General features: G+C 35.6%; 2 protein-coding genes across 5 annotated transcripts in view; both read left to right on the forward strand.

Annotated features, from left to right (window-relative positions):
* The first annotated feature begins 13343 nt into the window (after positions 1–13343).
* On the forward strand, positions 13344–79007 carry LOC142336239 (potassium voltage-gated channel protein Shaw-like). Of its 3 annotated transcripts, none has more exons than XM_075384919.1 (6): positions 13344–14479; positions 53712–53835; positions 54020–54156; positions 56733–56846; positions 76833–78070; positions 78527–79007. In XM_075384919.1, exons 1-6 carry the CDS (start codon positions 14391–14393, stop codon positions 78877–78879), a joined length of 2055 nt encoding a protein of 684 aa, XP_075241034.1. In that variant the 5' UTR covers positions 13344–14390; the 3' UTR covers positions 78880–79007. The 3 variants fall into 3 exon arrangements, with proteins under 3 accessions (XP_075241034.1, XP_075241033.1, XP_075241035.1); XM_075384918.1 differs by lacking the exon at positions 13344–14479 and adding an exon at positions 46860–47401; XM_075384920.1 differs by lacking the exon at positions 13344–14479 and adding an exon at positions 49342–50220.
* Positions 79008–90166: 11159 nt separating this feature from the next.
* The window catches only part of LOC142336240 (alpha-1,3-mannosyl-glycoprotein 2-beta-N-acetylglucosaminyltransferase-like), a 127424-nt gene continuing 97590 nt past the window's right edge, over positions 90167–120000 (forward strand). The window contains exons 1-2 of one of the 2 annotated variants that reach the window (XM_075384921.1): positions 90167–90475; positions 115995–116024. In XM_075384921.1, the coding sequence (XP_075241036.1) occupies positions 90365–90475; positions 115995–116024 (141 nt within the window). In that variant the 5' untranslated portion in view covers positions 90167–90364. The remainder of the gene's footprint in view (positions 90476–115994; positions 116025–120000) is intronic. The other variant, XM_075384922.1, reaches the window with a different exon arrangement.

Below are 120000 nucleotides of genomic sequence, written 5' to 3' on the forward strand. Positions count from 1 at the left end.
AAGCAGTGGTATCCCATATCCCTTCCTCCAAATACACCCCGTCTTCTTCTTCTCTGTCTCTTTTATCACTTTTTTCCCCTCTCCTCTCTCTCTCTCTCTCTCTCTCTCTCTCTCTCTCTCTCTCTCTCTCTCTCTCTCTCTCTCTGCATCTCTCCCTGTCTCCCTCTCTCTCTCTCTTGCACTCTGTCTTTCTCTCCTTTTCTTTCTCTTGCTCTCTCCCTCTCTCTGTCTTGCCAATTTTTTGTTTAGATTGTGCCTTCTGGGCGCGCTCTTTGTCCTTACTCTTCCTCTCGTCTCACCTGCACTCTCTTTATTCCCTCAATTTCCATCATGTTCTTCTGGTCTTGCATTTCGGACAATTGTTTTGGGCTTTTTCTCTTTCTGCTCTCGCTCCTGTTTGACGTTCCCAACGCACCTGCTCGCTCTCTTACTTGCCCGTTCTCCATCGCACGCTCGAACTTGCTCGCTTGTTTGAGCATGGCTGTTCGTTTGCGTTTTTCTGTCGATCGCTTTTTTGTTTTGTTTTTTTTTACCATTTGCTCTTTTCTTCCGAACCCATTTCACCTATGGTGATATGCATTTCTTTTTGCGTTTGCTTTGAGCGTAGGTTTAACCCCTTCTTCTTGTCTGCTCTCTTATTTTCACGCTTCAGCCCTACCTTTTGTGTACTCTTGATTCATGTGCTTGTATTTTGATAATGTTTTGGTTATGTATTTGCCTTAGCTTTATTCTGTAGCACAAAAACTCCAACCCTTTCCGTGCCCATTTTTCACATCTTAACAACATCTTTAATTACTTGATTTGGCTTTTTTAGGAGCTCCCGTTTTTTTCTTTGGAGGCTAGAGTTTAGGTCCAGTCCTCTTAATTATTCTTCAAAGAAGCTAATGAGGCCCATGCACTAGCTGAGACAAGTTCCCAAGGCTCCTGCAGGTAGGTTATGTTGCAAGAGTCTTATAAGATGGTTGGTTATCTTACAAACCTATTGCATTTTGGGCGGTTATCTTGAGAGATCAGGCATAGTATTGCAAGATTCTTGCTGGATTCTTACTACATCGTGCAAGATAAACGTCTTCAATGAACTAGGGTACCAATTTTAAAAAGATGGTCAATTTGAGCAGTGAGGAAACGTTGTAGCAGCGGAGAGCTCGGTTTGAGATTGTGTCAAAAGTATGTAGGAATTGCGAATACCGTTGAAAGAAATGTTTTCCTATAAAATGTTCTCCAATTTGCATTTTCAGGCAGGTAGACATAATTTGCGGCACTTTATATGTCGTAAAAAATGGTTTCATTTCGCTTCAAATCGAATTAAGATCTGTAATAACTTCATTTGAAATTCAATAGTGAAGCTACCGTTCCTGAACTGAGCTAGGATACAAAAATTAACCTATTCCCAAATTGATTGTTGGCAAACTGCTTTCCATTTTGTAGTGTTTTTCGTGCAATTGAGCTATTTGAACTTCCATTTTTGATTTATGCCTAATCTCATTTTATAAACTATGAGATTCTGATTCTGTTTGGTTGTTACGGCAGTGAAGTTAGACGGCTATTACTGAGGTGTCTCAGTAGAGTCCTTAATTGACAAAATGACTACCAGATGTTCATTAAATTTCCTACAACAATAGTTAGTTGAACAGTTTGAGCACTAAAATGCATCACGCACTAGTTAGAGGTCCAAAACTGCAGTATTAGATAAAATTCTTTTTCTACAAACCAGTTACTAGAAACTGCTGACCAGCAGCCATTTTTAGAGTTCCTGGCTAATTCTGTTATTACTCACTTTCTCTTACTCATTGAATGGGCATAAAGGGAGTTTGCTTGTGAAAGCTGGAAACGAAAACCACCAAATCGGCGGCTTTAAAAAACATCCTGCAGTTGCATTGGTCTAATGATAAAAAGCACAATTAGTAAAAGACGAATAACAACCTCTAGCAAAAAACGCACAATGAATCAAAACAAGGTTAAAAATAATTTGACATTATGTTTTCAATAGTAGAAGCATGTCAGCAATTGTAATGTTTTTTGAAATTACGAAAAAGTAGCTAGCTATTTGTTTTTTTCATAATTGCATGTAGGTTCTCTATAGTTTTTTGTTGGTAGTTCCAGCTCTGTAATGTACTTATAAGAGGTACGAGCAGAACTTGGCTAAAATTTGAAAATCTCTCTAATTTTTTGCATCTTTTTTCTTGCGGGTTGTGTTTAAGTCAAAATACTTTCTGCGTAATTATTTTATTTGATGCATCGTATGTTGTTTGGGAGCGTTTATGTGTCACCGATGTAGCTCACAAGTTTGTATCACTGAGCAGGAAACGTTCTCTATTCGTCTATTTGGGGCTAATTTTGTGGCCAGTTCCCAGGTCGTCTCTTTTTTGTTCGGTTGCAACAACAAGTACAGTAATGGCACCTAAGTTCTCATTGCTTCCAGTGGTTGTCTTGATGGACGTATAAACCATTTTGTTAATGACGGTTTGTGGTTTCTAGTACCTGAAAACGATCCAGATGAATCAGGTCTCAACAATATGGAAAAATTAGATCCAAAGCAAGCGTATGAAAGCCGTGCAAAAATCTTTTCCAAAACTTTCACGGCAAAAAGATTCAGCATTCAATTAGCAATGAAAACAGAATATGCGGAAGCTCTTGGTAAAATACCATTCATTTTGCAAACCATCCGTTAAATTTAGGCAAAGACACGGATATTCCAATAAAGCTAACATCTGAATATACAGGACCAATATACACTCCAAATACCTCGACGCCAATTCACTACCTTTATGTAAGTACTCCTCACCGATATTCGCACAACGAAAAAAAATTTGGTAAAATACGAATCTTAATAGATCTCCGTCGAATCAATCATTTACTCAAATTTACTCAAATCGTTTACCAATATTAATTCTGCGATTCCCGCCTATTTATTTATGCAGATGCCTGACAATATCAGTGTTCAAATTCTGGCGTTCAGTTTTGGTGGCAGAACAAATGCTTTCAAGAGGCTTGTTCTAGGGTTATGTGGATCAGCCTCAAATGCTTCGTCTATTTTGAATACCTCGAATATGGAGCAGACAGTGAAATCACCTTGATAAAAAACTAAGAGCACATGTTTGTCTGTTTTAAACACTCAGAAATTATGCTCTCGATGGACAATTGTTAGTTTGGTATCAAGAAAAATCAATTCCTAGTTCATACAATTGCAGAACACAAAATAAGTGCAAACAGAGAGAAGTCTGTATTTTTTACCATTATTTGTACAAGAAAAGCAATCAAACAAACATGACCATTATTTGGCTTCGTTCAAAAAGTATATAATTTTGTTCTGAACTTGGCAATCAAATTACAACCATTTTAAAAAGTTTTACAAAATTGGACTGAATTCTAATTAACCGATGAACATAAAACAAGTTTTATCACGCTTTAAAATGAGTTAAGAAATTGTGAATGACATTGAAAACGGTCAAGCCAGTTGTCAATTTGTAGTTCTTGTCAGGTAAAAATGGTTATTTATTTTCTCCGAAAAAAAATTTGCCGGGAAACTTATGAGGTGCAGTTGAATATGTTTTGTAATTTATATACATTTAGTGTCGGAAGCCAGGTAACGTTAATGCTTCAGATTGCTTTTCATGAGTTCACATCAAACCGGCAACAAAAATTAACTCGAAAATAAACGTTGGAGAACCCATGAAGAACATTTTCATAGATATCAAGGCAGGCACACCAGAAAATTCTTTTTGAACGCTAATTAATTGCGGGCTGCAACCAATTGCGGGCTGCAACTAATGTAATATTAAGCATCGAATATACTGATAGTGATATGGTTTTGACAATTCACTCATTCACCGCTTTCTGCGAAAATTAATCAACGTTATGTCACACAAAAACTCGTTAGACAATTTCCATGTCTCCAACAAACTGATACTAAAGAAAGTAGAAGTTGAGAAAAATACAGACCCTGACATAGTAGAGGTGATGCGTTGGATAAAGATCAAAGTGAATTTCTGCACTACGTATTCGTCAATTGACTAGCCGAAACACCAAAAACATTTAGGCCGCCTTTTATTTGTAAAAATTTCTGTTCCGTAGGTTGTCTTTGACTTTTGAAAAAAGACTATTTTTCTGAATTTAATGAGTTCCTAATTCTTTACATTACTAATTTGTTATCCTTACTACAAGCAAAATTGACTAAACAGGAACCCTTAACTACTCTACTGAATCTAGAAGATTCTGACACAAATTTTCCGTGCGGCCTTACGCAAGTTGACATTGTAGGTTGGTTGCCAAATTCAGGAAGATACCCATACATCATCACATCAACAGATTTATTTTCAAAATAAATTTTTGGTCCAGCTGTGACTTCGAAGCCTACGGAAGTTGCAGATAAAATCTTAATGCAACCGTTTCTGTATACATTCATACAAACAATTAGACAGTCTAATGGATAAAGGTTCTGCTTTTACTTCACAGCTTTTGTCTGAATAAGCAAAATTTTAGAAATCAAATTCAACCATGCAACCCTAAAACACGCTCACACAATCGGACTTCTTGACCAATCACATGATCCTGTTAAATGATATTTGCTTTACAAAAATCAGGTAAAGCATTAGTGGCAGAACTTTTATACAATTTTAAGCTGTCCGCCGTCTTTGATCTTTCTTGGCAAAATACCTATTAACCCAATTCAACTCCGTTTGAACAACAAAACGCTAACCATATTTAATAGCAAGGACGACTATATGAGTGAAGTATAATCCAATTTTTCGAAAATTTTCGGTTCAACAAAGGAAAACTTTTCAGTTGTTAAATATTGCGACTATTTCGACAAAAAGGCCATTGTAGCACCTTTGTAATTACACGATCTTTTAAATACAACAACAATATTCACGCTAACTTAAGCATTTAGGAGATTTAAAATGCAAATGTTCTGGAGTGCGAAGTGTCGAAAAAGTCTTAATCTCAGGTAAAAGTTTTGCGCAAAAAATAAACGCAAATTTTAATGAAATTGTAGACAGAGTACGTTAAAAACCATTCAAGCCACACAATACTCTAAACAATACAATGAATGACATGTTAATACCAGAGGCAAAACCAAAGATCCTTTAACACCAGGTGCAATAAAGGAACTAGAGAAATTTGACTCACAAATAGAAAACACACCATACATTCCAATGGCTAATCGTTCCAGAAAATCTCATCCAAACAAGTGAGACCAGTGCTAAAAATAAAAGTTTTTCGTTTTAACGCGAGAAAACCTTCCTTCGATATATATGCTTCACCACTGTAGGACATCTATGTGCTTTCAAAGAAATCTTCACTAATATTCCAAATTTTGGATGAAAATCTCCAAGCACAAATTAAACAATTGCACAACAGAAAACACAGGTCGAACAATCTCAACAACACAAAAGAACCAACACTAAAAAACCCTGCAATCGTTGTAAATTTCCTCAGTAAAAAAACAAGAACGGCAAGCATCAACACAACAATCAACATCAGAACGGGCAGACATACACCAAAAAGCTGAAACAAATATACCCAAACAAATCAATCAAAAAATGACTGAAGCTCAAGTCCAAAACAAAACATCACACAACGGGCGACAGCAAGCGCAGATCATATTTTTAGCCACTGCTTTGACCAAATTGCAATAATCTATTGTTTCAATTGTCTAATTTTTCTTTGTTATTAACTTGCATTCCAGCAAAAATGATCATTGTTTTATCTCCTATGGTAGCAGTCATAATCATTCAAAAAATATCTCTAAATTAATAACGAATTACTTTACTTGCTGTTTCCCTACTGTTTTAATGTTTTCAGAGGAACATAGTTAGGACTTTAAAAAAATTTCCTTTCCACATTGAAAAACTACCTAAATGCGTGCCACAATAAAATCTTCTGGAGTAAAAATTATCATTAAAGTGCTAACATCCTTAAATTAAACCAATAATTGAAATTTGGCTCACAAGGTTGTAACACACAACTTTTTGCGGGTGAGTATGATGCAATAGTTGAAACAGATACAATAGCTTACAGTACAGAGGGATATTATTTTACGAATTGTAATCATTTAATTTTACCAATTCTGAGAAATTTTTTTCCTGTGATTTTGCGCCGTCATTCTGATTTCCAACATTTCTCTCACTTTCAGACACGTATCCGTGCTCAGCATGCACTCCATTTAAATTTAATCCAATCCCCATTGTTTCTTTCCTGTGTATGCTTTAAAAGCCGCTCTTAATCGGAAAACGATTAGATGTTTAAACTTGAAGATGCTCAACGTTTGACTATGTGAGCTATGCAAAGTAATTTTTTTCTTCAGCACACTTTTGCTACATACCATTTCCGTTACTTCGGAAAATTCAATATTCTTTCGTTCTGAAATTGCTTCCTTTTAACCCACTTTTCTTCCACGCTTTTCCTTGGGATTTTGCTCAATTTTAATTTTTTGTCTGACTTTATAAATTATGCTACCTGTTCTGAAACCATTATCAACCATCTAAAAATCAGTTCTCGCAGATCCCAGCTGGCTAAAACTGACAGAGAATTTAATCAGTCCAAGAGATGAGATAAAAGACTTTTCGATGGATTTTATTAGAAAGACCGGATTTGATTAAAGTCATGAAATTTCGTTTTTGTTGCATATCTCTTTCGTTATTGATGGAATAGGTTCCCACTTAATAATTAGGAACACTATGTTAACAATATGAGTCACTGGCATTGACTCTTCGCTGTCAGTTTTGATCTGACCGTCAGCTCACCATATCTCAAATTGATGTATGGCAACCGCTTTTGTTTGTTTTGCATATGATGCAATCATACATGTAAATAAACTTTTCATTGAAAAAGAACAATACCTCGACGCATCCTTCAACGTTTTATTGAGACAGAATTGTTTTCAATACAATCATAATTCTTGTCCATTTTTACCCACAGATGGTTGATATTTTGAGTAAATTTTGACTCTATAGTTATGTTATCCGAAAAATCCAAAAAAGTTTTGTTTAGGGGAACATAATTGTTATTTCTGAACGCTGTCGGCTTTACAACCCAGCCATTCCGTTCGTTATCTGTATATCCTGTCAAAAAGTTAATCGTAGCAGTAAGCAAGTTATCAGATTTTTCAAGTTCTATTCCTTGGAACAATAGCAGCCCATACTCAATAATTTTTCAAAAATTAAAATACTGTTCGACGAACATCCTTGTTTCACAGTTGATATGACCTTCGCAAAATTTTTCACTCGTTTTTGTCAATCTTATGACATCTTAGAACAAATCCAACTTAGACTAACTTAGTTTCTAATATAAATAACTTAATTATTAGAAAAGAAATCAATGGCTACAATGACTCAATGGGATAAAGAGCCCATACAGAAACTTATGCATAACAAAAGGACCTCGTAGGAAAGTTAAATGCTATCAAAACTCTGACAGAGATAGCAAACATTCTCCAATCTCTTAAAAAAATTACAAATTAGCATAAAAATTAGGTTGCTCTAACAGCAGAGCACCTCAGTTTCCAATTCATAACTGACATTATAACATCCGCCACAACACTTGATTAAAAATGATGCTATGATGTTGATAAACATGACTGATCTGAATAATTTTTACATGTTTAATTGTTGATATGGAAATTATATCTTTACTTAGCTGACGAGTAAAAACTAAACCTGAAAAAGAAGTTGCATAAATAATTTAAAAACCATTACTGTTGACAAAAACGATAAAGCCTCAATTTATCGGACCCGTGCAAAACAGTCTTACTTGCAGTTGGATTAAAAATTCACAACTTTGAAAAAAAGTAACTGAGAATTTCTATTTGAAACTCTAGCCTTCAAACCTCACCTCAGACAAGGAAAAAGTCAATGAGTTTACTTGTACTCCAAGAGATCCCGAGTGGCAAAATGTCATTTTCGGCCCTAATAAATTTATGACTATTTTTTTAAAAAAAGCACTCAACTTCTCCTTAATTTTCCGGAGGCTCCGCAACTGTTACTGTGTGGCCAACTTAAGCGTTGAAATAAGTTTTGCCTTCCTCGGTTTTTATTGATTTCATGGGATTCCAAAAATAGTTTTCAAGCTGTTGTTTAGCTCAATTTGCCCTATATTTGGCTTCTATTATCAAGTTTAAAATATTAAGAAGGTAACAAAGTAACACAGTGACAGAGTTTAAGTATCGACACAAATTGTTTTTAGCAGAAAATTTTGCTAATGTGAAATTTATGTACCGTTTTAATTGTGGCAACAAATCAATTCGTATTTAATGTGACTTTTATCAACACAAAGGAAATCCTATTGTACTTTCAATACTTGTGAAATTTTACATCAGAGTAATTGCAACTTGCGCTTTTGGATTTGGTTGTTTTACTAAAAGAATTCTCCGATACACTGTTAATGAAAGAGGAAGCAGATGAAATCCCGATTTAAGCGAGCAAATGTTTATTGAGAGAATTATGTCACCCGGCTATGACTGACTCAGTAACAATACAGTCCTTTCACACTGTTATATAAATTATCTAGCTTAAGCATGAGGTTTCCTTTTTCTTATAGTGGCTGAGGACTGAAAACGTTAATTCATATTTTTAAATAAATTATGCATGTTTACGTAGAAGCGTTGTGTTTTGGAAATTTTTTTTTCAATATTAAAAACAAATAAAAACACAAAGGAAATACACACTAAAACGATTAACAATGCCATAAAGAAAAAATCGATCAATTCCCGTTATTTTAGGACTCGATCTCATTTTTCTTCACCTGATGAAATCAGTAAGTTATAAATTGATCTGTCAAAAATAACGTTAGCACTCAATGGCTGAAAACTACAGAGTAGCAACATATGGCTATAGATATAACATTTTTTTGAGTAATAACATTGAGTGATAAACTTGTACCCATTATTCTTCTTGCGATAGGTGTTTTAAAACAAAATACTGGAATGAGTTGCAATGTACCCAAACAAAGCAACTGACAGACTTACTCTTTCAATTCCACCATCCTAAAAATATTAACATAACACGAAACAAGACGTCTCAGAAATTTTTTTGTGAAGGACTATGGATTGAGTTTCCAACTTGCCATATCATTTGCATTACGATCTACAGCACAAAATTTGTATAGAGCAATAACTAATCCATTGCCAACTAATGATATTAACGTATTGGCGTCCCACTATGAAACAGAAGCTGAGTACTAAGCGATAGCTTAGACGAAGCGAAGAATTGCTTTGATCTCAACCAGAAACAGATGTGTGCATAGGGTCCAGCAGCTCCTCCTTATGCACAAAATTTTCTCTTTGGAGAGAAAATTTTCTCTTTTACGAACCCTGAGGACATCTGCTTAGACGCTCTACTTAATGGGAGTCGAGTTGCTGTATTGCAAAACTGCAAGGTCAAAAAGATTAAGCTTCAAGTGAGAGAAGAGGTTGATCGGATCAATTCGATAAGTTCACGAACTAAATAAGTAATAATGATCCGTTGAAGTGAAAAATTTTGCCAATTTGAAAAATCAGTGTGATTGATTTGGAATGTGGTACTAAGATTGAAGCACACTTTATGGAAATTCGTGCCGACATGTTCTCCTGCCGAGGGAAGATTATTCTGATATTTTAAACTAACACTTTGGAATTGTCCCTTCATCGTCAGATTAAATTAATTTAACAAAATGTAAAAAATGAAATGAGTATGCATTTACATTTTTGTGAGACCAATTTCCAAAAACGCCAACATTTAGTAAATGTCCTAATCATTAAATCAATGATTTTTCATACTTACAATATTTGGCCTTTTTACATCTTCATATTTACATCTGTTCCTACTCCGGATTTTTCTAATTTGGCCTTGTTTTGCATATCTATTGCATTTGAGAGTTTGCGCTTACGGATGCAGAAATACAGATTTTGAGACTGCAAAATTATAGTAATTTCGTGCGCCGAAATCTCGTATTAGGTGAGCAGATGTTTAATGATAGAACTATGTCACCCAACTATGACGGACCCAGTAATAAGAAAGACAGTTAATTCTGTTTCCTACAGCGTGGTGAAGCGAACTGGCAGCCAAAATATGCACCATCTCGGTATATCTATAAAATTCGTACTCGCTAAAACACTAAAACACTGAAAACCAATTGTAAGGGAAACAAATTGTAAAGGAAACGAATTTGTCAAATTAAATTTACTTCCGATATTTAAAACAGCGTTTTCGAACTCTACCTTCATCGTCAGGTTAAAACTTTTTCCTAAATTGTTAAAGAATAAAATGAGGAGGTATTTAGTTGTCTGAGACCACAATATAAACAATTCTAGGAACTACTCCAAAAAAACTAACCTTAAATACTTTTTTCTATACACAGTATTTAGCCTATATACAACTCATATTTACATCTGTTGTCAATTTCTTTAAAAAACATTCCTCTTCCGGAATTTTTGATTTTGGCCATGTTGTTTCTTTTATCTAGGGTTATTCCAAATTTGCCCTAACCCTAAATATTGTTTTTGTGGAAGTCTTGCAAATTTCGTTTTGTTATGCACAAAATGTTTTTTGCACTCTGTATCTTTATCTAGTCAAAATTATAATTTGAACTAAAATTTTAGCAAGATTTCTCACCCCTTAAATTCATTACGTGTGTTTGGAGCCGGCTTCAGCTTGTCGATGTATATAGCTTCGATAGTCTCTAGCTTTTATACTGTCCTACAGGCGTCCAGTATTTTCCTTTTAATGTTATATGTGGCGCCACAACATTCAACCAGACGTTGTCCCACCTATGAATCCTTCTTTTGATGATGTGATATTCTTGTGGTAAAATGCCCAAAATCGAAGGGTCCGCATCCATTACATTTTATCTCATATACCGCGTGGGACTTCAGGTGTCTATCGAAGGATTATTTCAGGATGGGTAGGCAGGATGCTAATTTTCGCGTTATAAGATTCAATTCAAATTTGCATAGTTTTTTCAATTTTCTTGCAAAATTCTGAGTAAGGTTGCCTCTGTATTGTAAAAAAATAGTAAGCTTATCATGAGATCTAGTTTTGCTTTTTTGATGCTCCTTTGGTGTGGTTCTCAACTGGTCTTAACTTCCACTTATTATCTTTTCACAAGTCTGGTTAACTAATTTTGAAGACCATTCGTCTTTGTACTGATTTTTGGTCCAGCAAGTTTTGTTCTCCTCAAGAGCCTGGTCGAAGGCCAGCCAAAAAGATGTTGCCTTTGAAACCCTGTGAACCGTCCCTTGATTCAAATTTTTCTTGTGCTGAAGCGGTGCAAAGCTGCCAAAATTCAATATTACTCCAGTGTCAGTTGGTTTTTGAAACCAGTGATAGGTGACATTACTTTTGCTGATCACATTTACTTCAATGTCAAGAAAAGCCAAATTCCACGTTAACTTTTTCTAAGGTAAATGGCAGGTTGTTTTGTAATGAATTTGCAAATTTTAAGCACTCGTCTGTGTCACCACGAACCGTGCAGATAATATCATCCACATACCTTTTAAACAATTTCATATCAAGCAGCCCTACTGTCTGTTGATTGCTTCAATAAGTACAAATCCAAACAACATCCTGCATTTTGGCGTATTCCTCATTACTTATCTTTTGGCATTTTGCATGAAACCAGTTTTTGCATGACTCACATTCTACTCCTCTTCCTCGGAAAGTCACTCTCCGGTTACAGTCTTTGCACTTCCGGTTTCGGTGGGATCTGGAGATGTTTTCGCCGAGCCCTGGTTTTTGCAGTGATGCATCAAACGATTTCATCCACACGTTTGCTAGTTTTACAGCCAGTGATGCACCCATAGCCAGACTATCTGATTGTACATACCAGATCATGTTACATTTAAAAATCAACATTTGTCACCGCAAGCTTAAACAAACCTTTCATTGCGGACCTTGGGATCTCTGGAGCTAGGTTGCTTGAATAGAGTTCTCAAAGAGCAGTTTTATAGCCTCTCCAACCGGCACGTTGGTGTATAATTTTTTAATGTGAAGTGATACTATCTGCTCGTTATCTTCAAGAGAGATAGAGATAGACGCTGAGGCCTTTCTAGCATCTGGCGTGTTGGTTCCAATGTTTGCACCTTGTAGTTTCACTCTGTTAGCTAAATTATCTAGCTTAAGCATGAGGACACCTTTTATTTACATTGGCTGAGGACTGAAAGTGTTAATAGATATTCTTAATTAAAGTATGCATTTTTATGTAGAAGCGCTGTGTTGTGGACAAATTATATGCAATAAGGATTCCACGAATAAATTATTAGTAAATCTTAAATTATATTGTATTGATATGAGTGCATGAAATATTTTTAGCTTACTTAAATAGAAAAGTAAGACAGAAGAGATAGAGGAAAGCTACTTGAAATTTTTAGTGTAGTTTGTTTTGGAGCAAGTAGAGGGGTAGAACCACTTGGACAACCACTAAACCAACAGGACATCCGAAGACCTGAAATATAAATGAATTAATGATTTTTGTGGAGACAACTATTTAGTTCAAACAAACTGTATATAAGAGTCTTGTGAGAATTTTTTTGAAAATTTTAAGATGTTTGTTTTTCTACCACGTCTTGTTGACCTGAAGGCAATGGTTTTACGCTAAGTGGATATTTATTTCAAATCAAGAGTGTTGGAAGCAAGTTGGAATTGGAATATTTAATTGGATGTTTTGTTAAGATTGTGAGTGAATTGAAATTGTATTAAATTTTCTGATCGAAGTAGGTCGGGCAACTTTTATTGCTTCGTATTAGTTATGGTTTGAGGTAATCAGGTTAAGTGCGGTTTTTTTAGTGGGAGGATCTATTCAGTTGCACTTATGTTGTAAAATGATCAATGCTCTTTTGGGAATTAAAATGAATTTCCAATCTGATTATTTTTCGCATTCAATGGCCCTCCTAAGTCATTAACTGGCGTTGTATACATTAATTTCCTATTTCGATTTAAATTTAAACAGTTTGTCGAACTAATAATAAATAGATTATCAATTAAATTCATAATGTCCCCAGGTTTTGATGCCCCAGATCAACCATAATGATTTGTGGGCTATAAATGTTGTAAAGTGCTGTGATAACTGATTGCTTGTATCATCATTGGGAAAGTGCATTCCCATTTGAAGCTGTTCTAATTGCCATAATTATGCAATTTAGTCAGTAACTGTTTCATATATTTGCCAAAGTCACACATGCTGGACTATTTTCCCCATGAATTCAATCACATTAGAACAAATCGATGTAATGTAGTTTTGAACTGTTTGCTGCGTGCCAACTACACTTTGCCTTCAGCATTTTTCCTCCTTTTGTTAGTTAGAGTCTAGCTGGAGAGACTGGCTTGTTGTTGTTATGCTCATTCTCTCTGGCTCTTGTTTGGTAAAAATGGAATTAACAAAGAGCGTGTGTGCTTGAACGAATGAAGAATGAATGAAACCATTAAGTTTATATCAAGACTACGACTTAACAACTAACACTGGACTATTGCAAGTATCCTTACCAGTTATTAGATTCCTTTTTGTTCAAAATATTCCGATTGGTTGTTTGTTGTTGCTTATTTAGTTTGTTGGTTAGTGCCGCTATCACCACTACCTCAACTAATTCTACTACAACTGCTTTTTACTACTAGTACTAATAGTAGTGGTAGTTGTATTATTGACTTCCATAGCATTATTGAGGCTGTTTTGTGGCGGTGTTGGTAATATACGCCGTCTGTCAAGCGTGCTACTCTCCAAATGGAACCCTTGATATGCAGAAGTGGAATTTGAGGGAATACAATCCCCCACTGATAATGTCCTTCATTACTTTGTTCATTAAACAAAACAGCATTATATCATTACTTGTTTAGTCTCAACTTTGAATTTCACTCCTAATATGGATACATTTATTGAGTTTTATGTTTCAAAAAATAGTTTGCTCGTATTCAGTTCAATAATCCAACTGACATCGTTCTTTATGCCTCCACTAAGGCTATCAAACTGTGGAAAGACTGGCTCAAAACGTTCAAAGCTAATCTGTCGATGTTATGCAACTAGCTAATTTTTGTATCTGGTACAATTACATATTGAGGGAAATATTGCTACAGTTTGAACACCATATGTATCAAAGTTCAAACAGTGTCACTTTTTAAAATGAAATTAATTAAATTTTGCCAACATTTTCCTGGTTAAATGACTGCTCTATCCAAGCTACAAAAGACCTGATTTGAGACCACTTGTGTTTTATTACTACTGCTCAGATGCACAATTAATCCAACTTTTCCTCAGATGTGTCAAAAATGCGATTTGCCCAAGAGAAAAAGAAAGAAATCTGATTTTATACCAATTTCAATTAAACATTTGTCTGCAACATCAGATTTCATTTTACAGGAAATTTCTTAGTTTTCTTACGCGCTCAGTAAAGTCGAGCTAATTCAGCGCATTGTTAGTTGTGAACGATGATCCGGAGAACGGCCGACCCATCGACCGGCGATAGTTATAACTACCCCAACATAACAGACAGATTGGTGGGCAGGCACTACCACAGGTATGTTGCAGATAATCACCGCAGCGCCTCTTAATAGGGCACATTTTTCTGTCATAAAATCAATTCAGCTCTATTGAAGAAAATTTAGCTCGATGGTTGGTATCTGTTGAATATTGAAGCTTTTGAATTTTATTTCTAGCTAAATACAAATAACATAAAAGAACTGAATTACCTTTGATTAAAAAAAAAAAAAAAGAAAACATTGAATTCCAAAATGTTACACACCTAAAAGTGTCAACAAAATGGCAATGTACAAGTTCTAAAATACATAAAACAATAAGAAAATATTTTATTTACAACGTTTGGAATACTAAAAACATAAAAATAAATATATTAGAAAATAAGGAAATTAAAAACAATGAAAACTTAAAAAAGGTCCCTCAACAAATCTCTGTATTCCAACGCCTTTGGGTCCTTCAGATATTCCTTGAAATAGAATTCTTTCAAAAAACCTTTGATGTTCTTAACATTATCGAGTTTTTGTCTTTGTTCATATGGAACTTCATTGTACAATTTCATGGCTTGCAGCATCAATGATTTATCGAGGAATTCCGAATTACTTTTCACAGCCGGATAAATTTTTCCCGTTCTCGCATTCTGGTTACAATTAGAAGTTTGCAATAAATTGTTGTTACTAAAAGCTGGCAATTGTTTCCTAATATATTTCAAGAAAAAAACCATACATCGATATTTGAGAAGGAATTCAACAGGCATGATTCTGTTTTTTATTTTTAAATCAGTCGAGCGATCATACTTTTTTCTTTTGAAACACACTTTTATTCCCCAATTAAGTTGTTTTTCTAATGTTATCATGAGATTTTTTCTGATACCAACGAGCATAAGAGATGAGTATTGAATGTGACTTAAAACAAGAGCGTTCAATAGTGTTACTCTAGTTTTTATAGGAAAACAGTTCCTTATATCTTTCAAGATTTTGATGCTGCACGCCATTCTGGAGAGTATTCTTTTGGTCTCTTCTTTAAAGTTTAATTTGTTGTCTAATATTATTCCTAGATATTTTACCGACGAAGTTTCTTCTATGTTCACATTGTTAACATTTAGATAAGACGGAGTTCGTGCTTTTTTTGATGGAGCAAACACGATATATTCTGTCTTCTTATTGTTCATCATTAATTGATGTGATTGGAAGTAATAACATAGTTTTTCAATATTTTTTTCCAAATAACTTCTGGCTATATTTTCTTTAGTATGAGAAGAATAGAGGAAAGTGTCATCGGCGTACTGGATTACTTGACAATTGTTATTATCAATAGCTCTATGAAGATCATTCACATAAATGTTGAACAATATTGGTCCTAATACTGTCCCTTGCGGCACTCCTCTGTTAAGTAAAATCCAGTCGGACTCATTTCCCGAGAAAACTACTTTTTGAGTTCTGTCTTTCAAATATGATCTAATCAATTGTGTAGATGTTCCGTCGAATCCTAAACATTTCAATTTTTCTATTAGTATTTCGTGTGAGATTGAGTCAAATGCTTTTGAGAGATCGAGGAATGCTCCACAAACAGTATTCTTTTTATCCATTTCGGTTCGTACATATTCCGTACATTGTAGTATGGCATCTGTTGTGGACACTTTTTTCCTATATCCAAATTGTTTAGGTGACAGCAAGTTATTTGAGATCAAATAGTCATTAATTTGGTTCCTTATAACTTGTTCAAAAATTTTTGCCAATGCGCCGGTTACCGATATTGGGCGATAGTTAGTGGGATCTTCTGTGTTTCCTTTTTTATAAAGAGGTGAGACCAAAGCTTTTTTGAGGTCAGTCGGAAAAGAAGACTCAGAAGTAAACTCATTTATCAGAAAACAGAGAGGCTCCGCAAGGACCGATTGGGCATCTTTCAACGCCCATGCGGGAATATCTGCACTGCTGAAGGACTATCTGCACTAAGGACTATCTGCACTGCTGAAGAGCTCTTCGACTGTGATTTTAAATTTAAATGTAGCGGGAGTATAATTTGATAGGAGCATGAAATAATATTATTCATATAACTGGTGATGTAAATACGATATTTAATTGCTCTCGAACGAAGTTAGTTTTTGTAAACGTGTGTGCCCTTTTCAGAGCAAAACATTTGCTTTACCGTTTTGTTCTTGAACAGTCTCTCGATTTCACTTCTCGAGTGACTACTTGATTTCTGCGTGACCTAAATTGCTCTTATTCAGAAATTACGTCTTTTAATGCGAGGTCTATCCGCGTGATCAATGCGAACCCTTCCTTAGTCGGAAGTTTCTTCACAAAAAAACTAGGTTAACAGCCTTCTCTCTATTAATTGTGCCTGTCTTCCGAAAGCCGTTTTTACGAATGAGTCGCTTTGTTTGTAATCAATGATGATGAAAAGTATGACCAGTTGCAACTGGTTCAATAAATTTACAATCAATAATAATCATTTTGTGTTAGATAATTATCGCGTATTTTAATTATTCAACTTCTGCTACTTACCGACACATATCGCTTTTATCCTAGGATACTACTGCGGGATCGTCTAGACTCCCATAAAGAGCAGCGTTGCATAAAATTTGCAAAGAGTATTCAATTGATCAATTGGTTTCATCGCCTGGTCTTATTGGCGTGATATGAAGAAAGTGATATTAACACATCATTCACATATCTTTTAATAGAAATAATAATAATAAAAATAAACTCAAACCAAACATGGTTTCCACCATCTTGGTTTTGACTCACTTAGGGGAGGTTCTGTTTTTTAATGGTGATATTGGGACAAAAGTGATTACTATATCCCGTCAAATACACCTCAAACAGCCGCTGGATTAAGTTCAAAAATGTTTGCATTTGTTAGAATGTCGCAATAATCATCAATTACCTAAAATTTGTCATTGGATATCGTTAACTTGAATAACAGTAAAAAAACTCCAAGCCACTAACACTTTAAACCGTTTTTTTTTGTGTATCGATGTTCCTTCGACACTGGTGTTTAATTTTCGCTAGTTTGAACTTGCTTTAAGTATCTGGAGAAATTTACTCCCGAAAGATAAAATCTGTTCTTAAAAAATGACCAACTGTTTCAGCTTATTGTATTACATCTTCCGTGAAAGATAGTCTTCTTTTGCTCATAAACATAACTTGTTGAATTGAAGGCGATTATTTTATCAGAAAAACTGGATAATCTAACTGAAATGCAAAGCTTTACAGAAAAACAGCTGAAGCGTATTAACGCAAGTTAATACATCGCGGAGTTGATAAGTTCAGCAGTTGAATCTGAGATCATTATGGCTGTTTGCAGCAATAGAATAGCTTAGATGATCAGATGCTATAAGATAAACACTATGGCTGCAAACAAGACTTTCTAGCATATAATTTCTTGTCGCAACAAAAAATTGTTTGAAAAAGACTTTGAGGAGCAGAACTTTGGAGGAATTCTTTAGAAAGCACACAATACGAAGAATTTTTTAGCCTAGTCAACTGTATTGGTTTTGTAAATTCATTTTTCTAAAAGCTAAGCAAAAATTTCAATCCCAGATTTATAATTTGTATGTTTTTTGCTTAAACGACATTGAATCAAATTCACTAACAAACGTCGGTTGTTTCTTTTACTTTTATCAAATTGTAGCCTCTGGATTTATTTCGTTTTTTCCCATTTAAACGTAAACTAAATGAACAACCGTTGATACAAGACTGCTATTTTTTTCAGTCGAAAAACAATCAACATTACCAATTAAAAAACGCAGGGTACTTGATTTTGATGCAGAAAAGAACACCCATCAAAATCCAGACTTTTTGTCACAGAACAGGTTACATTGAGACCTTTTCAAGTTCAGAGTTTTTGTGGTGGAAGGAAATCGTGGAGAAGGTTTCAACCATCAAATTTTTGCTCACATTTTTTTCATCATCAATGAGTATAGTATACACATATTAAATCTAATTAACGTGATTCTCGAATCAATTCTCTAAATTTTGTATTAATAGTTTACTCGCGTTGAAAACCTTAAAATTATTCAGAATTTATTTTGACGTTTGATTTTTTCCTGTGTGATTTCCTTGTCTTTTTTTTCACCACGCAAGAGTTATAATTTTTTAATTCGAAATTTTAATTCAGTTTTGTTTGAACAGAGGAATTTATCATAAAAATCCAGGTTTAGCTGTTTGCCCTTTTTCGGTTTTTGGAAGGAAAATTTCCCTTTAAAATTTAATGATTTTGATAGTCTGAATAGTTGAATTAATGATTCTTACTTGGAAAAGTGTTCATTTAGAGTTTTACTGAAGGCAGCTGGAAAACGCTTCTAATAGACCGCGGACTTTGTTTCATTGAGCTGAAATGCCCCCATTATTGTTAATTTTGCTGAACTTTCTTGTTGGGGTTTAATAAGTGGGAATGTCTTCGATGAATCGAGTAGTTTTTGGTTATCTCGTCTTTTTCAAAAGATTTTGGCTAACGTTCTGTTCACGCTCTCGTTATAAAAGCTTTTCAATTTATTCACACAGTTTGTCAACTGCCTTCCGGTTGTGGTTGTGTTGTTTCTGCTCTTACGGTGACCAGTTTTTCCTGCTCATTCTCTGAAAAATTTTGCATGTGTAATTTTCAAATTCAGCTGTTTGTTCCTGTTGTTTGGGCAAAGTTGTAAAAAACATGATTTTAATTTATGTTCAACTACACATGTCGCACACAAGATTTTTAGCCCGAAGTCTAGAAATTTCCGCTGTTCTTTATTTTCTTTTAATTTAGGTTATCTCTAAGGGATGGCTTATTTGATCATGGTTGATTTTTAGCCATTATTGGTCCTGTGGTGATTTTCGCCTGATCTGTTTTTTGTCTGACATTTTGACTTTTTGTAGCTTGACTTCAAGTTTTCGTGGGTGACTTTATTAACTCTCGTTCCGAATTAAAGCAGCTAACTTTAATAAAAAGCAGTTTACTCCTAAAAGTCAATTAAAAATGTTTCAAAATTGGTTTCATTTTAAATCTTCGAATTGACCTATGATTGAAGTTGTAATACCATGATTTTAGTCCCTATTTGTTACTTGGCTTACTCTGCCTTATGTAACGAACATTTGTAACATTATACACCCTCCCTTATCTGATCTCGCCTGTCATGTGGCAGTTTTTCAAACGATAATAGTCTGATGTGTTTTCTAGTTGTACTGGAGCATTTTTGCTGTTTCCTCTTTTGCCTCTGCTGCTTGTCTTTTTTTCAAAGTAAATTTCTGTGAGCCCATAAATCGGTTTGGCTTTTGGCAAGAAGATTTTTGAATTTATCTGCTTAAAAGCTTTGTCTGAGTTGTACTTGGCGCTTATGTTGAGATACATTTTTTAAAAAAAACAGAGGTTAAAACGAATGTGGTCTGAAATTGGTTTTCTTGGACTTTTTTTCTGCTGTTTTCAAACTAATGATATTGCTGTAACTTTTCCGGTAGATTTCATTATCAGGTGGAAGTCCATTATCATTTGTTGTACTCTAGATGCTTTCCTTCGGTAAGACTAGGTAGATAGCAAATCCCTGAGTTAAACTGAACATGGTCAAATTGATTTTGAGTGTCCTTTTTACAGAGGGTACATATTCTGTTAAATTTGCTCTGAACTCGGTTTATTTGCTGTCTCCTGGAGCCAAATGTTCCTGTTTATAAGTTTGTTTTTTCGACCCCTGTTGAGGGGGGAAGAACTAAGCTCAAATATGTTTTTTTTGTTCAATCAATTTTGACCGAGCGATATTTTCATCGTAGAGAGTTGTGAGTGGTATCAATAAAAAGTCCAGCTTAGAATATGGAATTAAAAAGATGTTTTTGAATTTCGTTTTCTAGAGCGAGTTATCGTGGTTTAAATTTTTGTGAATGTTAAAGATTTGCGTTGCGTTATTTTTTTTACGCATTTTCTGGAATTTTACCCGAAATTTCGTCAATTTTGCTATAAATGCAAAAATTGTTAACAATAGTCCTGTTGATTTTATTTTTAAAGACGAAAAAGTATGCTTTATTATTTTATATTTTTTTGCCCGAAGTAAGCTTCTTTAGTCCCATTTGATAAAATTTGCCGGAAGTACACACCCAAATACAATCTACAACTAAATTTAAATTTAGCAGGAGTAAAGTCTGATAGGAGCATGAATTAATTATATACGTCTAATATAGGTGATGTAAATACGATTTTTAGTGGCTCTAGAATGAAGTTTGAAGTGGTTGTTATAAATGTGTGTGCCCTCTTCAGAGCAAAATTTTTGTTTACCGTTTTGTTCTAAAAAATTCTTTTGATTTCACTTCGATTGACTTCTTGATATTTGCTCCTATTCAGAAATTACGTCCTTTAAGGTGAGGTCCATCCAAGTGGTCGATCGAACTCTTCCTTAGTGGGAGTTTCTTCACCCAAAAATACTAGATTACAGCCTTCTCTCTATTAATTTGCCGTGCGTCTTTCTAAAGCCGTTTTTACGATTGAGTCGGTTTGTTTGTAATCAATGATGATGAAAAGTATGAACAGTTGCAATTGGTTCTTTAAATTTACAATCAATAATAATCATTTTTGTTATAGATAATTTTCGTGTACTTTAATTAATCAACTTTTGCTACTTACCGATACATATCACTTTCATCCTAGGTTACTACTTCGGGATCGTCTAGACTCCCATAATCAGCAGCATTGTCAGAAAAAAGTTTGCAAAGTGTATGCAATTGATCACTTGGTTTTATTGCCTGGTCTTATTGGCGTGATGTTGAGAAACTGATTTGAACACATCATCACATATCTTATAATAATATAATATTAATCAGAATATGTCATCAAATAAACCTCAAGTAGTTGATGAAATAAGTTCAAAAATGTTGACATTTATTAGAGTTTCGCAATAGGCATTAATCACCTATAATTGGTTACTGGATACCGTTAACTTGAATATTAAAAGTAAAAAGTTTTTCAAACACCTTTAAGTCTTCGGATAAATTTGCTCCCAAAAGTTAATCTGTTCTTAAAAAATGACCAACTCTTTCAGCTTATTGTTTTACATCTTCCGTGAAAGTTAGTCTTCTTTTGCTCATTAAAATAACTTGTTGAGAAATTGAAGGCGGTTTTGCAAATTCATTGTTCATTTTTCTAAAAGCTACGCAAAAATTTTAGTCCCAGATCAATAATTTATGTTTTTTTTTTGCTTAAATGACATTGAATCAAATTCACTAACAAACTTTAATTCGTTTTTTTTTATTTATATGAAATTTTAGCCTCTGGGTTTATTTCAATGTTTTTCTATTTAAACGTTAACTAACTGAAAAATTGAACAACCGTTGATACAAGACTGCTATTTTTTTCAGTCGAAAAACAATCAACATTACCAATTAAAAAACGCAGGGTACTTGATTTTCTGCAGAAAAGAAAACCCATCAAAACCCAGACTTTTTGTCACAGAACAGGTTACATTGAGACCTTTTCATGTTTAGAGTCTTGTGATGGAAGAAAATCGGTGGAGTTAAAATTTCAATTATCAAATTTTTGCTCACATTATACTTCATCATGAGTATTTAAAGTATACATATACTAATTTTAATTTAAGCTTTTCTCGAATCAGTTTTCTAGTTTTGATATTAAAGGCTTACTCGCGTTGAAACCCTAAAAAAATCATCAAAAGTATTTTTTTTGACGTTTGATTTTTTTCGCTGTGCGATTTTCTTGTTTTATTTGTCCACCACGCTTGATTTAAAAATTTTTCGATTTTTTGGTTCAGTTATGTTTGAACAGAACAATTTATCATAAAAAACCGTATTGAGTGTTTTTGTCCATTTCGGGTTTTGGGAAAATGATTTTCCCTCTAATTTTTAACAATTTTGATAGTCTGAATTGTTGAAAAAACGATTCTTCTTAATGTGTTCTTGAGAGTTTCTTAATGTGTTCTTAATGATTTTTGCGAAAGGTAGCTGGAAAACGCTTCTAATGGACCGGGGACTTTGTTCCATTGAGCTGAAATGTCCCCATTATTGTTACTTTTTCTGACTTATCTTGTTTTGGTTTAATAAGTGGGAATGTCTTAGATGAATCGAGCAGTTTTTGGTTTTCTCCTCTTTTTCAATTTTCGAAAAGTTTTTGGCTAACGTTCTGTTCACGCTCTCGTTATAAAAGCTTTTCAATTTATTCACAGTTTGTCAACTGAATTCCTGTTGTGTTGTTTTTGCTCTTACGGCGAGCAGTTTTTCCTGCTCATTCCCTGAAATTTTTTGCATGTGGAGTTTTCAAATTCAGCTGTTTGTTCCTGTTGTTTGGGGGGAAATTGTGAAAAACATATGATTTTAATTTAGTTTCAACTACACATGTCGCACACAAGATTTTAGCCTGAAGTTTAGAGATTTCTGCTGTTCTTTTTTTTCATTTAACTATGTTTATCTTTATGAGATTGTTTAATTGATCTCGGACGATTTTTAGCAATTGTATTAGTTCTATGGTCTTTTTATCTGATTTTCGCATGATCTGTTTTTTGTCTGACGCTTTGACTTTTTCTAGCTTGACTTCACGATTTTTGCGTGAGTTTGATAACTCTCATTCTTTCTTAAAGCAGCTAACTTTATTAGCGACAATTTACTATCAAAAGTCAAATATAAAACGCTTCAAAATTGGTTTTATTTTAAATCTTATAATTGATTTATAGTAAGCTCTAATACCATAATTATAAGCCCCAATGTGACATACCCACTCTGCCTGCTGTAAGGAACATTTGTGACATTATACCCCCTCCCTTAACTGATCTCGCCTGTCATTTGGGAGTAATGCAAACGATGTTAGTCCGATATGTTTTCAGCAAGTTTTACGGGACCGTTTTGGCTGTTGATGTCTTTTTTGCCTCTGCTGCTTGTCTTTTTGTCAACGTAAATTCCTTTTAACCCATAAATCTGTTTGTGGCTTTTGGCAAGGAGATTTTGCAATTTATCTGTCTAAAGGATTATATCTGAGTTGGACTTGGCGTCTATGTTGATATGCATTTAAAAAAAACACAGGTTAAAACGAACGTGGTCTGACATGGATTTGAAATGGATTGTTTTCATGGAAATTAATTCTTGTTTAAACTATGGTATTGCTGTAACGTTCCTGCTAGATTTCATTATCAGTTGGAAGTCCATTATCATTTGCTGTCCTCTAGATGCTTTCGTTGGGTAAGTATAGGTAGATAAAAAATACATGAGTTATCAAACTGAACATGGTCGAGTTGACTTCGAGAGTCCTTTAGCAGAGGGTACATTTTGTGTTAATTAGCTCTGAACTCGGATTATTTGCTGTATGAAGGAGCCAAATGTTCCTATTTTTTGCTTTTTTTTGTTTATTTGTTAGCTTATGAATGCTTGTGGCTAGAGGAGCTGTGAACACATTTTTTTTTTCGTTTTTTTTACTGCCAAAAAAATTGATATCGGATTGTGAGTACCTGTGTTAAACGTTGGTAATCTCGTTTTTAAGATAACGTAGTTAAGAAAAGTGCGGTACGTATAGCGTGTCCCATAAAGTTGAAATAAGCGAAGGTTTCAAAAGCCACAAGTTAGAGGTCAAAGTTCAAATTTAAAACATGTAGAAAAAATTGATGAATGAAAACTTAATGGAGAAAACGTTGACATTCAAATGAGCACATTGATGCTCATTTGCACGTTTTTGGCGTTTTTCGAACGTTCGCTTATTTTAACTTTATGGGACAGACTATATTAAACACTATTTGACCAGTTTACGTTCTTTAACTCGATGCCTTGATGCCTTAAAAAAATCTGCATTACAGCAAGGAAATGAAAAAGATATTTTCAGTGTTTTGTTCTATATATCTATATTTACATCATTAATTGTTTCTTGCAGCTAATCAATGGTGACACTTTAAATTTTGAAGTGTGGCCATTGATTAGCTTCAAGAAACAATTGGAAATAGATCGTGAAAGTCAACTGCCTGCTATTCTGTCGGCGGGTACACTCAAAAATGTATTTCACACTCGGTTCAAAATGTTATAAGACTGAATTTGTACTGCATTTTATTGAAGAAAACATCGAGATCGTTGTCATACGCAAGTTGAATTTGTGAACTATTCCTCCACTAAATTTTGAATTTGTTTTTTGTTTCAGTAAGGCGTTCCACGAATATTGATTATATCAATTTTTGTTATTTCATATTAAATTGATTTTCAGTTTTCTGCTATTTTAAATTATTATCAGTTTTGTGCTATTGTTCCTATGTGGTGAGAAAGGAACACTGTATCAATTCTTGGGCAATCAATCTGATTCCTCGTGATCCATCTGAATTGCAATGAAAACGACAAATATTTTGCAACAAATGTTTAGTCTCAGAAAAGTATTTTGCAAATGTTCACTTTTTGCAGTTTTTATAAATGGAAAGGACGAACCGCCCCCTTCAAATTGTCTTTTGTAAATCTGCATCTGATTGGTATGATTGACATCTCTCTTGTATTTTAGAGAGGAGAAATCAAGTCATTGCTAAATGTCATTCATCCAATATTGTTGAATGAACAAGGAAGTCTAATGAATGGTTTGCGTTGATCGTCCTTTCACTGCGGAGTCACATTGACTTCTCTGTTTCTGTATTTGCTATGTCCATCTGCCAACACTCATTCAATACGATATATAGTAATCTTAATTGACGTAGTGTGTTGTTGGCCAAGTGACTTCGACTTTAAACGCCCCCTCCTCTTTTTTACAAGTCAACTTTTTTCGTTATTTCAAAACCGCAATTTAGTTTTTAATATAAAATAAGAAAGCTGAGGCATATGTGCTTTCGCCCTGCTAGTTTCTGGCTTGTAGATCAAAACTTGTTGGTCTTCGGCATATTTGTTCTTCCAGATTAAATCTATATCTAACTGTACATGGTACATGGCACTTACGTATTAGAAATTGTGACTCAATAGTAATTTTCAACTACAAATACACTCGTTGACTTAAGTAAGCACATAAAATCCAACTTTACATGGTAAGATTCCTGTTTTTGAAGCCGATTTTATTTAACTTAATAATGGTGGTTCCTTTTGATTTTTATGTCAATCAACGCATATTCATCAGATGTTTAGATCTTAATTCAGAAAAACTGACTGGCCTACTTACAGAACAAAGCCAGATAGAATTTGGCCAGTTTTCAGTAAGCAGCGGTGAATTGAGTTCTACGTGAACTCTGTTCAACGTGATCATTAGTATGTTGATTTCACGATACAAATTTTTGCTTGAACTGAGGAGGCATGATGAAGTTGAACAGATTTCACGTGAAACTCAACTCACTGCTGCTTACAAAAAAACTGGCCAAATGCTAACAGGCATTTTACCATGTAAAATTTAATTTTGTGAGTTTACTTTCGTCAACCAGTTTATCCGGGACGTGACTGTGCTTGTACTTTGTGGAAACTTATGAGCCATTAAGATTTTTGACGTTTCATATGTCGTTTTATAAACCTCCCAACGTCGCTCTAAAGCAGACCTGAAGGTTGAAGGTTATTAAATAAACGAACACTGAAGGAAATTTGGCATAATATAAACATTATAATTTTTTTTGCTTTATAACATTATAAGCATTATAAATATTTGCAGCTTTGTACTGATGTTTTTCATAATATTTCCCGAGACAGATTTTTTGCACTCAATCCGAGTGCATTTTCATCTGTACACTTAGCTGTCTAATGTAATGTCAGTGACCTTAGAATGACCTATGGAGGTACATTCAGTTTGAGGTGCCATAAAAGTTGAGGTGCCATGAAGATACATTCAGATTGAGGTGCCATAACGTGCTATCAATTATTTAATGTATTGCTTGTTGTTCGGTCGCACTGTAGTGGGAGAGGAATTATATACTCAACTGGTTTTTATGTTAGTCAATTTTTGCCGATCGATATATTCATTGTACAGTATTGTGAGTGGTATCATTAGAAAGCTTGTAAAACGTAGTATTTCAAATTAAAAAGATTTTTTTTTTGAATTTCGCTTTTTTTTGAGGAGTTAACGGAGGTTTAAAGAAATGTGAACGTCAGCCTAACCTCCGTTGTTTTGTTCAAATTTTTCGCAAATTTCGATCGCATTTTGCTAAAGTATGTTAAAATTGTTAACGATAGTCTCATTGGTTTTATGTTTAATAACAGAAGAGGAAAAAATGCTGAATTTTCAAAAATATAGTCGAAAATTTTGCCACAACAATTGGCTCAAACTATTCGTGTGAGCCAACTGTTGTGGCAAAATTTTCAACTAATTTTTTGAAAATTCAGAATTTTTCTTTCATAAAAAATGGCATCAAATATTCCTATTTGTTCCACTTTGTCCAGTTTGAACGGTGGCGCAGACGTCAGAACACTGCAAACATAAACTTCCTTTTTTCAGATATTAGCTAATTGTACTTCCGGTTCCTCAGAAAGTTCTCTGGAAATAACCCTTTTGCTAATTTAAACCGACATTTATTTAAAAAAATGTAGTTTGTTTCTGATATATTAAGTTTTTCATTTACCAAAAAAACTATCAAGATGTTTTTGTGAGAAAATGAGTTTTTCAACAGCTGCGAAGCGATAGCAAAACCAGTTTCGGTTGATTTTTTCCATGAAAAAGGATTCTGATTGTATTTTGGGTCTGTTATTTTAAAATATTTTTGCGTTTTTTTTATCCCAATTAAGAGTCTTTTCACTTGAAGGTTCTATTATTAAGAGCTTCCTTTTAGTCCAATTGGGTCTAGTGAAACATTAATTTGTTTTTTGAGTAAAGCTCATGTTTTTTATGGCCCCGACTAATTGTTTACATAATTGTTTTTGCGTTATTTGATGTTCTTTTACCGCATTTGATTTTCGTTTGCCGCATTTGATGTTCTTTGTAGTATTATGACTGAGTCTGATTGATTATATGTCTAAATTGATATCGAGGAGCTATTGCAAAAACTCTAATGCTGTCAATTGACACGTAATGAATTTTTGGTGATATCCAAAATTCTTCATTTATTTTTGATATGACTTTTGGTCCAATCAGCTATTTTGGTAACCTTTGGGATATTTTTTGTTGTAGTTGAGAAGCAGCAGGAGTGGGACTAGTTTATCTAGTTGGTAATGAAAATCTATAGTTCAAAAATTAATCGGATTGTAATGCGGCCAGTGTATTTTTTTTGAAATACTTTTGCCTTTTCTTTGGGCTAGCTACAGACCAGAATGATTTCAAATCAAACATCAGTTTTTTACGGATCAAATTTACCACTAATCTGAGGCCAATGAACGTACATTGTAATTTCAGCTCAAAGCATATGAATTTGCTTCAACACCAATTGCATAAAACTTTTCTTGAATTTTGCGAGTGCAGCCTGTATTCAGTGTCAATGTGTTATTCAGTGTCAAAGTGACCTATTCTCACTAATGACTTGCAAAATTGTTTTCCTAGTCAGTAACAATTGATGCTGCTCGCCATTTTTAAGTTGAAAGCTTACGGTTGCTATTCCTTACGCCTTTAAAAATTTGTTTTAAGAAAAATGGTAATTTCAGGTTTGCCATTTTCTCTCATTTCTGTTACTTTTCAGCATAGTCTCAGCAAAAAGAGAGGTCATGTTTTTTCATTTGATTTATGTCGTAGTGTCATTGCAGTTTTTTTTAAAAAATATGGGTTTTTATAGTTGATTCTACGAGTTTTCATAAACTTTTTTGACAATTTTCCAATTTTTGTGGTTCTTTTTTATGTCTCGCCCGAGCATCAGGTTATCGGCTTATTAAAGACGAGTCTCATAGCATATTTATGCCGCTGAAGTATGGTGCAATTGATTGTGTTATAAATTTTTTTAATAGATTTTGATTTTATAGGCTTCGACACCGTTTCTCGCAAAATTTAATTGCCCTTTGGATTTTTGCTTGAGTGCTCTCTATTGCTCTCACTCCGAAGAAACGCTTGTTGTTAAATTAAAAATTAATTGCAGCAAAGCTAAAGAATGGCCTGATAGCCGAATGGGCACTGCTTCTGGTGAGGGATCCGGAGCTCCATGGTTCGAATCCCACACTATTTTTTAACCCATAAGGAAAAATTTATCTAGGCTACAGCCCCTGAATTAAATTGCATCGCCTGTCGTTAGAGAGCAGTTCTTCCGACATTAGTCGGTTTAAGTTTTGATTGTATAGGGGCAATTTTTGGCGCGGGGCGTGTTAAATCGGGACTCGAGATCATATTGAAAATGCTCGTCAAAGATTTTGTTTTTGAGCTGTATGCCAACGCATGCTCGTTTTTGTGTAATAACTGTGTATCCGTTCAGAATGTGGCACTTCTGTTTATTGCATAAACAAAAAGAACGTGCTAGCATAGAGTTCCTTCCTTTAACTGGTTGAATATACACTCTTAAAACATTTAATGTGGCTTCAAATTAGCTTCTGGAGTTCTACAAAACGTTTTTTACAAGTTAAACCGAATTGAAAACACATTAATAGTATGGTCATTTGAGGTTGCTCTAAACCCTGCCAAGCTGAAGAAGTGACGCTTATTTAAATGAGACTTAAAATAGTAAGGTGTTGAATCCAGAATTCATTGATCTTTTTCACCATCTGAGAACATGTAATTTTGAAAAAAAATATTTCAAACTTTTTGTTGATCGAATGATTAACTATCTCAAAAAAGCTTATTATCTGTATCTACCTTAATTTCACTTAATACAGGAATGCTTTGTCCTTATTATGACACTACTTGAAATTGTTTCGCTCAATCTGTTTCACTGCAAATTTTTCGCAGCTTTTAAAGGTTGCTCGTTTTGTCTCACGTGGAGTACTTAATGTGAACCTGGACTGCTACATCTTTTAAAATCAAGATTTTGCTATATAAACGTATCTGCCCATCATATAGGATAAATGTTGCAAATTCCGAGTTTTTTGCTTGCCTTTTTAAATGTTGCTTGCACCAGTGAGTATGCCATATTTATAAGATATTAATGACAGGATAAAACTGTTCTGTCTATGCTTTTCCTTAGTTCATTTGGAAAGAATCATTTTGTGGATGACTAGAAATAAAATTGGCTTAAATGTCTACGATCGTGTGCTTTGTTTGTCTCCTGTTTAACCCTAACTTAATAAATGTGTAGTGGCTATAAGTGTTGCTTTGGTAAATAAAAAAGCTGTTTGAAGTTGGAGTTGGTTGTTCATTGTTGTTTTCACATTGCTCCAAATTTGAACTGCAATTGAATAGTATTACAGCTTTGGGGAACTGCAATGTGTCTTGTGTCCAAACATGAAAGCTTTTCCGTCTCTTCGGTGCAAATAGGTTGGGGACTGTTCATGTCTGTCATTGTTTGACTCGTTTCCTAAACGCTTTAATGAACTGGAATAATGTCCGGTGGGGGATTTTTGGGCAATTTGTCTGGCAAATATCTACAGAGTTGATCTTATTTCATCTGGAACTAATTGTCCACTAGTCTATTTTTAGTACAGCTGGTATCAACAAATTGCAGGATTTCGGGAGACGAAGGAATTTTGGAGTTTAAAGGATTTTAGTTTTAAATCCTGTCTGAAGAAAGTTTGCAGAAACTGATTAGTGTTAATGTTTCAAAAACCACCCAACGTGTCTTGTTATTATCTGATAGGTCAATGCTCTTTGAACGTATGGTTTTCGAAACCTGTATACCGTTTAAAAACAAGGTAAATTGAGCAGTGTTGGAGTTTGAAAAGGCGGGTTCTAAATATTCCCTGATTGAAATCGCTTTAAATTCCAACTACTCAAATGAGGAAATAAGGCCAATAGTGAATGGTAGCACATGTAGCCAAGCACCGCCTGCATCACCACCGGCGCTTTATTAATTTGTAGCGATTAGGAGTCGAAATTCACCGGAGCCATTGTGGTCAATTTAATTTCCTTAGAATTGCTTTATTTTACTAGACAATCCACCCCAAAACTTCAAAATTTGACGCTTGTATAATTAATTATAGGCAGAGTAGAACACATAAAAGTGTCTAAATTTGACTTAGAAATTTTAAGTTCTGTGAGTAATGTGGCGCAATGGTCATTGAAATCTGGGAAATAATAAAAAGGGCACCAAAAAACCTTCCATAGCTACGCTGATGTAATCATATGCAACCAAAAATATTTTGATAGGAAGTTCAGTAGCTGAATATCTGTTTTTCCTAGGGTTACTTTCCAGCTTGTCGGAGAGAAATTAAATTTTCCCCGCTTTCAATAGTATATTTGAATGACGATAGTTATTTGCAACTTAACCATTGTTGTTATATTGATTTTACCGCGTATAGAGTATCTTATTTCTACATTCATGTTTCGACATTCCCAAATGAAACAATAATACAGTATTTTTGAGTATAAAAAATTCGATTGCAGCATTTTGAAGCTTTCAAAGGTATGTCATGTAGAGCCAGATTCAGATACTAAAATTATTCTGACTAACGTTACAAGTGAGCCAGGTTCAAACTTTTCAGTGGACGGCGGAGAAAGTGCAAAATGGCGTAGTTTATGCTTTAATTTTAAATTATGAACGAGTGAGGAAAATTGGGAATGGAGTTGAACGAAAACTGCAATTTGCAAACGTTGAAAAATATTCGATTTTCAATTGTGTTTTCGCAACTTTTCGTGAGGGTGGTTCTTGGTGATAACTTAACCACATTGGAGCGTCACGTCGGCACAGAATATTTGTAAATGTTTGCCTACAGAAATACCCCAATGCAGAAAGATGTACCATTTTTTTCCTGCTGTGTATAGAAGAACGTTACTGCTGACATTTGCAGTTATAGTTTTTCTGTCGTCAGCGTAAAAATTTTAAAAAATCTTATACATAAAAAATTGTTGGTTTTCATTGCTTTACAAAGATTAATGTTTTCAGTATCAGTAACATCTGAAAGCTGAGTTGTTCTTGGATCTTTTGAATATAGCGCTGGTACATTACCACACAGCGCAATTTAATTGGCTTTCCCTGATCCGAGTATTCTTGCTTGATTTATTGCATGCATTATTATGAGCTCAATGAAAACCCATCCATCGTAGGGTAACGGTAAGGTAATTGTAATTTTTCTTCCTTGAATTTGTTAGGTACCGAATCAAGTAGATTTAAGTAGTACCTGCTGTTATCTTTCTCAGTCAAATTTGGATGACGAATTTAAGTGCTGGCGCCTGTTTTTTTCATGCAAAATTTTTGATTGTCTTTTACGTCCTAGACGTTCAGATTTTTTTAAAAAAGTGATTGGATATGAGGCTCACGTGATGAGTCGAATCATACTGTAGAAGTTGTTGAAGCAATTCTATGCCTTCTCTTGGTACTGCTTGGGCCAGTGGTTTTAAAAGCGAGGAAAGGGACGGAGGAGAAAGTGCAAAATGGCGTCGTTCATGCTTTAATTTTAAATTAAAAACTAATTAATAGCCGCCCTCATCTTCTCAGCCGGCTATTATAGCGCTCCTATTTTTTTTTACTTCGTCGAATAAAAAAATGTTTCGCTTTACCTCATTTTGCCGCCTTTTCAACATTTTGCGTGAAATCTTTTTGACTTCTCTAGGCTAGTTTCTCTCTTCTCTCATTCTGCTAAAAGTGAATTTGAACATCAGTTGCTCATCAAAGCAATTCAAAATGAACAGAGTCAGTCTAAAAATTGAAGTCAGAAATAGAAACGGGATAAAACCATAACGCCCAATTTTAGATGCCCGCTATTTGAACGTCGTTCCTATAAGTCTTATTTACCATCTTTAATGCTTATTGTTATTGATAGTAGCCCCTGTAGCCTCTCTCTAAGAAACAGAAGTATGTTCAACAACGAAATGCCATCAAAATAAATCGGACTTAAAAAAATGTTTTTGTACAAAAATCTTTTTTTTTTCGATATCTTCTGTTATTTCAATCCCAATCATGCTTATTGGAATCAACGGCGGCTATTTTCCGGCAATCTGCCGGGTATGTTTTTAAATAAATTTTAAAATTAAAAACTTTTCGCAAGGGTGATTGTTGCTGATAACTTAACCACATTGGAGCTTCACGTCGGCACAGAATATTTGTTAATTTTGTCTACAGAAATACACCAATGCAGAAAACTGCGCCATTTTTCCTGCTGTGTATATAGAAACGGCGGTTACTGCTGACTTTTGGAAAACAGAAAAGTAAGTGTTTCTGTGGTCACCGTACAAAATCACTTACACTTAAAATTTTAAAGTCTTTATAAAAAATCGTTGGTTTTCATTGCTTTACAACGATTAATGTTTTCAGTATCAGTTATTTTTGAAAGCTGAGTTGTTCTTGGATCTTTTGAAAATAACGTTGTCACATTACTGCACACAGCAATTTAATTGACTTTCCCTGATTCGAGTGCTTGATTTATTGCATGCAATATCGCTTTATTAAGAGCTTAATGAAAACCCATCCATCGTATGGTTGCGGTAAGGTAATGGTACTTATGGGCCAAGTGTTAAATACCGAATCAAGTAGATTTAGGTTGTGCCTGCTGTTCTTTTTAATCAATTCTGGATGACGAATTTTAGTGCTGGCGCCTATCTTTTACGTCCTAGATGTTCTGATTTTTTTTAAACTGCCCTGCAACAATATTTGAGCAATTATTTTATACGTGTATTTGTTTTTACGACTCGGAAAGGAGTGTTGATTTTCTTTGCGTTTTTACGACTCGAAGAGGAGTACTGGAGAAGTATTTTTTTTCCTAAATGAATTTTCTTGATAGATTTTTGAGGCAAGACATAAAGCGCGTGATAAAATGGGGTGTTTTAATTGTTGTGTCTAGTTTTGCCTTATTGTTACAATAAATGTATGAAATAGCAAATCGTGCTGTCTAATAAGAGTTTTAGTGCCTGTAAATATATCGACGAACCGGATATTTTGGGTAGCCCTCGGTTACAAATAGATTTTGGTGATCCGGTTATTGTTCTCCGTGCACATCAAACAAGTTTCTTGCTTGCAGATATTTACAGCTCCAATTTTATGACTGTACAACGCAAACTGACCTTGCTTTTTGCGAAAGGAACAAATAGGTCAACAAATTGTTAAAAATATAGGAAATTACACCTCGATCATTATCTCGAAGTTAAAATGTTGACTATTGTACGAAACAAAACAAATTGTGCAAAAAAGAAACAAGGCCTAGCCTCGAGAAAAGGAACTAAAAAGCCGAAATTTTGATTTTTCTTGGGAGTGTTTTATGAAGTGCCATTGATTATGTACTGGTGCGAATGAAAACTTGATTTGGGTCAAGGTTTTTTTTGCATCTGCTTGACTGGTTGCGTGTGCTTGAGGCCATAGGTCCTGGTCAGTGAAGGAGCTATCCCACCTCCCCTGGATCCCTCCGTGCAAGTTCTAGAAAATGAAAGTGTTCTCCGCCTATATTCGCCGCAAGAAAAACGTTGCTCATGGAGCATGCCTTAGACTATCAGGATCTGCGCTAAGTGGGGTGATTTTCTAGTCATATTCTTGCCTTCCCTTGCTGCTGAGATGCCAGAGCAAATATTAGCTCTTGAAACCAATCTGAGTAAAGTGGATTTACCAGCCTTTTAAAGAGTAGCAAGCCTTGAAAGTGCAAACAAAATCATTAAAAAAGCCGCAAATCCTTACGTGCTCTGAAGCAGAACAACAGTACTTCTGGTGATCACAACTCCAATAAGCCTAAAGCAGATGATGAAGCAGTTGGTGAAAGACGACTGCTGAGAAGACAAACGAATTCAAAAGTGGGACGAATCAAAACATGGAGACACTGCTTTGGGCAGTTAGGTTCCTCCGAGCCGGATAAGTCTATATATTGGGAGGATAAGTTCCTCCGAGCAGAATAGTGAAAACTTTTGCAGGGCTAACAGTTCTGCTCTTACTCATATGCAAAAGATCTCACGAGTCGTGTTTGAAGTCCTTGGGAGTTCAATTTTGTCAAAAATTTTTTTTGAAGCTCCTGAGTTCTGGACTGATCATGTTGAAGCTCAAGCTTCAATATTTCGCAAGTTTCTTAATTTGACTTTTGCATGATTTGATTTCTAACTTTAGCGCATATGTTTCCATGCTAATTTACCGCTGAAACCAAAGTTTGTGAATTTACTATTGTCAAATCGATCTTATAAGCAAGTTGGTCAATATTGGTGACCCCGAAACAACGAACTGCAACTAAAAACTTCTCAGATAAAATTAAAATTGTAAAGACATTAAAAAAATTGACGTAAAGACAAGGAGTGCCTTTGAATTCTTTTCAATACCGAATTTCTGTATTCACATAACTCAATGTTTTCTTTATTTTAGAACAATTTAGAACTGCAACTACAGCCCGTCAACGAATACGAAAAAAGAGGAAAAATTCAAAATTCACAAAAAAAGAAGAACAGAAAAAATGCAGAAATAGCATAATCAAATACAAATTCCAAAAGAGAAGGAAAATAGTTTCGGAATATGACAAGTGAAGCATTGTTTGCCAGCAACTAATTTTTTATAGTTCTATCTTTCTAACAAAGAACTAAGTAACAAAAGTAAAAGGGTCTCAATCCGAAGTAACCTATATCTATATAAGCCTATTTTACCTATATATATTTATATACCTAATATCAAATTTATAAACAAAAAGACTTTGTCCATGCGTCTTTGTTATCATTGAAAAAGTTTTATTGTGCAAATAGGCCTAAACAGCATCACAACTTATTGCAAAAAAAAACCACTGCCTTTTTTTAAAAAGCAGTTTAATAGCTGTAGATGCGTGTACATCGTTCTTTGCTTTGAAGTAGATAGTGTTCAATCACATACACACACATAAAGAAAATAACAACACAATAAAATTTGTTTTTTATCGTAGATAGATATCGAAGTTTTGGAGTTTTCAATCTCTTCAAAATGTAAAGCAAGAAAGAACACGGACACGGCAATTACTGTCAAACACTTTCTACTTCAGAGGGCACGTTAAGCAGTAGACAAAGCTTCGGATTTACGTTGTTCGTTGGAGAGAAGATTTAAACGTCAAGTAGTAACCCCACGTATCAAAAGTCGGTAAAAATAATTTCTTTTGACATTAATCATCCTTAAAAAAAATTGACGTTCTCTGATCATCTGCAAAGTCCAACAGACCCAACCAAGTTTAGGATAAAAGAAACTCAGACCATACCTTCACTAATATCACAACAATATAAAAGCACACTCGGGTCTGAGATAAATTTTGCTCTTTTAACATATCACCATAACAAAGGAATTTTCTTTCGAAAAAAGTAAAAATAATCGTTTATCAGCAAATAGGCTGACAATTAAAAGAACTCAAAACCATTACGCTGCATACAGATTGGAGAATACTAAACAAAAAACAGAGAACGGAAGTAGAAAGAGCAGCTTCTTTACCAACCTCAATTAACACTGAATACTCTTGCGCGCAACAATACAGGGGCTCTCATTGATAGTGCTGTTTAAATTTGCATAGAAACTGAAACTGTTCAAAACTGCAAACTAATTAAGCACTAAGCAAGAATAACCCGAACAATTCCAAACAGCAATTAGACCGAAACAAATGGCACCAAAAACAAATAAAAGGAAAGAGACGTTGATCCAACAAATCATGAGACGTGAAGTTGAGTGGGGCTCAGCAGTTAACTTTCTTGAGGAACAGTATCAGACCGATGACGTTGACGTTCTTCAACTCACGTATGACACACTGCTGGAACATAAGGCATGCTTGGACAAGCTATTGGATAATATCTCCGAGTTTACCCTTACAACTAACGAGAACATCACACTTGCCGAACGCTCAGGTGAACGCACAACAACATTGCTGAAATGGAAGAAAATTATAAATGGTTTGTCTAAATCAAAGATGAACACAGTTGGTGCTTCAGGAGACAATCCTATTACAAAAACAACAATGTATGCGCCTTCATCGAAATTATATCAAACAGATACACCAGGCACAAAGAAAGTGCAGCCCAAAATCACACGGAGGTACAACTTACGCAACAGACATAATTCATCTAACAACTCGAGAGAATCATCCTCAGATAGAAGTCTGCGCAACGCAATCTCTATATCACAGCCACAAGACTCATGCCCGACACTGACCGAAAGAAACAATACCAGTTGTTCTGTCTCAAATGAAATCGGACTCAGCATTGATAGATATCAATCACTGAATTTTAGAAATGACACCGACAATTCTTCACCTGACAGTCATCGAAAAAACGGCAGAGATACAGTTGTGTCGAATAAATCCTGCAAACGTATCATTGGAGAAACTGTAGAAAACACAGCAAACAACAGCATAGGAATTAGTAATCAACGAATAGATTGGGACCGGAACAGTTTACAACAGGGGTCTTCTCGAACATTTGTTGAACAGACCTCCAATAGTGAACCTAAAGATTCAAACGAAGGAAACGAACGACAACCTGAACTTTCCAAGGGAACCCAGAGCAATCAACATAACGAGTGCATTGGAACAAATTGGCATAATCAATTTGCCGAACCATTTCAGTTTGTGAAATTCAACAAAACCAATCAGGACCCCCAAACAACATCAATAGTAAATCACTCAGCAATATTTAAAAGCCATCAGCTTCCAGATAAACAACTCAGAAATTCAAAACTGCTCATAGCACAAAAAGGTATTAGCAATTAGCAATTGTCCCTCAGAGGACAGCTGTGACGACAGTGACAGTGACAGCGATGAAGAGACAAACCAACGAAACGATTTGCGTGCAAAAGTTTCCTCAAAGAACCAAGCATCCAAACTACAAATCATTGGGGGAAGCACAACTCACCAACAATCAACACAACAGGAAAGTTGCCTAACAAATTCACGAACTCTTGCTTCGAATAAACAAAAACAAACAAGGGATAAAAACATTTTCCCACCCGAGAATCGGAATCAACCTCGTTGCAATGAGAATACCATGTTAACACAGACAACCTACAGCCGTCCAACAGTATCAGCAGACACATCTGACACGGAAATACAGAAAAGGTCTTGCCGCAACCAGTCTCATGCAATACACGAAATCAGAGAGAACAGTATGGAGAGATACGAAGACAGCTCCAATGTCAGACAACCCACAGTTCACTTCGAATCTGCTACACAACTACATGAAAATCACACAACCATTTCAACCAACGAACATTTTCGCAATCTGCAATTTACACCAAATCAGAGAAACCCGCACATAAACATCAATTTGCCAAAGACACAACTGAAGACATACAACGGAGACCCCCTCAAATGGCACGAGTGGTATTGTTATTTCAAATCAACAATACATGATAACGTGTCTCTTTCGGACGCACAGAAAATCACCTATCTCCAAAACGCTCTCACAGATCGCGCAAAGGAAAGCGTTTTTGGATACTCATATAATGCAGAATTTTACCACGATGCAATAACTGAACTCAAGAGAAGATTTGGAAGACCACAAACTGTTATTGCAGCATATCTTGACAAACTGGAACGCTGGCCCAAGCCTTCGACAGACAACCCAGACAGCTTCATTTCATTTGCAGCGTTTCTCAGACAATTAGTACAAACTTTTCTTCACGAATTTACGCCGGACCTGCAATCATCCGCCGTTCTCAGAGTAGCCAAAGAAAAACTATCTCCTGCAATGATAATAAAGTGGAACGAAAATGTCATCCGCAAAGAACTTGTTAACTCAAATTTGATTCATTTCAAAGATTGGATAGACAAGTATGCCGAAGCGTGCGAAGATATGCCACGCACTCACAACAGAAATTCATTCTATGAGAGAACACACCAACGTGGAAAATCTCAACAAAGTATCAACGCCAGAAAGAATTGCCCGCTTTGTTCACAAAGCCACAATTTAGGAAAATGTCAAAAATTTTTGAGTGAAAACGTGTACGACAGACAGCAGACAGTGCGACAACTGCACTTATGCCCAAATTGTCTTACTAAACATCCAAAAGGACAATGCAACAGCAAATACAGATGCCAGGTAGACAATTGTAACGGTTTTCATCACTCAACAATACACCGTAACAATTTCAGCACAACACAGCCTAGTAATCAAGGACAAAACCAATCAACATCTGAATATCGACACAATGGAGATAACTTGAACAGAAACCAGTTCAATTTCACAAACAACAGTTCTTCGTGGAACAAAAATTTGAGCAGCAGGAACCCCAACTGCAATCACCAAATTAGACAAAATGGTAACAGTGGTTACAACCGGCAACGCAGCAGAAGCCGATACAACAGCAGCAACAACTACAACAACAACAGCAGCATCAACAGCAATAGCAACAATAGCACAAATGGTAGCTACAACAATAGTAACAGCTACAACACACATAACCGGAACTTCTATTACGGGCAATCACATCAAGTGCCCAATACGCCCAATGTTCAACAACAGCAGCCAACATCAGGAAACTTCAATCAACAATATCAGCACTCAACAGACCAATATTTGCAAATCTTCACAGGCAGCAATAACCGACACCAGAACTACACTTGCAGTAATAACCAGCCGAGCAGTTGGATCCGACCACATGTTCAGCTCCAAGCAATACCGGTAACAGTGTTTTCGGAGACGGTCTCCATTGAAGCTTACGCTCTCCTTGACAGTGGAAGTGATAATACGCAAATTACCAAGACAATTGTAGATGCTTTAGGAATTCGTGATAGGAAATGTGTTGCAATACCCGTAGCATCACTATACCAAGAACACACGATTGAAACAACAGAAATTTTTCTTGGGATTGGAGCCATCGACAGCAGTAGACCTATCATTAACTTACCAGTCTTTGCGACCTCTACCACAGACTTTCAAATGCCGACGGTGCCAATTCAGATGCTCAACAGCGTTTGTAAGGACTTCGGTCATTTAAGCGATATCAATTTTCCTCAAATCAGAGACAACAAAATAGGTATTCTGATAGGATCCGATGCGTTTACAGCAACAGTTCCACTCAAGTACACAATCGGACCACCGGGAACACCGTACGGAGTTCTCACACAATTAGGATGGACAATAACAGGACCAGTCCCAAACAAGTATAGACAAATTACAGAGAAGAACCAATGCAATCGTAATATAACCTTGTTCAATAGGGTTAAGTCAAGAAGAGAAAATTTTGGACGAAGACATGCTACAATTATTTTGGACCTGTGAAGGAACAAGAACGACAAAGGCTTCACCTAATACAGTAAACCAAGAAGTCAAGAAAGCCCTACAAATTTTCGAGGATACAGTAACGGAGAGAGGTATGAGATTGGACTACCCTGGAAACAAAACATACAATTACCTAACAATTACTTTCTAGCAAAAGCCCAATTACGATCATTGGAAAAGCGCCTCAATGAAGACAAACAGTTAGCCGACACCTACAGCAGCTTAATTCAGAACGATATTGTAAAAGGTTATGTTGAGGAGACGGACCGCGAACCTTCCCCAACTTGCAGCCAATTATGGTGTCTTCCTCATCATCCAGTACAGCACAAACAGAAGAAAACGGTTCGTCGTGTAACAAACGCAGCATCTATTTATAAAGGACATTCACTGAATAAAGTGCTTCTAACTGGACCAGATCTTCTCTGCAGTTTAGTTGGACTCCTACTACGCTTTCGACAGTTTGCCATAGCAGTTACCTGAGATATAGAAGCCATGTTTATGCAGATAGCAGCAAGGAAAGAAGATCAAGACGCATTAAGGTTTCTATGGTACAAAAACAACACCGAAACAATATACAAATACAAGCGACTCATATTTGGTGCAACCTGTTCGCCCTCTTTTGCTATCTATGTACTTCGAAAATGTGCTATCGATAATCACCACTTATCACCTGAAGCCAGTCAATCAATAACGAATAATTTTTACATGGACGAGTTTTTACAGAGTTTCGAGACAACAGACGAAGCAATTGAACAGACAACATGCATCAAAGAAACACTTAAAAAAGGAGGATTCAACTTAACGCAATTCTTCAGCAACGATTCGAGTTTTCCTTTAATTGACGGCTCTGAAGGAGATACAGCATTAACGCAACGAGTTCTGGGACAGACGTGGGATGTCAAAAACGACACCTTCATATTTAGGAAACCCAATTTAGACATCAAAATTGAACGTTTACATTAAAGAGAACTCTTGTCAATAGCAGCTTCGCTTTTCGACCCCCTGGGGATGATAACGCCATTTGCGATACGAATTCGAAGCCTTCTTCAAGCAGTCATAAAACAAGGCAAGAAATGGGACGAACAAGTACCAGTCGAATTTCATATTGACCTGAAGAAATGGATTAACGAATTCAACAGCATGCCAGATATTACAACAAAAAGATGCCTTGTAACAGGACCAACGACCAGTCAACAACTTCATGTCTTCACAGATGCATCAAATATAGCAACTTCAGCGGTTATTTATATGAGATCTACAACTACTGAAGGGAATTTCATTGTGAACTATGTCATTAGCAAATCCCGAGTAGCCCCCATAAAGCACAAGTATACCTAAACTTGAATTACAGGCAGCCACAATGGGAGCCAAACTAGCTAGTTTTGTAGTCACAGAAATGACATTAAATTTTTCCTCAGTTCACTTCTGGACGGATAGTACTGCAACATTAGGATGGATAAACTCAGACAAACGGCAAAAAGTTTTCGTAGCTAACCGTGTCAACAAAATTTTGGAACATTCTAAAGCAGAGGAATGGAAACATATATCCGGAAAGCTCAACCCTGCCGACCATGGTACCAGAGGTTTGAAACCATCAGAGCTTGAAGAGAAGTGGCTACAAGGACCAAAATTTCTTTTTCAAGACCCTGAAAACTGGAACTTTGATCAAACAAAATTTTTAACAACGACAAATTTAGTATTACCTAAATGTATGGACCCTGTCATATAACCATCAAAATTTTCAATTTCGAAACGATTGCTCAGAAGGACAACAACCGTGTACAAAGCAAAACATTTTGCGGAAAAGAGATACACTAAACAGTCAGAATGCAGTCCAAAATTACCTGATAAAGATTTCACAACAAAACACTTTTAGAAAAGCAATTATTAGAATGCAAACTGGACAACAACTGGAACGAAGGGATGCAGTTCTTCAATTCAATCCATTTTTGGACGGAAATGGAGTTTTGCGTGCCAAAGGAAGGCTGAGACATGCGCCAATACCTTGCAATCAAAAACACCCCATAATACTAGACATCAAAGACCTTGTCACATGTGAACGGAGTTTGTCAGAGCGCACCTACAACAGACATTTTTAATCATTGGACTTCGAAGGTTCCTAAGAAGACTCAGCCGGACAGGTTTCATATGCCGCCGATGGAGAGCTCAGAATATTACACCAATGATGTCTGATCTTCCGCACTTTCGCTTTGCTGGTGCCAAAAAACAATACCCATTCATAAATGTAGGATTAGATTACTTTGGACCTTTCTACATTGAGTATAATACTCGCAAGCTTGCAAAACAGTACATCTGCATTTTCACTCGTTTAGTAACCCGTGCAGTGCACTTGGAAGTTTGCCATAGTCTAGACACCGACAGTTGTTTACTTGCAATTAGACGTTTTGTTTCAAGGAGAGGATACCCAGAGATAATAATCTCCGACAACGGAACAAATTTTACAGCATCGAAAAAGGTTATGAATTTGGATAATATCAGCATTGACAACTCCTATATTGCTCAACAATTATCGCAGCAGAACATAGTTTGGAAAATGAATCCACCACTTGCTCCACACTTCGGAGGTATATGGGAAAGAATAATTCAAACAGCGAAGAGAACTCTTCTCATAATCTTAGGAAGTCAGCAACTGAAAGCAGAGACTTACCAAACAATTGTGACAGAAACGGAAGGCATCCTAAACTCCCGCCCCATAACTTACGTTTCTTCTGATAACAACGACGAAGAAGCCCTGACACCCAACCACTTCATTCTTCGACGACCACATCTAGCCCTAGCCCCTCTAACATCAAAACTGAAAACTTTCAGGAAGAAAGATTTCAACTATACACAAACGCTTTTGGACCACTTCTGGAAATGACTTCAAAGAGAGTATACTTCAGACCTAATAAGCAGAGCAAAATGGAGAGAGCAGTCAAAACAACTCAGAGTGGGCGATTTAGTCTGGATTCTGAACGAATTTACCCCAAGAGGTATTTGGCCCCTTGGACGGATAACCAAATGTCATTATGGAGCCGACGAAATACCAAGATCATTTGACATTCACACAGCAACAGGTACACTAACGCGCCCTGCAGTAAAATTGTCACGAGTCATAGATGAAGAAGAAGCGGACATCACAAGGAGCGCAGCAACAAACCCAACTTGATTTAAAACTGTATTAGAATTATCACCAAATTGTTTACTTATCTCCTGGAAACCAGTCATTCAACATTCAATAATATTATTAACCCTTTTCTCTCGTTGTGTGGGAGGATTGTGATTTTTGTCAAAAATTCCAATTAGCTTTTAGATGTCAAGCCACCGCGAGATAGCGAATTGCAACTCAGAACAACATCAGAAGCCAAATAGATCAAACCGGTCCTTTCCAAATCAAGTAACCAGCAGCTCGCAAGATTGTCTATCATACAGTGCAGCTTACAATGCAAAGAGAAGATCAACAACTTCGAAAGAGATTATAAGTCACAAACTCAATATGTTTTAGTTTTAAAGTAGTTTTAAATTAGTACCAGAGTATTCAGGTCTAGCCCTAATTTTAAAGCGCGCCCTCCTCTCCTCGCGGAGTGTTGAAGCTCAAGCTTCAATATTTCGCAAGTTTCTTAATTTGACTTTTGCATGATTTGATTTCTAACTTTAGCCCATATGTTTCCATGCTAATTTACCGCTGAAACCAAAGTTTGTGAATTTACTATTGTCAAATCGATCTTATAAGCAAGTTGGTCAACAGATCATGTTCTGTTCACATTGGTTTACCTCATGGCCAAGGCTTGAGAATGGTTTAATTCTCTCAGTGAAAATCGGTGACTGTTGGCTGAGTCCTGCATTGAGTATTCGCAATTTAAAAATTGCCTTTATAAGATTTGATCAATCAAGAGAAAAACGAATGATAGTTTAGCCATGATTGAATCCCTATATTTTCAATTAGTTGTTCGATGGAAACCTGGATAAAATGAAATCAAGATGATAACTTTTCTCAAAAATGTCGCCCAACGGTCTATTTTTATCTAAGTGCTAGGCTTGGAGGCGAATTGTCTTTGTTATTTGATACTTCGTTAGAAGTATACAGCTTCAAGAAATACGAATATAGGTATGCTCAGTTAATGTGTTTGATAAAAAAAATACAATGAACATACCAGAGTTCGTCGGTGATGTGCTCACTTTAATGTATGATAACTGCCTGCTCTTTGACGAAATTGATTTTTGGCGTTATCAGTATATCAATATTGTCGCCCAATGAGGCCGCTCGCAGTTGGTTTTCTTTTCTTGATGAGTTCAGCCTAGTGCGTTATGGTATTGTTTCTGTGCATAAATTTGGTGACATATTGGATTAAGTAAGTACAACTAAGACCATTGAGTTAAACCATCGTAATGTCTTGATTCTTACTGGATCTGATCATTGTGTTCTCAGTTTTCAATATCCACTATTAGGAATGTGAAGCCTTCGAACAAAATTGATTATTGCAACTAGAGGAACTTCGATGCGGAAGCGTTGAGCAGTTTTCTGGTCCAAGGAAGTCAAGATGTAATTAATCGCAGCTGTCAGTTTCGGATTATGATTTTAAAATGCTGACAAGATTGAAATGAAAGCAGTAAAAAGTGTTAAGAAAAATGTCAACTTTGCGAAGTAAAGTCTATCTTTGAGTTCAGTCACTTCGTCTTTTGCTAATTTCTAGAAAGGAGCCCAATAAATTAACTATCGCTTGGGTAGCACGAACCCAAACAAATGTTACCCAATGCTGAAAAAAAATTGAGAGGAACCGATGGAAGTCGGGTTGTACAGCTAACCTCGTAGAATTGTTCTTTAGTTTTTTGATACCAAGATTGAACCGGTTCTCGAAACTGTGCCCTTAGTTGATAATGCAGATGTTAATCAATCACGTGGCGCTGCAATGGTGTCTTTAGATGAGCTATCAGACAATGATATCGTGAAGTTGATATTCAAGACATCAATGAGCAATTCTTCTAATGATTTCGTTCCCTGTAAATTTTACCACAAGTCGATGAAGCGTATCATTTTTTGTTCGTCAAATTTATTAATTTGGCTTCCGTATCCGGTTATTTTCCTGGAGACTTGAAAGAAGGCACTTTTTCTGTACATAGTCGACAAAATCGAACCCTGGTTCAGAGGTCCTCTCAAACTACTGGCCTGAAAACAACCTGCGTTTTATTTCCAATTGAGAAACCTGTTTATCAACAACTGACACATATCTGGAATCTATTTTGTTGGAGTAAATACCAAATCGCCCATAGTTTTTTTTTCTACTGAAACAGCTCTACTCAGTCTCAATTGATCTTCTATCGATTTTAGACGATGATAAACCAGTTATTGGCATTGGACTTCTGCCATCTGTCATCTGCTGTTGATGATTGATGATGAAGTTTTGCTCTTTTCCTTCTAACCATTTAAGAATGCCATCAACTGTTTTAGCGCTCCTAACAGTTTATTTGATCAACCGCTCTCATAAATATATCAGGTGAAATCTTTTCAAATGGAACAAATTTTGGCAAGAGTTCCGCATGGATTAATTTTGGGTTGGTTGCTTCTTTATCTGCTTTAGAAGGTAAATGTATAGCCTGCTTTGAACTATCAGTTATATGCTGATTATACCGCGTTAAGTTCCTATTTGATTCTTCGGTTTCGCAATTTAAACTCAATTTTACTCTGTGGTGATGAATTAACGTTTGCTGGTACAAAAATGATATTGAACGCGGAAAAGACTGCGTTTATGATTGTCAGCAAACGTGATGAAAGTGGAACTTGTCTTTTACATCTACCTCACAAAATACAAAGTTTTGTTCGAATTCATGAAATGCGAAAAGTTTTCTTGGCCCGGAATGAGCTTGATATGAGTTTATATAGAAACGGCGGTTGCTGCTGACTTTTGAAAACAGAAAAGTTAGTGTTTCTGTGGTCACCGTACAAAATCACTTACACTTTAAATTTTAAAAAGTCCTCATAAAAAATCGTTGGTTTTCGTTGCTTTACAACGATTAATGTTTTTCTTATCAGTTATCTTTGAACGCTGAGTTGTTAAGGTTTAAATCTGTGCGGCTCATTTTGTATGTTTTCTGGTTTTGCTTGTGTAAATGATGTCAATGCTCAAATCTCTCCGGTTCTGGCTGGTGTAATTTCATACCAATTTTTTTAATGAAATCTGGTATGGTGAAGAATAAATGTTTTCATACAAAAGATAACGGTTCTGGATGCTGTTACAGTATTTTTGTTTTTGTGAAGTTTCGATGCTTCGAGTCTCTTCCGGAATTCTTCCAGCTATGTTTTTTTTCTGCAAAAATTTCGCATGACTGTTTTGTCTCAGAGAATTCTTCGATTTCACTTCTCTAGTGACTTTTTCGCGCTTGTTTTCTGATTCTTTAGTCGTTTGAATTCCGCGTATTCATAAATTAGTTCTGTTGCTAAAATAAAACAGATTTTGGAAGCTGATGGTAAATAGCGCGTGTAGCGTAGTGGGTTATGTCCTTAACTCTCAACCAAGAGGGTGCGGGTTCGACCCCTTCACAAGTCAAATATTCTTGCACCATAAGTCTGTTAGCCTATGCACGCCTTCTAAATTGTTTGACTCGTCGGCAATCGTTCGAGAGCAGTTCGTCCGATATTAGTTGGTTTATTTTTGATCTAATTTTTTCTCTTCTGAATTTTAAGCAACTAAACGCAATTGGCGGCAGTTTTTCACTACAAGACCCATGAAAAGTGCGCCGAAAAATCATTTGAGATGGATGGTGTTTGAAAACTCATCATACACCTCTTTCTTTATTAATTGTTGAATATGGTTTTTCCATTGGCCATTGATTATTAGTTTTGATCAGTAAAAAAGGCCAGTCCGTTCCTTTCTGCGCTGTATCTGCATTTGTCCTTTCGAATTTCTCATGTTACCCCTAAGCATAAATGCAGTTACTCTGAAAGTAATGTGCGCGTTTATAGACAACGTCTGGATTAATTAATCACAACTTGCTGTCAAATTTTAGGTAAATTATCAATGTACATGAACAATTGTTGACAGTAACAACAATTTTTAAGCATGATCTTCAACTCAAAATGGTTTGATGCATTGTGAATTTTCGAATTACCGTAACTGTCTGAGCATTCACATATACATACTACGTAATGTGAATTGTATTGGCGCGGTGTATTTTCATGCACTGTGAAGCCGTGCCATAAAGGCAAATTAAGCGTAGAGCAGTGAGAATGAGAGTATGCTATTTAATGAGGTATGTTTTGAACAATAATGAGGTTTTAACATTGTCCAGTCCGTTCTGTTCATTCACCGTGCGTGCTGCTACTTTTTTTTAATGATCCTGTTGCATTAAACTTTTTTTCAAGTATTTGTGAGGGAACTTGATCGAAAACTTTCAATTATAATCTGGATTTTGCTGTTAATAATTGTAACCAACAGGAGTTCGGTCACGCTCTTTGAGATGTTGAGAATGACGAAAATGAGATGATAAGCAAGCATAAATTCTGAGATTAGAAAGTGCAATTTCAAAAATTTACTCTTTTCGAATCAGCTTGAGATTAAAAGCTAGAAAAATATACTTGTAAGCTCGAACGCATTTGACGTTTGGTCTTCAAACTTTTCATGTGCTTGTGTGCGCTCTCAAATTGTTAGTTTGTTCGTCATCACAAAATCTGTGCTTGATTACTGTTTTTTACAACACGGTTATGCAAGTAATAGTCCTATCTGTTGTTTGTTACTTTGATTGCTGTTGAATCTGTTGCTGCAATGTATAATGTGAGTATGGTCGCACGCCACGCGGTCACTCTGCCGAGATCACAGAGTGTGACCGTGGCTGATGACGAGGTTGATCTTGACACCACCCCAAATCTCAGAAAGAGAAGGACCTTATGGAGGTTTCGTCCCACAGGAAGACCTCAATTTGGGCGCAGAAGACATTTGCAAAGGTTAAGTTATCTGTTTAAAGTCCGATTTTTTCCTCGGCGCCTCGCCTCTTTTTATGCATCTTGGAAAAAAACAAATTTTCGCAGCTTTTCACTACGAGCCTGATTTTCCTTATCCTTTCGTTGTGTTTCTCCTTGATGGGATTTTTGTAATTCACACTCTCTCAAGATTAAAGTTTTCTGTACCATTTTAAATTCTCGTGTGACTTTTACGTCCTTGAAATTGCGAATTTTGCGTGATAGATTTTTTTATTCACAGTTTTAAGCAGCTAACTCAATTTTCGGCAATTTACTACTAAACATTAGATGGAAATTGCGCTGAAATTGGTTTTTTCATCTTTCATCTTATAGTGGTCTATAATTTACTCTAAGAACGTGATTTGAAGCCCCTTAGCAAACGTATCCCCTTGCCCCAACAAGTCTCCCAGCCCTCATCCATTGAAATCTTTTTGGTTAGCAGAAAACTTCGAAGGCGCCTATGAAAGATTTTGTTTGTTTTCTAACCTCCTCATCAGCATTTGAGGCAATTTGTTTTTTCGTTCATTTCAGCACAATTAGTTACAGCCCTCTCTAATCACTTTAATGGGAAGTATTTTAATTCAACTTTGAACATCAAACATTTGTTGAAACCATTGCAGAGTTCTTCTAATTTTTAAGTCAAATCCAAAATTGTTCTGTGCTTCTCATGGTGGACTTGAGATGTGCAGAGATCTTTGTAATGCTTGGCTTGGTTGGCTATCGATTATTGTTTTAAATTGTTTATCAGCCATTTCTGCCATGCGAAGGGAATGAAAAAAATTAGGTTAAGCATAATTCAAAAGTACTGATTTAACTGAGATCAGTCATCATTCTCTTGTTAATAGCTGTGAAATTTCTTATTCGTTTTTTTCACGAATTGAAAATTTAGAATTGTCTGTGAGCAGTGTTCTTTTGTAAAGATCGCTTCACTATTTTTGGTCACGATTTTTTTGGTCAACGAGGAGTCAAAAAGGAGTTGTGATTTTAGTCACACTGCATTCGTAAATAGTGAGTGGAGTGAAATAAATGGTTTCTTAAGTTAGTTGTGAGAGTCTGTATTCAGGGGCGGAAGCTCGTCTGCTTCTTACTTTTTTGCAGAATGTTTTCAAAGTCAATTCCTAGGAGTTTAAGGTATAATTTTTTGTTAATAACAATTTGTTTTTTATTTCAAAGAAGAACTTTTCCTGCTTTAGTCATGAATATTTTTGTTACAACGTGTGGCGTTGTAAGCACTTCAAATCAGTTTTTTCTATTCATTCATTCACGCAATTTTGTCTGATTTGTACGCTTACTGGAATGAATTTTGCTGCTTGCACCTGGCTACCCTTATTCACAAAATGAGTAGTTTTGCTTACGTTAACTGGCAGTGACAATTCAACTGAGGATATCCCACTATAGTTGTAGGATAATTGGCGGCTGATTTTAGATTTATACTCTTTTCACCTTATGATGTCTCATGAATTCGTAAGAAAAATATGATTTGTATTTGTATATCTCTTTGTATAAGTCTATGAAGCAATCGCGGCTGTTTTCTTTCAATCTGTCAGTCTGAAATTTTGAGGTTCATTTCCGGTTGGATTGAGGTTGACTTGTATTTTTTTAAGTTGTGTTTAACTGGAATACAAATGCCATACCTTTTATACTTTGTTTTAATCAATCGTAACTTTTAAAATACCTGAAATTACAAAGAGCTAATTTTTCTACCTAATTTTTACTACCAAATGCAGATCTTTTTACCCTGTAAAGTAACTTTAAACCCTTTCTGCTCTGTGCTCACCATTACTACAATGCCCTCCTTGTAGTCCAATGCTCATCATTCGAGTGCGCCGTCGAAAATCTTCGGGTTATTGTGTCAAAGCATGTCCACCGACCCCCATTCGAGTACGCTTTTTGCACTGCGCTATTTCGCTTCACTGTTATAGTTTTCGATTCAATATCGGTCCCTGACCTGTGAAAGAGGTTAAAGAGGAGATTGCTATCTTAAAAATAATAGTTTTAAATTTGGTAAAAAACCAATTAGTTTACCAAAGGAATTTACCGTGTTGCCGGTGCTCTTAATTTAGGTCAATACGACCTTGAAGGTTTTGCACAATGTGACTATGTGGCTTTATGTGAACCGGTTTAAATGCAAACGTGCATTTATAATTCTATAAGTGTCCAACATCTGTAATAAATGTGATCACTTATATAGACCACAACACAGCATCCCTAGCAATAGTTTTAACAACGTGAAGTTTGCGATATGGTCGAGAGAAGTTTTGTAACCGTCAAGTTGTTCCCTTAATTCATGCAATAGAAGAAATAGTAGCAAAATATCCAGATTAATTTTACTGATTCCCGGTCATTCTTGTATTTATCCACAGGACGTCGAATGTGCCTAAACAGTACGGTAAACTTCGTGTTCTTTTCCGCCTGATGTATTTCTCAAACTATTTTCCTTACCGCATTGCTAACATTATAATGTAATTTTTGTTTTGTGTTGGTAAACAACTTAATGTACACAATCGCTCTTGAAATGTCAAGCCTTGTACTGCGTATTTTATCAGATTAAATTTTGGATAAGTGAAACAACAATTCGGAAACCATCTGAAATAATGTAAATTGGCTATAATTTTCGCGTGGAACTACGTTCGCTCTTGTACCTTTGTAGTCCCACGCACAATTGCAATATACATTTGTTTATTAATTACATGCTTATAATTCGTGATCTCAAGTGTTCGGCGATGCTGGAAGAAGATGGAATATGGAGCATTGATTGAAAAATTTGAGGAATTGATAGACGACAGCGAGCTGCAAACAGAACTGTTAGCAGTATAAAGAACATTACTTTCGACATGGAAAACGCGATTCAAACATAAAATCGTAAAATCGTCGGGTCAGATTCTGCCACAACAAAAGGGGAAATGCTTAACAATTTTAAAATTGTCTTGAATAGACTAGACTCATTGTTCACTCATATATATTACCATTAAAAATAACCACCTTAAACGCCCAAATTTTCAGAAAGACAGACCAACATAAAATGCAACCGGATTTTAAGTTATCCGTTTAACCTTTTTGCGTGGATTATGACAAAATTGAAGGACCAATATTATTCATTTTGATTTTGGGGTTACTCCTTTCCTCATTGGGTCTGCGCAATTGCCGCGTTTCAAACTATTGAGTATTGTTCTTCACTATTATAAGTTTCAGTTGGTGAGTGCGAGCGCTCAGGGTTACATTATGTGGGGTCATTCTGCAAGCCACGTGTTGTTGGAAGTTCAATCAAGAAAGGAAAGCATTTTACTTAGTGAAATGCTTTTGCATCTACTGTTGTACTGGTTATTTTATTTTAATTTAGAGAACGCAGGGTACGATTTCATCCATCGGTCACTAAAACTTCGAGGCAGAGCGCTTAGTTTGAAAGATTGAACTTATACTTAAAGAAGTGAAAGAAATTTTTTGCCCTAAAGTTAGTGTCCTAATTTAGGACACTAAGTTTAGGGCAAAAAAATTAAACTTAGTTAAAAATCTTACTTGTGAGACTTGAATCACCACTATAAATAATCGGCTGCGTCACTATCGGAGACGGAGATTTCTTGATTCATTTCAACTCCTGTTTTTTTTTTCAAACAGAAAACGTTTATTTCACTAATCTGCAAAATTGTACTCATAACCTCAATTTCAAATGAAATTCAACACATTCGTACCCTTTGGTTCTCTAAATACGTTAGTTAGAACAAAATCTTTGTCACCCTCGTGCCCAGCACTCGGGTGTAGGCGCCCTCGTGTATTGGCGCTAAGTCCCTCGGGCGACTAAGATTTTGTTCTAACATATTCCAGTTCCTGTTGCGGTAACAACAGTTGATAACTCATCATGAAGTAAATGCCCGCTTAACGGTTTTCATCTGAGTTGTATTTGCTCATAAATCGATATCACCCTCTTAAAGGCATTCAACAACGGCTTTGCCTAGGAGTTTGATAGCTTTAACGGACTTTGTTTGCCCCGTAAAGTTTTCTGTGTACCCCGCAATGTTTCATAAACCATTAAAAAAATGTCAAATTCAAATGCTAAAGTTACTTTTTTAAAATAAAGCAATTTTCAAACATAAAAAGTTCATTTTTCCATACTAGAGATGTTCCGCCTTAATATTATTTTTCTATGTATTTTGAGCATAAATTTTGTAGCATGGCTTGTCAAGCAAGGTTTTTGACTTACACGTAGCTGTTTGATATTTTCTTGCGTGTTTTTGTGTTCATACGAATGAATCGTTTTTAAATACTAATGTCCTTCAAAATGATGTCTGCCAGTTTTATTTGGAGCAGCAGAAAGGTTCAACTGACACTATCTCGATCTTGATTCTTTTAAGAGCAGGTTATTAAAAAATCAATTCAAATTTCGACCGAGGATATCAAGAAGTTTACTAATTTTTGATCTGTTTTATTTGACCGCGAAGGCATATGTTTAGGAATAATTGGCGGTATCTTCGAAATCCCTCCTAGAGAACATTACGATAACATGGTTGCTGAACTTTTTTCCACATTTTCCGGAAAATTTTCCAGAAGCCTTTTGAATATGACACTTCGAGCTTTTTTTGTTTTCCGACTTTATTTGAACTTGAAAATGGCAGGATTAACGTGTTCATTAATTAGAGGCACTATAAAAGTGGAGAACGTTTCCATCGAACAACATGTTTATAATACCAGGTGCAGATTTGCGAGCAAATTTAGAAGGGTGTTTTTTTAAAAGCTGGCTTAACCTTGCCTTTTCGCTCTAAAGTTAAAATTGTTCAATTGTGCACCCCCTTTGAATAAAGGCAGCGATAACTTTATTGGCACCCCCTTTATTGGCAGCGATAACTTTTTCCAATATTTTTTTCTGTTTCGATGTCTTCTACGTCACGCAAATCTATTCTTTCGCAGCGATTCCGGCAATATGTCGGCTATTTTAGTGTAGCATAAATATTCGTGCAATGGTCTTCGAAACAAAAAGAAGGTTTTAATCAAAATATTTAATGATTTTTGCTATGGAATGTTTAAATTGAAACCTTTCTTTTTGGTGTAATGACTATTTTTCCCTATATTGGGAATGTTTTGAAGCTGAAGGTTGCATTTATCATAGTAGTTTTGACCAAATTTTGATTGATCTATCCATTTTTGTTCTGAATTTGAGGTTCGGATTAAACATATTATACTAAAACAGCTGCTCTTTTCTGCATAAACTGCCGTGGGATTGCGGAAAAGTTTCAGATTTTATTGATCCTATGAACCATTGGTCCCTTTTTAGAGCATTAAGAATCAAGAACTTTTCAAAAGTTTTACTTTCATAACTCTAAGAATTGGTTTTTTAGTCAAAAAGTGTTAGCCAATTCTCGTTAACATATTTAACAAAATACGAATTGCAGAACTCATTTCACTTAAGATCAAATTCAGTTGATGTTCAAATTCCAAGATAAATGAAGCTATAGACACGTTTTATAGTTGAACCTTTAAAAAAAATATAATTTGTCTCTTTTCAGGATTGTTTGTAAGATACAAAACCCTCTGCTGAAGCGCATTAAAAAGATAGTAATACAGAGTAAAAACATCCCTATGATCTTTAATGTAAAGCTCACTTATTTTTGATTTATGTGCTTTCAGTTGTTGATAACTAAAACTTTGAATATTTTTGGGTAATTAATTCGGTTGTTTGAGCCAATTATATGTTTTTCTTCAACAATTTAGCCAATGACTTTGTTTTTTGAAGTTTTTGAAAGTGGTGGAGGAAATAGGCCTCTCGTTTGTTTTTTAATGACTGCTGAACTTTGCGGAATTACATATTGTAGCGGAGATTCTGACCTTAATTGTTTGAAAAGTTCTTTAACAATTTCAATCACGTAAAGCTGTATACAGTATGTATCTTGTTATCAATTATTTATCAATTGAAACCAAAAAACAATAATCTGACTCATAGCTGAGATTTTTTATGTTGTTATCGTGAGTTTGAAAGAGATTGCCTTTTTCGTTACAAATTTCTATTATCTGCTCTTCAACGCGTAAATACTTAACATGTCAGCTGTTGAATTATACTTTTAAGTGGGAGGTTGGAAATGGGTGTCCGAAAGCACAGACGCGCGAGGTTGCATATCCACCGGTGTTCTGGTCAAAAGACGTGAAAGCAGTTAAGACTGCTCATTTTCCACAAAATCAGACGTCTCAAAATGTTCAAGCTCTCTAAGAAATCCCGTCTTTAAAATTAATGGTTACGTTGGCGCATTTGTGTTCGTGAATGTTTACTTGGCGTAATGAGATTGAATGCGGTACGTGCTATTTTCAGAAGATGTGTGTCAGAATTGCCCTCTGTAGACTTGGAGGGCAACCCAATCCCAGAACCCAGAGAGAGGGTAATCATCAATATTGGAGGTGTCAAATATCACTCCTTCAGATCCACCCTCCTACAGGTAAGAAGAGGACAGGGGAGCAAATACTGGCCTTTGACCAACTTCGTAAGGTTTCTTTCTCACGGCAGTTGTTGCCTTAATAAATTTTAAACAGCCATTATAACAGTACAAAATTCTGATGTTTATCTTCCTTATAAAAAATGGTTATGAATGAAGCGCCTAGAGAATAGTTGAATCTGTTTAGGTTCCGAAGACTCGCCTGTTTTACCTAATGCAGATCCCGGTGAACAGATTGCACCCGGATGAGTACGACCACGCAACCAACCAGTACTTTTTTGACCGGTCGCCCGACCTCTTTGAGCACATCATCAATTATTACAGGTTCGTTAATTATTTTTGTTTAATAGCCGCCCTTATCTTCTCAGCTGGCTATTATAGCGCTCCTAGTTTTTTTTACAATTCAAAGAATTTGAATTGTATTGAGGCGTTGTCTTTTTTACGACTCGAAGCGGAGTATTGGAGAAGTCTTTTTTAATCAATTTTGAGTGATTTTGAAGCGGGAAATGAAATGCGTGAAAAAATTTGGTGTGATTTTGGTGCTGAACAAAAGTGAGGAGCGGAGCGAAAAGAGAGTGGTTTTTTGTTCATATCGATGTTTTCTAGAGAGCGAGAAATTGAGGTATGAAAAAAATTCTGTAAGCGAGCGAAATTTTTTGTTCACGTGCGGCATTTTTAAAGCAGTTTTTTCTCAATTTTTTTTGGTTAAGTGGTTTGGTTGTGATTTGCTGTTATTTTCAGGCTGGTGTTGGTAGTGGTTTGAAGGTTTCTGAAAATTTATATGAATTTTATTGTTTTGTTTTACTGCCTCAAATGGGTATTGAAGATACCCCTATTACTTGAGCAATTTTTAATTAACACTTGGTTACAGTTTTGTGGATATGAAGCATTTTTTTTGTTGAGAAATATGACGAAAAATGTCCAAAATTGGAACTAATTTTCTTAATTTTTTGCAGTTTTTCGGTTTTTTTCTGTTCTTTAGACAAGTTTCTTAACCTATTATGACTTGCCTATTGTCTTGCGAGCATCTGGGTACCCTATTGGCTGAAACGATTTTTTGTTTAGATTTATGTGCTTTTGTAATATTAAAAATATATTAACTTTTTCCAGTTTTTTAGTCAAAGTTGTTTGTAAGAGCTTATTTCTTCGTGATTTGGCTTCAAGTATTTTAAAAAATCTCATAAGTGGTTTTCGTAGTTAATAGTTGTATTGATGAAGTATTTGTAGCAGAGATAGTTTTTTGGGGTATCAATTTATGACAGAATGTGATCAGATTTTTTACCATATTTTAATAGATTTGATTTTTTTTGCTTTCTTGTTTTATGGTTTTATTTCAAGATAGTCGTAAATTATTGGAGGCACGTTTTGTCTGATGAGTAGTTGGATGGCATTTAAGTGGATTTCCACTTCGAGTTGTTTCCGGAATTCTTCCGGATATGTTTTTTAAGATCTGTTCACACATTTTCATGATTCTTGAGGTCAAATTGGAGTAGTGATTTTAGTCACGCCGAAACAGGAAATGGAGCGAAAAATCGAGTGGTTTTGCGGCGTGAAATTCGCATTCTCGCTTTCTCGCTAGTGGTTTTTTGTTCACATGCGGCAATTTGACTTTGATTTTTACTGTTTTTTCGATTTTTTTGGATCGGTTTTTCTAAATAGTTTTGCCAATCCATTCGTAGTCTGTTCTAGGTCTTGTTTTCTGTTAAGTCAATAAAAATTCTTTGAATTGTACGTCAGGACTTGTCCTGCTATGTTTTTTTACTTCGTCGAACAAAAAAATGTTCCGCTTTACCTCATTTTGCCGCTTTTCCAACATTTTGCGTGAAATTTTTTGGACTTCTCTAGGCTAGTTTATTGCATGCAGTAAAACATCATAAATTAAGTTTTTACTACTACCGTTCTAATATTCAGCTGACTCTACATAGCACTGCGAAATAACTTTGTATTTAACTTAGAAATCAGAACCTTTTTTTTACCTCAAACCCTGCACTTGGAAACACTAAGCGAAATTTTCAATTGAACTGAAACAAATAAACCATGAGCTAATGTGTAATAACATAGCGAAAGCTTTTACGAAATGAAATTTTTATGAAATCTTGTGTTTCCAGCATTACACTGGCTTACTGGAAGCAGAAGAGATTTTTATGTGCACGGTCTTATAATGCTTCTCTGCACGATGCTATTTTTGCTAGGGCGGTCGAATTGATGTAGGCTACCCCTTATCTTGTAGGAAGAAATTTAATCGACCGTGCTTGGTAGGATGTTCTCCTAATGTCATTGTTCATCTTCTCATAGAAAAGATAAGATTACCATGAATTGGGTGACGCCTGAAGCAAAGTGCACTAAATGTGTACCTCTTGATTTTTCAAAACGAAGTGACTCTGCAAATAAGAACAAGTCAGAAAATTGTATCGCAGTCAAATTTAAATCCAAAATGACCGGAGGTGGTATAATAGAAACGGTCTTTAGGTGTTAGTAAGGCTAATTCTTCTGTCTAATTCCTGAGTGAGGTTAAAAGTGGTGAGGCTAAAAGACGATTAGTTCTGTAGGGCAATTTATAGACGGCTGATTTTCAGAAGTTAATACCCTAAGAGGCAGAGCAATTCTCTTGATGAGATAAATGTAAATTCAATTCATTACGTCTGGTCATGAAAGTTTAAGCTACTTTTCTAATTTTGAGATAAATTGTGTGCTTGAAATAGGTGGTTGTTAGCTAACCTTAGCTCGTAATTCAAATGTAGCTCTAAGAATTGTGCTGTGTTGTTTGTAAATCGGCGATAAATTCAACTGATCAATCGTTTGAATTATGAATTTGATTGGCAGCTTTTTGGTATACTATGATAAAAATTTGGTCTGAATAATTTTATTGTCTCATTTTCAAAAGCGTATGTTTGTCTCAGGACTGGGCAGTTACACGTGCCTCGAGACGTGTGTTGGCCTCTGTTTGACAACGAATTGCAATTCTGGGGTCTGGACCACAGTCACCTCGAAACTTGCTGCTGGATGATTTACAGGTAACTGCCAAGGGCACGTGCAATAATGAAGTGACAACTTTGATCAAACTAAGTCTCAACGCTAATTTCCAATATATAAAAAATGGCAAGGAAGCTATTCCCTTTTTTTCACGGTAGCAAACAATCCCTTTTACGCAAATCTTACCAAACTTCTAACCTGCTGCCGATGATCAGTGCGCAAAGGGTAGTCCAGATATATCGTGCCGCAAGGAATATTATACCGTTTTTCTATTTAAAAGGACCAATAATGGTGCCAGTGAAGCACTGATTAACTTGGTTCTCTGGCGTTTAATCGCAGCACCAAAATTACATATAGTCGGATTTTGCTAAAGGTGAAACAACTGCACAAGGTATTCAATTTTGCAAACCTCGAACTTGTAACAATTATTCGGTGTATAATTAGAACAAGATGCCTCGACTCATGCTGTGCGGCGTATAGAAAGTTTCAACATTTGCCTTGGAAGAAATACATATAGCATCACTTCTTGAATCTTGAAACAAAATGCGATATAAAATCACTATGGTTTTTTGAGCTATAAAAACAGAAGTACAAAGATTCATTGATCCGATAGATCTAGTATGCCCGCGTTATTGAGGCCAGAACCTACAAATTCAGATTTTTCCCGTGAAATAGTAGGTCCCAGGTGACGAAAACAGGAGCTAACGGAACAAAAAAATCTCGAATTAATTTCTAAAAAGTATTCAATATTTTCTGCCTTGGTTCAAGAACTCAAAATAAAACCAGTGCCGTTTTCTGAAGTCAAAAGTTTTGAGCAAAAACCGAAAATTTCCGTTTATTATGAGAGTCGTTTGGTACCAGCATGGAAATGTGTCACCTTCAAATGAAAAAAGCCATATAAATTTTAAGTTTGGCCGACTATTTAGGTTTTCCATCTAATAAATAAAAGTTTCCATCAAATTTTCGATTGTCAAAGCCGTGAAAAAAATTGAATATCAAATTTGTTGTGATACGCTGGTATTCCGTGGCATCAATTAGTTACCCACGCAACTAGATAAAAAACATTTCTGGAACATTGAGTTTCGAAATGCCAATTCTATAGAAAATGGCATAATTTTTCCATTGTTGTTTGACCCTTTTGACTTTTCGTTCTCAAAAACCGGATCTTTCGTCGAATGAGAAAAAACTGCTTGAGTTAAAATATACGAAAGGTTCCGCAGCATACGGAAGCGTGAGAAACCTAAAAAAAGCTCAAATTTGAAACCAAGTAGAGTGAAATTATTTCTGGAGGGCAAAAATGCCCACACAAAGCATAAAAAATATAGAAAAAAATATCCAACTCTGAACGTTGTTGCCTACGACATAAACAAAGTTTGGTCGCTAGACTTGGCTTATGTGGATAAATTAGCAAAAGAGAACAAAGATGTAAAATATTTGTTGGTTGCGGTTGATTGTCTCTCACTTTATCTACGTTTCGAACCCTTGAAATCAGAGTACGCCACAAACAGAGCCGATGCATTCAAGAAAATTATCAAGCGACCTAAAAAAGTGTGGGTTGATGCTGGTACAAAATTTAAGGGCTCTTCCAGCACTCTGTGTGAGAAAAATGAAATTGAAGTTTATAAAACTTTTAGCGAGAAAAAATCCGCATTTGCGGAAAAAAAATAGATCGCTCAAGAATTTTATATACAAATATTTAGAGGACAAATTGACATACTCGTATCTTAATCAACTGCAGAGTTTTGTACAAACCATTAATTCTAGAGTCAACAGGGTAGCGAAATTGGCGCCCAATAAAGTGACCAAGAAAGACGTGCCTTACTTGCTATCATTAACTTTTAATGCGTCAGCAACACTAGTTCGTCAACCAAAGTTTTACGTTTGGGACTTTGTGCGAATATCAAAAGCGGATCTTCCCTTTAGAAAAGGATGAAAGCAAACACTTACCAACGAAGTTTTTTAGATTTACGATATACCTACAACAAATCTCCCTACTTATAGTCTCATTGACGTATCTCAGGAGCCAGTCAACGGAAAATTTTATGAATTAGAGTTGGTCAAAGTTTGAGACAATAGTAGTGAAATAACAAAATATGAATGAAATCACGGTTCACTTAGTTTCATCAGCCTCTATGAATATTTTTCATCAAAACACATTGTCCTCATTCAAAAATTGTTTCAATAAAGAAATAAATTTAGAGGGGGACTGGCGAGTTGCAGTAAGTGAAATTTTGCCCGGCAAAAATACATCAAGTGAACAAAATAGATTTAAAGATTTTTTCTTCTGAAGGGCCTAAGTTTTTTGAGAAAAATATTCCATTTGATGCTGTATCCAGACCGTACGGAGGAGAAAGACGTATCATTGGAATTGGTTCCTATAGGAACCCTGACCATCTTTTGAGAGTCATAAAAACAGCTTCCGATTGACCTCATTTTGACTATCAATATAACAAAATCAATGAGTTTTGTTGCTCTTTTTCGGTATAAACGAAGGAATTACTTTTCCGGATATCGAAATTCCAGACATACTAAGTTTCAACGGTTTTTATGATGGGTCTGGTTATCATATTGGATACAAGATGTTGGACACTTATGAAAGTCTGACCATGGCAGATGACGAAAAAAATTCGTCGTTGATTATCCTTTCGACTTGTCTTCAGGGAAACAGCTGATTTTAATTTACGTTAACATAATTGAATATCAATACGTAGGTGATACTAAAGCTCCTCTTATTCGAGTCATTGATTCAAAACAACGCCTGAAAAACGGTAGCCCATGCGAAATTCAGCCAACACACAGGGTTGTTTTCAGCAACTTGGAATACAAAAAGTTACTATCAAAAAATTTTCATTCAATTGAAATTCAATTGCGGACAGAAACCGGACAATTAGTTCCGTTCGCTGGAACAGGAAAAGTTATTTTGACTTTAAATTTTAAAAAATTCGACTAGATCGAAGCCTACTATCAACAGCAATCAGTTTCACCATACATTTCAGAACACTATCGCCAACGAGGCAGTGGTTTGGGGCCGTAGCAGCAGGTACAGCCACATCCTCGATTGCAAGAAAATTTCTTTGGCCTGTAGCCAAAAAGATTGGACTTGAATTAATTGTTCCAGCAGCTCCTGAGCTAGTAGTGGTAGTTACAAAGAAAAAACCTCCAAAACAAGCAATAAATTCGGCTGTGCAAAAAACTCTAAGGAAACAAGTGGGAGGATCAAAAACAGGGAGAATGCGTAAATTGAAAACCAGCAGTGAAAATCAAGTAATTCGTAAGAAGAAGCCTTTGACGAGAAGTCGGTCAAATTTTTTTTTCTAAATTTCAAAATGATTACTATTTTACTGCCCGCAGATACAACACACCACACTTGATTTGTTTGAAAAACAGCCTCTGCTTATTACTTTTGACAATGCTTTTACTCAAAAACTTGGGCCATCATATTCCCCGGTCGGTCCAATCTTGAGTTCGAAGTTTTGGGTGACAGGAACAATTTCATAGATTTACAGAAACTTCTCCTTGAAATTAAATGTAAAATCTCCCGAAACAATGACAGCGATTTAAGGACAGCCACTGACGCTGCAAATACAGACGCGCCATACTTAAGCAAAAACGCACTACATTCTTTATTTTCAGAATGCACTGTATCTGCTAGTGGTGTTTAAGTTTCCAACATAATTGGAAACTATGCGCACAAAGCATTCATTGAAACGAATCTATCGTCGCGAAAAACTGCAAAAAAAACACACGGCTAGTTTGTCAGGGATATTTTTACGAGGACGAGCCAGCTAAAATTGACGGAACCGACGGTCGAGCGGTCGACATAGCGGCCAGAAAAGCTCTTGTAGCTAACTCCCAGGAAAACTTTTTTTGGAAAGCCGGCGAGTGACATTTTAACATGTGATAAACACTTACTTAGTGGTGTCACATTGCGAAATTCCTTTAGAATGTCTACAAATGATTTTGTTGTGATTTCCGAGTCCAACAAACATTACAAAGTTAAAATAATTAAGGCTAATCTGTACGTTAGAAAAATGACAGTAGCGGATCATGTTTTGACGGCGATTGAGAGAACTCTTCTAAAAACACCTGCAGTGTATCGCTATACAGAAGTATTGCCACGAACTTTTTTAGCTACAACTGGAGTAAGAAGTTGGAGCCGTGAGGATATTTTTTCGAAAGAAACAGTACGACGTATGATTATTGCAGTGGCAACAAATGAAGCATACCTCGGAACTAATCGCACTAACCTTTTTCACTACCAGAAATTTAATTTGAGCCAAATCGTTGTTTATAGAAATGGTCAACCTATTGTTGGAACTCCGGTCTCAAATTTTAATCACCGCTTTTACTTCAATACTCTGGAAGCCTTAGATTTTCTTGACAAAGGTGGGCACGGCATAACTCCGGATTACTATCCCAATCACTTTGTTATAGCTTTTGACTTTACTTCAACGCAAGAGGCTTCTCATGAATTCATTCATCCAGAACTTACAAATTGCTCAATTTCAGTTCAACTTACATTTGACTGAGCATTGGCATCCAACCTAGAAATTACTTTTTCAGGGTGAAAGATGCTCAACATTCGGAACGAAAGGTGACAAAAACTCAACTATTGAAATATTTTATTTTTGCAGCGGAGTTTTTGCAGCGGACAATTTCCCAAAGCTAACAAGAGAGATTTATCGTAGTCAATGCTTCACCGTCGCAACACGCAGGAAGTCATTGGATGGTTCTTTTGTTTCACGAAAACAACATTTATTTGGCAGATCCGCTAGGAATCTCGATACAAAAATACCAATTATTGTATTGCCGATTGGTAAAATTTTACAATGAAGTAACTCAAATACTCTAACTTAAGCCAATTTAAAATCAAAACTCTGTGGACTTTTTTGCATTTGTATTGCGCATGTGATGTTTGTTAGGAATATTCTTTGACGTTGAATATGAACGATAACGATTTGCTACGCTTTGCTATTCATATGCTCTAACTTTTTTGTGCTCAATTCTTCACAGACAACAGAACAAGACAATTGTTAATTAAAAGATTTCGATTCCATATTAAACTTTATCAAAATCAAACTATTATCAACATGCAAACAACCATAGCCACTATTTAATATATCAAGTATTTTGGAAAGCTCACCGTACATACCACCATTATAAATACTATAAAATCTATCAATCGTACAATTAGGCAAAAAGTCAGTTTGCGTCTGAACATCCTGTGTCATTATCATTTTGACATTTGGTATTTTTTTCTGCGATTTTGAAACAGTTAGATTGTATTGGTCGTTGTAACTGACTGCCTCTTGAAGTTTTTCAATCACTTCACCATAATGCACTATGTGAGAAGACCCCCCGAATGAGCAGTTGAAAACAAGTGAAGAGACATGGTATTGTATATGGTTTAGAAGAAGTATCCTTGAAGGACTGCGGTAATTCATCAACAGCAGCAATTTCATGTCAATGAAATTGTGGTATTTCGCAATGATCTTCATTTTTGTGCTGGCTGTATGCGAAGTTTTTGTAAAATAAGAATCACATTGAGGCTAGCTATTGCAAATAAAATATCGAAAAAGTTTTTGGAATTGTCGAAAAATTTCACGTGTACGTTCAAACATTGCTTCAACCATTTTCTTTTGCTATTTATTTCTCTTTATCTCTTGAAGATTTTCAATCACTTCGCCATAATGCACTATGTGAGAAGACCCCCGAATGAGCAGTTGAAAACAAGTGAAGAGAAATGGTATTGTATATGGTTTATAAGAAATATATTTGAAGGACTGCGGTAATTGATCAACAGCAGCAATTTCATGGTAATGAAATTGTTGCATTTTGCATTGATCTTCTTTTTTGTGCTGGCTGTATGGGAAGTTTTTTTTAAGATTAGAATTAAATTGAGGCTCACTATTGCAAATAAAATATCGAAAAAGTTTCTGGAATGTCGAAAAAATTCACGTGTAAGTTCAAACTTTGCTTCAACCATTTTCTTTCGCTATTTAATTCTATTTATCACTCTGAGGCTTTGTTTGATTTTTTGAATCTGCAGCTACGACTTTGACCATTGCTTCAACCATTTTCTTTTGCTATTTATTTCTCTTTATCACTTGAAGATTTTCAATCACTTTGCCATAATGCACTATGTGAGAAGACCCCCGAATGAGCAGTTGAAAACAAGTGAAGAGACATGGTATTGTATATGGTTTAGAAGAAGTATATTTGAAGGACTGCGGTAATTGATCAACAGCAGCAATTTCATGGTAATGAAATTGTTGCATTTTGCAATGATCTTCTTTTTTGTGCTGGCCGTATGCGAAGTTTTTTGTAAGATTAGAATCAAATTGAGGCTCACTATTGCAAATAAAATATCGAAAAAGATTTTGGAATTGTCGAAAAAGTTCACGTGTACGTTCAAACATTGCTTCAACCATTTTCTTTTGCTATTTAATTCTCTTTATCACTCTCTGAAGCTTTTTTGATTTTTTGAATCTGCAGCTACGACTTTGGCCATTGCTTCAACCATTTTCTTTTGCTATTTAATTCTCTTTATCACTCTGAGGTTTTTTTGATTTTTTGAATCTGCAGCTACGACTTTGACCATTCGTTTCCAAACTGGAACCAGGCTGTAACTTCCTCTTGCCAGAGTTGTTCTGCTTGTTCGCAAACTTTGAGAGAGTTATTCTTCTGATAGCAACAATATTTTCTCCCACTTGCTCCAATTCCTGCATAGAGAGAGTGAGTTTTTTGGTTGAAAAGAAATTCGTTGTCTCCGTTTTCTTTTTTGAGATATATATATTCGTTTTCAGCGATATATAAGTTCCAGTATTATCATATATTTTCGCACAGGCAACTACATATCTTTTTTCAGAACGCGCTATATCGGGATAAAAATCAAAGTAATCTTAAAACGACGACTCAAGCACAAACTTGAAACCGAACTTGAACTTGTGTTTCTTTTTAAACACAAACTCGATAAACGTGTGACCACACTTTGTGTTTGATAATAAAACAACAGGTGTTCAAACATGTTCAAGACTGTAATAAAGCCTAAATTCGACTGTCCAATCAGATAAGCTGAGACGACCACGCTGAATTGCTTATGATAAAAGAGACCACAGCTTGTCTTTGATAATAAAACAACACGTGTTCAAACATGTGCAAGACTGTAATAAAGCCTAAACTCGACTGACCAATCAGAGAAGCTGAGATGACCACACTGCATTGCTTATGGAAATGAAAGAAACATGTTGGAACATGTAGTAGACACGATAATTCCTAAAACTCGGCCAACCAATCACAAACGCCGAGACTAAAACTTGCAAAACAAAAAAATCAAAATTATATGTTGTCACATGCACCAGACTAAAATTGACCTTCAGTCAACTTGCAACCAATCAGAGCTCGGCAGAATATGTCCAGATTGGATAAAAATAGATGAACACTGTAGACATATAGCTATAGTTGTTGTTAGTGCTATGAAAATATTAGAACAAAAACAGAACAGGAAAACTGTTTATTAAAGTAAAGATAAAAATTGGATTTCCTTAACAAAAAAGAACCTATTTTTTTTAAGTATTTAAGGGAATTAGTCTGCTCATTCTATCATTTTGTCTAAGTTACGCAGCAAGGTTCAGTCGGACATCAGTTTTTCCCGTTAAAATTTTGTCATTTTTATAATTTTCCCCAAGTTTTACACTATATTACGTGATCACATCTGCCTGATCCCTCAACCACCTTGTGTTACACAATTTACCTGTCTGCACTTGTTGTCATTCACAATGCAAAACAATTTGTGCATAATGGAATTGCTTTTGTGGAAGTATTTTGCATAAAATTGTCCAAAAACAACAATTTTTTGTTTCTAAAAATACACAATTTTTTCTTCACTGCTCTACCGTCCTTCAAATGTGGTATATGAATTGCTTTACCGCACACTTTCAAACACTTTTTCAGTACTTTTTTGGAACATTTCATATAGCTTTGAGCATTTATTTTGTCCTTTTCATACGTATATTTCTTCCTTATTCTCTGCAAAGTTGCATTCTTTTCACCTCTGACGCTGCAATTTTCATACCAAACGCAATAATTCTCAATTTGGAGCCGTGGCACTTAATTTTATTGGTTTTCTAATCTGCCCACACTCACTAATCTTGGATAACATATGGTCAATAAAACTATCAAATTAAAACCGGATGTTGGATCAAAACCACCAAAATTTGACTCCATTTCGTTTTACTGTCGATATATTAGATAAAACTTATCAAGAGATTGAAATAAAGAAAAGGTAAGTCAGCTATACGTCTTTTGAAAACCCACGGATAGTCTTTTTGATTAAAAAAGGGTTTAAGAATTTTTAAACTTCGAAATCAACTTAATGGACCCCAAGAAATTGCAAAATTTTTACAAGCTTTTTTAGTAATTCCAGAAAACTGTGAAGTTTTAACAATTTTTTATCCGCCGCACAAAATAGCTGGAAATATCGTAATTTTTGACCATCAAACAAATTTTGCAAAAATTTCAAGTTTTTGTCCCCGGCACAAATAGAGAAAATTTTAACAAATTTTTGTCCCTCTGGCAATATTGAGACACAAAATTTTTCGACCTCAAAATTGTACAGCACGATTTGTCACGGGGGGAAGTCCCCCCGTGACAATACGTGCATTTTAGTATACTACTAATATTCGTTATCTTTAAATTCTGTAAAAAGAATTTTATTAAATCTTGTACACTTTTTTTAGTACAAGAATGATCAATTGCCAAGAACCTTTAAATGATCAACTACCTGGAAATTCTCAAGAATAGATCTGTAATTTCGAATAAAATAAAATGAGCTCCAGCTTAAAGGCCTAAGAATTAAAGAAAGTTTCAATTAATTTGCGAGAGAATTGAGAATTTCTTATTTTCTTTCAGAAATGTTTTTCAAATTCTATAGGAAACCACTTGGCTCACTGAGATCAATTGGAGCGTAAGATTGTTATTGTATACACTAAACAGTGCAGCAGCGTCAAACTTTTTTAGCAGGAAGGAGATATGTGGATTTTGGAGCAATTTTGTTTGTGAATTTTTTCATGATTCTGTGAGACTTACTTCGCTGTGTTAGTGTCTCGTTAGTTGAGTTGTTTAATAGCCGCTGTCAGCCTCTTAGCGGCCTCTTATTTTTTGGGCGCTCTTGTTTTTTACAATCCAAAGGAATTTGAATTTATTGGAGCGCTGATTTTAAGGATTCGAAGAGTTATCACAATCTTCTGTTTATACGACTCGAATAAGAGTTATGGTGAACTATTGTACTCAAAGAGCGTTATTTGAAGCGTGACTTTTTAAATCAATTTTTGGAATGTTTTTTGAAGCAAGAAATGATGAAACGCGTAAAAGAATTTGGAATGTTTTGATTGTTGAACAAAATAGGAGTGCAGCAAAAAGCGAGTGTTTTTCTATACCGCTGTTTTAGAGCGAGCGAGAAACAGGTGTGACTAATTTTGCTGTAAGCCAGCTGATTCTTTATTCCCATGCGGCTTTTTCGAGCAGTTTTTTCTCTTTAGAGGTTTGAATTGTCTTTGACAGTGTTTTGAACTTTATGTGAAATTAATATTAGTTTTACGCTAATATCAATAATTTTATCACGTGCGGCTTTTTCAAAGCAGTTTTAATTTTTACTTTTTGATCTATGTAGTTTTCTAGTACACGTGAACAAGTACATATATATGTCGGAACAGTTTTTGACCATATTTATCATATATTTGTCTCATAGTTGCAATTTTTAGCTGACATTTTGACCTTTTAGACGCGCTTTTAGCTACTTTCGTATTCTTTTTACTCGCTCATGAGCGACTTTTGAAGCAATCAGTTTTAAAAATTTCTCCAGGCTAAGCCATCTCTTGAATTAAATTGCCTCGCCTGTTGTTCGAGAGCAATTTGTCCGTTAGTTTGGTTATGTTTCATATTTGTACAGTCTAAATGGAATTTATTGGGGCCAATTAGAATTTGCGATAGCTTTGGTGATCTGTTGCCATGCGTGCTGTTGTTTTTTGAGCTGTATCAAAGAAAATTGATTAATTGCTCTCAAACGAAGTTTGTAGCAATTATATTATTACTGTTGGTCCTTTTATGCGATTTTTCGCTTGACCGATTTTCAGCCCCCACATCACCCCCCTTACTTCAAACCCCTCCCCCCAATCCCCATCCCTGCACATCGATCTGGCTCTAAGGGCCCCGTGCCTCGCCCCTTATTAAGCTAAAGCTAGCCTCCCTAAACCGTATTTACCAACGTTCAAAGTCAACTGCTCGCCAGTGGCCCGCCACGTACACAAAGCAATTCACCCGACGTTAGTCGGTTATATTCGATATTTTTTTGCCCATTTCGCGTTTTTCAGATTAGTTTTTCGCTTTTTTGGTTATTTTGTTTTTAATAGCCGCGAAGCGATAGCGGCTATTATTGGGGACATCGTGGTTCTTTACAATTTAAAGAATTTGAATTGTATTGGGAAGCTGTCTTTTTTTTAAAGATCTGTTCACACATTTTCATGATTTTTGAAGTCAAATTGGAGTAGTGATTTTGGTCACGCCGAAACAGGAAGTGGAGCGAAAGAGCTAGTGCTTTTGCGGCGTGAAACTTTTGTGCTCTAATTTTAAAGTAGAGTGAGAAAACGGTGTTTGAACAAAAATTCTATTTCTCGCTAGTGGTTTTTTGTTCACATGCGGCAATTTTACTTTGATTTTTACTATTTTTTCGATATTTGGATTGGAGTTTTTTCTAAATGGTTTTCCCAAACCATTCATAGTCCATTCTAGGTCTAGTTTTCTGTTTAGTCAATGAAAATTCTTTGAATTGTACGTCAGGACTTGTCCTGCTATGTTTTTTACAATTCAAAGAATTTGAATTGTATTGGGGCGCTGTCTTTTTTTAGATCTGTTCACACATTTTCATGATTTTTGAAGTCAAATTGGAGTAGTGATTTTGGTCACGCCGAAACAGGAAATGGAGCGAAAAAGCGAGTGGTGTTGAGGTGTGATTTTTTTGGCTCTAATTTTAAAGTAGAGTGAGAAAACTGTGTTTGAACAAAAATTCGATTTCTCGCTAGTGGTTTTTTGTGTTCACATGCTGCATTTTGTCATTGATTTTCTGTTCTTTTCTTATTTCTTATCTGATTTTTTTAAAAATTATTTTCTCAATTAATTCATAGTCCATTTTAGGTCTAGTTTTTTCCTGTTTAGTCAATGAAAATTCTTTGAATTGTACGTCAGGACTTGTCCTGCTATGTTTTTTTAATTCGTCGTCTCCATCGATGATTCTTACGACCTGACTTCTTGGATTTGACATCAGTGACTTCTATTCCTTTGCAATTAAAATTTGTGTACGTGACGTCATTTCTGCTTTTAGGTCAATTGCGTGACTTACCTCACTCGAAAAAATTACTTCTGAACTGACTTATGAAACTTTTATTAAATTTTATGAACATTAAAAATAAATAGTGTGCATCTAAGTAGTTGCAAACTTATATGCCCTAATTCTTGAATATTAGTCTTGAGTTTTTGATTTCGAATATCAATTTTGAAAAAGCTCTCCTTATAGACCTATGTGTCATAAAATTGACAGTCCGAATCTAACCTAAAAAGTCTGGTCTATTAAAGGACTCCTGGTCGATCTGTCTATCTTATTTCTTTAGTTGTTTCAACTCATGGAAGGCCACAAGCGTCTATCGCGGCTCTTTTCCGGCAATCTGCTGGCTGTATTTTAATTGAGTTTTAATAGGACATACTTGAATGAAATGAATGAAACCGATTTTTTTGTGCTTTTTTTGTCTTTGTTTTAGCTATTGTGTAAAGTGTTTTAAGTCAAGTGAGCATTCTTCCATCGAACAAATACAGTATCACAAAATCTCTGCAGAACAAGTAATTGCGAAGAATTGTAATTTAGCGAACCGATTTAGCTGTGACCTTCTAATTCTCTTGAGTGTTTTGTTTCAATTTGATTAGTTTAAGGAAGTAAATGGTTTATTCTATTGGTTAAGCAGATACGTGGGATCGGACTCAAATTTTATTCGAATTGATTTCGTGGTCTTCCGGCTGTTTTTTAAATCGGTTAAGTAAATGACCTTGTAACAGGATACTATTTCGCTCAATCTGCTGGTAAAAATTCAATGTTCGTTCAATCTTTGATTCAATTGTTTTGATTAATAATAAATTGTGTAGGTAAGTGAGAATTCATTAAATGAAGCCTATTTTCGGCCTGTTGTTTGATGGATTTCTGATATTTTGCTTTTTGTGAATATTATGATATTTTTTTAAATCAAACTGCTTATTTTTTATTGTTTCGGTATTACTTTTTTAATAGCCGCCCTCATCTTCTCAGCCGGCTATTATAGCGCTCCTATTTTTTTACTTCGTCGAATAAAAAAATGTTTCGCTTTACCTCATTTTGCCGCTTTTTCAACATTTTGCGTGATATCTTTTTGACTTCTCTAGGCTAGTTTCTCTCTTCTTTCATTCTGCTAAAAGTGATTTTGAACATCAGTTGCTCAGCAAAGCAATTCAAAATGAACAGAGTCAGTATAAAAATTGAAGTCAGAAGTAGAAACGAGATAAACCCATAAAGCCCAATTTTAGATGCCCGCTATTTGAACGTCGTTTCTATAAGTCTTAGTTACCATCTCTAATGCTTATTGGTATTGATAGTAGCCCCTGTAGCCTCTCTCTAAGAAACAGAAGTACGTTATGTTCAACTACGAAATGCCATCAATATAAATCGTACTTAAAAAATGTTTTTGTACAAAAATCTTTTTTTTTCAATATCTTCTATTCTTTCAATCCCAATTATGCTTATTGGAATCAACGGCGGCTATTTTCCGGCAATCTGCCGGGTATGTTTTGTTGATGAGAGGAAACAATTGAATAATGGTGACAACAGATTATACTGAAACGGTTTCCAAAGGGCTTCGGAGAAAAATGTTTGGAACGGGGCCCAACTTAGAGATTTAATTACGGATTATGAATTTTTCTTGTTATAGCTGCGAAGCTGTAAGCTGGGCGGAGCTATATTGCGGTGCTCTTGGTTTTTATGTTTCGTCGTCTGACGCTTTTTTCGTTTTACATTTTGTTCTAGAACATTCTGTCGCTTCATGTTTTCAGTCACTCTTTCACGCTTGATTTCTTGCTTTTGACGTGACCTAAATTGATCGCTTTCAGAATTTATGTATGTTGCTAAAACAAAGTTGGTTGTAATACACTAGTGCATAAGTGGCTTGTAGTCTCTTGGTTAATGCAGCCGCTTCTTACGCTGGAGGTGGGTTGTTCGAACCTCTGCCTCGCGATCATTTTCAAATCTGTTTCTATCTCTATTTTACGGCACGCAAGTCGATTCTTTCGCAGCTATTCCGGCAATCTGCCGGCTATGTTTTTTTCTCGTTTCTTCGTCATTCTGTTTTCATCGAACTTGTTATTTTGTCTACCATAATATTAGTCACTGATTCCAGATAACCGATATTCCACTGTACGTTGAGAATAACTTTTCGGTTATTGAACTTTGTTTTTTTTGTGGTTTTGTTTTGCTCTGGCGTAAGTCAAGTTTTGCTCTGGCTCAAGTTTTCCGTCTTAAGTCGATTCCGGCGTTGTCCATCTTCTTCAGATCTTTTGGCTCTTTCTCCAATGTTTTGATTTCAATGAGAAGTCAAACTTGAGTGGCTATTTAAGTCATCTTGGAGTAGTAAACGGAGTCAAAAAGCGAATAGTTTTCAAGCATGAATTTTTTCAATCTGTTTTTTAACTGGATTGAGAAAACTGTTCTTGAACATTCTTTTCGGTTTTTGAGAGGGTTTTTGTTCGCCATTTTGCTCTGTTTTACTGTTTTTTGCTTGCCTGATCGAGAATGCAACTAATGGCAAATCACGTGCCTCGTTGAGTATTTAAATATCAAGCTAATGGTTGGTTTTAATAAAAAGTCGTGAATATTGTCTCTTTTTGTTCACTCATCACTTTGTCACTTTGCAGCCAGGTCGAATTGGGCTTCTATTGAGACAGTATTGAAGATATTTAATTTTTTAAGCTTGCAGCAAAGGAGTTTCTTTTTTTTTGACATTTATTTTTTTACTTACCTTCAGGGACTTTAATGGCAAAAATGGGGGAAAAGTTTTTAAGTTTAAATTTGGTCTCTGGTCTGACGTTTTTATTTCGTGATTAATGGGTCATTTGCTTGTTATCAAGACTAGTTTTGTAATTTTAATTGTAGGTTTTCAGTTTTCGAAGTCTTTGGGTTTTAAATTGGAAACTGTCCTGCTGTGTTTATTCTTTTTACCGTTTGATCACGATTTTCGTTTTACAAAATTCACGACTTTCACTCTTGACTTCTGACTTATCTCACTCACTGTTCCAACCGGGTGGATTTTTAATTCTTTAGCTCATTGAATTAGGCAATGTAGCTAATGGTGTCGAGGTGTAAAGCGGAAAATCGAAAGACGGGATAAACGGATAAAGCCATGTCATTAAGTTGTAGTATATGAGGTTATCCAATTTAATTAGTGCGATTTCTAGCTGGCATTAGTTTTGAGCTTAATATTCTTCAGTGTAGAAGTTGAATGAGGTATAGTTAGTTGTAAATCTAACGTAAACTGTACACCTAATTATAACGTTTTTTGGCGCTATATAGCTGCCTGCTATGCTTGTTGGAAAATTTGGTTGGTTGAATTGGCGTTTACTAGTTGCTACTGATGAAATCATTTGAACCGATTTTTCTCAAACTGAAGGGTTATTTACTGTGGTGATAACTTGATGACACTTCTTAATAGTAAGTTTGTATATTTTCAATTTGAAGTTTTTTTCAAGATTGTTCTCATATCTTTTAACAAGAAGCTGGAAATCTGTAGTCCTGTTAGTTCATTAAAACAACATTTTGATACCAGTTTTACTGCCGTTAACCACTGTTTTTATTTGAGCGTTATAGTCAGTCCTATAAAGTTGCAACGCTATCTAACGTTTCAAAGGTCAAAGTTCAAATTTAAAACATGCAGGTATTTAGCAAAATATTCTCCATTTGCATGTCTCAAGCATTTCGAACGTTCGTCTGCGTTGCAACTTTATGGGACTTACTATATCAATGTTGAATTTTTACGAAATGAATTTAGATGCTACAAAAGACATAGAGTTAAATGTTGATTTAACAATGAAATAACATCGTCAATTGCAACTGTATGTGTTGTTTGATAAACGGCGAGGACTTACTCTCATTTGTTTTTGATGATCTATGGTGCCAAAAAGTTCGTAGGACTGAATTTTATTTGAGTAACAATGTGTTAAATTTCTTATTCTTCTTTGTGGTTTTAGTTTTTTTCGCGTCTGATGGGCGGCTTGTTTTGTTTTTGCTAAGTGTTTTAGAACGTCTACGCAAATTCCGTTCCAAATATTTTCGATATTCTCCAGGAAAACGGCCATTTTTGTGAACTGTATTTAAAAATTGCCGATAAGTTATTAATTGGTTTCAGAGTCGGATATTTTTGCCATTTCTGTACCTGCTAATTCTCTTCTGATAGAATTTGCCGGTGGTCTTGTATTTATAAATATGGGCCTTATTGAGAAAAGTCATTTGTTATCCTCCGATTTTTAACCATGGCAGAAATGGCGAAAATTTTTTTTAATTTAAATTTGGTTTCTGGTCTCACGTTTTTATTTCGTGATTAATGGGTCATTTGCTTGTTATCAAGACTAGTTTTGTAATTTTGATTTTAGGGTTTCAGTTTTCAATGTCTTTGGATTTCAGATCAGAAACTGTCCTGCTGTGTTTATTCTTTATACCGTTTGATCACGATTTTCGTTTTACATAATTCACGATTTTCACTCTTGACTTCTGACTTATCTCACTCACTGTTCCAACCGAGTGGATTTTTAATTCTTTAACTCATTGAATTAGGCAATGTAGCTAATGGTGTCGAGGTTCAAAGCGGAAAATCGAAAGACGGGATAAACGGATAAAGCCATGTCCTTAAGTAGTAGTGTATGAGGTTATCAAATTTATTTAGTGCGATTTCTAGCTGGCAATAGTTTTGAGCTTAATATTCTTCAGTGTAAAAGTTGAATGAGGTATAGTTAGTTGCGAATCTAATATAAACTGCACACCTAATTAGAACACTTTTTGGCGCTATATAGCTGCCTGCTATGCTTGTTAGAAATTTTGGTCGGTTGAATTGGCGTTTAATAGTTGCTACCGATGAAATATTTGAACCAATTGTTCTCAAACTGAAGGGTTATTTACTGTGGTGATAACTTGATGACACTTCTTAATAGTAAGTTTGTATAGTTTCAATTTGAAGTGTTGTATTTTTTCAAGATAGTTCTCATATCTTTTAACAAGAAGCTGGAAATCTCTAGTCCTGTTAGTTCATTAAAACAACTTTTTGTTACCAGTTTCAATGCCTTTAACCACTGTTTTTATTTGAGCGTTATATTCAGTCCCATAAGGTTGCAACGCTATCGAACGTTTCAAAGGTCAAAGCTCAAATTTAAAACATGCAGATATTTGGCGAAATACTGTTTATTTGCATGTATCAAGCTTGTCGAACGTTCGCTTGCGTTGCATCTTAATGGGACTTGACATAGAGTGTTAAATGTTGATTTAACAATGAAATAACATAGTCAATTGCAACTGTGTGTGTTGTTTGATAAACGGCGAGGACTTACTCTCATTTCTTTTTGATGATCTATGGTGCCAAAAAGTTATGTAGGACTGAATTTTATTTGAATAACAATATGTTAAATTTCTTATCTATGTTCTTCGTGTTTTTAGTATTTTACGCGTCTGATGGGCGGCTTGCTTTGTTTTTGTAAAGGGTTTCACAACGTCTACCAAAGTTCCGTTCGTCTGAAATAGTATGTGTTCTTCACTTTGATTGAGTCCATGTTTTGTTTCAATCCACCAGACACATTTTTGGAATTTTTGGCACAAGAACTTGCCAAACTTGAAAAACAAACAGGCTTAATCATTTCTGTTTTAGTAAATTTAATAAAGATTTCAAAGTCGCGCACATTTGTCTCACCTAGCGCACATATGATGCTTAATGAGCACAACTCAAGCTGTTCGTATCTTTTGGTGCCGTGGATTGTTTTAGAAATTGACCGAAATTGTTTTATGTCCGGTCTTAGATGAATTCTCAACTCTCGTTATGGTCAATCAAGGCTACTCTAAACCCTTTCAAGGTCAATGAAGGACTCCTGTACAATGAAGGCTGTTAGTAATACAGCCTGGTGGCCAAAAAGTGAACAATTGCCTTTTTAAATCTTTATTAATAGCCGCGAAGCGATAACGGCTATTATTGGGGACATCGTGGTTTTTTACAATCCAAAGGATTTGGACTGTAATGATGTGCTGTTTTTTAAGATCTGTGCACGCTTTTTCGGCTTTTCACGTCAGTGAGAAGTCAAATTAGAGTGGCTATTTTAATCACGCTGGAGTAGTAAAGGGAGTGAAAATTAGAGTAGGTTCAAGGCGTGATTTTTTAAAAACTACCTTTGAAGTGGAGTTAGAAATTGCTGTTTGAACAAATTTGTGGGTTTTGAGAGAGAGTTGTCATCACGTTTTGCTTTTTACATAGGTCACGATTTTCATGTTTGACTTCTGACTTACTTCACTCACTGTTTCAACTGTATGGATTTTAAACTCTTTCTCGATTTCTATTACGCAACGTGTTGAGTACAGTCAAAATCAAAAGAGACAGGATAAACCGATAAAGACCGGTCATTAAGTCATTGCGAATTGGGTTATCAAAGTTCATTAGTGTTTGATTTGCTGACATTGGTATTAATTATATTAGCTTTCAGTTTAGAGGCTCAAGTAAGTATAGTTTTAGAATCCAACTGAAACACTGCACGTCAAATTAGAACACTTTTTGACACTGGAAAAAAAACAGAAAAAAACCTGTTCAATTTATCTCTGTTTATTTTTCTGTTTTAATCCCGATGTGCATCAAGCGTGTCAACGGTGGCTCTTCCGGCAATCTGCCAGCTATGTTTATCTTATATCTTTGTCTCATTTTTGAGCGTTTTCATTGGTTTCTAAAGTTTTTTTGCAATAGCCTTTCAATTCATAGCTATTGCTTTCTTTGACTTATAAGCTGCCCGTTTTTTAAAAAAACTATTAGTTAGTTTTTGAGTTTTGCAAGTATTTATTGAACTTATTGCTGCCTTATCACTTAGCCTCATTAATGACAGGTTTCATCGGTTGATAATGAGAAACGAGTGAAATAATTAGTAGCATGAGGTCTTAGAAGTTGTTTCGTATGTCGATTTTGACCATGTCTTTAAAAAAGATCTGATTTTTTTAGTCTAGCTTATTCTTTTGTTCTTGCGTTTAAATTGCCCAATCTCAATGGTGTCAAACTAATTGTTCTCACTAGACATCTAGCACGGCTTATTTTTTGTCAGGTCAAAGCTAAATCAGTTTTTTGCATTGTAATTCAGGACTTGTCCTACTATGTTTTTTAGTTCGTCGTCGCCATCGATGTTTCTTGCAACCTTTGAGTTTTTCTGACTTCTACTGCTTTGCATTTAAAATGTGCGTGCGTGACGTCATTTGTTCTGCTTTAATGTCAATAGTGTGACTTACTCACTCAAAAAAAGACTTCTGAACTCACTTAATGAACTTTAATTTTTATGAACCTTTTTTAGTTAAAGATCAATAATGTGCATTTAAGTAGTGCCAAACGTATATGCCCTAATTCTTGAGTATTAGAGTCTTATGTTTTTGATTTCGATTGTTAATTTTTAAAAAGCTCTTTCATGGTTTTTCCTTATAGAGCGTATGTGTCTCATAGAAATGACAACCGAATCTTCACTAAAAGTCGAGTGGTCTATCTGGCTATCTTATTTCTTTAGTTGTTTCAAATCCATGGAAAGCCACAACCGTCTATCGTGGATATTTTCCGGCAATCTGTCGGCTATGGTTTTTAAATAGGTATGATCTAACGCATCAGCAACTCTATCAACTCCTTTCTGCATATGTTGCTACTATCTATATACTATAGCATGCAAGTCTTTATCAGCGGGTTATCTTAAAGGATTTTGCTTAAATGTTTTACAGGATTTCGCTTAAAAGTTAATTTACAGGCAAAACTATGTCCTGTTTGCTTATTTTGCCAATTTCAAAACTAGTTGAAGCTAGGTGAGTTGCCACTATACTACTTTGACAGTCTGTCTGTTTCTAGTTTCCACAATGATTGAAGTAGTCTGTTGTTTGAAAAAACAGCTTCCAAATAGCTGGCAATCTATGCCAAATTGTCCTTCGCCGGCAATCATATCACGAAGCTTCCGGTCTTCTCTAAATGTGAGAAATAAAATAGACATAAAATGAAATGATTAAGAGTTAATAATTAGTTAAAAATAAAAGAAATAATTAAGTGAGGACACAGAAAAAAATGAGGTAACCAAATTTGTAAAAAAAATGATTTAGCCTCATTATGAAGTAAATTTTATCGAGCTGTTCCAAAATTTCTGCAGTACGTTTAGAAATCACTCTTATAAAAAAAAGTTTTTGTGTTCAGTGGAGCAAAGACTTAGATTGATTAGAATACTTTGTGGAATAAAACTCTCCTTTCCATTTTTTAAATCATTTATGTACTTAGGCTTCGTTTATTTCACGTTACTATTGCCATGGTATCAATTTCAGAAAGATGTCTATGAAAAAATGTTCATAAAATGTAAATACGAAGCGTTGAAAGGTCAGACGAAGCTTTGAGCAATTGTCTGGATGATGTTTATGAAAAATGTGAAGAGTTTCGAAAACTTTGATCCTTCATTTTTCTTCGTGGAGCGAAAAGTTTGATTGCTAAATGTTTCCGCAAAAGATATCGGTCGGCCAAAAATAGCTAATCAAAGATGTAGTCCAACTAAATTTTTTGATCCAAATTTGATTAAATGTGGATAAAAGTGCTGGTATAAAGTTACCCGCCTCCATTTAATTGGGGGGTAGGAACCTATAGAGCAGATGTAATTCTTTTTAAACTATCTTCGCAGATGTAATTCTTTTTAAACAAATTTTATTTGTGTTTTAGACAGCACACAGACAATGAAAACACATTAAAAACCCTCGATGCAGAAGACGAGAGTGATCACCGTGATCCCCGAATTGACGACCCCTCCAGATCAAAGTTCCAAAGCGTTATGGTCGAAATTTGGGCTGCTATGGACGATCCAATTTCCTCAAATCTCGCAAAAGGAATCGCGTTATTCTCCTTACTTACCATTCTAATATCAGTGGCAATCTTTTGTCTGGAAACACACGAGGCGTTCAAAAATAAAGTTGAGAGAAATGTAACAGTTCTCGATGAAACAACAAATCAAACAATAGTGGAGGTTAAGTACGACTCAGAACCAATTCAAGCTATATTTTACATGGAAACATGCTGTGTTATTTGGTTTTCTCTCGAATTTGTACTCAGGTTCATATCGTGTCCGAACAAGCTCTCATTTTTGAAGAAGTGGCTAAATATTGTGGATTTTCTGTCAATATTGCCCTACTTTTTTGACTTTTTATCAACCAGTAACCAGGCTACAGGACTATTACGAGTTGTGAGGGTCTGTCGTGTTTTCCGAGTCTTCAAGCTAACGCGTCATTCAGTTGGACTAAAAATTCTCTGGCACACGTTGCATGCTAGTTTAAAAGAGTTATTTATTCTGGGAATTTTCATGTTCCTTGGAGTTGTTATTTTTGCCAGTTTGATCTATTATGCGGAAAAATTATTTGAAGGAGACGTTGAGACAGATTTCTCAGACATTCCGCGGGGTTTCTGGTGGGCTATTGTTACTATGACAACGCTAGGATACGGTGACATGGTTCCGTCGACGTTTGCCGGTCAGCTCATTGGATCTCTGTGCGCATTGTCGGGATTACTGACAATTGCTCTACCAGTACCTGTTATAGTCAGTAATTTCTCCCTCTATTACAGTCACTATCAGGCCAAAATCAAACTGCCAAAAACAACGCTTGATCAAATGAATAATAAGAAGACAAAATCCAACCAAGACTCAGATGATGAAACACAGGACAGTAGTAAGACTCCGGACTCGAAGAGAAAAGGACCATTTAAAGAGAAGACTATTAAAAATCTCATACCAAATGCAGGTCATGGGTCAGAATTGAAGTTGGCAATCGGGTCAAAACATATTGGCTACATTGACCCTCCTTTCGACGAAAGGCGAGAGAGAATGAGAACTCAGCTGGGACCATCGTCAAAATTGTCCAAAGTCAGCAGTGGAATTGGAAAGGAGAATTGTCTCTCTATCAGTTCAGGTTACTCTACATGTAATTCGGCTAATCAACCTCCCTTTATTGGTGGCGGATTTTTCATCATAGTTTTTGATGCAGTTAGTGGATTTTAAATCTTCAGGTTTTCTCGCCATGTTTGCGTTTTGAAAGCGATGGAAAAGTATATTGGAAGATATTTTTGGTGATTTTAATCAACGCTATTAACCTCGTATTTTTTGCTAGTGAAATCAATTTTAAGCTAGAGCAGGATAGATTTTATTCCCAATCATAAATTCCTGATTACTGAATTTGTGAAAAAGTTTAAAATTATTTGATTGGTTTGGACTTTGTTTCTCAAAAGAAATTGGAGAAGCAATACTTGATTTTGGCGCATTAGGTATGAACCTCCTACGGTCATATTTGCAGGTGGTGACGATGTGGCTGTTTTCATACATATTTAAAGGTTTATTGAAAATGCTTTTGATGACAAAATGGTTTTAGAGCACAAAGCGGCACATTCAGGTGAAGGGGAAGATTCGTTCACAGATGTATTCGACGAATCAGTGGGCTCAAACTCGACCTTTTATGGTATGGGTTTAGCCCTGCAGCAGCGACAAATGACCAACAACCCCGATCGAAATTGCATTAACTCAAATAGCAGCAATACTACGTTGACCAACTCAGTTATCCCCAAATCTCGAGAATGCGAGTCTATAAGTGAAGAATCTGAAACAAAGAGATATAGTCACGACTATGACCTCAATGGAGATCCAGGGGAAACACAAGCATGGAATAATGCACGATTGATAGATGATGGGGCTAATTATTCAAATTTTGATGAAACAACGGCGTAAAACATATTAGTTAATTAAAACAAACGATTTCAACCTCGCAGGTGTAAATTAATAAAGATTGTTTGAATTTGTTAGATTGTTTGTTACTTCAAATCCCTTTTCAATTAATTTCATATTAAATATCGAAATCTGTTCCTTTTCATCATTTTGCCTTCCAATTTACTATGCATTTTTTGTTCGAAACCTTGCAGTCTCCGATTGTGAAAGAGTGCAGCCCAATTAATCCGTTAGCGTCACTTTTTTCAATATTGTTGGCACTGAACCAAATAATTGAATGGGAAGACCGAGAGACCATTCTTTTTCCCTAGCTCAAGATTACTTTGTTATTTGCGACCAGCTTACATGCAGTATTATTATCATTTCAGGTCCAATTTCCCGTTTGCGAAAAAAGCAATTAGTGGTGAAATATAATCTCACGGACAGGGCGATGTTATATGTCTTATGCTTTTTCAGCCAATGTTTTGCGGAACGATTTTCAAAGAGAGCGAATTAACAGGGTGTATATAACGTTGTTTTAAATTTTTACGGCGACGATTTTTAATTGCGAAAGTTTAGACGATTGTTGATAAAAGAGCTATATAAGACAATAACGATAGCGTTTCTTTACAAAAAAGTGCTTGTGCAGACTTCTGTTTTAATTTTAAAGAAGATTGTGTTGGCGATTTTTAAATCCAAAACCTAATTGTTTTGGGAATTCAGTTGATCTTTTTTATTCAGTTTTAAAGGTTTACAAAAGCACCCAAAATTGCCTTGGAAAAATTAACTTTGGCGAAATAAATGGTTTGTTAAAGATTTTTTAGCGTATACGCTCTAGTATATAAGTTGTCATCATAAAGATGGAGCTCGAAATGATAGCTCAATATAAGAGAGCATAGTAAGACTATCGCAATGTGGACCAGTTGGCTCAGTGGAGAGCACAGGATTGCAATCAATTAAGAGATTGTGGGGTCGCAACCCGCAAAGGTCCCAAACTTTACTCCCACTATAATGGTGTTGACATAATCAACATAGCGAGCAAAGAGTTGCTCTAATAAGATGCAATCTTGTAGTTATGGTTGATTCCGCCAGTTGCTTTCTTGAACAATGGAAAGCTTGTTTTGATTTTGAAATGATCTTGTAAATTCTTCGAAGTTTTTTTTTACTTTTGTTTTGCTGCTTTAAACGCTCATTGCATAAGATTTGGATATACCGCATAAATAGTTCTCCCCTTTCCCAATTTTGTACTTCGCCTAATTTTCGTACCGAAAACTCCCAATCTTCACACTAAAGTGGACATTTTTTTTCAAACAGTCTTTGGGAAACGAATCTCGCTTTTTGAGGTTAGATTTTTGGAAATAATCAATTTTTTCAATTTGCTTTAAAATTGTGACTTTTGCCCAAAAGTGGCAGGAAAAAGCCTCGGGATGATGCTTTTTAGAAACCCATTTGACTCTTCAAAGGACGAACTGCTTTTGTATTTTTTAAGCGATCTAAATTTGGTTCGCGAAAGCTTTAAATTTTAAAAGATTCTCCAATCGATATCAGAAAACACTAATTTCGTCCTAGCACACTCCATTATTCTAATTCTGTGTTCCGGCATCTTTTATAAACAAAACCTTCGAAACTTTCTTTTTCTTATATTCGCAGGGATACAAATATTAAGATTGTAGAGGCTTATAGCATGATTATCAATTAAAGAACTTGTGTGATCTTTGGATGAAAGTTGATGATCGGAAATCTTCTGTTATAAAGTAATCTCGAATGGATGTTGTACAAAGATGGCATAAATCTTAGATTTTCCTGAACTAACGTGAAATGCTAAGTCTTTGAACGTTTAATGATGATTTTTTCTTTTTACAGAAACTGATCATAAAATTTTAATTTTGCATTTTCAGTAGTTTCAGCTTGCGACATCTTAAATTGGTTTTCAATTAAATTAGCGTTTTGTTCAAAACTCAAGAATCATGGTAGAAAATTTATTTCTCGACCCCTATAAAACGGAGTTGTTAGATTTAAGTAGAGGTCAAGAGCTGCAAGATCCACGGCACTTTGTCAAAAATCGCCAAAATAAATTGAAATATCTCAGTACGAAGTAGACGCTTGGTTGAGCTTTCAGATTTTCAAAAGATTTTGGAACCTTCTTTTCCACATTAGTTCTCATTGTAGTAAAATGGTTGCAAGTAAATTTTGGCTGGTTGTCTACAAGAGAGTGAAATAGGTTTCTTGATTTTAGAGTGTCTTAACTTTGATGTTAAAGAACTGTTTTTTGAAATAGCTCTTCATTTTGATTTTAGAAAATAATTCCCTTATTCCATAACTCTTTTGAATGCCGTATTCTTTGTTGGTTAGTTCGAAGTTTAGTTGGTTCAGAAAGTCAGCATTTTGGCCTTGGGTTGATTAGTTGCTCTGGAACGAAGTTTGAACGAATCATTGTAATGCTTTCTTATTGCAAGATTTTTTGTTGTTTTGTTCGAGAATACTCTTCGCTCGCTTGGTTGATTCGACTTTTGGATTCACTTTTGAGGTCATTTTTGCGTGTTGCAAGTTGGCAAGTTGACCTCGTTCAGATTATAAGCTCTTAACTTAATCTTAATCTGTGTCAGTTTACTTCTCAATGTGTAATCAAATCAGAAAGAGCCGAAATTTTCATATTTTCCCCTTTATATCTTAGTAGTGATCTCAAGAAAACTTTACGTATATCATACCAGGCTACAGCCCTGCACCCGATAAAACGCGCTTGAATTTAATCCAGCATCATTCCGACAGTTCGCGCAAATCGTCCGACTATAGTCAGTTTATACCTGAATTTTTAACGTGACTTGGTTAATCACCGCAACAGCTGTTATTTAATGGCTGATTATTTTCAAAAGTTTTCAAAGAACTTTTTATTGAGAAGTTACCGAATTGCTAGAATTTTTAAGTTTAGGTTTCAAATCCTAGCAGTCATCCAACTTTTTTTTCGTCTGATCTGAACTTTGGTTTCATATGAAGCAAACTGAATGTATTTTGTTCTCCAAGTTTTTGCAGAATCCCCTTTTATATGATTTTGACAAGGAAGTAAAAATGAGAATTAGTCATCTAAGAATTAGTAACTTCTGAAAAGGTGAAATTACTTCTGGAAATTTTAAAATACTCATAAGCAAATCTAAGAAGGAAATTGGTGACTTAATTTTCAGTCTCTCGCCTTTTCAATAAAGATTGAGGTACTTCGCGAAGAAGCAAAAACTTTTTTCAAAGGAGAGCCGAGCTTTCTTTTCAGTTTCAATTTTGCAATACTAGCTGAACAGTGCTTGTGCTATTGTTTTTCTGTTACGCTTGGTAAACTTCTAATCCTTTGTCTCGCCGTATTCGGTTTGAACATGTTGAAAACTAGAGTGCAGAAATTTATCCCTTTGCAACTGAAAGTTAGCCTACAGCTGCGAATACTATCTTTTCAGGTTAGCCTAATAGTATCTATAATGCTAGCGATCGGTTCTGTTGATGCCTACATATTGAACAAACTTTATCACTTCAAAATATGGAAAAGGAAAAGAAATCTGTGATCTGGTTTTCTTGTAGTTTTATTCATTTGGCCCAAAGTTCTGTATCAAAAGCGAGTGCCATAAAGCTAAAGGGTTCCCAAAGCTAGCAGGAATGTTTTTTGTTGTCAGAGCAAAGCATGGGTAATTACACAAATTCTCCCAAAACTTTTTTGGTCGAGCTGTAGGCTAGACCATTAGTCATTATATAATAGAAACAAATTAACTGTAGAGAACGTCGCCCCATTTTAACCGTATTTTTGCATTTATCCTCCATTTCTTCAACGGGTCAATTTTACTTAATTTTCTCAAAGGCCTTGTGTTAGGATACCTTTTTTCAAAAGATTTTGGAAGATATATTTTCAAACCAAAAAGATTGGGCTTGCCGTTTTACATACATGAGATAGGTTGAATTTATGCAACCCAATGTAACTGCATATTGTTCATCGTCTTGGAGGTTCATGTCAGCTGCTTGTTATACTGAGATACGTGCAAATTTTGAAGGATTCATCAGTGCTCATTCTTATCACAGCTTGCCAAAGCAAAATAAAGCCAAAAAAAACATCAATCTGTCAGCTGTTGGTTTACAAGAAAAAACATTTAAACGTGATCACCCATATTTGAATTTCAGGTGCTCTCTAAATTTGGTTAAAGAATTTGTGTGCTGGATTAAAAACTGAAGAAGTTTCTTTAATATTAGTTTAGCTTTCGACTTCAAGAACAGAGAAAATCTTTCAAAGGTTTAATTTAAGATGGCAAAATATATGATAGTGTGCAAGGTTATATTGTTATATTGTGATGGAGTACTGATTACTTAAAAACAATATAAAAGTTCGTTTTTATATCAGTTGCCCAAATTGCCTTTGTTATTCAAGATGTGAACTCCAATTACCAATTTTTTTGGCAAACGAAAACGGCCACCATATAAACGGTTTCAAAAATTTGAGCAGTTTCTTAACATGATTAAGCTCTCAATTTAAGTGCATCGCTCCAAAGCTCTCACGATGTGCATGCTTATTCGACTGCCATTCCTGTCAGTCCATGTGTTTTTATTGGGATCTCAAAAATGGAATAAGTTACCACAGTGGTTCCGGTTGGCAAAAAATGAAAACGTTTTTACGAAAACGTTGAATGATTTCTTGCTCTCACAACATGAAAAAAATCTTTTGAATAGTAACATAGGAACTTTTAAAAGTTATTTTTATTTTTAGGAATAAAACAACCGGAAGAAAATTTTAAAATTTAATTCTTTAAGAAATTTGTTGATGTTTATTATTTATTTTGTTTGAATGATTTGAAATATTTTTTTGTTTCAAGTATATTTAACCGTATGGTCATAATTTTAATTTACTTGTTGCAAAAAATGTTTCAAAAATGAACTTTAGATATTAGGGGTGACAAATGTGAGCCAGTGATTGTGGTATAGTATCAAACCGATTGTTCTGTTTTTTATCAAGTCAAGACCCTGACATGTACCAACAATTCTTCTCGACGAAAGGTACTCAAAAAAGCTGACTCCATTTTGCACTCGTTATTTATTGGGATCTCAAAACATTTCCAACTTATTTGTTCCGACCCACTTTATTTGGGGGAGGAACTATATACTCGAATGGGTTTTTTGTTCAGTCAATTTTGGCCGATCGATATATTCATCGTAGAGAAATGTGAGCTCAATTCTTTGCGAATTTTTTTTAAAATTCAGTTTTCATCAAAAAGTGCACAAAATAAGCTGTGTTAGTCCACTTTATTTAAATTTGTCGGATTAACACACCTTAAAGCTGCTCACACAAGCTTCTTCAAAACTCCTATTTGTTTTTGATGAATTTTTGTTAAATAGTCCATAATTTTTGGAACAATTACGTTTTCCTAATGGAAGAACAGCATTAGCAAGGCTGTTTTGGGTCTACTCGTTGTTTTTTACAGTCTAAAAATGGTTCGTAATGTAATCAGTCGCTGTCTTGAAAATTTTATTGTTTGCTTCAGTGCTAATTACAGAACAGAACAATTCAAATCCAGGCTAACTAATGACAGGTGCAATTGGCTTCCTCAGCAGTCGCAGGGAAAACTATCGGGTTTTATTAGTCGGAAGCTTACGGTCGTTTTGAATTGAAAATACTTGTTGCCAAAATAAACAAAGGATTATTTAGCTTTGCCACTTTTTCTCTTTTTGGTCAAATTGTAGCTTAAGATCAGCAAAAACAAGTCGTATTGTCTTTCTTCTTTTCAATCTTTGAGGTATTTTCTTTTTCTTGTCACATTATTGGGAGGTCAGATATCACATCAATGGCGTTTAAAGGAAGGCACCATTAAACATATTGACTTTTCAGTGAATAGATTATGGTTTTAACGGCTTCGACGCCGTCGTCTAGCAGAGTTTAATGGGTTTTTTTTGTTTTTCTGTGTCGTTTTTTTGTATAGCAGTATGAAGAATTTTGGATAATTGCAGCTGCCTAATTTTGATTAACAAGGGCACCTTTTTATTTCAGTTAATAGCTTAAGTTTTTCTTGACTTTGAGACACAATGTTTTAAAAAAGTACTGTCTTTTTTTTATTTTTCACTTTGCTGTTCTTTTCCGTCTACTTGTTGACTAGTCTCATTAATTACAGGTAGCATATCACCTTTTTGATGTTGAAGAAAGGCCCAACTGAACATACCTAATGTTTTTAGTGCTTTGATTTTTGTTTTCACCCCGGTTTTTTGCAAAAATTTAGTTTTTGTCTATTTGTCGTTCTTCTTGTAGACGACATATTCTAGTACATATTTTATACTAACGATAGATCTCAATGGTTTTAATTGTTTCAGTTGATAGCTAATGTTTTTTTTGCTTTGAAATTATTTATTTTTCAAAATTATAAAGATTTCAGTTGATATCGAATGTTTTTGTTTGAATGTTGTTTTCGTTTGAAATAATTTGTTGAAAAAACGTGTTTTCTTAACTTGGCCGTGTTTTTCTTGTTTTTCTATTTTTTACCGAGTCAAATTAAGGACAGTCCCTTGTTTTTACTATCGGAGTACAAATCATTTCGTTTAGTTATTAATATTTTGTTGTTTTGGAAGTAAATTGTTTGTTGTTGCTCGTTGGTTTTGTTGTTTGTGTTGTCTTATAGTCTTTATAATGGAAGGTCTCATCGCCCCTCAACTGTGGCATTATTTACTTTACGAAGTGATTTGATTTGGAAGCTAATTTTTTATTCATAGAACAATTATTTTTGATTTTTTGAAAGTTTGCTTTCTCTTCCTCATTTGGCAGACAATTAACCCAAAAATGTGGATGAGCGGGGTTGGAACATTTTGTGCCAACGCATATTACCGGGCCTCAATTTCTGCATTGAAAATGCTTTGCCAGATATGATTATACGGTATTTTCAATATCCACCATGCGTTTTCCAAGTTCGGCCGTCTTTAGCTATTTTTTTCAGCTTGTTTTTCTTTAAAATGGTTCAACCCTTATTTGTACTATCTGTAGTAGGCTTCGGTTTTGGGGGTCTGCTCTGGTGGCCTCTGCAATGAATTCCTCTCCTAGGACTTTATGTAAATTGGTGAGGTAATCTGGTGACTGATCGTTGTTTGTGTCTGCGAATGGGTTGAAATGTTGTTTTGTATTGAGTGGGGTCCGTCCGAGTCCTGTATTGTTTGTTTCCTCTGTCTGTGTTGCTATTGTGTTTGTGTTTGTTTCTGTGGGATTCTGTGGTGTTTCCATCTTCTCCTTGTTTTGTGCTCTGTGTCGTTTTGTTATGGGTATGGTATTTGTGTCCAGATATGGTCTTCTTCTTGTTGTGATGTATACTTTCGATGTGGATGAATTTTGTGTAATTTGTTTTGAATGATAATGGTTGTGTTGTTTTGAGTTGTTAATTTGAAAGTTTGTTAATAAAGAAGGCTTAATAAGTAGCGACTGATTGTTAGCGTTAATTTGGCAAAAAGCGTGTTGCTTTTGTTCGTTCCGATTGGAATGGTTTTTGACGTCATTTTGTGCGCTAGTTTTTCGAGAATTCTGATTGGCTGATTTTCTTTGCTGCATTAATAGAGCGTATTTTAGCGATTTTATTATATTTATGACATGGTTTTCGTTCATGTTCTCACCAGTTGGTGGTGAGTTAGGGTGGCGGCTTAAATAGTCCGCGAAGCCCATGTCCTTTCCTGCGATGTGTTCGACTTTGAAGTGGAATGGTAATAATCTGTCGACCCATCTTGTTAGTCGGCTTTGATACGTTTTATTTCCTCTATTGTTTTTTTAGTGCGGATAGTAATGCTTGGTGGTCTGTTTGGAGGGTAAAGTGTGATCCATACAAGTAGTATTTAAAATGTTCCAGTGACCAAACGACTGCTAATAGTTCGAGTTCGTTTATACTGTATCGTTGTTCATTTTTGTTTAGGGACCTACTGGCATATGCGATGGGGTGCCAAATATTATTTTCTTTTTGTTCTAGGCATGCCCCTAATCCTTCTTTGCTAGCGTCGCACTTAACTCGCGTTTCGTTGTTTATGTTGAAGTGTTTTTGTTCTATTGTGTTTTTGATTGCATTTTTTATGTTCTTGAATGCGGCTGAGTGTTTTTCGTTCCATTCCAGTTTTTTTTTATGTTGATGATGATAGTAGTGGTCTTATTGGTGCTGATAGTGTTGCCAGTTTTGGTATGAATTTGATTAGGTGGTGAATGCTGCCCATGAATGATCGTAGTTGTTTGAGTGTTTTAGGGTTATCCAGTTGGATGATTGCGTCCGTTTTTCGTTTGGTTGGCTTTATTCCTTCGGCGTTTATTTTGTAACCTAGCCAAATGATTTCGTTTAGGCCGAATTCGCATTTGTGTAAGCTAATTGCTAGGTTTTCTTCATTTAGTCTATTTAGTGTTTTATCAATTTCTTTTTCGTGTTTTTCTATTGTGCCTTTTGTAATAACTATTATGTCATCTAAAAATACGTTTGTTGAGTCTAGTCCGTCTAGCATTGTGTCCATCATTTTTTGGAAGGTTGCTGGTAGGTCTGTTAAGCCATAGAATCCATTTAAAAATTTATATGTGCCTTTAGCGTTGCCTCCTAATATATTGAAGTTACAGTGCTTTTGTGTCTCCGGGTGGAGAGGTAATTGGCTGTATGCGTATTTTAGATCAATTTTACTGAAATGTGATTTTCCTTCTTGTGTCTTTAGTTCTGATATCTTCATACCTATTTTGTCCATTAGGTGGTCTATGCTTTGCATTTGGTATTTATTTTTGTGTATTGCGTCGTTTAATATCTTGGAGTCTAGTGCAATTTTGATTGATTGATCTGATTTTACTGTGATGACTACTGGACTTATGAAATGTTCATCCGAGCATTTTGTTAGTTTTTGGATCTGTTTTTCGTCGATTAATTTTTTGAGTTCTCTCGACTTTTTCTGTTAGGTGTAACGCAATTCTTCGTCCTTTGTGTTGTGTGGGGTGGAATTCTTTTTTAAATGTTGATTTTGCCACGTGGTTTTTTGATCTTTCCAAACGTGTACACAAGTGGGGGTATTTGTTGAATATCCATTTGGTTATTCGTTGATGTGTGTTTGATATGTTGAATAGATTATTCTCACCTTTATTTGTTGTTGTCATTGTTAGGCGTAGGCCGAGTTGGTCCATGATGTCTCTCCACATGATGTTGATGGTGTTGTTGTTGACCAGTAGTATTGTACGGTTTTTGGCAGTGGATGACCCTGATGTGATATCCACTTGGATGGTGCCGATTTTATCGATTTTGTTGTTATTGAAGCATCGAAATTCTCCAATCGATTTGTTCGGCTGGTTGATGGTTGTCTTTCCATTTGCCAGTAGTCTCTGTGCTGTGTCTATGTTCATGAAGCTACGTGGGCTTCCTGTATCTGCCAACCAGAATATTTGCTGGTTGTTTGTTTTTGTCTTTATCCAGAATTCTCCTCTGTTTTGTTTACGTCTGATACTTTCTCATTTTTGAAGTTGATCGTTTTGATGAAGTCGATGTTTTGCCAGTCCTCCATCATCTCTCTTATATAACACGTCGATTCTGGGTCGATTGTTTCTTCTGTTTCTGTTCGTTCTTCCGTTTCTGTTTCTTCGTTGATGTTCCTTATTTTTTGTTGTGATTGTCTTTGTGCCAGTTGGTTGTATTTGTTTTGGGGGTGTAGTCCTGTACTCATTGATTGTGATCTTTGTTGCTGTCTGAATGTGGGACGTGGTGGCATCTCTGATCTGCAAAGTTTTGCGAAATGTCCGATCTTTTTGCATATTCTGCAGGCTTCGTTCTTCGCGGGACATGTGTTTAAGTGGCCAGGGAGGAATTTGTTTCCGCATCTCCTGCAATTTTGTATTTGTCCTGTTTGTGGGGTTGGTAGGATCGGTACTCTGTTTTGTCTCTTAATGTACTGTATTTTTTCGAACCATGGGTTGTCGTTGTAGGTGGATGAGTGTGGTGATTGTGAGTTGTGCATTTTTTGTTGGTTAGCTTGTCCTCGTTCTCTTGCTAATGCATAGTTTAATGTTTCACTGGGTGTTCTGTCTTCTGATAGTAAATCCATTTGGATTTGTTGATTTCGCATTCCTTGGATGAATATACTTTTCACCATGTTTTCTTCGAGGTGTTCCCAGTTGCATAGTGCTGCATGCTTTTTTATTCGTGAGTGGAATACTTCGAGTGATTCTCTTTCTTTTTGTTGACATCTGAAAAACTGAAATCTGTCGAATGTTTCGTTCCTGGTTTGTGTGAATGATTCCTTTAATTGTTCGACTAGTGCGTCTGTGGTGCATTTTTGTAGGTCCGTGTGGGGAAATCTTTGATGGAATATTTTTGTGGCTTGTGCTCCTAGAGATAGATAAATTAAGCTTTTTGCTTCATTGTCGGCGTCATCCCATGGGATATTATCTACCATTGGTCCTTTTTCTTCGATTGCTTTGCAATCGTTTTGCCAGTCGGTTCTCCTTTTTTGATTTCGTTGTTCACGTTGCCTTTTTTCGGCCGTGGTTGCATCTGATTGTGCTGGTTCATAGTGTGGTTGTGCTGGATAATCTAACTCCTCGCTTTCTGGTTTGGGTTGTAGTAGTTTTTCTACTTGGAAGTTGTCCTTTACCATAATCGCCAGTTTAACAGTTGATAGCCATTTGTCCCAGTCTAGTTCTGGTTGGTGACCTTTATCCCAGAAGAAGTTAACTCCAAGGGGAGATCTTGCCATTGCTGACTGCGCCATGTCGTATTGAATAACTTTCGATATCAAAAAGAGCAAGTACGAAGCTTGAATTATCAGCTCTTTCTCGTTTTGCTTTAGGCAGAACTGCAGTTTAGCTTTCACGCTCTACGTGATTTAGACGAATTAGCAGTTGGCACTTGTGGTAACAATGTTTAACAAAGCTGTCACTCAAGTTTACAATACGGTTATCACCTATTGGTGATACTAAACATTAACATAGCAACAAAAGAATATAAGTTCATTCCGTCAGGAATATAAATATATGTAATATAGTTTAACAGTGTTTATATTATTAGGTGCGATACTTGGTTGTCAACTCTCCGGGTGGATCCGCCACCACAACTATGAAAATTAAGTTTTTTAAATTCTGATCTGGTTGCTAGAAGTTTTTGCCTTTTCTGTCAGCGTTAAGTCACTTTTTGATAGCTGTTTGTCCTGACTTCTTCAAACTAAGTTGTTAATCGGGCATATATTGAAGCTGAGATAATGTTATTTTCGTTGTTTCTTTTTCTTAGGCAGATTTTCATTTGTTTTCGCTGGTTAATTTTTTTTACTAACTAGTCCTTTATTGCTTTGTGACCTATTTCTTTGAACACGGTTTCTATTAGGACACTTGGTATTTTCAGGCGGAGATGCAGGAAGGAGAGATCCATGAAGTCAAATAAGTCATCAATTTTTATTCATACGCTTTGGTGTGAAATATCAAACTTTCTCTGCAGCGTTTATTCTGACGCCAAACTGCTCATCACCTGACTTGCACTGGGTTGGTGCGCCAGAAGGGCGTCGATTAACCCCACTGCCAATCATGATCAAGAAGTTCAGGAAGCGCCATGTGGTGCCTTACATGTTCATAGCTGTGTTCCTGTTGCTACTCTATATATTCCTCAGACAAGACAGGAAGGCGGATTTCGAGGCGGTGAGTTGATGTAATTTGTTGCTAAAACATGCAGTTCTTGGTTATATTCAATTTGGTGGCTATTGAGTCCCTCTGATCTCTGAAAGAGAATTCTATTGTCTTCTCAGGTTAATAATTGTGGAGGACAGCAATCCAGGAGAACGAGAGTGTTGTATAACGATTTCAATTGCGATAAAAAACTCTTTCTTGCCTTTCGATTGCAAAGTAATGTATTTTTAACATTTTTTGTTCATAGACGCTCGTCTTTCGTCTTCCTACCTCCTTTAATGCAATTTTTTCTACGGTTGAAAAACTCGAGGTTTCCTTGGAATGGTTGGACCTATTCGAGGCCTCTACTTTGTGCAAAAAATTAAAAGTCAAATTGAGGGGGTAAATATTGGCTTCAATTACACGTGGAGTACCCCATTTATAATCTAGACAAATATTATTTAAAGTCGACACATTTTTTTCATGAGTCGAAAGAAGTGGCTTTTCATAGGCCAAGCGAAATTTTTCTCATAGGTCAACCAAATTATTTTAATACATCTGAGTTACACCAGGTTAATTCTTTGCGTAGATGGAAATAAGGTAATTCTATGAGTTTGGCTTCATGCAGGGGACTATAAGAAAATTTTAATTGGCCAACTAACACCAGCTTGTGTAACGTTTTACGTGTTCCTCCAGTTGTTTAAACTCTTCTGATTAGTTTTAACATTTCACGTCCCATAGATTTCATATCTGCTAATCTTTCCTTTCTGGTACAATCATGCATTTCGAAATGTTTAATTTAAGTCGTGAACATTGTCTTCTGTCGATTGTTCGAGAACAAAATTTTAGATGGAGCAACAGTGTTTAACATAAGTCGAGGACAATATTTTCTGTGGAGCCAAACTCGAGGATAGTACTTTGAGTTCCAGCCGAAGTCGAGGAAAAGTGATAGTCAGGTCGTTGTTACCATACCAATATTGGTCGAGAACGGTCTTTTCTTAAGGTGCGGCCGCGAATGGGGGAGAGGGCACTCACGAGAATAAACTCCCGTGATATTCAGTTATTTCTCGACATTATGGCAGAATGACTTTGAATGAATATGCTCTTGAAAAACCTGAAAACTTAAATTCTTGCTAAATATTCTTCGACCTGATTGATGGAATATCCTTGCATACGTTTTCAATATTATACGAAATTGTGACAAAGGTATCTGAGCTAGCAGATAAAAATGAGCGATTTTAATTAGAAACAAGAATTATGATATGGTAACGTTCTGATCTCACGCCTGAAATGCTTCAGAAGCATAATAGGTTGAAAATTTTGCATATGTTCTGAAAGAATGTTTTGGGATCTTTCGGATGGGCGTTCCAACAAATTTTCTGGTATTTTATTATTCATTGAAAACACCGAGAACCATATGAAAACACTGATTAAAACTTTGCGCGCAGTGTTTGCTTCTTGAAGAACTAAGATTAAAAAATAATTTGCGGAAAGATAAAAAAAATTATTGTTAAAATTTGTTTTTAATAGTTAAAACGAAAGAAATTGCTCGCTAACGAACTTTGAACAGATAATTGTCGTGTGTTGTTTATGCAAATTTCTTTGCTCGGCTATTTTTATTCTGAAATATTCGTTGGCTTGCTTGAGTGATTTGACTTTTCAGCTGAAGAAACAGGATAAAATGCTTAAGCCCCAGTTCATTAAGTCAATGAGCAGATCTCTTTGACCTTTATTAAGCACTAGGTTCATGTTGCAACAACGCTACTGAGCAACGCTTGAGGAGCCAAAATATCATGCGGCGATAAAAATCTATAGCTGTTTAATAGCCGCCCTCATCTTCTCAGCCGGCTATTATAGCGCTCCTATTTTTTACAATTCAAAGAATTTGAATTGTATTGGGGCGCTGTCTTTTTTTTAAGATCTGTTCACACATTTTCATGATTTTTGAAGTCAAATTGGCGTAGTGATTTTGGTCACGCCGAAACAGGAAATGGAGCGAAAAAGCGAGTGGTGTTGCGGCGTGATTTTTTTCGCTCTAATTTTAAAGTAGAGTGAGAAAACGGTGTTTGAACAAAAATTCGATTTCTCGGTAGTGGTTTTTTGTTCACATGCGGCAGTTTCACTCTGATTTTTACTCGATTTTTTGGATAGGATTTTTCTCTAAATGTTTTTCCCAATCCATTCACAGCTCATTCTAGGCCTAGTTTTTTGTTTGAATTAAATTTTCATTTCGCGCTAGTGGTTTTTTTGTTCACATGCGGCATTTCGACATTGATTTTCTGTTTTTTTCTTTTTTTATCTAATTTTTTTTAAAAATGGTTTTCTCGAATATATCATAGTCCATTCTAGGTCTAATTTTTCTGTTTAGTCAATGAAAATTCTTTGAATTGTACCTCAGGACTTGTCCTGCTATGTTTTTTTTACTTCGTCGTACTTTTTTTTCGCTTTACCCATTTTGCCGCTTTTTCGACATTTTGCGTGAAATCTTTTTGACTTTTCTAGGCTAGTTTCACTCTTCTGTCATTCTGCTCAAAGTCTTTTTAAACAGCAGCTGCTCAGCAAAGCAATTCAAAATGAAGAGAGTCAGTATAAAAAAATCAAAGTCAGAAATAGAAACGGGATAAACCCATAAAGCCCATTTTTAGATGCCCGGCACTTGAACTTTGTTCTCATACTTTTTGGTTACTATCTATAATGCTTATTGGTATTGATACTAGACCCTGTAGCCTCTCACTGAGAGACAGGAGTATGTTCAATTACGAAATGACATCAAAAGCGCACTTAAAAATGTTTTTATACAAAAATCAATTTTTGTTGATATTTTCTTTTCTTTCAATCCCAATAGAGTTATGGGAATCAACGGCGGCTATTTTCGGGCAATCTACCGGGTATGTTTAGCTTAGCAATGGAGCTTTGTTATAGAAAAAGCTCCATTGCTAAGTCCCACTGAGGCACATTGTTTCGCTTTACCTTATTTTGCCTCTTTTTCGAGTGAAATATTTTTGACTTCTCTAGGCTTGTTGCATTCTTTGCTCACACTACCCAAAGTTCTTTTAAGCAGCTGTTGCTCTGCAAAGTGTTTTAAAATGAACAGAGTCAGTACGGAAAAATAAATCGAAAGGGGAACTTCGTGTGACGGCAGTTTTCACTCTCAGTTAAGCGAGTTTTTTGCGATTCAAAGAATTTGAGTTGTATTGGGGCGATGTATTTTTTATAAGATGTTTTCACACATTTTTCAATGAATTTGATCTTTTCAAACGGGATAAACAGGTAAATCCCAGCGGGCATTAAGTTTCATTAGAGGCCCAAAGTGGGCTTTAGTAGTCCTTCAAGTGCTTAGTGTCCTGCAGCTGCTGGGATTGACTTAATTTAAGGTTAAAAGGTCATTTTTAGATTTTGAGCTCAAAATGGTGCAATTTTTTGTTTTTTTTTGTGCTTTTTCGAGTTGTTTGTGTGATTAGTTTTAGGTTGAACTTTTTAAAAGTTGATTAAGGTCTTTTGTGATGCAAAATTACTCCTTATGACCATTTTAGGAGCTATTCGTCTTGGTACTACAAACACAAACACGCAAAATGATACTAATTTTTGCAATTTTTTCAAGGTTTTTGAAATATTTTGTCATTTGTTGAGATTTTCCAGCCTCAGCGGCCAGGCAATCTCCTTTGATAATAGGAAACTGCATAGTTTCTGGTAACAATGGAATGGTTTTCAATATTTTTATGTCTCGGATTTTAGCTTTTTTTGATAAAATCTGCAATTTGTTTCCAGTTTCTCTAAAATTTTTGTCAATTTTTGATTTTTGTCCAGCCTCAAGGGCCAGAAAATCTATTCCACGGCCTGATAAAAAGATACTGCATGTTTACTACTGTCAATGGAATTGTTTCCAACAATTTAATTTTTCGAATTTGCAAAAAATTTTAAAATTTAAATTTTAATTTTAAAATTTTTGAAAACATTTTTTTTATTCAGTTTTTCTTACCTCAGTAACCAGGTAACCTCCTCCGGGGTTTGATAAAATTTTGTTACATAGTTGTTAGGGGCAATGGAATGATCTTTGAGACAATGAATTTTTAGGCTTGGAATTTCTTTATTGGACATCTTCTAGAGAAAGAGAATTGTTTCTGAAGTTATTAATATGACGATTTTCAGCCACATTTCATTAAAATTTGCGATTGATTTCAGTTTTTTGAATTTTTCTGTTATTTTATCTGATTTTTTTTGAAAATGATCTTTCCAATTCAATCATAGTCCTTTTTAGGTCTAGTTTTTTTAGTCAATATAAATTCTTCGAATTGTATGTCAGGACTCGCCCTGCTTTGTTTTTGTTGTTCGGGTGATCTAATTTTTGGTCTCATTTGACCTGACTCACTCAAAAATGACTTTCCTCACTTTCAAAGTGAATTCTTTGAGTAGGAAAACTATTTTCTAAAAACGTGTCAATGCTATATATTTGTTTTGTATTTTTTTTTTCAAATTGGCTAGCTTAACAATTTTCTTGTTGTTGCAGCTGGTTTTTCTTTGCTTTTCTGTGGTACACTAAGCCTATGTTTCTTCGTTTAATCTTTGTTTTTCTGTGGTACACTAAGCCTATGTTTCTTCGTTTAAGGCTGCGTTTAATCTTATTAGTTTTAAATCATTTCGATGATGGATTTAGAAATATGATTAATTGCTCTCGAACGAAGCCTGAAGCAATTATTGGAAACGTGTGTGTCTTTTTCATGCAATCTTTTGTGTCCGTTTTTGAGCTTCTGATCTAGAGCCTTTTAGACTTCTCAATTCTTCCAGGCTTGTCTTCTTCATTCTTGAGTGGTCTCAATTGGTTTCTCTCTGAAATAGAATTTGTTGCTGATTGTAAGATAAGAAATCACAACGGTCTGATTCTAGAGTTGGGTTTTGTTTAGGTTTTGTTTAGGCTACTGCCCCCGAATTAAGTTGCCACGCCTGTCGTCCGAGAGCTATTCGTCGGACCTTAGTCGATTTTTGTTCAAAATTAACTGAAATTAATGAAAGCTGGTTTTGTCTTAAACGTTGTTGGAACCCAATGCTTTTGTACAGAGACTCCGAAAGCGACTAATCTCTGAGACCATTACATAGTTAAATTAGTTATTTTTTCTCACTTGCGAATTTTGAAATCAGATTTTGAGATTGATGGCAATCATTTTACTCCATTTTTGGAATTATGGCAAAATTAAAATCGTTCGAGCCATTATTGGCCTTATTTGAAAAAAAAAAATTGCAGTTATATTTTTGCAATTTTGCTGTTTTTAAATCCAGTTTCGCCTGCCTTGAAGTTAGCTCAAGTTTTTTTGGTAAATAATCTTGCTCATATTTCATCTGATTTTTTGGTAATTTTTTTTAGTAAGTTTGATTTTTTTTACGCAAGAAGTATTATGAATCTAATCTTTTGGCCTATTTCGGTCTGGTTTTAAAAAAGTCTTTTTGGTCTTATTTTTTCTGTGGTCCCATAATTGCTTTTTATACTTTTTTCAAGTTTGAGCTCTAAAGAATTAAATTTTGAACTTGTCCTTCTGAAATGGTAAAAAACTTGGTTGTTGTTCCATTTTTCCAAGGTTTTGTCAAGTTCTCTTCAACTTGTATCGTTTCTTTTTCTATTTGAAGGCTCATTCTCTAAGAGCAACATGATGAATTGCATGCTACTTGCTCATTGGATAATGTTCGATTTCAGTTTGTTAATGTTCGATGATGTTCGTTTTACAGAGGGTTTGTCTGTGATCGTACTGCTGCTACTTTTCACGTTTTCGATGAATTGGACTTTACATGTTTTTAGAGTAAATTTTATATTTTCAATTGTTTTTCATCATGTCACTTCTTTTGCCGATTAACTTATCATTTAATTTATTGTTTTTTTCGCCATTTATTTGCATGGGAAAAATTCGAGCACTCAACTGAAATTAAAGATATGTTTGTTTTTCCGAGTTTTTTTTTGTTGTCGTCAATGTGTACATTTTTTACATCCGGTTGTTAATTGTTCATCGGAACTTGTCTTTATGGTATTTGTTTTTGAAGTCTCTAGCCATGAAGAATTTTCGTTAATTTGACATTCTTTGAAGCCATGAATTTGATGAAGAAACAGTTGAATAAAGTAGGTATTTAGTTCTACTACAAGTCTAGTTTTGCTGTTAGTTTTTTTCTAGTTTTCGCTAATTTTCCGCTTGGAGTCAATTAATTTTAATAAATGGTCTTGTCTACTAGAATTTTTGCGAGCAGGATTTAGTTTTCAATGAATTTCTCTTGCTTTATCGTTTCATAATTTGCTCACTTAATTTTTAATTGTTGATGACAAAGAGAAATCAATTTGCAGTAACATTTTTTGTCACACAAAAGTCTCAGCGGAAATTTTAGTAGCTTTAAATCGTGACTTTCTCATACAAACGTTTAGATTAAAGTGGAAAGGCAGATAATTGAAAAAATAACTGTTGTTTTGAAAAATTTGTTTGCCGCTTTCACTGTTTTCTTTTTAACTGCTCTCAAAAGAAGTTTGTAGCTAATATTTTAGTCGTGTGGTCTTTCTATGCGATTTTTTTGCTTGACCGCTTGACTTTTGGTCCTCGAAAACGGGATAAACAGGTAGCGCCCGGAGGGCATTAAGGGCCCTTAGAGCCTCTTTTCTCACTATAGTCTAAGTATGCAGATTAACTAAATTGGTTGGAGACATAAATTCTTGGTATCAAGGGAGTTCGCCCCGCCTCCCACTCCACCACCACTCCACCCCCTTCCCCGGCAATCAACCTAAAGCTATTAAAGCCAGCCAAGCTAATCCGTACCTAGCGTATGTGGAAGCCAACTGCTCGCCAGTCGTTTGAGAGCAATTCCCCGACGTTACTTGGTTGGTTTTTTTTTGTCTTTTTTTGCAAAATATCATTGCTAGGTAGGCATTGGTCTAGTTTTATAATTCGGCCAAAGAAAATTTTCAGATAAAATTTCTCGAAAAAAAATAATTCTATTAAAGTCACTTAAGGTCACTCTAAAACGTTCAAGGTTAATGAAAGACTTCAAGGATATGTTACGCACTAACTTTTAGAGTGTTCCTCATGGTGTTGTTGAGGTTTATATTCAGTGTAATTGACTTGATTTAGTGGCATTGTACAAGGACTTATTATAGTTGTTTCATAAAGCGATTTTTAGCAGATATTTTTTGAATAAAGTTAGCTAGTAATAGCCTTTTACTGAGCGGTTCCAATGCGTGGTATATCCACTAGTTGCTTTGTATTCTAGTTTTAACGGATTCATTTTAGCACTATGGGGGCCTGTTTTAACTTAGCGTTTTATGAAGATTTTCCAGTTCAATCTTTAATTTTAACGATAATTTATTAACAATAATAAGTTTTTCAATTTTTAACTAAATTTCAAGGGATTGTAACCAATTGATTGCCAGGCTGGTTCTCCGGTGTTCTGGTGATCGTGGGTTCAGCAGGGCTGTACCTCGTGTTGTATTGGTCATTCGCAAATATTTACTGATCTTCAAGTTCCGGCTTTTGTACGGTAATGGTTGTTAAGTACATCTGTTTGATGTTTGTTAGGTACATATACAATTTCCGTATTAGCACCTACTTCATCAGAATAATTACTTCATCAAGTACATATTTTCTCAAACTTCACCAATTGTACAATTTCATTGTCAGGGAACTTAAAAAGGTAAACATTGAGGCTTTTGGGTACTTATTATTATCTGTAAACTGTCAATCTGCGGTTGTTTTGAGTAAGTATAAACAAATAAGAGGTTACAGACCTAAATAAAATTACTGATTAGATATGGCCTTGAGATCCATCTGACTATGAACTGAATTATAGCACTTTTGAATATTTAAAGGACAAACATCACGTAACTATGAGACACGAAATAGGGGCGTGACACTACCGGACTTATTGAAAGTTTTCCATTAAAATTTGAGAAGGATTTGGGTTTTACAATTTTTCTCTAAAACGTATATAATCTGCACTGTTATAGGGATATACACTTGTTTTTGTTGGAGCCACCCAAAAGTTAAAGTTAAAGACAGTTAAGGAAATAAGATAAATAAAATTTAAGTTAAGACAGATTAAGGTGAACAAAGTTGAGACAAGGTAAGAATTATGGCTGAAGGAATGGTTAGTCAATAAAGATGGGCTAATTCTGGAGAAGAAAGAGAAGACAAAGTCAAGTTAAAAGTGAGAAAAGAGGTTGGAATTCGCACTAGAAATAACAAGGCTTTTTTCACTGAATGAAGGCTGTAAACTTGAATAGGATAGCATAAGTGTACAGGTTAAATGAATAGGTTTCGGCACTGGTGAGTTTCATGGATTTGAGCACTGGTTAATGTGTTAAAGCACTGGTAAATTGAACTTAATGGGTGAAATTTGGCTTAATCGGGTATAAGATTAATACTTGTCGAACTATTTCACTTTCGAGAACTTAAAAGTATTCTTTCCTCTCGGGCTGAAGCACTGTTGTCCTGTTCGTCTTCTTGTTTCAAAGCGTTCAATTGTGTTGAGTGACATGTTGGAGGTCGCTGGCATTGAGTTTCGTCTGTATTGTCGTTTTAGAGTTCCCATGTCTTCTGGTGATATAACTATTGGAGGCTTCTTGAGTTGTTTTGTAAGGTTGGCCACTACGTCTGCTTTGAGGTGTTTTGGCACGGAAATTACTGGATTGAGTGGTACATTCGTTCCATTCAACTTCATAAAGTTTGGCACCATTCGTCGTACAAAGGCTTTTTTATGGTATAAATACATGAAAAGGATATGTAAGGCTAAGTTTCCAATAATGACAATGATCGTTAAAGTGAAAGCTTGATTGGTACGTAAGACTCCAGTTTATCAAATAGAGCTGGCTTGAGTGACTTCACTTCGGTATTAATGAGTTTCGTTATTTCGTCAAGTGAGTCTGCTGATAACTTTCGATTGGAATAAAAAAACGCTGTTTTTCAATAAATCAAGGTTTGCTTTAGTGCTCGTTTCATAATTTGGTAGTTCGTCAATGTTAAGTACTGAATCAATTAAACGTGCATGTGGATCAGGCAATTTTACGTTGATTCTCTTTGCTGGAAGCTACTGACAACTTGGTAAATCAGCTCTAATTTTAATATGGTCGCTGAACATGGTATCTCCACATTTTGATATGATTAAAAACATGTTACAGACTTTGAGAAATGTTGGTTTATCGGCCGTTTTCGTTCATACCAATCTCACTAATGGTAAAATCACAAAGCTGATGTTATCAGTCAAATTCCGTAACCGAGCTACTGTGCTCGTTCTGGGTTGGGTAACACAACCTTCTCTTTGGCAAATACTTTAAATGCTGTAATTGCATTATGAAACTTGATTGCTAGGCACGAGGAGAATCTAAGGTGTGTTTCCATTGACTAGTGACAGATTCGGTATCGTGGCGATCCAGGGAAGTTGTCATACTAAGACTTCGTCAGTACTGTTGTTTCCATCTGTCCATCTGAGATTGCTAAGTATTCTCCTTCAATTACCCATTGTAAGGCGTCAACAGAGTCCTTCTGAGGCATGGAGATTACATTTGCACGATAGACTTCGAACACTGTCTGGCTGGGGGCTAGGAAAATGACTAGTGTCAGTAACAGTTCGTCTTCTACTGTTGAAATCTCTTGTACAAGTTTCGCGTCATAATACGAAAGTATGTCAGTCATGGGTAATGCCAAATTTAGAGGATCTGGGGTGTTATTTTGGCTATCATGGACTGAGTCAAGGATCTTTATCAAAGATTTGCCTGGTACTAAAGAAATTGGAAGACGTTTATCAAGCAAAGTTGGGGTTGCATTTATAACATTATTTCTGAATGAATATAATGCAGCGCGATAAGTTTTGATGTCTGCGTAACGTGTATGAAGTAACGAAGCCGTTGTGTCAAAGTTGAAACTGGGTTGTTGTTGAGTTGCTTATAGTGCCATGCATGTTGCTATTCTGTTTAAGTTATGGTTTTTAATTGCAAATTGCTCCTCAACTAGTTTCCAGTTTCTGGTTTTCATGCATTTCGTTTTGAACTTTTGCAAGTTTGTCAGCAGCTTGAAAGAATTTCTCATCTGATTGGGGGCTGATTTCCATGACTTAGTTGTTTGGGCTGTTGAAACTGCGGGCTAATATATCGATGTTCTCAGAATTTTGTGACGTTCGTTGAAAGGAGCCGAAACTTCATGTTATTCCTCCAAATCCTGCACTGCTCAGCAATTCCTGGACCAAAGAGTCTAATTCCGACAGTTGTTGCTATTGCGAGGGGTGCGGCTCTCTTTTGTCGGTCTCTAGGGTCTGCGTCAACTCCGGTACGAAGTTTTTCGTTCTCGTTCCTTAGTTTGTGCACTTCGATTCTGCTTCTACCTTTTCATTGAGGATTTTTGCGTAGAGCCAGTCAACATTGAAGACATCTGATTATGTCGCAGTGTGCGTAGAGTTACAAAACGCTGATGGTGCAACCCATTTGGTTAGTCCGGTAAGTTGCATCTCTACTTGTCGAACCGTAAAATTGTAACGGGGAAACGGGACTAAGAACTCGACATTTATGAATTTTTCTGTAATGAGGATATTTCCTTCCTTATGAACGGTTATTCCCTGGTTCTTCAGTGTTCATTGGTGTCTCAAAAGTAGGGCCGAAAAGTGAGCGATTTACAACAAATGTAAGTAACGTTTTCTTGTTTCAATAGTAACAACTGTGTTTCAGGACAATGTTCTGATGATGTGGCTGTTGTAACTGTTCTATTAGGTTTTCTGGTATTCGGTTGCTAATTTATGTGGTGCACTCATGCTTTTAGTTCTAATTTTCACACTTGTTTGGCACTTGTTTATGTGATATTTACTTGTTTCAGGTGTACTCTTCTTTTAGGTCATGTGTTGTGTGTTTGTTGATATTACTACTAAGTATGGTGTTTAGCAGTGTTTGGTTATAATTGCTTGGTTGCATGATAGGTAAATGGTTATGTGGATAGTGGATGGAGGGTCGAATTATGCACTGTTTACATGTTTTTTTTAAGTTTCAGGGAGTAAATAGGGGAAAATAGGACAAACAGTGAATTATTAACTAATAAGTAAATGTCAGTCAGAGTAGAGGCAGATCTTTCACGGCCAGATTGCGTGGTTTGATGCGTGTTTTAACAGTGAATGCCTGAATGTGCTGTGTGAGAAAAGTGCGCTGATGGAAATTAACTATTTTCCGTGCAGTTGTTATCATGTAGTGTAGTTTCATTTATAGGATAGTTTTTCAGTGATATCTTTGGATTGTGACGATTATGCTTGGTTTTGGCTGGTGAAGCTATTAGCTATGATGCATGTGAACATGTAGTATTGTTTTCATGAAGATTTAATGCTGTATAGTAACATATTTGTGATAGAACAAGAAGAGTGATATAGTGCCTTTCATTTTTGAGCTTTTACTTTACTTCACTTGTGAAATACTGGTAATAAACTAGTTCTAAGGTCTGTAGACACTTGCCCTAGTTGATGTAGTTGGTGGTAGCTTTTGTGTGTGATATGAACTGGTTTGGAAGGGTATTTGGTACTAAATTTCACATGTTCCTTTTGTCGCAATATTGCTCCTTTTTCCACATCAAGATATGTGGTACATGTATGTGAATTTTTCGGTTTTTATTCAGTTTTGAGCAAATTTTATGGCTTGGCCAACTCAGTAGACATTGAAGGGGACCGAGTATGCTATAAATTCAGCTTTGGGAACGTTCTTTCATCGACTTTTTTGTTCGTTTCTTAGAAATTGAAAAATGCGAAACTCAGGGTGCTCGCCGTCAATCGATTTTTAAATTGCTCAAATCGGGTTCTAAATTTGCAGATTGCTTCATCGGCTAAAACCATGCAGTGCAAATATTTGGCATGAAATGATTATTTTTCACAAAGTTATGACTATTATTCTAATCTGCACCTGGCTATTTTTGGATCGTGAAATTTGAAGTTTAATAAGTCATCACTCTTCATACTATATTGGTACTGGATAGTTAAAATGGTACTGTCTGTGCCTAGTACTACTGTGTATTACTGAATTATAGGGTTTGGAACGATTTATCGGGTCAGAACATTGATTTTTGTGTAGAAAATGCTGAATTTTTGGGTGCGATTTTTCCTACTAATCGAGCTTCAAGACATTTGTCGGTCTGGTGATGCTCAAGTGGCCTTAATAGGGTGCTATCAGCTGGCACTGATGTCTGTAGCTATAAGAAGTAGCATTTTGATGACTTTCAAGATGATTAACATGTGATTTGATCCCTTTTCAGGGAACTTTGCTGGATTTTTTAAGGCTCGTCATGTTTGATGCATGAGTTGACATAGTTTGCAGATAGTCGACTTTTTGACAACAATGGTGGCTCGTACTAGTGATTACTATGTTGGTGGCAGCTATTGATACAGTTTGGTGCATGATTTAAGGTCAGGATGTTGAGTTTTTTTCTCTAGAATTTTACCCAATTTGGTCAAATATGTTCTAAACGATTGCATGGGTTTATTAGGCTGCGAAAACTAGTAGAGAGACTGAAGAGACTGAATATTGGATATGGGCTCATAAATTGGCTATTTGATGCTATTTTTTGGTCAAAATCTGGCACTATTTCTACTAAAATGAGAAGAGTTTAGTAGGCTTCATTTTTTTTGCTATTATTTCAAAAACTCTCCAAAATCAGGGTGCTCGCCGCCACTCAATTTTCAAAATGCTTGAATCAAGCTCAAAATTTGTCGATCGCTTTATTGGCTCGAAAAACCTTGCAGCGCAAAAATTTGGGTGGTTTCAATTTTTTTTGGGATTTATAATGTTTTCGCTGCAGTGAACGTGGGTTTTTTGAAAAGGCTCAGGTAGAGGATAGGTTATTGGCTATAGGGCTATGTTAAACTTAGGAAAATTGGTTCAAATGGCTAGGGTTGGACTGCTCATAACTAGGACTAATTGAATCAGTGATAATATTGGGCGTATTCTGTTATTAAGATGCATTTTTGATCCACAATAACCAAACATTTTCATGATTTTCTTTAATTTGAGTCATCTCTCAGCTTGTTTTGGCACTAGGGGGCTGGGAGTGCATATTCGGAGAAATGTTTTTGTGGAGGACTGGTTTTTGTGGATGAACTGTATTTGTGGAGGTATGGTTAATTTCTGTCAGAAGTCAATATTTTCGATTCTAGAGTGAAGTAACTAAATTTTTGCTGTAATCTTTGGTACAATTTTTGAGCTTATTTGAGCTTAAGTCATCATAGCTGGTACTAGGGTGAATTTGGACTTGTTTTTATGGTACTACTGGGGGGGATGTACTATCGTATTAGGGGGTATATAGTTGGCATCAATCGGGTCAGGGGGGATATAAAATGACAAATTTTTTGAAGCCAAGAAATGAGGAGGTTGAGGCGCGATTTTTGTTTATTTCGTCTTTTTTCAACAAATATTGGCGATAAACATGTTCTGATGGTTGTTTGGGGTTGTACCATGTGGGTGGCAGCAGTGAGTAGCTGAAGGAAGCTCTTAGGGCAAATTTTTGCATGTTTTTTGGGTATAACTTTGTTTATTGGTTTTTCACCTGAGTTTCTTTAGCTGGACAAGGGTTTTACAGGACACTAGGTCAACATAATTTCAAACGAGTGGTTCTTGAGATATATCGAAAAAACTAGGTTTTGAGGTCAAATTTTTTCGAATTTTGGGCAATTTTTGGACTTTTGGGTCATGTTGCTCGGGCCTGTTGGGCTTTTGGGAAGGGTAGAGGATACTGATAGACTGTACTGGGTCTGCACGTACTATTGGATGCAGATGGTTATGAGTAGGGTCGAGGACTTGACATGTAAGCTCAAAAACGATGTGAATGTCCAGTTATCATAGCCACTGGAGAGTTTTGGAAGATTGAAGTGTTGAATTCCTGCACTTATAACTATTTCTCTCAGCTCAAAAAGGCTTGCTAGAACTGAATTGTATGTGGGCATGTTATAGAAATTAATTTTGTTATCTAGACTGAACACAACGCTCAAAATAAGTCAAACAATACTAAAACAGCCAATTTTTGGTGCATATCTAAATTTATTGTAACTTGGTGCTGCTGGGTACTAGCTTTTGAAGTGTCTGGCTAATCCTTTTGCCATTAAAAGGTCTGTTGATATATAGTGGGCAAAAGTGTGTGGAGATTGTAAGATATCTGCTGATGAGCTGAGATATGTTGCACTTATTTCTTAATCGAAATGATTTAAATTTTGATTAGATGGACCTGGGGAAATTTTGTTTATGATCTGGTAACTGGTCTATTTACTGCATTGCTGCGCTTTCTCCTTGAATATTTTGCTATGCTTGCTCTAACGCGGTCGGATTTTGTCTCTTACTTGGTGTATTCGATTGTTTTGCTGCTTGTGCTGATACTTTTATTGCTTCTCGTTTTTATTCTTGTTCCAATCTGGCTGGTGCATTTCGCGGTATTGGACTGTCTGATTTCTTATTTGGCCAGCTCGGTAAGTATTTGTTCTGTCTTCTTGAAACAATGAGTTTTCTTTTTCCAATCTGAAGCCACGTACGGGTTTTGTTATTGTCGCTGGTTGCTCTCCTGTGATTTAAATAACTTTTCTGAGGTTTTCGTTTTGGGTGGAATGGCCGGGCTCTTATTTTTCTTTCGTTCAATGCATATTGTTGTTCATATGTTTTGGATGGTGACTCAATATCGAATGGTACTATTGTTGGTTGGGGCTGTTGAAGAGGTAGAAAAAGATTGTCATCTGATGAAGAGGGTGATACCAGAGGTACACGAACTTGTTGTTGTTGTTGCCGAGTTTCATCTGCAATCAGGGGATCAACGGTATTCTGGCTATTTTGTCCTGCAGCTAGGTTCAAGTCGGCTAGATTCTCCGAAATAATATTTTCTTCAAACAAGCTTGGGACTGATTGGTCTGAACTTGAAGAGTCGTGGTCTAACTGCTGGTATTGCTATTGGCGGAGGCGGAGGTGGTGCAGTTATTTCGGCGGTGCTGCTGCTACTGGTCCTGCTAATGGTCCACCTAGAAGTACGTTTATAGTAACTTTGACTGAGTCTGGCATCACTGTTTTTGTTTTCTGTTTTCTCGTTCATCAATTAATTCAGGAATGTGTTAATGAAAGAGATCTGGTTCCATGTACCGTTGTCTTGATGGATCGGGTTGAAAATTTGCTGGGTTGATCACTTCAAGGTCTTCAGTGGGTTCGCATGGTTCAGTGGCTTTCAATCTGATACGATGGACACATTGCGTATAATTTGTATTTACTTTTCTGATGATGTAATTTGAGTCAGTAAGGACTTTATCCACTTTATAAAGCGGTAGCCATTTCTGAACTTGGTAAGCAAATACTGTTGATTGTTCTTGCAGCTTAGGATTGACAGTATAAGTAGACAGAATGATTTTTCTCGAATGGGTTTTGCTGAAGCTTTTTGGTCATAATACTTTTTATACTTCAAATATGCTCTTGTCAGTTTTTCTTTTTTCCCCAAACTTTTGCATCATGGCATCTTGCTGTTCATTTACCAAGTCTGAGTTTACTCATACTGTATCCATTTCTTTTCTGGAGAACCTAGTATCAGGGGTTTGATTGGTTCTCTGCCATGGAATAAAGTTGAAGGACAACAATTTAAGAATTTATCGCTGAATGGTATGACGTATTTTGAATGAATGTTACTAGAGGAACGTATTTGTGCCAGTCTTTCCACTGTTCGTCAGTATGGAGTTTCAGACTACGTTTTAATGGTCCATTGGATCGTTTTACTGCTCTAATAGTTTGAGAGTGCTTTAGTGAGGTATGCTTCAACTTATCATTTAGTAAACTTGCTAATTCAGACATTAATTATGAGGTAAAGTTTGTTCTTAAGTCACTAAGTATTGTTTGAGGAATGTAGCTGTGTAGGGAGAACACCTTTGCTAGTTCTCTCGCTACTGTGTTAGCGTATCCGTTTGTCAGGGGGACTGCGAATAGATATTTTATTAAAACATCTATTCCACTCAAAACATACTTAAATTGTGTGGAGGTATGAGGGCCTTCTAAGTCAAGTTGGAGACTATCACCTGGGTACGATTGTTGTGATCTGACTGGTTGTAATTTTGACGTGACGTGGTTTTTTGAAACTCCGTTTAATTGAAGGCAAGTAAGGCATTTTTTAATGCAGCTAATGAAATTTTCAGTGAAGCCTTGGGTAATAGAATCGCTTTCTAAATTCTTGTTGTTGCTTTGATGCCTAAATATCCTGCTGTTTGTGAATTATGAAGTCTATATTTAGTCTCTTTCCACACATGCTTAGATGCACAGAATTGTTTATGAAGTATTTTTTCTGTGTCATTATAAAAATTCCGGTATAAGACACTCTCTTCTAGAATTAACCTGTTTAAATGCTTGTGATACTTTTTTTAAATTTGTTGAAGAGTACTTTAAGTCTTGTTTTTGACTGTTTTGCTGGATCCAATCTATTACTCATCTAACATCTGTATCTGTTTGTTGCTCTGCTATAAATCATGGCTAATTAAGTTGTCTGTGAGGTCTGGAAACTCATCTAACGGAATTGGGTTCTGAATTGAGTTTATTTCTTGCTTTCTTTTGAATTTAAGTAGCCCTTGTCTGTTACAGGTAAGATACCCAGGAGTTTTTTGTAGTCTTCATATTATCCGAGGTTTTTTTAAAGCTAACGTCATCCTTATTTATTTCGTCGCCGAAGTTTTCAATATCAAATATCATATTTAGTTCTACGTCAGGGTTTTGCGCTTCTGTGTCAATTTCAATTTCTCTGACAGGTATTCTATATGTTATTTTCAAAGAGATTGTTGCCGTTTTGTCGTTTTCCTTTCTAGAGAGAAAATCTGCTGAATAATTAGCGCGTCCTGGAATGTGAGGAATCATTCTGTTAAAGGCGATGTTTCTGTCTAAACAATTCGAAAGAGATGGTGGTATTACTTTTGATTGAAAGAATTGTGCGAGGCTTTTGTAGTCAGTGAGTATAATTCCTTGTTTGCTCGATCCCCAAATGTAGTGTGAAAAATGGTCCAACGCATATTACAAAGCTAGGAACTCTTTGTAGTAAATTGAGAACTTTAATTGCGTTGCATTACAAATGCGATACAATCGATACGGGCGCGTATGTTTTCTTTTCAGTTTTTTTTTCAAATAGCCATCCACCATTAGTACATAACATGCACCGTGGTGACTAGCATCCATCACAAAGGATTGCATACTGTAGACCGGTTTTTGGTAGTCGCAACGTTACATTTGTGGCTTCCATTAGATCCTTCTTTATTTCTTCTAATGCTTTTACGTTTTCTGTGGTTTCTATTACCGCATCCTTCTTCAGGAGCGTGTAAAATGACATTAGTTTTGTACCTAGATTAGGTATGTGATTTCGGATGAATTGTGTGAAACGAATTAATCGCTTTACTTGCTTTGTTGTTTTTGGCATTTTGAAGTTATCTAAGAATTTGGCTTTTTTCGACTTTTCTGGTGATGTTCCTTCAGCACTATTGTTATTTCCGAGGAATTTCATTTTATTGGTCGCTATTTCACATTTTTTAGGTGACAGTTTCAATCTTGATTGACGTATACATATTAAGATTTCTCGTAAAGATTGTACCAATTGTTCAAAGTTACAGCTTTACCAATATCATCAATAAACTGGGTACAATTTCCTGAGGCTAGGCATGGGTCCAAATAATGTCTAATGAAAGAACTGAATCCGGCTACTGACTTATTTAGTCCTTGGTCAAGGCATTTATACGCATAGGTTCGTGAAGCAAAATTAAATGCTAGCAGTTGCACTGATCCATCGTCTGCCATTTGCACACAGTGGTTTGCTTAGGAACAATCAAGTTTCGTGAATATCTTTTTCCAGGCGAAGTTGTTTGTTACATTGCTCATGTTCGAGATGGGGAAGGGCGTATTCACGTATGCACGCGTTTTCTCAAGTCAATTATCAGTCTAAGTCATCCTGAATTCTTTCGTTGTGCAAAAAGGGGACTTTTATATCTTGATTGAAAAGTCGTTATTAATCCGTAATAATGTATTAATGCGAGTTCTCCTTGTAGCTCATTTCTCAAGTGGATAGGCTTTGGGGGGCCTTGTTCATAAATTGGTATGATTTTTTCTAGAGTAAACTTTTTTCAAATCTGTATTGTATCCAACGTCAAATCTGTGTAACGAAGATATCACTAAATTCAACTAACAATTCGCCTGCTGCAGCTTTTATTCATCATTTAGGGCCAATTTTTCGGAAATTTTGCTCAGAAAGGTGATTTTGCCCTGCTGGTTACCCTTTGGATCTAATTTCTCCATTTCTTGATTTCTTGCAGTTTTGGCAATTGCTCAAATATTTCTCTCTGCAATGGCCACAAATTTGTCGGATCAGGGCACGTTTCAGGCGTTGGGAACCACAAATTTTCAATTGCTGGGGCCGGTTTTACTGATTGCGCTTTTCTTTTGGGGGTATCTGTTACTTGTATTAACTGATTTATTTCTTAAGTAATTTTTGCTCATTTCTACATTTCTTAACTGAGGATCTACTTCTAATTCGTTTTTAGCTTGATCAGATGTTAAGAATGAGAATTTGGCTATTTCTTTGCCTTTATTTATAGTAACTCGGTGTTCAGTAATGTTTAGGACATAGATATAATGTATGTTATTTTCAGCAACTTTACTTAAATATTACGCTAGGCTTTATTACGCTAGAGATTATTCGCTATCTTTTTCAAAGATTTTGTTTGGAATTATTATTCCACAAAGGTCGGGTAATAATTCTAGTTTGTCCTGGAGCTCGCCTTCTAGAATTGATTGTTGATTTGAGTGTAATACTTGCTTTTTCTGGGTGTAAACTCCAAACGTTTTCAGTTTAAGTACTCTTCTCGCTTAGTACTCTTCTGGCTTTATTTCATTTATTTGGATAGTTTGATCATGGAATTTTATGTAGCTTTGTACTGGCCAGATGCTAGCTTCATGTTTAACAAAGAATCGGCCGCCTAATATTAAAGGAGTTGTGACAATTAAAACACGGCAATCTTCAGTGAATCTTTGTGCCCAATCTAAATGTAACTTTAATTGCTTTATCAATTTTAACTATGTTTCCGTTCGACATTTTAACTTTATCTTGATCAGATTTTGCTATTTCTGTTATTGAATTAATTTTAGTGATAATAAGTTCCTTGTAAAACTCACGGCTTATCGCGTTTGTAAATGCTCCTGTATCAATTAGAGCGCGTCTATCTAATTCTTCATTAAAGTTAACTTTAACATGGGATAATGATCTGCCTAAAAGTGGGACAATGCTGAATAATTTCTGAACATGTGTTACTGGCTTTGGCGGGGGCTCAGGCACTTGTGTTTTGGAATTGCCCAGATTTATTCACTTTACTTTTTGTTTTATTTCTTTTGCGTTTTGTACGCTTTTTATTGTACGCTTTTTGTACGCTGGTTGTATTAAACTGGTTCTACTTTATCTAAATTGGTTCTATTACTTTATCTAAACTAGGACCAGAGGTGCTTTCGTTATAATAATTAACTGAGTACTGTGGCTTTTTATACTTTTGATTTTGGTTTTTTAGGTTGGGTGGCTGTATTAGTTTTTTGTTGATTACATGGGTAGTTCATACCTCTGGCATTTTTGTGCTGAGGTGCACCTGCGCGACTGAACTTTTTTGCTGTTTGGATGCCATATCGGTTTTGTGCTTGCATTGGGCTATCATAAACTATTCCCTAGGTTCGAAGGAGGTTTGCAGGGGTATTTTTTGTGGGGAACCGGTAAATAGTTCATTTAACATAAGATGGGTGAACAAATCTGAAGGTTCATTCCAATAATTCCAAATTTGTGGCTGCTCATTGTAGTAAAACGGTCTAGGAACGTTAAATTGTGGTCGAAACTCTCTATAATTAATAGAACGGGGGTGTATTATTGCTGGGGCCGATATTTTGGCTGAAATTGACGATAATTTGACTCATATTGACGGTAATGTGGCTTATAATTTTGATATTGTGGCCGATTATTCTGTCAGTAACTTTGTCTGTAGATTTGTTGGGGTAATGTGGTTTGAAAATGTTTACTGGGCCTTGTTCTGATGTGTCATTTTTAGGTGCTCATTTCTGCTCTAGTCTCTGCTCAAGTTCTTTTTGTTTTTGTTTTTAACATTTTCAGTGTTTGATTCTGTTATTTCGTTAAATCCGTCGTCAAGGTACTCTTCACTGTTACGCATCTCCCTAATTGCAATCTGCTGGCTAGCTAAAGTAAAGAATTGATCTGTTGTGTCCGTGTCTGGCCTTTCTTAGCCAATTTGGCATGGACTCAATGAAGTGCTTTATTTGCTCGTTTTTACGGTTTTCTGACATTTGAAGGGCAGAATCTCTTGCTGCTGTCTCTTTCAAATCGACGGACTTCAGGGTCACTTGCTCCTGGGTGGTGCTACAACTATTTCAGGCGCTTTATTTGCTTCAGTCCTTAACTTTACTGAGAAATTTTTTCACTGTATCTGTCTTTGGATTGAACTTTTAGTTCTCTAACTTTATTATTCTGTTCTCTCGCAAGTCGTCTTGCGTGAATCTTTTTTTTCACTGTATCCGTCTTTGGATTGAATTTTTGGTTCTCTAAGTTTATTATTCTGTTCTTTCGCAAGTCGTCTTGCGTGAATCTATTTCCTAGAGCTCTGAAACTGTCTGGAAAAACTAATCTGGTATCCTCTGGTAAGGTTAGGAAGTATCTCAGAGCATCTCCTTTTAAGTGTAACTGCAGAACATTCGATTGATGCGCTGCTGCAATTCCTGCAACTCCTATTGCCCGACTCCTGTCCCGTTTTTAACTGTTCAAACTCGTTAAAATTATCCGTTTCTGATTCAGAGAAGGGTGTGATGTTGATTTTGCGTGTGCCATTTTGCGAGATTAATTGTTTAGCACAGATGTATGAAGTGAAGATTAACTGTCCTAGTCGATTAATGATTAGCACATGAAGTCAGAAAAAGAAGCTACTGAAACCATTTGCTCGAAAAAGAATAAAGATGGGCTGCTTAAGAAACTAGTGCCTAAAGCTCCGGTCGAATCGTCAGAGTGTTAACGTTGACGCCGTAAGAGCCGACGAAGTCTCACCATTAAACAGTGCCCCTTATTTTAGGAAAGTTTGTTGGGACCACTGCCGCGCAGGCCTTGTGGAAGCTCAACTCAGATAGGCAACAGCATAAAGACCGAGGTCACTGTTTGATTCATTAGCCTCCGGAGCTGATTTAATAATTTAGGTTTGCCTTCTCTTTATTAATGTTCAAACTGTGGTTTCAGTAATTTAGATTATGAGGTGATCTGATAATCAATGTAGATGTTATCAAGGTTAATATCGCTGTCTGATTGAAGTTTGTTTCGAATAATGCCAAATTTAAGTACTTTTTGATTGAGACTTTTTACTATCCAATAAATTACAATACGTTTTTCGTCATTATCTAGCACATAAATTACAATAGACTTATGAATTAAAGAAGAGAATGCGGTTACTATCTGAGCTTGCGCTTTGTTACTGTTTAGTGTGTAGTTAATATCATTTCCAATCAAGCACTTTGAATTATTGTAGCAGTTAGTTACCAAAGACACAAACACAATTTCCACCCATTATTTCCTTTATTACTGCTTATTACATTATCGTTTTTCTCGGAAGTGGTGTGCTGGATGCTGGCTGAAGTTTTTTGAGGTAATGAAGTGAAGGATGTAAAGAAAAAAATTGAATAAAGTAAGAAATAATGGAATTTATCAAACAATCGGAATTTTGGTTCCCTTAAACTGGGAAACAGTTAATAACTCGTGTCACCATTTGACGCACTAACTTTTAGAGTGTTCCTTATGGTGTTATTGAGGTTTATATTCAGTGTAATGAACTTGAATTATTGGCATTGTACAAGGACTTATTATAGTTTTTCATGGTGCGATTTTTAGCAGATATGTTTTGAATAAAGTTAGCTAGTAATAGCATTTTACTGAGCGGTTCGAATGCGTGATATATCCACTAGTCGCCTTGTTTTCTAATAGTTTTCACGGAGTTATTTTAGCACTATGGGAGCCTGTTATAACTTAGCGTTTATATGAAGATTTTCCAGTTCAATCACTATAACGTTAATTTGTTAGCAATAATCAATAAGATGTTTTACAATTTTTAGCTAAATTTCAAGAGATTGTAATCAATGGGTTGTCAGGCTAGTTCTCCGGTGTTCTGGTGATCGTGGGGTCCGCAGGGCTGTACCTCGTGTTGTATTGGTCCTTCGCAAATTTTTACTGATCTTCAAGTTTGGCAATTTCCAGCTTTTGTTCGTCTCCTGATGTTTGTTAAGTACATATACAATTTCCGTATTAGCACCTACTTTATCAGACTAATTACTTCACCAAGTACATTACACAGTTATTTACCAATTATTCAAATTCATTGTCAGGGAACTTAAAAAGGTAAATATTGAGGCTTTTGGGTACTTATTATGTTTATCTGTAAACTGTCAATCTGCGGTTGTTTTTAGTAAGTATAAACAAGTAAGAGGTTACTGGCCTAAATGAAATTTTTAATTAGATATGGCCTTGAGATCCATCTGAATATGGACTGAATTATAGCACTTTTTATGAATATTTAAAGGAAAAACATCACGTAACTATGAGACACTATATAGGGGCGTGACAATATATTATGAAGTCTGTGAATAATTAGATCTTTTCAGGTTGATGAAATAAGCAGATTAGATTTTCTTAACTTTAATTGCCTTTAAAATTAAAGTTTTTCGGATTCTAGATTGCTTCGCCTACTTTTTTTGGTCTGATTGATGATATGACCAGTTCTCCATCCAATGTTTTCTTTATTGCGTAGTAGTTTCTACGTTCTAAAATTCCATAGTGTGACATAATGTGGTTAGTTGAGTTGAGAAGTCAAGGTTTTTTTTAGCTCGATTAGGCAACTGATTTTCTGCGTCGGTTAGGCGAAATTAACAGCTATAAAAAATTTAGGCGAATCAACAGCTATAAAAAAATCCAAAGCAGTACCTGAAAGTCTACTTGATGCTAATGCATTTTTTTCTGAGGTTTTTATTGATGTTTGTCAAAATGAAATATGGCCATCTAGAAGGGTATTTCCAATTACCTAACTTGGCATGTATCATCTGAGCTTGCGCTTTGTTACTGTTTAGTGTGTAGTTAATATCATTTCCAATCAAGCACTTTGAATTATTGTAGCAGTTAGTTACCAAAGACACAAACACAATTTCCACCCATTATTTCCTTTATTACTGCTTATTACATTATCGTTTTTCTCGGAAGTGGTGTGCTGGATGCTGGCTGAAGTTTTTTGAGGTAATGAAGTGAAGGATGTAAAGAAAAAAAATTGAATAAAGTAAGAAATAATGGAATTTATCAAACAATCGGAATTTTGGTTCCCTTAAACTGGGAAACAGTTAATAACTCGTGTCACCATTTGACGCACTAACTTTCAGAGTGTTCCTTATGGTGTTATTGAGGTTTATATTCAGTGTAATGAACTTGAATTATTGGCATTGTACAAGGACTTATTATAGTTTTTTCATGGTGCGATTTTTAGCAGATATGTTTTGAATAAAGTTAGCTAGTAATAGCATTTTACTGAGCGGTTCGAATGCGTGATATATCCACTAGTCGCCTTGTTTTCTAATAGTTTTCACGGAGTTATTTTAGCACTATGGGAGCCTGTTATAACTTAGCGTTTATATGAAGATTTTCCAGTTCAATCACTATAACGTTAATTTGTTAGCAATAATCAATAAGATGTTTTACAATTTTTAGCTAAATTTCAAGAGATTGTAATCAATGGGTTGTCAGGCTAGTTCTCCGGTGTTCTGGTGATCGTGGGGTCCGCAGGGCTGTACCTCGTGTTGTATTGGTCCTTCGCAAATTTTTACTGATCTTCAAGTTTGGCAATTTCCAGCTTTTGTTCGTCTCCTGATGTTTGTTAAGTACATATACAATTTCCGTATTAGCACCTACTTTATCAGACTAATTACTTCACCAAGTACATTACACAGTTATTTACCAATTATTCAAATTCATTGTCAGGGAACTTAAAAAGGTAAATATTGAGGCTTTTGGGTACTTATTATGTTTATCTGTAAACTGTCAATCTGCGGTTGTTTTTAGTAAGTATAAACAAGTAAGAGGTTACTGGCCTAAATGAAATTTTTAATTAGATATGGCCTTGAGATCCATCTGAATATGGACTGAATTATAGCACTTTTTATGAATATTTAAAGGAAAAACATCACGTAACTATGAGACACTATATAGGGGCGTGACAATATATTATGAAGTCTGTGAATAATTAGATCTTTTCAGGTTGATGAAATAAGCAGATTAGATTTTCTTAACTTTAATTGCCTTTCAAATTAAAGTTTTTCGGATTCTAGATTGCTTCGCCTACTTTTTTTGGTCTGATTGATGATATGACCAGTTCTCCATCCAATGTTTTCTTTATTGCGTAGTATTTTCTACGTTCTAAAATTCCATAGTGTGACATAATGTGGTTAGTTGAGTTGAGAAGTCAAGGTTTTTTTAGCTCGATTAGGCAACTGATTTTCTGCGTCGGTTAGGCGAAATTAACAGCTATAAAAAATTTAGGCGAATCAACAGCTATAAAAAAATCCAAAGCAGTACCTGAAAGTCTACTTGATGCTAATGCATTTTTTTTCTGAGGTTTTTATTGATGTTTGTCAAAATGAAATATGGCCATCTAGAAGGGTATTTCCAATTACCTAACTTGGCATGTATCATTTGAGGTTGCGGCTAGTAAGCAAAAAAAGTCTTAATCAATTGGAAATTATGCTTAGTTTATTCTCTCAGTCTTAGGGAAACAATAAAAATTGTCAGTGATGATGAGGATGAAGCACATCATGGCGTATACAACTCACGATTAGATTGCACGACACTGGTTACCTCAAAATTGCAGGAAAGATCAACACAAGAAATTTAAAATTGAAAAATAAGCCTTATTAGAACCTCTGGAGTATTAAAATTGTAGTTCGTTAGGAAATTGAATAGGATGACGCCTGATTAGCGTCAAGTCGATTTCCCAAGTAACGTTTGAAAATTGTTTACTAACGGCGACAAAAGTAGCTTTCGCCTATTATCTATCTGTGCTGAATCTACCTACAGAGATCAGCCCGTTGAATCTATCTGAGCTGAATCTATCTAAGTGCAATATTCAAATCAAAAGCTCTGATTATTTTCCAATATTCCAAAATCGCTGCCTTTTGACTAGAAAGAGTATTAACAGCTTGGGTTTTCCGGTTTTATGTAAGCTTTTTTGAAACTTATTATTTTGTTGGCGTTAATCTTTATGTTTAAGCTTGTCAAATTAGAAAAAAATAATCACCTTTCGTATGAGCAATTCTGCAGTTTGATAAGTTGACTTATATTTTGAATTAAGTTTTGAAATTGTTTTAAAATCGCGACGGGACACCTTATAACCTACTATAACTTAGGTTTGAGACAAAATAAGTTTATTCTTTGAATTCTTTGATTTGGTATGTCTAAGGAAGAGGCGATGTGAAAGGCCAGCATTGGCATTAAATGAAGATTAAAAAAATATTGATTTCTGATTTCAGCGATGTGGCGACGTGTGGATGTGTAGATTGGTAAAATGTCTATTTACTCTATGACTCTATCTCCTAAATAGCTCCTTGTTGTTGAAATGATGCTCTCACGGAAATTTACTGTTAAATGTTCTGGCTCTCACTTTGAAATGATGAGGTGCTGTACAAAGTTGAAATTAGGGAAAACCCGGAATCATTGTTTTACCCTGAGTTCATTTAAAATACCTGAGAATAGCCTTTGATGTGATTGTGCTTTCTGATCGCCTACTGTTAAAATGTGAGATCCTAGTTCCATTATGTTCAGACAAATTTCACTTTTCTGAGGTTATTGGGAACAAATGCAGTGCCTGAAAATCAAATTTGTCAATTGCTCTCTAACGAAGCTGATATCAATTATTGAAAACGTGTGCGTTTTTTTCTCGTTTGGGTAATTTGACCTTTTGTCAAAAGGAATGAGATAAATTAGCAAAGTTGGTGGCTTTAAGACTCTAGCAGCTCTTAGAATTTTACTAAACTTTTAGATCTTTACTAAAGTGTGCGGTTCAGCGACGCTGCAGAGGAATGCTTGAGTTGAGGAGACAGACAGATATTCATGGTGTGAAAAGCAATTTTGGAACACCTCACACTTTTACCCCCCTCCTTCTCCTCCTCCTCCTCTACGTCCCCCCCCCCCCCCCCCCTCCTCCTCCTCCTCGTCCTCCACTTCCCGCCCCCGCTCCCCCCTCCACGCCCCATCATTTCCCCCTCCACGCTCCCTTTTTTGTCATTTTTCCCGATTTTGATCATTCCACTAGCTAGGAAGGCTAATGTTTTCAGAATAGTTGAGAGGCATGGGTAGTCAGCGCCGATTTACTTATAGATTAATTAAATCTATGAAAAATATTTTAAAACGGCTTTTTTGCTTTTCGTTGTTCAGCCTGACAAAAACTGATTCTACTTCCCTACCTTTGCCCTGTCTCAGTTAAGCTTCAGCTAGCCTCACTAATCTAACCCTTTTTCATTTTGCCTGATCTAGACGTTATAAAGGGTAGTCTTTTTCCTCTTTTTTGATTTTTAATTTTGGCATTTCATTACTTAATTCATAGCAATTATTGTAAACGTGTGCGTCTTTTTTATGCAAAATTTTCGCTTGACCTTGTTTGACTTTTCGAGTGACTTTTACGTTTTGCGTTTGCGTGATCTAAATTTCGCTCTCAATCACAATTTCCAGCAGCTGAACTCAATTGGCCGCAATTAATACTAATATGAAAAGTGCTCCGAAACTGGTGCCATTTTTCACTTTAAATCTTAATAGTGGTATATGTTAACCTCTAATATGCTTATTTGAATATTTTGAATTCTAACCTTGCGAACTAGTCTCTTCTTTATGCGTTTATGGTGGTTTAGGATTCTCAAATTTTTAAAACGTTTTTATGTAAATTTTAGATTTGATGCTTTTGTTGGTAAAATAAATTTTTGATGTTTCTTCCCATTTTTTTTTGATATTTGGAATTTTGTTCTTTGTTATGATGAATACTGGTGCTTCAAAAAAACTGTACCTTAAAGAATTAAACAGTCTAATTGTGACTTTTCCGGTCAATAGAAGGGATTTGGCTAGGCCTTTAGACGTTTCTTTAGAGATTATTTTTGAAAAATTATTTGAATTAAAAATTCTGTATTATTGCTATTGAACCAAGTTTGAAGCAATTGTTTTAAATTTTTTTCGTTAAATTTTTCCCTTTACTTTTTTTGATTGTCATGTGCTTTTTACGTCTTTGGTTCTTTTTGAGTTTTAGTTGATTAGTTTAGTTCTCTCAATTTTAACGTTATATAGTTTGATGTTCGTTTTTTGCTTGAAGCTTTGTTTACTAAAATTACTTAAGTCTAGGGTTAGTTACTCAATGCGTTAATATCGGTTGGCCTAGTACTTCAACCGGTGGGTAAAGGATTTGTTGTCTGCGGATATTTGGGATTTTGAGTGTTTTCTACTCGAAATACACCTTACTCGTCTTATAAATTGTACTTCTTGGTTCTGAACATTGGTCAATAAAAATAATAGAATACTTCGTTTCTAATATGATAGGAACCGCTAATGAAATAAGAGGTGAACCGGTCATTTTTAAAGAGAAAATTTCTGCGCCATTTTCTCACTAATTTTCTGTAACCGCCTACCCTCTCATCGCCTCAAAGCCGAACCTACCCCCCTCAAATACGGTTTTTCACCATGAATAGTTCATTATGAGATTACATTTTGATTACTTACAACATTTCTGCGATTCAAACTACCTTTTGTGCTTTTTAGAAAACTAGGTATTAGGTAATTTTTTTCTATATGGACTGTGTTTTGGGCCTTGTTGTTTCTATACTTCAGTTTGTGCAAGTCGTTTCCAGTGTTTTATTGGTTGTTTTAGCAAATTGTTCTCTTGACCGTTTTGACTGCGGACTTCACTGACTTTTGTTCTAGAATATTGCTGTCAAGCTTTCGGTAGCACGCTCATCTCGCGTAAATAGTTTCTAAATTTTAGATTGGTTCATTTGAAAATCGGGCGTAATTTATTATTGAGCTTTGTCTAATAGTGGTCGTTTGTTTCAATGTCAACTTTGCACTCTAATTTTAAAGTAGAATAAGAAAACGGTGTTTGAAGGAAAATGTGCTTTCTCGCTATTTTTTTTTGTTCAAATGCGGCAATTTCAATTTGTTTTTAACTGTTTTTCGATTTTTTGGAGCGGATTATCCGTTCTTAGTTCATTCTAGGCCTAGTTTTTTATCCAAATTTCCATTTCTCGCTGGGGGTTTTTGTTCACATGCGGCATTTTGACATTGATTTTGTTTTTTTTTGTCTGATTTTTAATTGCTCTCAAACGAAGTTTGTAGCAATTATATTAATCCTGTTGGTCTTTTTTTTATGCGATTTTTCGCTTGACCGATTTTTCGTCTGACGCTTTTGACTTTTCGTCCTCAAAAACGGGATAAACAGGTAGCGCCCAGCGGGCATTAAGTGCTCTTAGAGCCTTTCAGCTCTGTTTCACAGCTCAAACTTTTTGGAGACTAACGTTGGGGGAATTGCTCTCAAACGACCGGTGAGCGGTCGTTTGAGAGCAATTCGCCCGACGTTAATCGGTTATGTTTTAAGAAATGGTTTTCACAATTCACTCATAGTCCGTTCTTGGTCTAGTTTTTTGTTAAGTCAATGACAATTCTTTGAATTGTACGTCAATACTTGTACTGCTATGTTTTTTTTGTGTCTTTGTGTAGTCTTACACTCTTTTTCGTTTTATATTTGTTCACACAGCAAAGCTGAAATTCAAATTTTCTGAATGACTTCTCATCTCACTAACGGCTTTTGCGAGTGTGACGTCATTTTTCACTCTTTCTAGCAAAAGTTTTATGCGCGATTAGATTTTGATCTCGAGTATAAGTGACTTACGTCACTCAATAAAAGTGCCTTTTGCACCTGAAAATTTGTTTTTTTATTAGTTTAAGTTCAAAGGAATTCATGTGTAACATGTGTAATAAAGGTCCCTAATGAAAAAGCTTCTGTGCACTGAATTTTAACAAGCTTTATTAATTTATCGCTGAATTTTTTACTTAGCGGTGTTGATAACTTTTTCAACTTATATCTTTATCTGTTTCTATCTCTGTTATACGCACGCAAGTAAATGCTTTCGCAGTTATTATAAATCACAGTTTATGTAAATTATATCCATATCAAATAATTTTGATTTTCCCTATATTTCCTCCTGTTACATGGTAGGTTGACAAATTAGTTTATAATTCTATCGAATTCCTCGCTCTAACAGTGATTTTTCTATTTTTCGTTAAATAGCTGAGAGCGAATTTTAAACGAAGTTAATAGGTTAATATTCTTGCCATTCTGAATTTGAGCATTCTCTCTTCTGATCTTAGATTTGAAGACAGGCAAACAACCGTTTTGCTAGCAAATCAGATATTTGATCTTTAGTAAATTAAATAATATTCATCCCCTTCAAAGAAAAATAATTTCGGTCTTCTCATCACTAATTTAATCTCATAAAATTT

The sequence above is a fragment of the Convolutriloba macropyga genome, chromosome 3, assembly GCF_964194025.1.
Source record: "Convolutriloba macropyga chromosome 3, txConMacr16.3, whole genome shotgun sequence".
Taxonomy (NCBI): Eukaryota; Metazoa; Xenacoelomorpha; order Acoela; family Convolutidae; genus Convolutriloba; species Convolutriloba macropyga.

What these genes read in the sequence shown, in the direction of transcription:
- LOC142336239 (XM_075384918.1), top strand. Translation starts at nt 47,223, where the DNA reads ATGTATAATGTGAGTATGGTCGCACGCCACGCGGTCACTCTGCCGAGA. An exon ending in TGCTGCTGGATGATTTACAG is followed by an intron (nt 56,847 to 76,832) that starts GTAACTGCCAAG and finishes TTTGTGTTTTAG; the next exon opens with ACAGCACACAGACAATGAAA. An exon ending in TTGTCTCTCTATCAGTTCAG is followed by an intron (nt 78,071 to 78,526) that starts GTTACTCTACAT and finishes AAATGGTTTTAG; the next exon opens with AGCACAAAGCGGCACATTCA.